The following is a 128763-nucleotide window of genomic DNA, read 5'->3' on the forward strand; positions in this document are numbered from 1 at the left end:
ATTGCTTCTTGTTCTACCCTCAGGTTAAACAGATTTACAATAAATACAGTATATAACTTTTGTAGTGGTAAATTCATTGGATGATAACCTCTTCTATAAAACAGATTTAATGAGCACCTATATTTTTATCAAATTTTTTACCAAAATTTTGGTATTAGAGTGCTTTCTAGCTTTATATATATCTTCCACATACTAACCAGGGGTGAAATCCAGCAGGTCCTGACAAGTTCTGGACAACCGGTAGAATTTTGAGCAGTTTGGAGAACTGGCAAATACCACCTCTGGCTGACCCCAGTGTGGGGTGGGAATGGAGATTTTGCAGTATCCTTCCCCCAGGAGTGGGCAGGGAGTGGGGATTTTGCAGTATCCTTCCCCTGGAGTGTGATGGGAATTGAGATTTTGCAGTATCCTTCCCCTGCCACGCCCACCAAGCCATGCCCTCCAAGCCACACCATGCCCACCAAACCACGCCCACAGAACCGGTAGTAAAAAAAATTGGATTTCACCACTGATACTAACTTTATATGCTCCCCACATCAATTAACGCCCTTACCCCTTATTTTAGATTCTTGTTTTCTATCTATAAGTTTAGTTTTTAAATTAATATATCATTTACAGGAAGTCCTTGTTTAGTGACCTCAATTGGGACTGGCAACTCGGTTGTTAAATGAAGCAGTCGCTAAGTAAAAACTGTGACTTTGCTTACAATACTACTTCAGCTCTCGTTTGCTTTACATATATGCAGAGACTGGAAATGTGAAGATTGGGTTGCAAAGTTAGTTTTTCATCACCATCCTAACTATGAATGGTCTCTGAGCGAGGCAGTCACTAAATAAGGAGTACTTGTATAGTGTTTAAACTTCCATAATTTTTTCAGAGTTTTATTTCTACTCTTTTATATCCTTTATGTTTTTCTAATGACTGTACCCCACCTTCCTTATTCTGTGTGCATATGACCATAATAAAGACTTAATGCAATTTGTAGTAAGTACGGTAAATATTTTGAGATTAGGATGCATCCAGATACCCAAAGGCAAGTATCCTTAATTTATCAATATCTCAATGGGAATATTGTGGTCAAAAGATTTTTCTGCAAATAAATAAGATGTCAGAGACCGAAATGCAGTGTATCACTTTCCCAATATATTTTTTTAAAAATAAAGTTAAACAAATGGAGCCTGGGGGTATTTGTGGGTAAATAGCTTGTCCATGTTTGAAAGAGAGTGATTTCCCCTACAGCACAACTTCCAGGCAATTAAGATTCGTGCAACATTGCTTGCATTAATAAATCCAAAAGGATTCAAACAGATGGTTCATTTCAGTGGCACTCCACCCCCCAAGAAAGGAATTGTGGGCATGTGTGCTTTTCTCTTGCAGAACTGGCTCTTAACAAGCATAATGAAGATTTAAAGAAGAGCAGAAGAAAGAAACTTAACCACACACCAATCACTTTGTTAGCATCAGTTAACTTCTCTCCTCCTCTCTCCCTCCTTCCCTCTTTTCTGTATGCCTGCTTCCGTCCAGATGGAGGCTGGCTCTTGGGTGGACAGACCAACGACGTCACGGAAAAGCCCTGTCTCTGATCAGATGGGCTTAATATAAACCAGGTTTGTTGAGAAAGAATTAAGGGAGGCAGTCCTTGAACAGATGAAGGATTTTCTGTGGGAGATTTGCTGGTGTTTCATACTTTGAGAACTAAGGGACTCTGATCAAGATCATCGCCTGGCTGCAAACCAACCAACCATCCAGCAAGGTAGTGTTTCTTTACCAAGAACAAATTAATAAACCTTCTTTTAAGCACCAAAGCCGACTTGTATATAGAGAGCAAAAAGGGAAAAAAAAGAGTTATTTGAAATAGATAAAGTTGCATCAGAACTAGCTTGTATTTCTTCACTGAACTCAGATTATTAACTGTCCAGTTGGTTGCACACAGTGAGAAAAAGACTAGCTATAGAAAAGAATTTGATTCTGTCTGTTTCTAAGAAGTGATGTTTTTGACTAGAATGAGCGAGAAGTGTATTCAATATGCAGGAGTTTGATATTATTCTTGCTTGAGAAAGTTCCTGTGAGCAGAACAGAAAATGGATAGCTTCGTTTTGCATGTGTTTTTCTGTATGGCATTCCTTTACATCCCTGGGCATCTCAAGTTTGGGGCTTTTGCAGGGAGTTGCAAATGATAGAGAAGCGTTTGCATCTTAAATGTCAGGTAGAACATCATTTGCTGCTTTTGCTTGCATGCCTTAGCTTCCAAAGCGGTGGGATTCCCGTTCATGGGACTGAATGATGGACCAAGTGCTCACTTTGAAAGAGAGTCATTCTGTAAATGCTGCTCTTAGGTTCACTTTGGAAAAGGACCATTAGCCTTCTTTTCTATTCTGCCTGTTAGCTTCTAAAGGCATTGTTTCAGCTGAGAAAGAACCAAGAACCAAGCTTTAGCCTGAATAAGCCAAATGTCTAAATAGCTGTCATGACCAGAGCTGGTGAGCATCAAGACAACTTTCCTAAAAATGGTAGCTGCAAATGTTTCTGGCTCTCAAGAATTGCCTCGCAGCATTGTTTCTTACCAGTGCTGAACAATCCATCCTGCAAAGTTATAAACTATCCGTAGGCAAGGGAGGATAGTCCTGGCTTACTGCTCTTGAGATGAATTACAGCCTTTTACAGTAGAAGGGAATTCTTACACCACAGACATAGCATGGGCACACTTTTGAACTATTTCCTCCTCCACATTGCAAGATTTGTGTTGTTAACTGATCCTTCAAGGGCAAAAGGAAGGAACTTGGGTATGCTTTTACTGTTTCTTAAAGACTGTTAGATGTTTGCCATCCCTTCTTTCTTCTGTAGCCCCTGGTGGCCCACTTGTGGCTGCAGGGCTGCTTTTCAGGAGTACAGAGAGTGGAAACGAAGCAGGATTGTCAAAGGTGACCTTCTTGGCCTCTTCCTCCAGGATGAGTGGATTTTTATTGTGCTCTTCTATGCAATAAAAACCATGTTCCTTGGTTGCTTTGGATGGCTTTTTTAGATGGCACCGTACTGCCACTTGGTTTGCACTCTTATTGAGAGCAACAGCCATCCACAGATCACATGATCAGGTGGAGGAAACAAATCAGGTTTTGAATTCAAGTTTGAGGTATTTTTATTGGTGAGCAGTTGTTACAATTCCCAACTGCCTCTTAAGGAGGAATTTCCACTGCTATGAGCATCTTTCTCCTATTTTAGCTCTTTGAAGCTACATTCAGGCAGGGAATGGGACAACTCACTGCAGCCTACTCACCACAGCCAACTCACCACGGGACAACTCGCTGCAGGACAATTCAACAGTTCAATTTAATTGGAATCCTTTGGCATCCTTTCTTTAATGATTCTATTCCACTATTTCTTCAATATTAGCGTAACTCTTATCCTGTGGTGAGTTAGCCATGGTAAGTTGTGCCACAGCGAGTTGGCCATTGCAATTTGGCTGCGGCAAGTTGGCCATGGCAAGTTGTTGTAGACCCTTCAGGCATGCTAACCACGGGTTTCACTTGTGGGCTTTCCCCTTGTCAGACAGACAATGTATGCAATCTACTGGTACTTGTGGTGCTCACCATTTCACCATTGCTGTTTTCTAGTCTTGAAGGGAAAGAGCCATGACCCTGAACAACGTCACCATGCGTCGCAACAGTGCCAGTAGTTGTGGTGCCTTGCAGCCTCAGCAACAACGTTGGAGTGTTCCACCAGATGGGAAGCATCTGGTAGTGCAGAAAGAGACCCAAGAGGCAAACCATCAGAAAAGGTACACGCTCAACAATGAAGAATATTGCCGCAAAAGCTGGTCATCGGGGTCCTCTGATTCTGTCATCTCCACCGAGTCAGGAAACATCTGCTACCGAGTAGTTCTCATAGGGGAACAAGGAGTTGGCAAAACTACCATTGCGAGTGTCTTTGCAGGTGTGCATGACAGCCTGGACAGCGATTGTGAACTTCTGGGAGGTAGGTGTTTTTGTTCCTTGCGCCCCCCCTAGATTTAGTTAAAACTTTTTGGGTGAGAGGCCTTTGGGAACAAGCAAAAATAAAACACATAAATTCAGAGTGCCTGATCTTGAAGTCGTAATGCTGTGGCCTCCAAAGTGATTTCAGAATGTGGTTTTCTATTAAGGAAGATGGCAGAGTCAGCTGGGGGTTGGAAGGAGCTATTTTGAGTTTGCCGTGGAATGCCAACTTCATTTAATTTTGCTTTCCTTATTTTAATGAATACACAAACTGAGCTCTCATCCTAATGTAGTATGCCTTTAAAAAAAATTAGTTGAATAATGTATATATTTGTAAGTGCAATGTACAAAAATGCACGACATAAGGAAAACTTGTTTGTAGAAACTGTATACATTAGATCACAGGGTGAGCAAAAGATCCAGGCTTTAAGAAATGTACCCCCAATAAATCCCAATGTTAGCACAAACTTTAAAAGAAAATTCTCAAGCTCAACAAACCAAATTGGACAAATGTGCAAATCTGAGAAAAGCTGAACTTGAAGTGTGATAAATGAGAAACAAAGAGAAATAAAAACTGTTGGGTTTTTTCGGATAAATCCACTAAAATGCTTATGTTTCAGTTTTGGGTACATAATCTTCCATTAAGATCACGGGCTCTAAGGGTGATGATTATAAAAGCTGCTGATACTTGCTATAAAGGAGTTAGTGCTTCTGGACAATTTTCATAAACATTCAACATGTGCAGAATTCCAGCTACTTCATCATATTTTCAATTCAAGCAAGACACATCATTAATGAGTTTTCAAAGGGTACACATGATAGAAAAAGGTGATATGCAAATTAGAATAATGGTATAGAAGCAGTTGATAGGTTTAAGAAATATATTCATATGGGAAAAGTAAGATTTCTATACATTATTATTAATCTCATTTGGAATAAAGAAATGAGATCAGCTCAGAAAACAAACTTGGTGTTAAAATATTTTTTAAATATTTCTATTAAGCGAACTGTCCCAATATTTAGACAAGATATTAGAAACAAGCAAAATTAGAGTTTATGTTAAAAAAAGCATTGCAAGCATTGAATTCAGAGATGAATTCTGAAATTGCATTTGAATGTATCTGGGACAGAGGTGGGTTTCAGCAGGTTCTCATCAGTTCTGGAGAACCGGTGGCAGAAATTTTGAGTTCGGAGAACAGGTAGTAAAAATTCTGACTGGCCCCGCCCCCATCTATTCTCTGCCTCCCAAGTCCCAGCTGATCAGGAGGAAATGGGGATTTTGCAGTAACCTTCCCCTGGAGTGGGGTGGGAATGGAGATTTTACAGTATCCTTCCCCTGCCATGCCCACCAAGCCACGCCCACCAAGCCACACCCACAGAACCGGTAGTAAAAAGTTTTGAAACTCACCACTGATCTGGGACTATGCCACAATCAACCTCAATGGGCATATTTCTGAATAGACATGTGAAGGAATGCACTATTGTAGTATAACTTTATATATGTCTAGCTAGAAATGTCCTTCAAAGTCAAATGTAATAAACAGAGAATTGTAAGGTGGGAACAATGGAAATGAGAACACGCTGACTTAAATAATGTGTAAGACCCACTTTCAAACAGCCCTGCATTAGAGTATACTGTAAGATTTTAAAAAATAAATTAGGCTTGCTGAAGTTATTCACTCATTTCAGTTTTCCTTAACCTGCTGTCCTCCAGCTGTGTTGGACTACAACCCTAATAATCCTAATCAGCCATTCTTTGGTTGAGCACGATGAGTATTGTACTTCATCATTCCTGAAGGCACCAGGTTGGAGGAGGCTGTATTGATTTGCCTTTTGATTAAATAAAAGATAGCCCCAATTAATTGGTCTGCAGTTTGTAAAGCATCGTTCGATTATTTCAATAAGTCAATATTTATATTACATTTCCAATTCTCCTTTCATTAAAAAAAAGGATGTACAGCGTATCATACACTGTACATCCCTCTTCCAATAATTTACTTTTAAAATGGATTTGTTAAAAATATAATAGTTAAAGTCCTATCTTCTTTTTGTGATGGGTGGGCATTATTTTAAATTTTACAGATTGGCACTGAAGTAATAATAGCCTAAATAATTCAGTAGCATAAGCACTTTATTTATCCCATGAGTAACTTATATTGCAACTAATGGAACTACAGGTAGGGTATATATGATTAAAAAATAGCTCTTCAGAATCTGATTTAAAAATTGATTACACTTGGAGTTGGGAGGGAGAAATTCAAGAAGACAGAGAGGAAACCAAGATTTGGGGATCTTTTTTGCACCATCTTCACTGCAATATGGAACTGGAACCTTCTGAGCATTTGTTTTAGAACATATAGATGTTGGGATTCTGGGAATGGTAGTCCTAACACATCTGGAGGATTTTACAGTTTGGGGAAGTTGCTACAAAGTAGATCACAGCCAAATGCATGCAATCTTTTGCTCTATCAGGAATTTTAACTCCCTTGTAATTTCCTTTAAGAAGCATAAAAATATAATTAAAAATATAAAGAGAATTGCTAATTTGTTGGTACTCTATGTAGGAACAGCCAAACTTTTTCTTAAAAAAGCCACCCCCTTGAATCTATGTACTTTTGCTCCAGAATAAAGCTTGCAGCTGTAATGCCTGCTCACCCATAAATTGAGTGAAAACAAATATTTTCCATTACTAAGCCTAACTGGAGTCTCCAGGACTGCCTGCAGCTCCCACGGGGGTCAAAAGGTTATGTTTGCTTTATTATTTTTTTTCCTTTTGGATCTTCTTTCTACTCTACTTGTCCTACTTAGGAGAAAGAGAACTCCAGCAAAAAGTCAGTGCGGTCATTTTTCTTGTAGGCTTCGTCTTTTTTTTTTTCTACCATGGAAATTATACAATTCTGGAACTCATGGAAATGTTCAGATCTTTGCCAGAGTCAGATATAAGAATGTCAGATGTAACAATTTCCCCTCTCCCATCCCTAACATTTGTCTGGTGTGATGGTCTGGAGCAGAAAAACAGGCATGAAATACAGTCAAAATAGATTCAGCTGCCCTGTTGATAGATACAGCAGTGAATCTATATTTTCTGAGTTGGTATCTAGAGATGATTTATTTCAAATGCAACCCCCCAAAAATCCTGAGATAATTTTTCTCACTGTGAAAGAATCAATTGAAAATCATGCCTTACCTTGTATCAGACCTCAGTTAGTATGAAGTCCAAGCAGTGGTGGGTTTCAATTTTTTTTACTACCAGTTCTGTGGGTGTAGCTTGGTGGGCGTCACTTGGTGGGCGTGGCAGGGGAAGGATACTGTAAAATCTCCATTCCCTCCCCAATCCAGGAGAAGGTTACTGCAAAATCCCCATTTCCTCCCGATCAGCTGGGACTTGGGAGGCAGAGAATAAATGGGGGCGGGGCCAGTCAGAATTTTTACTATGGGTTCTCCAAACTACTCAAAATTTCTGCCACTGGTTCTCCAGAACTGATCAGAACCTGCTGAAACCCACCTCTTGAGTCCAAGATACAAAAAATTGACAGTCAGAGGCTTCCTCCAAATGTTTCTTTAATCATGGTTGGTTATTTTAATGGAATTGAAGAAAACATTATTGCATACTTGGTTGGGGGTTCTAGACACTGCATTTAATTTTAATTAAATGTGAATAATATGACATTTAAAGTTGATTTATTGTATCCCCATCTCCAGATACTTGTGTGTATCTCCTTGTTGGCTACTCAAGTGTTAAGCATCGCTCCCAATGCAGAAAAAGTGTTTTATTCTTGATTTGTTACGCAGAGCACATTTTGTTGGTTAAAATGGAGAGATGCAATTGATGAAGAGTTTTGTTAAACTTAAAAATTTACCTAATTATTCCCACCTGAAGTAGTTTAATATTGTTTCTTCTTTTTTGGTATGCATCCACAATCAACAGTGTATGGATGATTTATTTAATTTGTGCCAAAGAGGGAATCTTTACCTTTCTAAACTTTACTTTGCCTAACATTAAACTCTTAGTTATCTAGTGACCACGAAAACTAAAAGAATGTCACATATTTTTTGTGCTCTCCATTCTAGAAGACACCTACGAAAGAACTTTGCAGGTGGATGGCGAAAGTGCAAACATAATGCTTTTGGACGTCTGGGAAAACAAGGTAGTGTGCAAAAATCATTTTGTGAGGCAAAAGTATTTATTGCCGCATGTTCATGTCTATAGTCTCATTCTTTAATTTTGCCGAGTGAAATACATACCGTGTTTCCCCGAAAATAAGACCCTGTCTTATATTTTTTTGAACCCAAAATAAGCGCTTGGCCTTATTTTCGGGGAGGTCTTATTATTTTGGGGCGTGTGGAGGAAGATGGGGCTCCTCTTGCCATCTTACCTGATTTCCAGCTCTGCGTTTAAATATTTTTGGGAAGGGCTTATTTTCGGGGGAAGGCTTATTTTAGCACATGCTCTCAAAAGCCCGATTGGGCTTATTATCAGGGGATGTCTTATTTTTTGGGAAACAGGGTAGTTACATAAATACATTCTTTTTTTTTAAAAAAAGTCCCCAAATTGGGCAGTAAGCAGAGTTAGCTTCAGGGATCCTCTGTGTGGCCACCAGTTACTTCTTGAATGAATTTTTTACTTTGTGCGCAGGGAGAGACTGCATTAAAGAATTAAATACACAGCTTTTAGATTGGATACTCTGTATATGTGTGTGTGTGTTGGCCAAAAGCCTGAAAGTACTTATTTTGTTGTTCCTGAAGGTTGTGATGGCACAAAGTGACCAGTTAAGAACTTTGCGACCAGTTTTAAATAACCAGCTCTCAGTTCTAACTAAGGTCAGGCTGCTATTTTTTCCACACAGAACTAGGGCTATGGATTTTCTTCCAGTTTGGAAATGGCTAGTCCCTTCCCTGCTTTCCAGCAGACTATAAACAAGTTTTTAATTTACTTTTAAGTACTACTGTTTGATATTTGATGTATTGGGATGTATGTGTGGGTGGGTGTATATCAGTGGTGGGTTTCAAATTTTTTTACTACCAGTGGGTGTGGCTTGGTGGGAGTGACATGGTGGGCGTGGCAGGGGAAGGATACTGTAAAATCTCCATTCCTACCCCACTCCAGGGGGAAGGATATTGCAAAATCTCCATTCCCATCCCACTCTGGGGTCAGCCAGAGATGGCATTTGCCGGTTCTCTGAACTACTCAAAATTTCCGCTGCTAGTTCTCCAAATGGCTTAAAATTTCCGCTACCAGTTCTCCAGAACCTGTCAGGACCTGCTGGATTTCACCCCTGGTCTAGAACCATTGCTTAAGCTAAATATCATGTTGCTTTCTTTGATTCCAGTAATGGGTTTGCTTACAATGTATCTTAGCTGAGTGTCAAAGCCACAACCTGTTAGTTAGTCTATATAGGAGACGTTTGAGGTCAGAGGCCTTTCTAGCTCTTAATTGCAGGTGTTAAATAAATGTTACATCTAGTGGACAAGACACAACTAATAATTCTGGCTAAAGTTAAAGCTTATAAACTGTATTTATTACTAAGCTAATAAATCACCATGACCATAGCTATGTGGGAGGTATGCCATAGCTATGAATAAGAGCCAGGCAAATTTCCACTCATTCTATACTTCTTCTGGGACTCTTTGGCCAGCCTGAACCCTAAGGTTTCCTGGTGGCTTCCTATTCACTACACTTATCACTTCCTTAGACTCTGCATTGGGAAAATAGTCAATATCTGCAGTGGTATGTTTTGTAATTCTTTAAATTACTACCCCATTCATGTTGGAAAGCAAGGAGTGACATTGGTAGGACCATATGTCTAACAGTTTTTCTGAACTGGTCTTGGCTAGTTGCATTCTAAGGACTCCATTTAATTGGGCTATGGGTTGCAATTTAAGTCCCTATAAACAAATACTTGATTGACTTGAATTAAGATCTGGGCATATTTATTAAGGTAGAATCAAGGTCCTTTCTTTCACAGTCCATTCCCACACGCTAAACAGTGTATCAGAATTCTGCTCAAGGAATGGAAAGTGATATGGTATGAACTGTAAAGAGAAAGAGATTCCTTTCTAAATGAGTGGAATTCCATCCATAAGCAGAACATTTTCAGAGGTTTATAAGGATGATTTGATTATGAGGGCAAGGAAGGACATTTACACCACCTATTATACATATCTATACCTGTATCCAATTAACTGATTGTTTTGTAGACATGCATTGCTAGAACAACAAGGAATATTGCTAGTGAACACACAGAAATACTTTGGGAATCATGTCAGCAATTTTAGTAATAGGTGAGTCTCCCACAGTAGCCATTTTGTGTGTATGCCCATCAGATGCTTTCAAAATTCTAACCGTAAGATAGAACCCCAGTTACCACTGAGGTATTGAATGCATTTTACCTGTCTGAATTTGGTGAAAAAGAGATTTTGCAAATCAAAAGCAAAATTGTATATGCAAGGGATCTTGCAATACAATGCTTGTTCACAAATATGGACAATGCATTTAAAATAACGAAAGCTTTATGATTATAGTAACCAGCAATATTTAGTTTTTCTCCTGTAGCTGATGGGCTTCCAGGTGTGAAGCCTAAACTTCTGACTCTAGATCTCTTTTTATTTGAGTAGAATGAAAATGGATGGCTCCAAGATCAGTGCATGAAAGTTGGAGATGCATATGTGATTGTCTATTCCATCACGGACCGGGCAAGCTTTGAAAGAGCATCTGAGCTAAGGATTCGGCTCCGCAGGGCACGGCCGATGGAAGACCTTCCTATTATTTTAGTGGGCAACAAAAGCGACCTAGTAAGGCGCCGTGAAGTTTCTGTTTCAGGTAAGGATGTTTCTCTTCAAATATTTTTGTTTCAACTCTTTAGATGCTGTAATTGTAGACCTGTCTCCATTATGACTTGTTTGCATAATAATGATGAGTAGGGATGGTAGAAGTGCTTTGAATTCCAAAAGAGAATTCATTGACAGTACACGTAGTCCTCGACTTGCAACAGTTTGTTTAGTGACCATTTGAAGTTACAACGGCACTGAAAAAGTAACTTATGACTGATTTTCACACTTATGACTATTGCAGCATCTGCATGGTCACGGGATCAAAATTCAGATACTTGGCAACTGGTTCCTATTTATAGCCCAGGCTCGTGAGCATCTTTTTCAACCTTCTGACAAGCAAAGTCAATGTTTACTACTGGGTTACTAGCTTAACAACTGCAGTGATTCACTTAGCAACTGTGGTAAGCAAGATCATAAAATGGGGCAAAACTCACTTAACAACTGTCTCAGCAACAGAAATTTTGGGCTTAATTGTGGTCGCAGTGTTGGGATTCCAAATTTTTTTACTACCGGTTTTGTGGGCATGGTTTGGTGGGCGTGTCGTGTCTTGGTGGGCATGGCATGGCTTGGTGGGTGTGGCAGGGGAAGGTTACTGAAAAATCTCCATTTCTTCTCAATCAGCTGTGACTTGGAGGCAGAGAATAGATAGGGGCGGGCCAGTCAGAGATAGTATTTAACGGTTCTCCGAACTACTCAAAATTTCTACTACTGGTTCTCCAGAACTGGTCAGAACCTGCTGAATACCACCTCATGTTGTAAGTCAAGGACTACCTGTAGTGAAATGGCACTACTGAAAGAAACTTCCTTCAGGGAGACATTTTATCTTTTAAGTCAGTGTTTTGCTTTCTAGGGGATTCTGGGAATTGAAGTCCACATATCTTAAACATTTCTAAGTTTGAAGAACGCTGCTTTCTAGTAATATTTTGTCTTCAAATATTTTCCAGAGGGCCGAGCCTGTGCTGTAGTGTTTGATTGTAAGTTCATTGAGACCTCAGCAGCTGTACAGCATAATGTCAGGGAGCTGTTTGAAGGCATCGTCCGTCAAGTTCGTCTGAGAAGGGACAGCAGAGAAAAGAACGAGAAGAGGCTGGCATATCAAAAGAGAAAAGAGACCATCCCTAAGAAGGCGAGGAGATTCTGGGGGAAGATTGTAGCCCGAAAAAACAAGAATATGGCTTTCAAACTGAAGTCCAAATCTTGCCATGATCTCTCTGTCCTTTAGGAACTTGGGGAGACATCCAGACTTTTATCTATCACAAATATGCCACATAATCTCCCGGACTGAGAAAAATCAATCTATATTAGATTGGTCAACACAGCTGATCTGGAATCACAATTGTGATTACTGTGATGGTGCATGCCTGCAATACAGTAAGCATGGCCTCATGCATGGAAGAAGGAATGTCATCTATATGTTTGGTTTATATGAGCGTACTGGATTGGGTACAGCATTTTTTATGCTCTCTGAAAGAACATTCCAAACAATATAGTGAGATGAGCCTGAAAAAACACAACCTGTTTCCTATGGAAAGGGGAACTCCTATAGTTGCCTTCTTCCTAACCAACCAGTTGCTTTTCTTAAGTGTGCACTGCTAAGTCTTATTCTTACAATATCATCTGTTGCAGTGGTTAGATAGATATCAGCAGCATCAGCAGATAATCAGATGCTCAGATCACTAGAAATGCTAAAGCCAGCCACCCATTGATGGTTATTGTCATGAAGTCAACACTGTCCCGATTCTAAATCCATTCACTTTTTGCCCTACTGGCCCTATGTCCATTTATATTCTGGCCATCTTCCTAATTGCATGTTGCTTTACAGCCTGAGATTCTAAAATATAAAGTAGGCATTGCAGCAGATCTGATATCGAATTCAATTCTTTCTGGCTTTTGTATTATTCCACCTCCTTGCCTCCTCACTGCCAACTGAAACCATCAAAGCATGGCTACCTCTGAAATAAAAGCACATTCATTGCAAACCAGCAATTGCTACGGCATAGCACCATTCAATTAATGGGGACCTTGTCCACTGAAGAGGCAGGGAGAAAATACCTTAAGTGGTATGCACACATGTGCCTTTGAGTCAGCATTGACTCCTGGGGACTGTCAGAAAAAGTCCCTGCATTTTTCTTGGCAGGATTTTGGAAGTGGTATGCCATTGCCTCCTTCCAAGGGCTGAGAGAGAGTCATTGGCCAAGATCACCCAGCTGGCTATGTGCCTAAGGCGGGACAAGAATTCACAGATTCTCAATTTCTAGCTGGTGCCTTAATCACTACACCAAACTGGCACTCCTTAATATGGTAGGGTTAATTATCAAGAGATGCTTATGTTGTTGTGATCCAATATGGAGAATTAGTCTGAATACCGATAATAAAGAATGTTGGGAATTTTAATTGCATAGTTATAGAATAAATATTTTCTTATTTCTCTCTAGAGCCATTCAGAATTCCTAAAAACAGCATGTTAAAGCCAGACACACTCAGGAAAGGAGAGGACATTAGCTCACTCATGAAGGGGAATTCCTGTCTGAATTCAGTTCAGTTTTTGCTGTAAATTACTGCAAATCAACTTTTGCTTGTATCACCCTACAGCAATGTTATGGTAGGAATGGTAGATCCTGAGAATGAAACTCAAGGGTGAGATGTAAATTTTTGAGAAGGTGGATTGCTTTTTAGTAAAAACCAAAAAGACAGTTTGTGCTCAAAACAACTGTTTATGACATTACTTTTATATTTATTATCGTTCAATTATTAATTGTATTTTCAATAGGTGAGCTCGAAGAAAGGAGAGATAGAAGGACTGTGGAAAATGTAGTATTGAAATATATTTATTAAATGATTTCTTTAGAAAATGTTGGTTTTTGTTACTGTTTTCTATTATCTTTTGGATTAAGCAACATTTATTTACATACCTTAAAAATCAATAAAATATTCCATTGCTTTTGAAATGAAATCTCAAATGTTCCTTCTTTAACGGTGTGATGAAAGTTTACTTCACACAGGAAAATATCTGTTTTTTTACTTTTATGTAATACAATATCAACATACACATCTACCAAAGGTAGCTTGTATATTCACTAGTTCTTAAAGATGGTCAGTGCACTTAACCCTTCATATTTGTAATTTGTTTCTTAAATTGTGAACTCTCAGTTCACAATTTATAAGTTAAATAAATAAATTTAAACAAAAGTTTTCAGTCATTAAAAGCAAGTAACGGGAGCTCGAAGGCCAGATCCTGAAGATGAAACTCAAATACTTTGGCCATGTAATGAGAAGGAAGGAGTCACTGGAGAAGAACCTAATGCTGGGAACAATTGAGGGCAAAAGAAAAGGGGGACGGCAGAGAACGAAGTGGCTGGATGGAGTCACTGAAGCAGTAGGCATGAACTTAAATGGACTCCAAAGGATGGTAGAGGACAGGAAGGCCTGGAGGAATGTTGTCCATGGGGTTGCGATGGGTCGGACATGACTTCGCAACTAATAACAATGGGAGCTCATCCTGTTGAGTCTGTTGACTTTCCAGCTGACAAGCATAACATACTGTGCTCATTTTATGCGGTGAGTTATTTAATTATCACATTTACATCTGTTATCTACTATGACTGCCTCTTCCCTATTACATCTACTCAGCCCACAAGAACAGGAAGGCAGGATATGTTGCAGGTCCCATCTATTAGGGATGTACATCTGCTGGGACCATAAAAAGGACCTTCTCGGTGATGCCCCTTCTCTATGGAACATCATTTCTGTGGTATAATTGGCTCCCAGCTTGTTGCTTTTCTGAAAGACTGAAGATATGGTTGTGTAGGTGGGTCTGGGGACCACGAATAGAGATGGAGCTGATCAAGATGTTGATTTGATAATGATATTGTTGCCATTGGGTGGATTGGGGTGGGGTTTCATCAGTTTTTATGTTGCTGGGTTTTTAATATTGTAAATTGTCTGGAGTCACTGTTGTGTGAGTTGGGCAGCCATATAAATTTAATAAATAAACATACTTATTATTAAATATAATTTAGCAATAAATAAAAATAAAGTATATTATTAACATTAATTCAATATTAGGAAGAAAACTCAATCTCTTCTCTCAGCTTCCTAAAAATTCCTAGCTTGAATTCATCTCTTAGACAGAAAATCAGAAAACATGGATTTGGATAAACACATTCACTTGCCATTTTTTCCTCACCAGCTTCAGGCTGTAGATCAGATAACCTGATGATCTTTTCACCTCTCCTTGATAGAGAAGATCAGCTACAGATGAAAGCATTTGCCATTAGGAGGGAAGCTATCCTTTTGCTCTTCTGGCTCTACATATCTGCATTTAGACCAACAGATTTACTATCTAAATGCAGGAACTAAAAACTTTCCAAGGCAGCATGAGCTCATTGAGCCTTAGTCTGTTGGCCTTTGTCTTGTAGAATAAGTGAAATATAAACAAATAGCAAACAGAATAACAGAGTTGGAAGGGATCTTGAAGGTCTTCTAATTCAACCCCCTGCTCAGAAAGAAAACTCTGTACCATTTCAGACAAATGGTTGTCCAGTCTCTTCTTAAAAATCTCCAGTGTTGGAGCACCCACAACTCCTGGAGGCAAGTCGTTCCACTGATTAATTGTTCTCATTGTCAAAATTAATTAACAAAATTAAATTTTGTAAAAAAGAGCAAAAATGATGATTTTACTGAAAAGTCCAAACCAAAATGAGAATGGTTGGCTGAAAAAGTTATGTGTAAAGTGTAAATATGCAGCTAGATAAGATGATTCATACCGTTTCAATTAATTAGGGTTGGATGCAATATGGATTTGGATTGTAATTAACAGGAAATTACCAAATAAAAATGCTTCTTTTGTTTGCTTTCTTTCTCTAGTATTTACTTTAGTAAGGGTTGATTGTTGACTTGCCCTGGAATATTAAAACACATACCATTTGGCATCCTAAAAGTAATGGGAAACTGTATTTTAATATCGGTATAATATATACCTCATTCTATTTAACATCTTTTCCACTTAGAAAGGCTTTCAGATGAAAATCAAATATCATGCTATGCATAAATAGCTTGAAGGCTATTTTTTCCTTTCAAAGAAGCTATTTCGAAATGAAGAGATTATGAAGAAAAGATGGGAGGTATAGTAATTGGGACATAATATCTCCAACCCTACCAAACAAACTGGACTTCACAACACCCATTTATGTTATATTTTTGAGCTGGAGAGATTGCCATCACAAGCAGTTATTAAGAACTCTAATTTGAATAATCTCAAGAATTATCTTCAAGAAGACAATTCCCTTTTCCAGAGTATTCTAAATTCCCTAAAAAAATTTTTTGGGGTATGTCAACCATCTGACAGTGATTTCAATATCTGGAGAGCCTGTTTCTGGTGGTATACTTCTATTGAAATAAGCCACATTAGAAAATAGGCCATTATTTTTCAAATATAATGGAGTTAGGACACCTGAACAGCCATAATGTTGAACAAATCTACCATAAGAAGTGTGAGGTGGTGCTATATGTACATGTATCTAATCACATATTAGATTGAGAAGTAATATGACTTGGTTGTTTTAATGTTATTTATTTTTACCTTTGGATATATAAACCACAATTTATGATTTAGCAGCCTTATCCATGAGTTAGATTGCTGTGGTTTATTTTTACAGACAAGCAAAATATGAGCCAAATTACTGGGAAGCTTATCAACTCAAGGTATTTTCTCAAGGTGGGTAATTAGAAATGACCAACTGAACTTGGAAGGCCTGACCTGACCATGTCTTTCAAGTGATTCTTCAGAATCTGAGTCATGGTTATGGTCTGAGTTACGATGACTTTTGTCCTGGATCTGGCTAGGAATGATGACTTGTTCAAAGGTATCATCCTGTGGGTGGGTGTGGTTCTAATCTAGAGTGTGTGACACAACAGTTCACTCTGAAACAATTCCTCTTGAAGTGCATGTTTGTGAGTTATGACAAAGATTATAGTATGTACAGAGATTAATATGGCAGCACAGCAGTGTTTCCCTAGAAATCTGTACATAGTAAAATACTAAAGATAAGAATTTTGGAGGCTCCAAAGGATGATGCTGGTTTGGGAAAAGTTCCTTTAAAACAATATTTTTCAACCTCAACAACTTTAAGCTGTAGGACTTCAATGCCCAGAATTCCACACCCAGCCACGTGTGGAGGTGAAGTCCAAATGTTAAAAGTGCAGAAGTTGAGAAATACTGCCTTAAAGACAGATTTTCATTTTCCTTGCCTAACCTCAGCTATATCAAACAATAGCTTCTATTTATTATAATTACAGATAGTCCTCAATTTATACCATGCAATATATCTGCAATACTGTTACATACCTTAAAACAGATGCACAAGAAACTCAAATCCACGATGAAAAGCCAGTTTGCTCTAGCTGTTAAGGCACAAGGTTAGAAACCAGGAGACTGTGAGTTCTAGTCCCACCTTAGCCATGAAAGCCAGCTGGGGGGCTTTGGCTCAGTCACTCTCTCTCAGTCCATAGATCACAGAATTACAGAATAACAGAGTTGGAAGGAACCTTGGTGGTCAATCCCTGCTCAAAACAGGAAACCCTATACCATTTCAGAAAAATGATTGTCCAGTCTCTTCTTAAAAACCTCCAGTGATGGGGCATTCACAATTTCTGGAGGGAAGCCATTCCACTGATTAATTGTTCTCACTGTCAGGAAATTTCTCTTTAGTCCTAGGTTGGTTCTCTCCTTGATTAGTTTCCATCCATTGTTTCTTGTCTTGCTTTCTGGTGCTTTGGAAAATAAGCTGACCCCCCTCTTCTTTGCGGCAACCCGTCAAATACTGGAACACTTCTGTTAGATGTCTATTAGTGATCCATCATAACCTCCTAATATCCAACATTTATTTAGAAGTTCATGATTGGAAAAAGTTGGCCAACATTGTGGTAAGGTAAAGGTAAAGGTTCCCCTTGCACATATGTGCTAGTCGTTCCCGGCTCTAGGGGGCGGCAGTGCTCATCTCCGTTTCAAAGCCGAAGAGCCAGCGCTGTCCGAAGATGTCTTCGTGGTCATGTGGCCGGCGTGACTAAACACCAAAGGCGCATGGAATGCTGTTACCTTCCCACCAAAGGTGGTCCCTATTTTTCTACTTGCATTTTTTACGTGCTTTCGAACTGCTAAGTTGGCAGAAGCTGGGACAAGTTACAGGAGCTCACCCCGTTACGCGGCACTAGGGATTCGAACCGCTGAACTGCTGACCTTTTGATTGACAAGCTCAGTGTCTTAGCCACTGAGCCACCACGTCCCTGATAACATTGTGGTAGGTTGACATTAAGAGACTGTGTGTTCCCCAGAAATATAAGACCAAGAATGGGCTGGCTCAATTCCTTAACCCATCAGTGTCCCATCTGAGATTTTTCACATTAAAAACTCTTTTTAAAACATTTTCTATGCCAAATCTCCACAATATCTCTAGCAGAATTTCTCTACTATAGGGATATTTTTTCTCGTAGCAAACAAGGAAGACCTCCAAAGGACCTGCAGATACTGTGATTTGCCAGTTATTGCTGAACTATGGTTCCCAGAGCTCAAGCTTAGCGTGGACCGTGGTAAGGAATGCCAGGAGGTGCATACAGCAATATTTTGTGTGCTGAAGGGCGATGCATTTCAATATGATTCTGTTCTGAGTAACAGCACTGCCAACTGTTTGTGGAACACACTGCCTTGGAAGATGGTGGACCTTTCTTTGTTGGATATTTCTGAGTAGAAGAAAGTAAGAAAGGTAGCTGTATGGCTACCTATTACTGTTGCCCTCATAGTGAACAGCGAATAGCACTAGATGATGTCTGAGGGACCCTCCAGGTGTATGGTTCTATAAACCACCATACATTTTCAATAGTTGCTTCTTAACAAACTCACCATACTGAAAAGTTTTTCTCCTGCAGGATCCAATCTCGGTCAGTCACTGGGACCAGAGGTTTAGCCTTCCGAGCTTTCGGACTCATGCTGGAGCCCATCCTCAAGACTGGATCCTGCAACATTATCTTGGGACAAGTATATTTGCCTTCATTCGTGAGATTTCCTCCTTCCCAATATGTCTCAAGGATTCATTTTTATCCTACTTACAGAATGTCCTTGTAAAACATATCTATAGCTGAGTTTATATAGTTTGGTGTATATGAAGTATTTACAAGTCCACAGAGATGCATTCCATTACATTCCAAAATACCACATTTCTAGCAACTTTCTGAAGTTTCTTGCAGAGGCTGCTTCCCATGACCTCCTATTGGATTATTTTGACTGGAGAGGCCAGGAGTTGAACTTGGCACTTTCCACACAAAGATGATTTCTCTCACCAAGAAATCCTGTCATTTCAGGTTGGGCATTTTACCCCCAAACAGTATGTTGCAAGCCATTTTTGACTTAGTATAAACCGAAAGAAAGCTCCTGAGGTTTTTCTATAGAGGTCCTTCACGATGGTTTAGGTCTCCTGCTTGATCAGGGGGTTGGACTAGAAGACCTCCAAGGTCCCTTCTAACTCTGTTATTCTATCAGCAGGAGGTCCTTCTGGTCTGTATGTTTGTGTATATACAAGAGGTGTAAGAAAAGTTAGATGTTTTCTTGATGGCCTGGACTTAGTGGGGAACAGAAAAGTGTAGAGAAACAAGGTAGATTCAGGCTTATCTCTAAGTCATCGGAACTGGCTGGCAATGGTTTCTGGAGTTCAGAAATAGAAGACTTTCTCTTTCTCAGTTCACCCTCGTCTCATGCTTAGAGTGCACTTTTCTTCTATGCTGACTGTTAGGTTGCCTTGAGTGAGCCTACCAGTTTGGTCTACAGCCCTTGAATTTGTTGCAGGCTATGGGGTTGTCTGTTTTGCAGAAGGCAGAGCCAAAGTTAGTTTTCTTTAGCATGGAAGACGGCTGGGTGATTTTGGATCAACTGCTCTCTCTCTCATCCCGATGCATCACACAGGGTTGTGCTGTGGGGAAAACAGGAGGAGGGCAACACCACCATAAGTTGTGCAAAAATAAAGGCAGGTTATAAATCTAGTAAATAAACAAAGGATAGCTTTTGTTTTCAGCCTTGCAATGGATATAGTAAAAGTATAATCAGTAAAATGTTTGCTTTTTGGTTGAATGTTGGTGATTGGAATCCCAGCAAAATTTCATATACTTTTTTTTACATCTCTCTATCATCATCACGTGCAGTTCTTTTTCCAGTTATCTGAGATGTGAAACAAGAGTTTCATCCTAAGTACTCAGATACATCAAACTACCCTGTAGAAATGACAATATGAAAGAACACAGAGTTGTTCTGGTGACCAAACCAGATTGGATCTTACAACAAAAGAACACAGGCTGTGGTTTCTAGGGCCATGATGGTGAACCTATGGCACACACGCCCAAGGTGGCATGCAGGAGCCATCTTTCTGGGCATGTGAGCTGTCGCCCAACTCACCTGCAGCTGCACATTCGCGCATGTCCCAGATGGTGTTCAGGCCTCCGGTGCACATGCATGCAATTCAGGGGAGCCAGCTGGTCTTTGGAGCTCTCCTGCACATGCATGCACATTTGCGCATGCGTGCAAGAGTACTTGTGTGCAGCGCATGCATGTGTAGATGGCATATGCGTGCATGCGTTGGGAATGCAAAAACCACATGCGTGCGCAGATGGTGCAATTGCGCACACAGTGCACGGGGAGGAGCAGATAGCACACGCACATGCAAAGCACGTGCAGCACGTACCTGTTCAGCACTCGGTGAGTAAAAGTTTTGCCATCCCTGTTCTAGGACATCTGTGCCACAAGGGTAGTACTGAAGTTCCTAAGGTTTTTTTCCTTCTATATTTCCCTTCCTAATGGAAGGGAAATATAGAAGAAAACATAGATGGAAAGAGGATGGGGAGGTGTTGAGGAAATGTTTTGCAATTGCTTTTCTGGAAAAAAAGAGAGGAGTAGCCTAAACAGTAAGTGTGGATATGCCCACAGCCTTCCATTCAGTTTTTTAATGGAAATTGGAAGCAGCCAGAAGGACAGGATGTCATTTCATGTAGGGTATGAACCAAGGGTGAAATGCTCCTGGTTTGGACCGGATCGGTCAATCTGGTAGCGATGGCGGTGGGCAGTTCGGAGAACCAGTAGCAAAAATCCCTGCCCCCCTGCCCATGCCCCCCCCAATCACTCGGTTGCCTGCATGCCGCTTCTTTTAAAAAATGCTTTTAAAAGGTAAAAAAAGGCTCTGACAATCTCAGCTGAGCTGCACGATCGTCAGAGCCTTTTTTTTTTACTTTTAAAAGCATTTTTTTTACAACCTAAAAAAAATGCTTATAAAAGTAAAAAAAAAAGATTGCGGGCCACAGCTGATCACCTCCCGTGCGCTGTTCTACTTACCCCATGCCTCCTTTTGGCATGCACTGCGCCTGCGTGCACACCTCACATTTGGTGTGTGGTGCGCACTGCGCCTGCGTGTGCACCTGTGGTGAAATCCAATTTTTTTTACTATCGGTTCTATGGGCGTGGCTTGGTGGGCATGGCAGGGAAAGGATATTGCAAAATCTCCATTCTCACCCCACTCTGGGGCCAGCCAGAGGTGGTATTTGCCAGTTCTCTGAACTACTCAAACTTTCCGCTACCAGTTCTCTGAACTGCTCAAAATTTCCGCTACTGGCTCTCCAGAACCTGTCAGAACCTGCTGGATTTCACCCCTGGCGCACACACTGTGTATGCACAGCCAGTGAACTGGTAGTAAACTGGTTCAGATTTCACCACTGGTACGAACTGGGAGGTCTTGAAGTTGGTTGACCCAAATATTCTTTTCCAAGTTTGACGCAGAATCAGCTATTGAGCGATGGACTGCAGAGGCCTGTTTGCCTCCACTATACTCTGCTTGTATATTTTCAAATGAAACAGATTTTATAAGGCATCATAAATCTTTTGAAGTCTCTTTCATCCAAGAAATTTAAATCTACCAGCTCTGCTCCTTAATCCTCTCCCTGCTTAGAGAAGAGGGGACTGAGCCCATAACACCATAAATTCTGTTTTCTTTCATACGTACAATCTTTATTTCATAAATATCTGATCATTGGAATAGTCTCCTATTAAGAAATTAAGACTGAATTTTTCAAAAATTAAAATGGTGACTACTTATTTATGGAAGAGTGGTTACACTATTTTAAAGGAATAAATAAGAGATACTCCCTTCCTCAGTTGCATCATATTTTACAAAAAATACAAATAAAACTTGGGACCGTTATATATATAAGATACATATAAGGTAGAAAAGCAGTTAGCTTGGAGTTGTCCACTGATATGTTGCCCACAAGTATGGGCTAAGTATGATATGAAGAAGCCAACTTGGACACAGAATCAAGGAACCTTGTTTATTTCTATACAGAAGCATAAGAGGATGGGCACACCAGAAATCAGGCACATTTTTAATACAATTTAATATGGGAAACAAAAGTAAGAGAATTGATAATTGGTCACAAAATGTTAATGATAGACAAACATGCACACAAAGCAAGGCCATCTCCTAATACCCCATTATTTATTTAATCCTATTTCATTATCATAAAAATTGACTATCTTGGGGTGTGTTTTTTACTATGCTAAAAATGAGCTTTATTTACCTCTGTGCCCTTGACCGAACCCCTCTGACCATTGCTTAATCTAATTATGATACCTGCCTTGAATCCAGTAATGCATTTGTTTGCAAAGTGTCTTAGCTGAGTGTTAAAACCACAACCTACTAGCTAGGCTACATGGGAGACATTTGTGACCAGCCTATACTGTAGAGTGTTTGTGGTAGACCCCTCTAGCTATTGCTTACAGGTGTTAAACAAATACCAATAGCACTTAGACTTATATACCGCTTTACAGTGCTTTACAGCCCTCTCTAAGCAGTTTACAGAGTCAGCATATTGCCCCCAACAGTTTGGCTCCTCATTTTACTCACTTTGGAAGGATGGAAGGCTGAGTCAACCTTGATCCTGGGGAGATTTGAACTGCCAAACTACAGCCAGCAGTCAGCAGAAGTAGCCTCCAGTATTGCACTCTAACCACTCTAACCACTGCACCACCACAGCTCATGGCTAGATGTTATTTCTAGAAGACTAAGACGCAACTAATAAGTGTGGCTAAAACTAATTCATAGCTTGCAAAAGCTTCTAATTATTTTTTTAACAAGCTAACAAAAACTAGGCAAATTTCCACTCATCCTACAGATAGATATAAAAGGAGAAAAGACCACTGATATTCCAGAGAAATGGAGAAATGAGCAACTTTAACAGAGCAAACAGAGATCAACTCAGGCAAGGAAAAAAAAACAAGAAGAAAGTTAATGGATAGCGGAGGAAACATAAGCATGAGAAAAGTTGTATATGGAAAAACTGACTCAACCATTAAACATCTTACCACTCAGTGGGTTTTATCACTCACACTCAAAAATGTCACTGAGAGAGAAAGATATGTTTTTGTTGTTGCAAATTTTCTTTCACTTAGAGCTATAAAAATGCTTGATTTGGATTATTTTGTAAGTTTTATTTCCTGATATCCATGGTCTCCTTCATATTTGCCTTTTGATTTATTTTGCTATACTCTGGAGTTGCTTTTTATTATGGAACATTACCTCTATCAACTAAATAATCTTTCAGAAAGTGAATTTTCTTCAGAAGGTTGTTACTTAGAGTAGGCTATATTCCCTGTCAAAATTGTTTGCATTGCATGGCTTAGTGGGCATGGCTTGGTGGGTGTGGCAGGGGAAGGATACTGTAAAATCTCCATTCCCACCCCACTCCAGAGAAAGGTTACTGCAAAATCCCCATTTCCCCCCAATCAGCTGGGATTTGGGAGGCAGAGAATAGATGGGGGTGGGGCCAGTCAGAATTTTTACTACCGGTTCTCCAGAACTGGTCAGAACCTGCTGAAACCCACCTCTGATTCCTTCATCATGTTCAGTTTCACCTAATTAATTTCTAAAATATAATGAATATGGGCACTCAGATTAGACCTCTTGGATTTTGAAGCCCAATGTGTCCTGAGTTGATGAGCAAGAGATTGGGGGGGAATCCCAATAATTCTCCTACTTGAGCTTAGTTTCAGGGATCCATCTTTAGCTATTGTGATCTGTGCTCTCTTAGAAGAAATAGCCAAAAATAGCTAGGATCACACAGCGTATATAGAATAACCATTGTTGTAGTGTTTTTTCCCTCTCCAAAATCAAAATTAGAAGCCTATGTATATCTTTTCCCTGGTTTGTTTGTTTGTTTGTTTATTTAATTAATTGTTTGTCAACAAGTACAAGGAAACAAGTATAGGCATAGACATGGACACATGAAAAAAATGGCACAAATAAATGGATATAAATAGGCAAAACATAGCCATAAACACATAGAATGATTACATATAAATGGGGACAGTAGGTCAGGGATGGTAGGCACGCTGGTGCACTTATGCACACCCCCTTAGGGACCTCTTAAGAAAAGTGTAAGGTCCACGGTAGACAGTTTAAGGTAAAAGGTATGGGGGTTAGAGAAAGTAACAACAGGATCAGGTAGAGTGTTCCAGACTTTTACTACTCTATTGCTGAAGTCATATTTTCTGCAATAAAGATTAGAGCAAGTTACATTTAGTTTGTATTTATTGGTTCTTCCATAATGTTATGTGGGAAGAACTTAATGAAATTAAGCAGGCTATTCTACTGCCATCTTTTTAAACTTTAAATACAATCATATTTTTATCTAAAAACAATGCACAAAGTATTAGAATAGAATAGAATAGAATAGAATAGAATAGAATAGAATAGAATAGAATAGAATAGAATAGAATAGAATAGAATAGAATTATTGGACATAAGTGTGATTGGACACACAAGGAATTTGTCTTCGGTACATAAGCTCTCAGTGTACATAAAAGATAAATCATGATCATAGTCATCATGAATCATAAGATACAACACTTAGTGATAGTCATAGGATACTAAATAAGCAATCAACATAAATCATACTAGGAACTAATAAACAATATAAATCGTAAAGATACAAGCAACAAAGTTATAGTCATAAGTAGAACAGGAAATAGGTAATAGGAAGGATGAGAAGAATAATAGTAATACAGACTTAGTAAACAGTTTGTGTAGTGGCAATTAGTTGTTTAGCAGAGTGATGGAATGGGGGAAAAACTGTCCTAGTGTCTAGTTGTTCTAACCCTAACCCTAACCCTAACCCTAACCCTAACCCTAACCCTAACCCTAACCCTAACCCTAACCCTAACCCTATAGCATCGGTTTGAGGGTAGAAGTTGAAACAAGGATGTGAGGGGTCTCTAGATATTTTCACAGCTTTTTGACTCGTGCAGTATACAGGTCTTCAATGGAAGGCAGGTTGGTAGCAACTGTTTTTTTCTGCAATTCTAATTATCAGTTGAAGTCTGTGTCTGTCTTGTTTGGTTGCAGAGCCAAACCAGGCAGTTATAGAGGTGTCTATGAATGTTGAACTGAAGTCTACAAAGAGGACCTTTGCATAGGTCTTTGGAGATTCATGATGTTGTAGGATGTAGTCCAAACAGCAAGAAAAAAAATCATTGTCCCTGTATTTACTTTTTTTTTTTTGCCAGAACTAGAGTTTGGCTCTAAGGAGAAAATTTTTACAAGACTATTCAGTAATGAACAGGAAGGTGTAAAATAACTTGGACTTGTAAAGTTAGTTTTAATTAGAGGAACAGGAAAATGCAGTGTGGCAATATTGCAGCAAATAATTGGTTTTTTTAATCACTTCCATCAGGGTGAAATAAAATGAGCCATATTTGAAAGGAATAATTCTGATTTAAATTGTTAAATTCTTTGCTGAGCAATAACTGCCTGTGAACCCTTTGACTTTATTAAAGACTGCTGTTCAGGAGAAAGGACTTCTGAATAATCTTCTTTTAAAATTTCATCTTGCATTTCAATGTATCCAATACTTTATGTAGCAGGAAAGAAACCGACTCTCTTCGTAATGCTTTTCGGTCTACTTGCTGATTGCTATCCTGGGAATAGGAATATACCCTATTTCTAATCATTCACCCAGGCAATTTTCAGGCTATTTGCCAAGTTTGGAAAAGGATTACTCATTTCCAGAAGTTTTGAGTTTCATTCATTTCTGACATTTGTCACACAATGTTGAAGGATATTGTAACAAACAATTGTTTGCAGTTTTGCATTTCTAATGTTATGAACTGTCTTTTGATAGCCCTTATGTGTTGAGGTTTAAGTGAGGGACATATTTATCTGATGATGTGCCATCGATAGACACATAGACAAACCAGGCATACTAAGCATAAGAGACAATAAAAAAGCCAAAAAGGGAACAAAAAACCACAGAATACTCCCCACCAGCAATCAGCACCCAGATCAGACCAGTTCTCTCCGACCATCAGCTGGACCCCCCGCCCGCCCCTGCGCTATACCTACCTATATTTGTTTGTTTTTAGCCCAGCTGATAGACACGGCAGAGCGGATTGCCACGCCTCAGCTGTTCAGAAATGCAATGTGCAAAGCGTGTGCATGAAGCGAACCGGTTATTACACCGGTTGAAACCCACCACTGACCCAGATGAGCATAGATTAATTCCACGATTAACATCAGACCAACAATCAAGAGCCTGTAGTACAGTGGTACAGTGAACTAAAGCACTGTTATTAACATCTGCTGCTTGCAATTACTGCAAGTTCAAATCTCACCAGGCTCAAGGTTGACTCAGCCTTCCATCCTTTCAAAGGTAGGTGAAATGAGGACCCAGATTGTGGGGGCAATAAGCTGACTTTGTATAAATATACAAAAGTACGAAGGCTATTGCTTAACGCATTGTAAGCGCCCTGAGTCTCCGGAGAAGGGCGGCATATAAATTAAAGCAAAAAAAAAAAGAAGTAAACAAGGAACTGCCAAACAAGCTAACAGTAAACAGCCCAACCAAACACCGTCTAAGACCACCCTCACCAACACTGACAGGGCAAGTCACTAAAACCGTGATGGTGAACCTATAGCACATGTGCCACAGGTGGTATGCGGAGCCATATCTGTGGGCACATGAACATTGCCGTAGCTCAGTTCTAGCAAGCATATGCGCACCAGCCAACTGATTTTCGGGTCTTCCAGGCACACTGGAAGTCAGGAAATGGGCCGTTTCCAATCTCTGGAGGGCCTCCAGGGGCGTGGGGAAGGTCTTTTTCACCCTCCCCAGACTCCAAGAAAGTCTCTGGAGCCTGGGGAGGGTGAAAAACGGGCCTTCTGGGAGTTGCAAAACAGGCCATTTCCGGCCTCTGGAGGACCTCCGGGAGGGTGAGGAAGGCCGTTTTCGCCCTCCCCAGGCTCCAAAAAAAACTCTGGAGCCTGGGGAGGGTGAAAAACAGGCCTACCAGTCCCACTGGTAACCTTTTTGCTGTCGCGTACCAAAAGTGGGGGGAGCACGGGGGGTCATGCGTGCATGCGTGGGGAGCAGGAAGGCATTGAATTATGGGTGTGGGCATGCGGATGCGCGACCACCCAGCACTCCCCCCGCTTTTGGCACACAATGGCAAAAAGGTTAGCCATCACTGCACTAGAACATAAACTGAGAGCAAACTCCTTACTAGCACTAATGAAGTTACCTAATTTGGTTAATGAAATTTGCTAGAAAACAAGAAAACTCAAAGAACACCCAGGACCCCTCACATATTTATTTTACAAACAGTGCCCTTGGATTTAAAGAACTATTCTCCAGGTATTGCCTTATAGTCAAATATATCAGGAGTATGGCTTAAATTAACCGAGGTCATTATTATGTTAATTATGTTACTTAACAAATCTATTAAAATAATACCTTCTGAAACTTGTTTGTTGACAATGTGTATAATTTAATTTTTTTTTTTTTAAAAAAAGAAGGAAAATATCATAAGTGTGCATGGTGGGACACATGGAAAATGTACTTAGCTTTTTCATATTTTATTGCTATGGTTGCTGTTGTAAACCACACCCTGATGTTAAAGATCAGGGGTTGTCATTGCAGAAAGTTAATGTTTGATTAAACATAAAAATATCCAGTTTGTCTGAGAAACTACCAGGATAATTGAGAGGTGAAGTCAAGCAGGTGTTATTTTAAAACAATTTGAAATTTTTATACCCCAGGTAAGACATAATCTTTTTACCAACTTTCATAGATTTTACATAGTACCTGATACCGGTTTGATTGTTCTGTCAGCCTGACATGTAAATTATGCCACTTCTCCAGTGTATATTGTTGTCAAGTGCATTTTGCTAGGTATTTGTTTTACTTTTGATTGACTTAGCTGAGATCATGTTCCTTTTTAATGTATGAGTTAAATTTCATATTGCTACTAGTAGGACAGTGGTAGGTTGATTGGAAAACTTGACAATAAATGAAGATCAGTATAAAGCATAAAGGTGGGGTGGATTGAATGTAAGTACCTTCTCTCTCCCATGTTGGAAAGGCAGTTTCATAAAATTAACAGTGAGCAGCTATAGTGGCACTTGTGATAACGCCATTATACGGTATGCGGTAGTTCCCGCCCTTTCCACCATTTTGGATTACTTTGCCTTTTCCAGAAATATTTCTCTGTTTCTGCTCCCTCTCCTTTCTTATTTTTTTTTCTTATTTGTCTCAAACAGAATCATCCCTTACCTTCCATTAGATTTTGTATCCATGTTATATCTTTAGAGGAAGGACAAACTATTGTTTGGGTCCAAAATTCTCTTTGAGTCTCTTGAACAAGAAGAATTCTCAGGTATACGACACTTTCTTCGTCACACAAACGGAAACTTTGGGTCTAACCAGGTTGTTTGCTCAGGGTTGTGTAAAGCAAAAGGGTTTCCTTTTCTCTTTTAGTAATAACCTTATGGTATTTTCAAATGTCTTCTCAATTCCTTTTTGTTGTCTGTGTTTATTTCAAAATAAAAATCCCATGCTGAAAAGCAAAACAAATCAAAAGAGAGACAAATTCCTGTAAAGGTTTCCTGCCTAGCAAAGAAACCAGGGTGGTACAATTGAAAGCAGAAGTGAATAAAATACTTGCTGGAATCAGATTTTAACACAGTTTTGAATCGTTGCTCAGAAATTTGTTTCAACTATTAACAGGAATCTAAAGGGGAAGCCTCATCAAGATGTTTAAGCCAAATGGACTTAATTTACTGTGTCTCCTTAGTCTTCATCAGGTAAGTGGCAAAAAGCTTTCATTTCCCTTTAATAGACCTGATTCTGTATGTACTGGAAAACAGTTGTTTTATATCGGCAATTATTGAGACAGGGAAAATAGTACATTGCTTGCTTTTAAAAAGAATGTTCATAATTTGATTATGGCAGACAAATTATTCAGTTTCCCCCAATCGCAACTGGTGATACTGTCTCTTGTTGACCTTACCAATCTGTGGAAATCTCTTATAATTTTTTGGTTTTATTTGTGTGGGTATATTAATTGCAATTTTGTTTCTGTTTTTTTGATCCATGTACAGTAGCTCAGAACTCTATCTCTTGTTAGGATTTACCATACATTCTCTAATGTGTAAAATTCTATTTCCCTTGTTATAGTGTATAAATAGCAGCATATACAAGTTGAATAATGGCAATAACTTAAAAGGCATATTAAATTTCAAACATTCTGCATTCAAATTTTGAATGTTGTTTTCATTTACTTCCAATTTTCATTTATTGTGTGTGGGTTTCAGTTTTCTTAAAACAGGTGGGAGATAGATGTGTTTAGACCAAGGGTCTCCAATTGTGGCAACTTTAAGCCTAGCGGACTTCAACTCCCAGAATTCCCCAGCCAACAAAGCAGACTGAAATCTTGGGAGTTGAAGTCTGCCAGGCTTAAAGTTGCCATGGTTGGAAACCCCTGATTTAGACTGTGTCTAAATTGCAGGTACCACTTATGGCTTTGGAAGCATTACCTATGTTTGTCCCTTTTTAATGGAATCCAACTTTTTATCTGAAGGGCTGCCCAGTTCATGTCTGCTTTTAAAATAAAGAACCACAAAAAAGGAGAGCAGAAGATATATCATTGACCTTCAAAAACTGGAAAGCAGGCAGGGCAAACAGAGGTCAACTGCTCACAGACTGTCCATTATGCTGAGAGGCATGACACATTTGTACTTAAATTATATTAATTTAAAATGTATATCTTTTTAGAAGTTGGGAACATTCCAAGACAACCATCCCAAGTGGCTCCTACTAATCAGAGTAATTAAGCCACTCTAATGAATGGGCAACTGGGTTGGGGATGATAGTTTGCTACTTTGGAATGTATCACTTAACAGATCTTGTGAATCTTAGGAATACAAATAAGAATCCCCAAACTTTTGGGGATGGATGAGTAACCTTGGAGGACAGGGAACATATTATGGGGACTTTTGCAAAATGGTTGTCATGGAATAGATTTGGAAGGTGGAGTCAATGAAAAATTCCTTTTATTAGAAGACAACTGGTGGGGATAGTTCTCACCATCAACTTGAATATTTCCTTTTTTTTCCTGGAGAAGTAGTAACTGAGACAAATCATTGGACTCTACTCCCCCCCAATTTAAATTTTCTAAAAAAAATCTATGGAGTTCATGTGGGGCCCAGATACAGTATTGGAAATAAAAATCATCCTATGGCCTATCATTTTGCTTTTTGACTATGCCAATTTCTAATGAAAAGTCAAAGAACTGGATTTTGTTTTAAGTCTGGTGAGACAGGGAGTTTGGTATGCACGCTAGGAGTCTCTATTGTCACACTGATAGACATCGGATCAGGTTAAACACCCATTTAATTTCTTTTGAAATGTTTGTATCTGTAACGGCACCTGTATGCTTGTAGTGTCATCCAGCAAGTCCAGCAGGAGAGGCATGTTGTGGGTCCTGTCAGCCAGGGGGTTTTGTCAGATGGGAGGAAAGACTTTTCTGCTGTGGCTGCCACCCTGTGGAACATCAATATCATGAGGCTGGCCTGGCCCCCGACCCTATTTTGGCCTTTGGAAAGGCTCTTAAAACATGTTCTCTCAACTAGCTTGGAAACTCAATCTAGAGTGAAGTGTATTAGAGGGCCATATAATAATTAATTCGATGCACTCTTTTGTATGTTTTTCTTGTCATTTTTTTGTTTTTGTTTTGTTTTTTAATATTTAAATTAGTGGTTTTTGCTTTTAAAGTACTTTGATGGGTTTACTATATATGCCATCAGAATCACTATGTGAGATGGGCAGCTCTATAAATATGATAGATTAAACGAACAAACAAATCAAGTTCTCTCTTAGGAATAGGAAATTAGAGGAAACATTTAGGTTCCATTTATTCTGTTAGTTTTAGTAGCAGTCATCAGGGACAGAAGCCTGACATGTTTAACTTCTTGAAGATTTAGTGATTTTTGCAATAGGTCAAGCTTTCAGAATGCCTGGGTAAAGCACAGAGAGTTAAATTGGACAGGTTAGCCTGTCTAAGAAAGCAGGATGAGTTCTGTTTCTTCTCTACTTGGTAGGAGTCCTGATTCTTATTTCTGAGACTCCCAGCCCTTTGAAAGTAACAAAATGCTCTGCCCCCAAAGTTACTTAGGTATCATTGTGTACATGTTACTATGGTTGAAATTTGAAGGAAGCCAAAATAGTATTTTCTGCATGTCAAGTGGAAAATATCAGGAACAGATTTGAAGATTCTCAATGTTTGCAGATATATATATGTAAACAATTAGAGAAAGAGAAGGAATGGTTGCAAGAACAGAAAATAATAGAGGTATACTGTTGACATAAATTAGCTTCAATTTTTTTCCCCGCTTATCATCTCATTCTTCTTAAGAATAAATGGGTTACTATTTGTTAAACCTCTCTGGGTTTTGCATAACATTGTTGACCCCAAAACAGAATAGCATGAGAGACATGTATACCGTACTATCAAAAAAAGGCTTGTGTTTTCTGTTTCCACAGAAATCTATTATAACTGCAAGAAGGATGGGTAGTATATACTATGCTTTGAGTGGGGGTTCCACATAAACCAATGGTATTGCTTAAAGCATCTATATATATATATATCAATCAAATCAATTTTGTGGTAAGCAAGTGCAAAATGCAGGTATAAGAAGCAGTAAGCCAAAGAAGTTAGGAACAAAACATAAAAAGGGAAACAAAGTTAAATCTAACATATCTTATCAACACCATTCAGTATACTTCTATATTGTACATTTCCATCTTTGCAAATAATTTTTGTTTCCATACATCTGTACATTTCCATACATTTCTTCATACATTGCCCTAAACCCCCAAAAGAAAGAGGTGAGATATTTATAGAACAAAAGGTGTATAATTCTATAATACCATGAATTAATGAGGATAAAATCATATAATAAATATATGTAGGAATAGCAAACTCCATCCATTCCCTGCTTTTTGGTCTTCTCCTTCTACTTGGATCAATTTATTAAAGCTTACTGTTCCTTCCCCCCATTTCAACATATGTTTTTTATAATAGTGACTCTTTTGAATTCAATCTATATTCATTCAGTACCCATCCTATCTCTTCTTGTTTCACCATATCCATCTTTTAGGAGGTTGGTATGGCAAGAGAAATTTATTTCAGGCATTGTCTTTTTCTCAATAAATAAATATGAACTCCCTAATTTGCACACAGCAGGACAACTTCAGCCTACAGAATTAAAAAAAAAACCTGGAGCCTTGATTCAGAAGGCAAAAAGCTCTAATAATAGAAAGTTGAATCTAGAAAAGTAAACATTTTTTGCCTTTAACCTTTTGGAAGATCATAGCAAGTTCTCAAAGAGCCCTAAGGTTTTGTGGCATACAATTTAAAAACCCTGACAAAAGCATAGTCAACCTGTCCCCCCCCACCCGATGATAAAGATTATGCACAGATTATTCCTGTATTTTATAGATGAAGATTACTTTCAATTTTGTAATACTGAGCTTTTGCCTTGGACACATGATATTAATGTCTGTGTCATGATGGCTAATTTCACTCTAACATCAGATACTAGATAGGAATTGGTGTTATAGTTCAAGTACTTTGAATCAAAAGTGCGACAGATGTTCAAACCCTTCTTTGCAGAGCTCTTGTGCAGCGAGTTTTCAATAAATTGAACACAGGAAGAAACCAGAAGGAACAACCTTTTATTATTCCTATGTTACATTATGATTCATATTTTATAGCTCACATAAAACTATTCTAACAGACTAGGAAGGGTCAACACGATATATAATTTAATCTTTGATCTTCGCAATACGTTGAAGACTTTGATCTTTCTAAATGAATTATATGTCGCCATAAAGTACAACAAAGGGTTTTTTTTCTTCCTGCAGTACAGCTTTCAGCTACTCATTTCTTGTGTGTAAACTGGGTAAAAATGAAACTACTTTAAGAATTCTGGATTTCAGCTCCTTTTTTTCACTTTTTCCTTGTGCCTGGAGATTTCTTGGAGCCTTGATTAGAAAATTCCAGATTTTTTTCATCCCTCTTGGATTGGTTAGCAAAAAGAAAATACCACCATTTTATCATTTTTCCTATTAGGGCTAGAAGAGGAAAGTGCCAGAGCACTTTTGAATTCCACATGGTTAAAAGAAACACTGTTTATCAGATAACATTTTTTTAATGTTAGTTTTTACCTTTCCACTGATCAACTTGTAATAAACAAACATACAAACAAAGTAAGTAAGTACATAAGTAAGGCTGGGGGGAGGCAATGACCACTGACCAGACAGGAAACAGGGAGAAAACAGAACTGCTTCATTCATTTTTTGCATCTGTCTTTACATAAAAAGAAAAAAAAACAGTCCAACCTATCAAATAAAATACTGTAAAATGCAGATTAGGAATGCAAGTCAAAATAAGCAAGAAAATAGTAAGAGAACCCTATTCAATCTAGAGTTCAAATCACCAAGACCAGATGGATTATATCCCAAGGTTCTTAAGAAACTGGCAGTCATGATCTCAGAACCACTGAACCATATCTTGGGGATCCTGGAACACTGGGAACTACCAGATGACCGGAAAAGGGCTACTGAGGTTTCCATCTTAAAAAAAAAAAAGGGGTGGGGAAATGGATCCAGGAAACTACAGGCCTATCAGAATGACATCAATACCTGGAAGATTCTGAAAAAGATAATCAAGCAACAAATTTGCGAACACCTAGAGGCAAACAAAGTCATAACCAGAAATCAACATGGGGTTATCAAAAACAGCTCATGCTAGAAAAATCTTATTGCATTCTTTTGACTATATGGCAAAATTAGTGGATTAGTGAAATGCTGTGGATATTTATTTATTTATTTATTTATTTATTTATTTATTTATTTATTTATTTATTAGATTTCTATACCGCCCTACTCCCGAAGGACTCAGGGCGGTGCACAGCCAAACAATAAAAACAACATACAATACAAAATTTAAAAAAATAGAATAAAATCAAATTAAATAATTTTGGCCCCGACAAATTTAAAACCCCAAACTTTTAAAACCAATTTAAAATTGAATATATAAATACTAAAAGATATTTAAAATTTTAAAAATCTTTTATAAAAGAGGGGGAAAATTAGGCCAGGCCGGCCTGGTGAAATAGTAAGGTCTTTAAGGCGCGGCGGAAGGTGCGCAGATCCGGGATCCTCCGTATCTCTGGGGGGAGCTCGTTCCAGATAGTAGGTATATAATTTACTTGGACTTTATCAAGGCATTTGATAAAGTAGACTACAACCTACTACTTGATAAGATAAAAATGGGGGTTATACAGAATCACCATTGGATGGATTTCTAGCTGGCTGACCAACCAAACTCAACATGTAGCTCTTAATGGAACTGCATCTATATGGAGGGAAATAGGAAGTGGGGTAACCCAAGGCTCTGTCTGAGTTGAGATCCTTTCTTCATGGAATCAAGCAATAGCTTGCTTCCAAAGCAGAATTAGAGAATCATTTCAAGGTACACTGAAATGTAACTGAAAATTGAAAACGTGGGGAATTGGAGTGTATAAGTAAAGGAGATGTCAGCTCTTTGAGGTAATCTAGATAGAAAACTAAAACCAAGAATACAAGAACTTCAATTCTGAGATGCTTTCTGTATCCTATTCCTCTTTTGGACTCAGACTTTATTTATTTATTTATTTATTTATTTATTTATTTATTTATTTATTTATTTATTTATTTATTTATTTCTCAAACATGTATAAGATAACAGATATAAGTATAAATATGATTATGAATACAGGAAATGGATACGAATAAATGGGGACAGAAGATGAGAAATATGTTTTTCTTTTCGTTAGATTCAGAGGAATGGAATGCTTTAAAACTGGTTATGAAAGGGAAGAAAAAAATGCAGACCATTGTCTCATTTCTTCCATACTAATAGACGTCCAGTAGGTGTTTAACACTTTCAGAGTCTACAATGTGGAAGCTTTCTGAATCATGGAATCACAGAAAATATAGATTGGCAGGACATTGGGGCCATTGAGTTTAACTGCAAGCTCTGTACAGGAATTCACTAAACCAGCGGGCCCCAACCCCTGGAATTGCTACCAGTCAGAAACTGGGCCATACAAGCAGCAGGCGAATGCCAATAGTTCCTTTTGCACATGCGCAGGATTAGGTTGCATATGGGAAACCATCTCCTCCCCTTCTGCCCCACCACACACCACTGCCACTGTTGGTCTGCGGAGCCAGAAGGATTGGAGGCCACTGCACTAAACCAAACCATAAGAGGCTGTCCACCTCCACTTGAAAAAGTCTATAGACAGACATTCCACTACTATTCTTGTCAGGCTCTCCCATTGCTCACAGCTCTTAACCAAGACATTCCTCCTAAGTGTTAGTCTGAATCTCCTGAATTTCAACCGTTTGGTCTTTGTCCTACTGTCGGTTTTAATAGAGAAGATGCCTCTCCCCTCTTGCGTGGGACAACATTGTAGATATTGGTAGTTATAATCTCATATCCGGATCCTTTAATCATTTATCATCCAGATAGCAGAAATCTTGTTCCAGCATTTCCAATGCCCCTTTCTAGGTGTGGTTCTCAGAATGGTATGCAATATAGTACTCCCTGTTCAAAGGGCAACTTTTTCTCATGTCTTCCACACTAGAGAAAAAAACTCTAGAAGAAGAAAGAAATGTATTGACAAAAGGTGCCATAATAAAGAGGGAAGTATTGTTTACATTAGTACAGCTAATGACTAAAGACATTAGTACAGCTAAAGTCTGTCTTAGTCATGGACTGGGGACAAATTGAAGGTGATGTCATGGGAGCAAAAGGGGAAAAAAAGATGTTGGCAGGACATGTCTGTGCTATAGGTAGGTTTAAGTAAGAAGAATCTCTAAATTATGGAATTTTAATCAGATTCAAACCCAGAATACTATATGGGAATAAAAACTGTGGATCAAGATTATGTACATATACAGTATATTTATAGGACTTATATGGCCACTAATCTCATACAATGACACTGGATGACAATGAGGGTGCTTACAGCAAGGTGGTAGAGGGTTTGGTGAACTGATGTAATAAAGATATCATTGTCGATTTCAGAAAAGGCCTGTGTATAATATATACCGCTGTGTATAAATGATTCACCTGTGGAGGTAGTTAGCAACATCAAATTTCTGGGTGTGCAGCTAATGAGTAGGCTGGCTTGGTCGCTCAACAGCGAGACATTGATGAAGCGGGCAGAGCAGTGCCTGCATTTTCTGTGTCGCATGAGAAAAGTACATCTTCCTCCCTCTGTCCTTACCACTTTCTATAGAGGGACGATCGAGAGCATCCTTTCATATTGCATTACTGCCTGGTTTGGAAACATTACTGCTTTGGACAGGAAGGCAGTGCAGAAAGTGGTGAGGATGGCAGAAAAGTTTATTGGTAGTTCACTTCCTTCTATCTAGTACATAGCATATAAGCGATGCTTGAGCAAGGTCCGGGGGATTGTCTGGGACGCTACTCATCCTCTTCATGACCTGTTTTCCTTGTTACCTTCTGGGAGGAGGTTTTGTGGTATCCAAAGCAGAACATCCAGATTCAGCCATAGTTTTGTTCCATACAGTATCAACCTTGTGAACTCTCAAGCTTCCTGTTTCCACTACATATTCAAGATGGACAGTGATTAATATTTATATGTTAGAGTATAGGTATATACAGTGGTGGGATTTAAATAATTTAAAAACTGGTTCTCTGGCTGGGTAGGTGTAGAAAAGGTGCAAAAAAGGGCTGAAAAGGGGCCCGGAAATGGTCCGAAAATGACCAAAAAATGAGCGGGGGCGGGGCCAGCCAGGGATGGAATTGGCCAGTTCACTGAACTGGGCAGAATTTTGACAACCGGTTTGCCTGAACCGATCCAAACCGGCTGAATCCACCTGTTTATATACATATGTATGTATATAGCATATCTATATGTGTGTTATGTATGTGTACACTTTTGAGAGCAGGCAACAGATTTTCATTTTTAATGTATGCCAGAGTGTCCATAGAAAAAAATGACAATAAAGATTACTTATCTAGGTGGTTTAAGGAATGCGGTGGCTCAGTGGCTAAGACACTGAGCTTGTCGATCGAAAGGTTGGCATGTAACGGGGCGAGCTCCCATTACTTGTCCCAGCTTCTGCCAACCTAGCAGTTTGAAAGAATGTAAAAAATGCAAGTAGAAAAATAGGGACCACCTTTGGTGGGAAGGTAACAGTGTTTCGTGCGCCTTTGGCATTTAGTTATGCCGGCTACATGACCACGGAGACGTCTTTGGACAGCACTGGCTCTTCGGCTTTGAAACAGAGAGGAGCACCGCCCCCTAGAGTCGGAAACGACTAGCACAAGTGCAAGGGGAATCCATATAACATAATTAAAACATACCAACATCTTCACTGTTCAACTGACCTGTCCCAACCCAAGGCTAGAGGAAAGAGCTAAGTCTTCATAGTTGTCTGTGGGTAACAGGGTAGGAATCTTCTGATCTTTAGTGGGAGGCTGTTCCAAAGGTCTGGCTCTGAGAAGACATGCCTCCAAGATCCCATCAAAACACAATAGGGAGGCGATCTGGGGAGTATGTACCCTATCTACCCTAGTTAGAAGAGCAGAGGCCTTCAGGAAGAGGCAATCCTGCAGGTAACCTGGCCCTTTCCCATGTAGCGCTTTAGAGTGATAACCAGCACATTGAATTATACCTGGAAAGCAGACACACATATATACACACACACTGATTTAGGCCTAAAGAAACCCCCTTATTCAACCCTCAATAATTTAAATACAGATGATCTATTTGCAGATAATGTACTCAAACATTATGAAACTATATTTTTGCAATTTCACTATTAATGCTTCAAAGTTAAAACCAAACTTACGTTTTGAATTTGGTTTTACCTCCTCAACTTTAGGAATTTGACTGAAAATATTTGAGACTTTCTTGATTATTTTGATTTTTAGAAACTTCTGCCAGGATTCATTGTGTTCAGTATAAATGTAAAACGCTAAACACTTTTGTCTGTTATCTAATAAATATTTTGGAAAGAAAATTTATTCCCCATTCTTAAGAATGTACTGCTATTCCCTCTATTATACTTTCAAAGAATGAACCTGCTTTGGCAACTACATCATACCTCCTTGTAATCAATTAATATGGAAAATATGAGTAAACTCTGTCATTTCTTGTCCTTGCAGGTTGCTTACCTTCTTGTAGATAACCTTCAATCAGCTGGACCTTTGGGGAACAAAGTTTTTTATCTTGAAGAGGGTAAAATGGGACCACAGTATTTGTACAGGGTAATGTCCACTGACTCTTCTCTTTCTTTGGAACAAATCTGAAAAATGACTGAAGGTGTATGAAGAGGAAATAAATGATGCTGCCCTTTTAAAACAGAATGAGGAGAACAAAAAGAAAGAAAGAAAGAAAGAAAAGGGGGGGGATTTGATTTACATAAGAAAAAATGGAATTCTGAGTTTCTTCTTTTTCTTCATACCAGTTTACATTTCAACCCCCTACCTCCAGTGTGAGGCTGACCGGTGAAACAGATTCCCTCATAGAAGTCACACCAAAAGATGGAGTCCTGATTGTCAAGGGGCCTCTAGACTGGGAATACAAAACACAATATAGATTACAGGTAAACCAAAAATGATGTTAAGTGTTCTGTTATTTTTCCCCAAAGGGTTGAGTGAAGGCTTCTAAGATGAAAACAATAATAATTAAAAACAAAACAAAACTGGTAAGTTTCTTTTAGTCCAATGTTTATGTTTCTATGGAAGAATGGATGGATTGATCATTTATTCTAGGTTTAATCTGGTATTCTAGGTTTAATCTGGTAATACAGGACATGATGAACATTAAAGTATTGAATTTTTTAAAAATAGTAAGAACTGAAAAATATAGCATAATATGCTGCAATTGGAAAGAGAAATACAATTAAAATTAAAGTTGCTATTCATGTATATGAATACATTTTAACATCTCAGAACCTAAATTTATCAAAGATCATAAACCATATAAAAATGCAAAGTAATACTACCCCTTTTAGAACCATTGCGTTCGTAGTAGGAGTGGGTATTAGTATAGGAAACTGACAATTTTAAAATCTTTTTTGGGCTTTCAGGCAGAGCATATAACAACGAAATAGTAATTATATTGTAAAAGATAAGTTGCAAACTATGGTCATCCTTGGGGTATTTTGAGGGTTTGGGGTACACTCCCCCCCAATAAAATAGGTATGTTCAGTGCTATTATTGCTACCTCTACTGGAAGTTTTTAAGAAGACGTTGAATAACCATTTGTCTGAAGTGGTGTAGGGTTTCCTGCCTAAGCAGGGAGTTGGACTAGGTCCCTTCCAACTCTGTTATTCTATTCTATTCTTATTCTATTACAGTGGATTAATCATGGGGCCAGACTGGTACTCGGTCCAAATCCATTCCTCTTCTTTTCCTCTTCTCATTTGTACAGGGAATGTAAGCTTGGCTTAACTAGTATACCAGTGTTTTCCTAGGTCAAAAAACTGCAATGTTGAACTGAAATGTAGGCATATTGTGCATTTTCAATGGGCTGGGAGTGGGAAGAGGATGATGATGTTATCTGTTGTACTCAGGAAGCAAGGAGTGGCTTGTATTGGTGATGGACCACATGTCATTGTTTTAACCATTCAGTCATATGTGACTCTTGATAACTTTATAGGCAAGTGCTCTCCATGCTACCCTGTCAAGTACAGCTTCTTTCAGTTGTTGAATGTTCATCTTTGTATCAGTTTTGATGTTATCAAGACAGCATGTTCTTTGCTTGCCCCTTCTTCTTGTTCCATTAACCATTCCTAGCATCATTGACTTCTCCCTCTGTAATGAATTTGCATGCATGACATGGCCAAAATAAACCAGATATAGTCAATATCTCTGATGGGCCAAATAAAAAGTAAGGATTTGACCCAAGTAAATGGTAATTCAGGTACCCAACTGTGGATAAGAGTGTAGGTTAAAGCAACATAGCTTAGTATTATGGGGACATGCAAAGTAGCTTAAATCTAACCTTAGTTTGTTAAGCAGGAATACTAGGTTTGGCCAGCACGAACAAAGAGTCAGAGTTCAATTCTTTCTGAGTCACACTTTTATTCAGATCTGGAAAAAGGAGGGTCCTTCTATAAAACTGGAAAAACCCCAAACGATTTATTCAGCATGCCTTTATACTTTAGTTGATTAAACAAGAAGGAAATACAGTTGTTTGACAAAAGTAAATAAAAAGCAGAAGTAGCTACAATGTCATTGTTCACCAAGTACATTTAGAAAGAAACATACTTTATTTAGTAACCTATTGCACCGTATCTGTGGTTTCCTGTCATACCTTCCCTGGGCTATGGACAGTACATGTTATTACAACTCCTTTATTTTCTTTAATTCAACCATTTCAATGCTTAATCGTCTTAATCCTGATCAACACGCTTTCAGAACAGTGATACAGTATCATGATCTATTATGTTGTTTTGATTTGGTTTCTTTCCTGTTATTCTCCAGTTTTCATCCAAAAAATAAAATCCATTATTACATTTTCAACTTAATGTACAGGCATTTTATAAAAATGTTGTGTGAAAACTTTAGCAATAATTTCCTTGAGGTTATTTCTTATGTACATTTTCCTGTCACAAAGAATCTTTCACAAATCAATGTTCTGGTTTGTACTGATTTTATTCCAAAACTCCCATGAACCTATATATTTATTCTGTTTCTATCTATGTAGAAGCAGAGCCTGTGTTTTGAAGGATCATTCACATCCACTCTTTCATAAATACTGTATATACCAGATGATTTACTACATCTATAACCATGACTAGCTAATTATTCCCCATATTGGCTATGGAATTCTGGGAATTGCAGTCCCAGAATTAAAATCTCCAAGGCTGAGGAACAATAATGTGAGCAGCAGCATCGTCACATTATCTGCAACACACAATTCTGTTGTAGTTTATAGCTAACTAACTCAGTAGTGTTCATTCTGGCCTTGTGAGATTCATTAGACTTCAGCTTCCATCATTTTGAGCCGTACTGGTTGGGAATGATGGGAATTGTTGGCTGACACTTCATGAAGGCATGCGGCTGGGAAAGCCGGCAGGCCAATTCAAAAAGGAAGGAGACAATGTATTGTGTTATGGAAAATGCTTTGTTTTAATACTATTTTTCTCCACCTCTCTCCCAATTTAGGTGGAAGGTCTAGATCAAAATAGCAAAAGGGTGCAAGGCCCTTATTCTATCATCATAAATGTTGTGGATATCAATGACAATGCACCCCAATTCAATAAATCACGCTACTTTGGCAAAGTTAGACAACACTCCAGAGCAGGTATTTGTTTCCATATTTATTTTGACTTATGTTTGAGCTTCCCATAAATTTTAAATATTAAACATGAAACTGAATATAATATAAAAAGCTACTTTCCCTCTGTCTATGGAGATTCTCAGTCATCCAGGTCATGGTTGTCCCAAAGGTGCTTTTTCAAGAGGCAACTGGACTTTCTAGTTTTTTCTTTTTCTTCGAAGACGCTTTGCTTCTCATCCAAGAAGCTTCTTCAGCTTTGACTGGAATGGTCCATTCCCCACCATCCAGTCAGAGCTGAAGAAGCTTCTTGGATGCAAAGTGAAATGTCTTCGAAGAAAAAGAAAAAACCAGAAAGTCCAGTTGCCTCTTGAAAAAGCACCTTTGGGACTCCTTTCCCTCTGTTGTATTTCCAAGCAATCATGGAAGACTATGACAAACAGGCTAAGTTCCTGAAAAACCTACAGAGCTATTTTTGAAGAAGCTAGCCCTTTCGATGATCCAAATTTAATATGCATCCTGGATGCTTCTTTATTGGGCACACCTTTAAAGACAAAGCACCATGTAAAATTAAATGCCATGTTTTTCTCCTAAATTTATGTAACTATTTCAGGGATCCAGGTGAAACCCCAAATATACCTTTGCAACTTTGACTGAAGAGCAGAGTATAGTACTATTCCAATTTCCTCCCAAGTAGACTTAATTCAATCTATCCTAAATTACTTGTCTTCATATCCACTTTGGGGTTTCTTGAAATATTAAGCTGAGGAACCAGATGGGAAAAATGGCTAAAAGATGTAACAGTTGACATGTGAAGGATATTTATTATTATTTATTTATTAGTTTGATTTATATGCCGCCCTTCTCCGGAGACTCAGGGCGGCTTACAATGCTTTTAAGCAATAACCTTCATACTTTTGTATATACCTGCTTAGTAGGGCTTTTCGGCCCCCCTAAGCGGTGTTCTATTTTATACAAAGTCAGCTTATTGCCCCCACAAACCGGGTCCTCATTTTATCTACCTCGGAAGGATGGAAGGCTGAGTCAACCTTGAGCCTGGTGAGAATTGAACTCGCAGTAATTGCAGGCAGCTGGCAGCTAAATACTACTTTAACAGTAGTTTAGTCCACTGCACCACCAGGCTTCTTATATAAAATATAAAATAAGAGGGCCAGTGAAAAGTTATTAAAAGAAAGGAATGTTCCCAGGGTCTTACAAATCAAAACCATGTGAAAAAGATAATCCCCCCTCCCTTTAAAATTAGCTAAACTTGCTAATCCTGACCTGGATGGATTTTCTTGATGTTTCTAACCAAAAAAATTATGCTTAGGATAGATTGGCATTTATGTTAAAACTCAGTGATTCTCCTTTAGTGCAGAGTGAGACTTTCCTTTTCCAAATTGTGTTTCTTTTCTTTTTTTAAAAAAATCCACCATACAGGAAAGCCTTTCATGTATGTTACTGCTTTTGACCGCGATGATCCCAGCACCTTACATTCAAACCTCAGCTATAGTATCCTTCATCAGTTTCCCAGCACTGATGAGATGTATTTTCAGATTGACAATGTTACAGGAGCAATTTCTACAACTGAAACTGGTAGGTAACTTTTCTTATAGTGATACTACGAATGTATAATGAAATACGGCATTCATTTATACAAAATATGAGAGGTCATGAAAAGATATTAATATAATATAAAATATAAATGTATTAGAAATATATACATACTTGAATAATATTTGCATTAGATAAATAATATAGAATTGTTACTGTGTATTATAATGGTATACATTATGTTTTTTTCTTTATCTGATTTCTTGCACCTTTTCATTAGAGTGCTTTTTGTCTATTGTTTTCTTTGACACTGTTACCTTTGTGTTTTGCTTTTTTCTCTTTTTTGTTATTAATTAAAAATCAATAAAATATAAGATGAAAATAATTAAGTCTTGTACAGTTTAACCTAGACTTCATTGGTAACATATGGCCATGTCAAAGTCAATAGTCTTTCACATTTCTAAATCTAATTTTCTCACATTTGGGAAACATGCCATTTCCAAATAGACTTCAAATCCCCAAGTAAACTCTTAGTCAAACCAATCCTAGAAGATTTAAATCCCCCCCAATGTAGAATGGAGTCCCAATGTTTTACTAGCTACATAGGGTTTGGTGTAAAAATGTGAAAGATACATAAAAGAAACCATTACATAACAATTGAGTGAGTCCAGAAATATTTCACGAGAAGAGTCCTTCACTCCTCTGCTCACAACAGAATACCTTATGCCACCAGACTTGAAATTTTGGTCTTAGACAATTTAAACTATGCCACCTTTGGTCTGACCTAAACGTAGTACACAAAATTATCTGCTACAATGTCTTACCTGTCAATGACTTTTCCAGCTTCAACCGCAACAATACATGAGCACACAATAGATACAAACTTGAGGTAAACTGCTCCAAACTTGATTGCAAAAAATATGACTCCAGCAACAGAATGGTCAATGCCTGGAATGCACTACCTGACTCTGTAGTTTCTTCTCCAAGCCCCCAAAACTTTAACTTTAGACTGTCTACTGTTGACCTCAACCCATTCCTAAGAGGTCTGTAAGGGGCATGCATAAGTGCACCAACATGCCTACCATCCCTGTCCTACTGTCCCCATGTATTCGTATTCTTATCCTGTATTCGTAATCATGTTTATATTTATATTTGTTAGCTTATGTGTTTGACAAATAATAAATAATAAAAAAATAATAACATCTGGCTCCAGTACTTTGCTGGGCAAATGTGATGTAACTTCTGAGAAAATGATGACTGGCAACCCTGGAAACTTAGCAAAAGCACCAATATTCTCACAAATGCAAAATATTTATGCAAACTGAAGAGAAACCAACGTTTCTCCCACAAAAGATCCATTCCCCAAAAGCCTCCACAGTCATACATCATCAAAATCCGCAGATAAATGAAGCAGAAATAGATTCCTGTGCTGTTATATGTTAAAATGTCTTCTGTAGCTACTTGGTATTTGGGATCCTCGATAGACTTTGGCAGAAGAGATGAAAAGAAAGAAAACTAGGAATTGACTAATCACCTGTAAAACTGACTTTCACATATCTATGTTTGGAAACCAGGGTTACAGCAGAACCTGCCATTATTCAGAAACATAAATATTATGGTAACAATCAAGCTTTATGAGAAAATAAGTGATGGGGTTATTGCTAAAGAAAGGGAGTTGTAATTGTTTCAGAATGTAGGAGAAAGAATGAGTGCATATTTTCAAGTTTTATTCTCTGTAACATTATTAGGAACAAAAAACTTGGACCCAACAATACAGAATGATTTTGTCCTTGCGGTGACAGCAAAAGATATGGCAGGACAGTCCATAAATTGTTTTGCTACTGATACTGATGTGTCGATCACTGTTTTGGAAAACGTTTGGAAATCTCCTCCAGAAGTATTGCTCATGGAGAACTCTACAAAGCCACACCCCATGAACATCACTCATGTAAGCTCCTAAAATTATCAGGCAACTCACCATCAATTATTAAAGACACAGTCTTTGACTTCCACCATGTATGCTGCAACTGGGCCATTCAGCAAATTCACTTCTCAATAGCAGCCAATTGAGCAATGCCACTGTAACATGAAAATATGATCTTGGATAATTAGAATGATTACTGTGAGAAAAAATATAGAGAGAAAGAATGGAATTGTTACATGATTGTAACAATTTTATATTGCCATCTAATTTAATTGGCATGAGATTCCCTAGAGGCGGTGGTGGGTTGCCCCCGGTTTGGACCGGTTCTCAAGAACCGGTAGTAAAGGTAAGTAGAATCTACCCCTGCCTAGAGGGAAAAGAAGTTCTTCCTTATGTTTCACAACATGGGCAGTTGTCATAATAAGCTTGGATAGTTTTGATAAAGAGGATAGAAATATCGTTAGAGATAAATCTGATAATGTCATATATAATGGAAACATGTTGATATCACACAGGGGTGGGTTCTACTTACCTGTACTACCAGTTCGCAACGGGATCTCATGCACGTGCTCGCTTCGTTCGTACATGCGCCTTGCTTCTGCGCATGTGCAGATCATTGATGATGACATCCCGGGCGGTGAGCAGGGCCTCCCGCCGGTTTTACTACCGGTTCTTGTGAACCGGTCTGAACCGGGGGCAACCCACCACTGATATCACATTGATATCATGTTGAGTGATATGTTGATTGTTCGATGCCCAGAGCATTTGACTGGCTACTGTGACTAGTAGAAAAAGGAATACTGAAAGGTAATCTTTGACCTAAATATTATCTCCAGATAATAGAAATCTTTATTTGAATCTCTAGAACCTAAAAAGCAAAAGTGTCAGTCCACTGGAAAAGAATATCAACAAATTCATATCTGGTTATATCTCTACTATTTCAAAATGATCATTTTCTTTGAGTTGAGCTCCAACCAGGTGAATTCATGGATGCACAAATATAGTTTTAGCACCAAAATAGAAGCAGTTTCCAATTTTTAACTTTGAGACTATTGTATTTTCTGCTGTTCTTCCATCCAAGTAATAGCCAGTGCTTATTCTACATAGGCCTTTGCCATGATTATCTTGTAAGCACTTGAGCAATAATCTCATTAGACTCATTGTCGGGTGCAAGAAATCAGGCGCCAGGATAGAATTCAAAAGCATTAAGAGTCAATGGACTTCAAGGGTCTGGACCTAGGTCTTTTACTGAGGCATAGTGACTCCAAACTGATGACACATTTGACCCCGCCTTCGGACTCAACCTGGTCCTCTCTTATACCCATCCAGAATATCAACATGCACAAAACTTCGATTTTCCCAGAACTCTTCAATAGGCAAGAAGTTACAAAAAGCAACAGAGGAGGATAATGCAAGAGAGCAAAAAATGTAGGCCAAATACAAGGTTGTCAATATACTATTCGAGATTCCTTCCAAACTTTTTGAACATTTTATAGATCTGTCGTTTCTTTCTCAAATAACTGATTGGTAGTCTTCTGTTAATGATGGCAATTGGGATTGGAATTATTATTAATTAAATTTATTTGCCACCCATCTCATTTTGAAGCAATTCTGGGCAGTTTACGCTATAAAGGAACTGGCATTGCTAACTAGCATGTTGGAAAGCACTATGGCACATGACTGCACTGCTTAGCAATGGTAATTCTGGCAGTCCCAGTTGCATTAAAGAGAGAGAGAAAATATTTTTTAAACCATCTATCAGGTCAACATTTTTCATTTCTATACTTGCTGTTTACTTTTACACTGTAATATTAGGTACAATGGAATGATTCACATGCAACGTATCAAATTCAACCCATAGAAAAGTATCCTATTGAACTCCCATTTACAGTTGATCAGAATGGAACAGTTTATGTAACTAAACCACTAGACAGAGAAGAGAAAGACTACGTAAGTACATGAAAGTGGATAGCAGGTATGCTTTAAAATATGGGGAAAGCTAAACTACAGTGCCTTTCAGGTGGTTATCTACTTGCATTTCATTATCAGCATTGCATTCTATGTTAGTTTTTTAAATTAATTATTGTTTACTCAGCTTATTAGATATCAATATTTTCAAATAAATTATGCTACTCTTGAATGGGTTTGATATTTATTAGTTTGGTTTATTAGTTCAATTTATTTATTAGTTCGATTTATATGCCGCCCTTCTCCGGAGACTCAGGGTGGCTTACAATGCATTAAGCAATACCCTTCATACTTTTGTATATACCTGCTTAGTACAGCTTTTTGGGGCCCCCTAAGCGGTGTTCTATTTTATACAAAATCAGTTTATTGCCCCCACAAACCGGGTCCTCATTTTACCTACCTCGAAAGGATGGAAGGCTGAGTCAACCTTGAGCCTGGTGAGAATTGAACTTGCAGTAATTGCAGGCAGCTGGCAGCTAAGTCTACTTTAACAGCAGTTTAGTCTGCTGCGCCACCAAGGCTCTTGAAGCCTTTGCTCCATATGAGATGGAGCAAAACTCTGACAATGTAGTTTGTACTACATTAGTAATTCCTTAAACCCGTGTTAATTATTCCTGCAGTTTTTAATTCTATAATTTTAATTATATATCCTATTTCAGTATTCATTCAGTATCTTTGCAAATGATGAGGAGGGAGACAGTCTGGCTGAACCAGTCACTGTTTCAGTCCGGGTTGTAGACATCAATGACAACCCACCTGTGTGTGACGAAGTTCTGACTAAATTTGAAGTTCAAGAAAATGAGAAAGTGGGTAAGAAATATTGCATTTCATGTGCTGCATGGGCAAAAAGAATTTAACGCAAAGCTTCTTTGGAAGTTAAATGAGTATAAAATTTAATATCACCATATCAGTTCTTATGAGTTTGAATAGCATAAGACCGTGATGACGAACCTATGGCTCGCGTGCCACAGGTGGCACATGGAGCCATATCTGTGGGCACGTGAGCGTTGCCCTAGCACAGCTCCAGTGCACATGCGTGCACCGGCCAGCTGATTTTTGGGCCTTCTGGGCCCACCAGAAGTCAGGAAATGGGCTGTTTCCGGTCTCCGTAGGGCCTCCGGGGGGGGGTGGGGGAGGCTGTTTTCACCCTCCCCAGGCTCCAAGAAAGCCTCTGGAGCCTGGGGAGGGTGAAAAATGGGCCTACCGGGCCTACTGTGCCATTGCGTGCCAAAAGCGGGGGTTGCACGGGGAGGGGGGTTGCGTGTGCATGCGCGGCAGGTGGGGCGCATTGAATTATGAGTGTGGGCACACGTGCACGTGACTCCTCTGCGCTCCCCCTGCTTTTGGCACGCGACTGCAAAAAGGTTAGCCATCACTGGCATAAGAAGTTCTAATAGAAGGGTTCCAGACATTTCACTACCCAACTAGGTAACATCATCAACACTCGCACATCTGAAAATACATACATGGTTAGAGAAAATGATAAAGCAACACATAGACTTAAAACCAGAAATATTTTTGTTAGGTATATTTCCAAAAAATTATAATAAAGGGGTTACATAATTAATAATACATGTGCTGACAGCAGCGAGAATTGTATTTGCACAATATTGGAAAAATGAGGATACACCTACAGATGAAAGTATAATTAGAAAAATATTAGACTGTGCAGAGATGGACAGACTGACATTAATAATAAAAGATAAGGAAGAAACAGAATATCTTTTAACATGGGATTTGTTTTATCAATGGTTAGATAAAAGAGATAGAAATTAGAGGATGAAAGATTACTGATATGTATAAGTAAATGATGCAAGAATTTCATTAGATATAAGTAAACATCAGTATTATTATTACGGTTGTTATTGTTATTATCATTATTACTACCAGTATTACCATTAACACTTTGTATAAGCAAATTGATCCAGACAATACATTGTTTATTAAACACTTATGTATTTTAAAGAAAACAATGTATAAATAATAATAATAAAAAACCCACTCACACATCTGAAAGCAAATAGCTCAGAGAGCACCAAAAATTCTACAGCATGAACTACTTATGCAGAGGTGCTAAATATACAATTTAGGAGTTGTTGAGAATAAAATCGACACACTTCAAATGAGACTGCGCCTAGTCTCATCCTACCAGAGAATTAATTAGTGCTTGGTTCCCATGCTCAGGACCTAGATGGCTTCTCTTATCCCCCAGGAGTTACCTTGACCATACTAAAGAACCAGTCCTATCCAAATAGATCAGGTATGAAAGAAGATGGTCAGATCCTTGGGTCTGTAGTACTGAGAAGAACAGCTATTTAGAAGTTTTAGTCTTTCCAAAATTGCATGTCTGCATCATGTATGGATGTCATGTCTTAATGGGATTGGCTAATTTATGGCTTAGTCCCTTGAGAACAACCAGTTAATATAAGTAATCATATATCATAGCATGATATATGAAATGTGCTCTTTTAGTTTATTCATCAAAGTGTGATCAAGTAAGTACTAAGTTCTCTGATTTGATAAGATGAGTATGAGTTGAGGTCATGTATTAACATTGGGTAAATGCATATTTTGTGCTTGGCCCACTGCCTACGTAGGTCATTCATCAGTTCCTCAATAAAGAAATGAGGTGACCACCTCCTCTCCTACCCTCTCCTCTTGAGAAATTGTAAATGTATCCTGAACCTACATCTTCCAGATCTGCTTCAAAACTACTGTTTTCTAACCTCACCCATTTTTATATCTTCCAGAATGGATGGTTTCCTGTTCTTTATTCCTTTCTAATAACAAGTTCAATTTTCTGCAATGCTTTGCATACCCTCCTTCCAGTAGCTGGCTACTGGGCTGCTGCATTTTCTGCTAGTTGACAGTTACTATATTTTTTAAAAAATCTTGAAATTGATCCAACAATAGGCCATTAAATTGATGAGCAAATGTCAATCCTAAACACTCATGCTCCATTCAACACACCTCCCAGCTGGCACCCTTTTCATTAATATTAATATTAGCAATATTAATAATTATGCATATAGATTGATCCTAAAGCATTTTGCTACTGTATGGAAAGGTCCTTTATACATGCAATCCCCTCACTGCAAAGATGAAGTTTGGGGAAAAAAAGTTATTTTGCTTATCACTAATCGTTTTTTTTGGCCACTCTGGATTCCACTGAAAAACATTAGCTGCCTTTTGTTCGGTTTTAAGGAGATCATGTTCCACACAAATAGCTCTATCATGAATTTGTGAGTAAGTATATATAGAAATCTTGTTAGTTCCCTTGCCCAATCCCAAAAGTTACATTTGTCTTTGTATAAGTAATTTATTTTATTTTCTACTATGCTTGTTTGCTATTGGTCTAACTACAATTTTCTCTGCGACCAACAGGGAATTTAATAGGAATTGTCCTTGCCTCAGACAATGATGAGAAGGGGTCGCTTAATTCTCGCCTGAAGTTCAGTCTTTTGGATCAGAACCCCAAAATTCCACAAGACAATCTCTTCCGTATAGAATTGGGAACTGGGTCAGTCCACTTATTCAAATCGGAATTAAACAGACAAGTGGCCAAAACTTACTATTTGGAGGTGAATGTGACAGATTCAGGTCAGTGCATTACACATTACGTGTATTCCCCAAATATTCTGTTAAAGCCACATGGATCACAAGATAGGGGTCGTTGAGGCCGCATCAGAGTTATGTTTGACCTTGGGGGGTCAGACTTGGCGTGGCCAGGGTGGGTGTGGTCACCTCAATGTCATTTGTGTCGGGGGTGCCTGTGGAGGCCGGAATGCTCTGCCAGAGAAAATGGGCTCCTGAGCTCCATTTTTGGCTGTGACAGCCTCCTGCAACCCTCTGCCAGTGAAAACGGAGCTCGGGAGGACCCGTGCACGGCCTTCCCGAGCTCCGTTTTCGCTGGCAGAGGCACCATGGGCTAGTCCTTCACTGTTTCCAGGGTGGCACCGTGGCCCAGATTTAAGTACCCCATGGGCCAGATCCGGCCCCTGGGCCTTGAGTTTGACACCCCTGGTCTACACTCTCTCATCTATATTTCTTTCATTTCTTCCATCCATCCCTTTTCAGTCCTTTTCTCAATTTCTCCTTTCATCAAGAGCCACACATGTAAAAGCAAAATTACAAATCTTTCATGTGCTCCTTTTAAAAAGAAAGTGTCCGTAAGTTATGGTCGAAAAGGGCAATATGCTATCTACATGGTACTGCGACTGAAGCTCTACCTGCAACTCCACACTCCTGAGCTCCTTCTTATAGACTTGAAATACCTTTTGACCATGCTAATGAATTTCATGGCAAGATTGCTGAAAATTGGTATCACCGTTTCCTTCTGTGTTGGAGTGGGAGACATGAATATTCAGACATAAGCTCTAAAATAAAGGAATAACATTAAAATCCTTTATTCCCCTTGAACTAGTGGGAGTAGTACTAGTACAGTTAGCCCTTGATTTATGATCAGTTGCTTAGTGACTGTCCAAATTGCAATGAAAGCCAAACCTAAATGACCTGGATTCAAAGTTCTGATGGCTGCCCCTCCCTCCCCCCATGGCCACATAATCACATTTTGGGTTCTCAGCCACCAGCAGGGTCTTGCATCCCCATGATGGCAAGTTTTGGGGTTTTTTTTTGGCAAAAACCAACTATTGCTTCTGATTTTTTGGCAAAAAAAGAAAAAAGAGCCCATTGTGGAGGAATGGATTTGCTTAACAATCACAGCATTCATTTTATGACCACCACAAAAAAGCCATAAAATTGTGTTGGTCACGTTATGACCTGCTTAATGACTGGCACGATGTATGACTAAATTCCAGGCTCAGTATTGGCTGTAAATTGAGGACTGCCTATATTCTTATTTGTTAGACATATTTTTTGTTTTTCCTACAAGAAGTCAAGGCAATGCACATTATCACTTGCTTCTCAGATTCCTCACATCCATCCCATAATGGCAACTTTTGGTAGAGTGGGCTAAGAGGAAGTGACTGGTCCAAAATTCATTCTTGAGCTTTCAGAGCTGGGGTGAATTTGAGCCTGACTCCCTCTGATTCTATACCTATGAAGGGCTATTAATTGCTGTGAGATGTTTTAGTTATATTTGATGTGTCTAAAAGGTTTGAGAATCTGTTCTGTGCAAATCAGCTTACATTTGATTTCATTATATCCTTTTCCTTGTAGTTTTCTCAACTATATGTAAAGTGCAAATTCAAGTCATTGACATCAATGATAAGATCCCAATATTTGAAAAATCAGATGTGAGTATCTTGTTAACTAGTTTTGCCTTCACAAGACGTTGGAAAAATGGCAAACTTTTGGTTTGACAGTATCCTCTTCCGAGATATTTGCTTGGCATGTACATGTTGTTGTTGCATATCTGTGGCTAGTTAGGTAAGTCTTTCCCAAGTCAATTCCCATCCGATATTTTAGGACTACAATTCCCAGAACATCCAGCAACAGACATGTTGAATGGGAATTTTAAAAGTTGTAATTCTTAACGTTTCTGGAGGAAATCAGATTGCAAAAGTCTGCACTGGAGCTCAGAAGAAACTCAAAGAAAAAATGTTGTTGATTTTTTTTTAATAAAACGGCTCCACACAGTTACTTTGCCCTATTCTCATCTCAGACTGGTAGGATTAACACTGCCTAAATTGAAGTACATTCTTACTACATGAGTCCTGAAAAGATCCATACTATGCTGCTGCTGTCCATACAGCTTTAATATACATGCCACTTAAAGGCTATGATTGGTAGATGAAATTGCATCACCATCTAGCATGTGAAAATTCTCCTCCAACTGGCACACACAATGTTCTGATTACTGCATGCACTCATCTTTTTTCTTTCCTGTCGGTTAACTTTTTATTTTTAAAAATATCTTTATAACAGGGGTTCCCAACCTCTGATCCGCTCACCAGTAACTTGTCTGAGGCTCGATCTGGGCCGTGCAAGTGGTGGGTAAGTGTGCAAAACTCCATTTGCACAAGTGGAGGGCATGCACAAAAATCCCTCCCATCCCCATCACCACTGCTGCCATTGGTCCATATAGCTTGAAAGTTTGGGGACCTCTGCCTTATAACTATCATTTGATTGATTCAGCATTCAACCTATAGATCTGTAGGTGGCAGCAAAGAGTTATTTATGCTTCTTGGCTGCCAACTGGTGATTGGTTGGATTTGTGCAGCCCAGATATGATTGTGCAAAACTGTTGGTGAACAGCTGAAGTTTGGAAAGAGGCTTTGCTGTGGATGTCAGTGTGAGAATTGTGATAATGTGAGGAAAAGGAGGAGCCAATTAGATAGGAAAGGGAATTTTCCACCACATTACAAAGAAAAAGAGGTAGTCCTTTTATTATGCTTTCAATTCAGGGGTGGGGTTCAACCGATTTAACAACTGGTTCGGTCAATGTGCACTTCGTGCGCTTCGTGCACGCACACACCCTTTGTGCACGCGCCTAATGCACTTGCGTGCAGCGTTCAAAATACAGCAATTTGAAGCTCAGCTGCTTACCTTCTAAGGCAGCCCCGGTAAGTAGAACAGCGGAGGCATATAAATCAGTTGAGCCAGAAAGAAGGAAATATAGGATTGGATAGGGTGGAAGTGGGTGGGAGGGGCCAGCTGATCGTCAGAACTACCGGTTCGCCCAAACCGGTCCGAACCAGATGAATCCCACCTCTGTTTCAATTACCTTTGTTAGGTTGGAGAAAGATAGTCTATCATAAGGCTTTGCACAATTAAAAAAAAAAATAAGGATAGTTGTAGGAGCCACAAATCCAGTCTCCCTAGCATCTAAATGAGAACCATAGAAGAGATCCTGAACCCTGAGATTACATGGAAGAGGTTCCCCCAGCACGTTTGCTGAATCAACTGGAGCCAAACAGTAAACTCTAACCCAAAGTCACTTAAGTCTTCTTCTCCGTGTGTCATGAGTTTTCCTGATGGAAGAACTTGAGCATGAATAAGAGGGAAAACACCATTTTCAGGACGGAGAACTTTAAAAAGTCAGACTGAGGAGATGTCCTCTAAAAATGATTAGTGGAGCATCCTCACACCAGGGCAATGAGGCTGTCTGGAGATGGTCTTAGAATATTGTGCAACAGCAAATTATGATTTCAAGTTATTACATCATGAAGCTCTCTTCAAAATAGCCAGTTCTTTTTAGAAATGTTATTTCTACTTTTCTGTTCTATTGTTTTATATTTATTGTGTTTTTCTTTTCATTCTAGTATGGCACTGTGATTGTTGCAGAAGATAAGAAAAAAGGATCTCTTATATTTGAAATACAAGCCACCGATGCTGATGAACCACACACTGGAAGTTCCCAGATTATTTACACCATCACAAAGGGTGACCCAAATAATAGTTTTACAATACTGACTGATCCAAATACAAATATAGGAGCTATTATAATTAACAAGGTGAATGAATGCCATTTCATTTATTGTTATATTAAATAGTTTTAATTAAAATTTCCTCAAGGCAAAGCAGTTGAATGACTAAGAACAATGCTACATTAATTAGCGAATAGCAATAGGATTTCTGTATGATGCCTACAAATTTAAGAAAATTGGAGAAAAATGTCTTTATATGGTTGCAGTTTTGCAAGAGATTAAAATTTTATGAGATTCTATTTTCCTTTGAGATCTTGTGAGTTTTAAGGCCAAAATACTAAATGACATAATGAATGGTTTCATACTTACCAAACCTGAAGTTGCAGATTTTTGGACAATAGTTAAAAACAATAGACTTAGAAGTCTACCCAATAAATCAGTTTCTTCTTCCTATTTCCTCCAACTATTTTTTTTTAATTTTTTTTTTAAATTTGATTTATATGCCGCCCTTCTCCGGAGACTCAGGGAGGCTTACAATGCGTTAAGCAATAGCCTTCATACTTTTGTATATTTATACAAAGTCAGCTTATTGCCCCCACAAACTGGATCCTCAATTTACCTACCTTAGAAAGGATGGAAGGCTGAGTCAACCTTGAGCCTGGCAGGATTTGATCTTACTTTAATTGCAGACAGCTGGTCTTAAATTACAGAGCTCTGTCTGTTGAGCTATCCAGGCGCCTTTTGAAGGCAGTCATGTGATAAACACACATATCTTTACTTATGGTAAAGATAAAACACAGCCATATTATCTTATTGTCTTTGAATACTGAGAAAACATAGAGATGCCACATGCTCCCTTGAGGAGACTAAAGAGAAAACTCAAAAACTCAGTCAATCAAAGCTTCATCCCCTAGATAGTACAGACCTGAGAAAATGCCTCTTGTACACCTCAATATCAGGCACTTCCCACAAGTAGGCAGATAGCCAAAAAACTGACAAATCTAATCCTAGGTTGCAGAAAATGTAATTAGTCTTTCTAAAAACTGGGCCTCTCTTCTGGCAATGCCTATCAAACAGAGAATGGTTGCCAGTAAAAACAAGGTAAAGGTAAAGGTTCCCTTCACCAGTGGTGGGTTCCTCCTGGTTCGGCCCGGTTCCGCCGAGCTGGTAGTGATGACGATATGGCGTCACCGAACTGGTTCTGCCCCCCTGCCCCCTGCTCCCCCCACCCCCCTGACCCCCCATGTTATTCTTACTTTTTATTTGGCCCCATCCCCAATCTATTGCTGCCTCCTGAGTTCCAGCTGATCGGCTAGAAGGAAAAAAACTATTTAAACTCTTGCTGTGGGGCTTCAAAGGGCCACCCTACAGCTGATCAGTGGTAAAAGGCAGTTTAGTAGTAGACCGATGCCTGCAAAAACAAATGAGTAGACCAGTGCCTCCAAAAACAAATGAGTAAACCGGTACAGCTCTGCAAACAGTTAAAAGCCTGGTAGACCAGTACCTCTGCTAAATCCTAAAGAATTGTCACATGACCATCAAGCCATGCCCACAAAATAAGCCACACCCACAGAACCAGTAGTAAAATATTTTAGAACCCACCCTGCCCCTCGCACATATGTGCTAGTCGTTCCCGACTCTACAGGGCAGTGCTCATCTCCGTTTCTAAGCCGAAGAGCCAGCGCTGTCCGAAGACATCTCCGTGGTCATGTGGCCAGCATGACTAAATGCCAAAGGCACACAGAATGCTGTTACCTTCCCACCAAAGGTGGTCCCTATTTTTCTACTTGCATTTTTTAACGTGCTTTTGAACTGCTAGGTTGGCAGAAGCTGGGACAAGTAACAGGAGCTCACCCCATTACAGGGCACAAGGGATTCGAACCGCTGAACTGCCGACCTTTCGATCGACAAGCTCAGCATCTTAGCCATTGAGCCACCGCGTCCCTAGCGAAAACAAACAAGCAAACAAATAAATACATGTTTGGCACTTTAGCATTTTGACCTTAAAACTGTTTGAGATGCGTTTGATCTGCTTTGTTCTAAATAAGCAATGATCATTCAGGGTATCTGAATTGTGAAGTTTCATTTGCTGCTGTCAGGAAAGCTCTCCATGGTTTACCAAAGAGGGAAAACCCTTTGTTTAGCTTACCCTCAGATTAGGCCACGTGAACTAGTGGGGGGGTCTAGTTCAGGGTCTACTTTGGGTCTACTTTGAGGTGGCCTGGCTGCAGATGATGGAAAGTTGTAGTGTCCTAGAATCAGTGGTGGGATTCAGACAGTTCGGGAGAACCGGTTGTTAACTTTCTGAGCAGTTTGGCAAACTGATTGTTGGAAGAAATCATTAGGGCAGAGAACCGGTTGTTAAATTACTTTTTTATTTTTTATTTATTTTCAATTTATATACCGCCCTTCTCCCTGAGGACTCAGGGCGGTGCACAGCCAGAATTAAAAACATGAAATACAAATATTAAAAACAATTAAAATCTATATAAATTTGGCCCAAAATTTAAAAAACCACAAACCAATTAAACATTTAAAAATTTAAAAAATTTCTTCCTAAGCCAGCCTGGCTTGCTAGAAAAAGTGGGTTTTAAGGGCACGGCAGAAGGCACTGAGGTCTTGGATTCTCCTTATCTCTGGGGGGAGCTGATTCCAGAGGGTAGGTGCCCCCACAGAGAAGGCTCTCCCCCTGGGGGTCACCAGCCTACATTGTTTGGCTGATGGCACCCTGAGGAGGCCCTCTCTGTGGGAGCGCACGGGTCGGTAGCAGCAGGCGGTCTCGAAGATAGCTAGGCCCTATGCCATGGAGCGCTTTAAAGGTGATAACCAACACCTTGAAGTGCACCCGGAAGACCACCGGGAGCCAGTGCAGCTCGCGCCGGAGCGGTGTTACATGGGAGCGCCATGCTGCTCCCATCACTACCCGCGCTGCTGCGTTCTGGACCAGCTGGAGCCTCTGGGTGCCCCTCAAGGGGAGCCCCATGTAGAGAGCATTGCAGTAGTTAAGGCGAGAGGTGACGAGGGCGTGAGTGACTGTGCACAGGGAATCCCGATCAAGAAAGGGCCGCAACTGGCGAATCAGGCGGACCTGACAAAAGGTCCCCCTGGTTACAGCCATCAGATGTTCCTCCAAGGACAGCTGCATATCCAGGAGGACTCTCAGATTGCGAGCCCTTTCTGTGGGGGCCAAGGACTCGCCCCCAATAGTCAGTGATGGAGTCAACTGACTATATCGGGATGCCGGGAGCCACAGCCACTCAGTCTTGGAAGGGTTGAGCTTGAGCCTGTTCCTCCCCATCCAGATCCGCACAGCCTCCAGGCACTGAGACATCACTTCAAGGGCATCGTTGGGGTGGCCTGGGGTGGAGATGTACAGCTGGGTGTCCTCAGCGTACTGATGGTATCTCACCCCGAAGCCACGGATGATCTCGCCCAGCGGCTTCACATAAATGCGTACTTGAATCCCACCACTGCCTAGAATCCTTCCTGGAGGATAGAAAGTTGGGGAACTCTGCTATAAATATATTTTGAGAAGATAATGTTTTCTTCTGATGTAAATTCCTGGTGGGTTTTTAATCCCTGTTTTAATTTCTCCTTTGCTTTTGTAGGCTCTTGATTTTGAAACAAATTCAGTGTATAACCTTACAATCAATGCTACTAATCCTGAACCTCTCGTGACTGGAATAAAGTATAATTCAAATTCATCTACTTTCTTACGGGTCCATGTTGCTAATGTGGACGAACCACCAGTTTTCCTCCATCCCAACTACATAGTTATGCTAGATGAAAATGTGACCATTGGTACCAATGTGACAACCGTAAAAGCTTTTGATCCAGAAGGATACCCAATAAGGTAAAGGCAAAAATCTATTTTTTTGGGGGGGGGAAATTAGAGTTGTAGTAATTGCATTGCTGAATCCAATCCAGAAGATTCTCCTGTTTTCTTGCCTTGAAAGAACCTCCTAAAATGTCATATTGTATTTTCATAGCCTGTTTAACTTGACTGCATGCATTTTTTGGATGAGCATAAAATATTGTATCACCAAAACATGATACAAGGTTGGGCTTGTAATCTAGGACATTTATCCAGAAAAACACCACTGAAGATTAAAAAGAGCCAAATTTAGCATGTGCAAAAGTAACCCCTGTATCAGTGGTGAAATCCAAATTTTTATACTACTGGTTCTGTGGGCGTGGCTTGGTGGGCGTGGTATGGATTGGTGGATGTGGCAGGGGAAGGATACTAAAAAATCTCCATTCCCACTCCACTCCAGGGGAAGGATACTGCAAAGTCCCCATTCCCTCCCCACTCCTGGGGGAAGGATATTGCAAAATCTCCATTCCCACCCTGCTCTAAGGCCAGCCAGGGGTGGTATTTGCCAGTTCTCCGAACTGCTCAAAATTTCCTCTACCGGTTCTCCAGAACCTGTCAGAACCTGCTGAATTTCACCCCTGCCCTGTATTACTTAAATATATTATAAAGATGTCAATTTCAGTAGGTAGAAAGGGTGTAATCCAGATTAGAGACCCACCATAGGGCTACATGTATAAACATGTAGGCATATATGAATCCAGAGGACATACACTTTTTTTTTTAAATTTGATTTATATGCTGCCCTTCTCCAGAGACTCAGGGCGGTTTACAATGCGCTAAGCAATAGCCTTCATTCTTTTGTATATTTATACAAAGTCAGCTTATTGCCCACACAACTGGGTCCTCAATTTACCTACCTTAGAAAGGATGGAAGGCTGAGTCAACCTTGAGCCTTGGCGAGATTCGAACCTGCAGTAATTGCAGGCAGCTGTTCTTAATAACAGGGTGCTTTAGACCACTGTACTACCAAGGCTCAAGGCTCTTTTTCATACTTATGGCTTGATTTTTGAGTGATGGGACAGAAAAATAAGTGGCTTTATATTTAATTCAGCAGTATAATATATACAAATCTAGTTCAAAAACCCTATAACTATATTAATTAAATATACTTCATATAATTAAATGCCATGTTAGATCTCTAACATGGCATTTAAAAATGTATTATGTTTGAATGAACTCTGAATAGGGTTGCACCCAAGGTTTTGGGGGTGACTTTTCCCCTGATACTTCATGCTGAATTTCCCTGGAATAGTAGAATAATTTTTCTAACACTTGTTAATTTCCTGTTGAAAACTATTGTCTACTGAAGCTTCTCTTTGCAACGAAGAATTGATGTGACTTTGAGGAGAATGTTAACATCTACTCAGTGTTATCAAAAACAGTCAAGATCATAGACACATTCCTGCAGTGTCTCTTGGTGCAGGAGTCAACAATTGCACAGTTGTTTTTCAGTACCCCCCTCTTCTATCCTGTTTCCATCAAAAACTTGTAACAAAAGGTGGGAAATGGATTCTCTGTGATAAGAAAGTTGAACAAATGGATCCAAGCATGTTGCTTGATTGAGAGACAGTTTGGTATGCAATAGTGATCACAGTTATGAATAAAGCACCAGGCTAGAAACTCGGAGACCATGAATTCTAGTCCCACTTTAGGCACAAAGCCAACTGGATAACTTTGGTCAATCACTCTCTCTTAGCCTTAGGAAGCGGGCAATGGCAACCACCTCTGGAATCATGCCAAGAAAACTGTAGGAATTTGTCTAGGCAGTTGTCAGGATCAGGGCCGGATTTAGATGAAAAGAGGCCCTAGGCTATTCCACTTATGAGGCCCTTTCACCTATAGTGAAAGTGTAATTTTAATTTTGCTAACAATTTGAATGTAGGCCCCTCTTGATCTTGAGGCCCTAGGCTGAAGCCTAGTTAGCCTATAGGAAAATCCGGCCCTGGTCAGGATTCAATATTGAGTTGAAGACTAAAAAAGGGAAGGGAGGGGAGGGGAGGAGAGGAGAGGAGAGGAGAGGAGAGGGAAGGAGGGGAGGGGAGGGGAGGGGAGGGAGAGGAGAGGAGAGGAGAGGAGAGGGAAGGAGGGGAAAGGAAACGAGAGGAGAGGAGAGGAGAGGAGAGGAGAGGGAAGGAGGGGAAAGGAAAGGAAAGGAGAGGAGAGGAGAGGAGAGGAGAGGAGAGGAGGCAATAAGAGAGGAGAGGAAAGGAGAGGGAAGGAGGGGAAAGGAAAGGAAAGGAGAGGAGAGGAAAGGCGAGGAGGCAATAAGAGAGGAGAGGAGAGGAGAGGAGAGGAGAGGAGAGGAGAGGAAAGGAAAGGAAAGGAAAGGAAAGAAGGAGAGGAGGCAATAAGAGAGGAGAGGAGAGGAGAGGAGAGGAGAGGAGAGGAGAGGAGAGGAGAGAGCTTAAATAGATAAACCATTTGCCAGATAAAAATGGCTCATCTGTTCTTATGGGCAATGAACAGGGCTAGGTTTCTAAAAGCGATGGAAAGAAAATGCACATATTGATGCATGCTACTGTTGAAAACAATGCTTGTTGGCTAAGTTTGTTTCTTATGTCTTACTTTCCTGGTTGCAAGGTACTTGCTGAAGAAAAATAACAGGAATTGGCTGAAGATTGATCCTGTCAATGGACATATATATACAGCTGCCCCACTGGATCGTGAACTTAACCACACCTACATAGTAGAAATTGTTGCAACTGAACAAAGTAAGAAAGCAAAACTTTATCCTCCAAGGATACCTTGGCTGTTTGAAAGGGCCTTGGACAAAGTGCCTCCTAACAGGTTCTACATTTGACTTTCTCCATATATAGTGACAGTGGCTGGGAGTAGCAAGCTATTTAAAATTATCTATGTTCATATCAATGTTACAGTATGTATTTTAGGATTACATATATATTTAACATGGCAGCTTGCACTGCCTGGAAAGTCAGTCCACAGCAGATGTGCGCGCTACTAGGAGTCTTTACCAGGGCATTGGGATGTCTTTGATGCCAAGAGATGAAGGTGGTAGCACCAATCTTGGTCTTGTCTCGATAGGTATTTTAGCAACTTATAAACTTGAAATGGGGTAACTCACAGCTTTAATAAGACAAGTTGGCAGTAATGGGGTTGTAGATAAAACCAGATCTCCTCTTCTCCATTATGAACTAGAAATTGGTTATTCATTATTTCCAGTGTCAGAATGATAGAGAGAAGTGTTTTTCTGTAAAGATCATAGCAACTACTGTACCTTCAGCCTACAAAACAATTTCTAAATTTTGAAATCTGCCCCTTAGCTCTGTTCTTTTTTTGTAATGTCTACAAGCATTACCAACCAGCTATACATTTCTCAAAACAAGTTTTAAAATATCCACTTGCTCTATTGAAATGTACAGGAAGACCATCTAAAAGCAGTGTTGTACATCTGATACTGCATCTCACAGATGTCAATGATAATCCTCCGCATTTAGTAAACGAGACTGTGTTCTTGTGCCACCCACTTCAAAGAGACAAGAGTGCAAAATTTGAAATTGCTGATCGAGATTCAGAAACTCCAAAATTCACATATTCCCTCGTTGGTGGAGTGTATGAGGACAACTGGATCATTTCTAAAGTGGATGGTAAGTATGTTTGTGATTATGGCGTGCATGAGCATACCTGTGTGCCTGCTGTTCCTTCTTATTATCCCCATTTATCTGTACTTACTTCCTAGCTTATGTTTATGTTTATACCTATACCTATGTTGTAATGTTTGACAAACAAACAAATAACACTAATAGCACCTAGACTTATATACTGCTTCACAGTCCTTTACAACCCTTTCTAGGGGATTTACAGAGTCAGCATATTGCTCCCAACAATCTGGGTCCTCGTTTTACCGACCTCGAAAGGATGGAAGGCTGAGTCAATCTTGAGCCGGTGAGAATGAAACCCCTGGCAGTCAGCAGAATTAACCTGCAATACTGCATTTTAACCACTGTGCCACCACGGCCCTTTTAAGCTGGAGACAATCTTCATTTAGAATTTCTTATCTCCTTTGTCTTAGGATACATTTGAATTACTTTTTACTTTCTTCTGTTGAACAAACACATTTATTTCTTATGGTTATTAGATATGTGAGTGCATCTCTTACTGTTTTAGGATAGTCCTCTTAAGGAATCAGGTTAAGAATTTGTGCTTTGTATCTGAAAACTGAGATTACTGCTAAAGCCAAAAAATCTTTTCCCCACTTAAATTGGGCCCATTTCTGATAAGATCTGAGCTGCCCATGGTGACTACCTACCCTGTTTTCCCCAAAATAAGACATCCCCTGATAATAAATTTTATTTTGGATTTATATACTGCCCTTCTCCCGAAGGACTCAGGGCAATGAACAGCCAAAGATAAAACACATACAATATAAAATTTAAAAAACAATTTAAAACATATTAAACAAATTTGGCCCATACTAATTTTAAAACCCCTTTTTAAAAAGCAAATTAAAATTGAACAGTTAAAAAAGAGTTAGGCCAGCCCAGCTTGTTAAAATAAAAAAGTTTTGAGGGCACGGCGGAAAGTGCGTAAATCCGGGATCCTCCGTATCTCCAGGGGGAGCTCGTTTCAAAGGGCAGGTGCCCTCACAGAGAAGGCTCTCCCCCTGGGAGCCGCCAGTCGACACTGTTTGACCGACGGCACCCTGAGGAGCCCCTCTCTGTGGGAGCGTACTGGCCGGTGAGAGGCTACCAGTGGCAGAACTTCTGGGCTTATTATCACATAATAATTGGGCTTATTATCACATGGCAATAAACCCAAGCACTTTTTTTATTTTTTTATTTTTTATTTTTTTATTTGATTTATATGCCGCCCTTCTCCGGAGACTCAGGGCGGCTTACAATGCGTTAAGCAATAGCCTTCATTCTTTTGTATATTTTATACAAAGTCAGCTTATTGCCCCCACAAACTGGGTCCTCATTTCACCTACCACTTATTTCAGGGTTCAAAAAAAAATATAAGACAGGGTCTTATTTTGGGGAAAACAGGGTACTTCTGTTATACAGGTAGTCCTACACTTACAACAGTTCATTTAGTGACTATTCAACCTTACAACATCAACCGTTGCAGCTTCCCCATGTTCATGTGATCAAAATTTGGATACTTGGCAACTGGCATGTATTTATGATGGTTGCAGTATCCTGGGATGATGTGATTCCCTTTTGTGACCTTCTGACAAGCAAAGTCAATGGGGAAGCCAGCAGTAATTCACTTAACTAATGTGGCAAGAAAGGTTGTAAATTGAGGCAAAACTCAACTGTCTCACTTAGCAACAGAAATTTTTGGACTTAGTTGTGGTGGTAAGTCAAGGACTACCTCCATCCAGGTTTAATTATTGCTACTGACTCTGCTTGGGGCTACCTTTGAAGAGCCTTCAGATACTCTAGTTGTGGCAAAGTGCATCTACATGAATGATAGTGGTTGTTCATCGGCATAACGATGTTGCACAGTTCTTCAGAGGCTGCATTGGTTAAGTCTTGTGTTGAGGCACAATTCAAGCTACTGCTGATAACATTTTAAACCTTAGAGAATAACTCAGAAATCACATCCTTCCATGCCAGGGATGGTGAACCTGTGACACCGTGCCAAAGATGACATGCCAGGACATTTTGGGTGACATTCCAGTGTTCACCAATACCCGACAACTCTTCTCAAAAGCACAACCCATTTGCATATGATTTTCAAGGCCTCAGGGGCCACACCAGTAGTGGGTTTCAAATCCTGGCGCTATCAGTCTGCTATTGGGAGTACACGGGCATGCGTACTTGCTTTGCGAGCGTGTGACTCTTCTGTGCATGCACAGAGTATTTTTGATGACATCTGAGCGGGTGGGCAGAACCTCCTGCCACCGCAGCTACCAGTTGGCCCAAACCGGGGCGAACCGGTAGCAACATACCACTGGGTCACACAAACATGGGGCGTCCTTTCACGTGGTCCCCAGAACCTCCAAGTATTGTGAAAAAATTGGGCATGCTTTTGCATAGTTTTTGGAGGCTGCATAGGCCACAGAACAGAATTGTCCATTGTATCTTAAGGAACTAGGGCCTTGGGACATCTGGAGCAGCCTTGAGTAGGGGCCTGTCAACAGAAAAAAGACTACCACATTAAGGTTAGTGGCACATGGCAAACCCTGAGGAGCACTGGGTTGCAAGGCAATTGTGCCATTCCTCAAGGCTTGCGTGCTTGGGGAACGATGTGAGGTAGTCTTTTTGAGTGGCAGCAGTGGGGCTAGGACTGAAGTAGTTCTACTTCAAGCCTGACCTCAGTGCTGCTATCGAGTGCTGCTATTTAGGGTAGTCTAGATGGGGGTTGGGCAAGATAGATAGTTAAATTCTGTTTTGTTTGGTGTGACATGCTAGCAGGGATTAGTTAGACATTCAGGAGTTCTTGAAGTTGCAAGGTCGGGCCATGTAACACCATTGCTCTGTGAGCTGCACTGGCTGCTGATTTGCTTCCACATGCAGTTCAAGGTGTCGGTAATCACCTTTAAAGTCCTTCATGTCATAGGTCCAGGCTATTGGTGGGATTGTCTGATCCCACTGTGATTGGCCCAACCCACTCATCCCGGCAGAGGAGGCATGTTGTGGGTCCCATCAGCCAGAATATTCCGGTGGGCGCGGTCCAGGAGGAAAACCTTTTCTGCCATTGCTCCTGCCCCCTGGAATGAAGTCGGCTTCAACTCTCTTGACCTTCCACAAGAGCCTAAAGACCTGGCCCTGCAGCTGGCTTGGGGCTCCAGCGTCTTCGCAATGACAGACTAACAACAGATGCCACCTTCCCCCCTGCTCATCCTATTCACACCTTCTCACTCCCTCTCCATGTTTTTTATTATTTAGTTCCTATTGTGCATAAATTTTATAAAATTTTATCTTTTTAATATTCCAAACTGCCCCAAGTCACACCCCGATGGGTGACAAACAAACAAACAAACAAATAAAGATAAATGATAGATATAGATAGATAGATGATAGATAGATAGATAGATAGATAGATAGATAGATAGATAGATAGGTGAGATAGATAGATAGATAGATAGATAGATAGATAGATAGATAGATAGATAGATAGATAGATGATAGAAGATAGACAGACAGACAGATAGATAGAGATAGATAGAGATAGAGAGATAGATATAGAGAGATAGATAGAGCTAGAGCTAGAGATAGATAGATAGATGATAAATAGGTGATATAGATAGATAGATAGATAGATAGATAGATAGATAGATAGATAGGTGATATAGATAGATAGGTGATATAGATAGATAGATAGATAGATAGATAGATAGATAGATAGATAGATGATAGAAGATAGATAGACAGACAGATAGATAGAGATAGATAGAGATAGAGAGATAGATATAGAGAGATAGATAGAGCTAGAGCTAGAGATAGATAGATAGATGATAAATAGGTGATATAGATAGATAGATAGATGATAGACAGATAGATAGATAGAGATAAATAGATAGAGATAGAGAGATAGAGATAGAGAGATAGATATAGAGAGATAGAGAGAGAGAGAGAGAGAGAGAGAGATAAAGATAGATAGATGGATAGAGATAGAGATAGAGAGATAGAGAGATAGAGATACTGTAGATAGAGATAGATAGAAATATATATATATATATATATATATATATATATATATATATATATATATATATATATATATATATATATATATATGTTTTCTCAGGTTTTCGCGGGTGTTTGTATGTAGGTCTTTGGTTATTCGGGTCTTCTCCCACATAAAATTGGAAGTGTCTTGGCGACGTTTCGACGAAGTCTCATTCGTCATCTTCAGGCTGGTGTTCTCGGCTTCGTGCTTCCAGGAGCAATGTGAGATCGCAGCTGTCTCTTCCTTTTAACTGCTAGTGGGGGTGTGAGTTGATTGGGTGGGAACTTGGCTGTGCTCTGATTGGATGGGGGGTTGGTTGTGCTCTGATTGGCTGGGGGTGTGTTCTGTTTGGGTGGGGGCTTGGTTGTGCTCAGCTTAGTCTGAGTTGCAGGGGGATTTGAGCTGGTGAGCTGCGTTGTTGTTGTTTGGCTTCGTGTTTGTGGCCGTGCGAGCTCTTCATGGTGGGTGTTAGTCTGCTTCATGTATGGATTGGAGGGGTTTAAAGTGGCTAATGATGCAGCTGCGGTCTGGCTTCTGGTCCTTGGTCGTGGCTCATTATCAGTGTGGGTTTGAGTCTGCTTTCTGCGTGGATGTGTGGTGGTGACATCCTGTGTAGCTCTCGTGAGTGTGGGTCTGGTGTCATTCGTCGTGTAGGGACTCGTTTGTCAATAAGGGCGGGTTTCCAAATGGCTGGTAGGCGGGAGGTATCGTCTCGTTTGTTCATGCTGTGTGGGCGTTTTTCTATCTCGATGGCTTCTCTAATTATTCTGTTGTTAAAGTGTTCAGTTTTGGCGATAGTTCTGGTCTTTTTAAAGTCAATATCATGTCCTGTGGCTTTAAGGTGTTGGACCTTAAGGTGGGAGAAGACCCGAATAACCAAAGACCTACATATATATATATATATATATATATATATATATATATATATATAGAGAGAGAGAGAGAGAGAGAGAGAGAGAGAGAGAGAGAGAGAGAGAGAGATGAGAGATGAGAGATTTTTTACTTGCCCTGCCTGTTTCCTAAGATTTGACAGATACTCTCATCTCTTGTCTCAACCTGGCAGATGCATATTTAATTGAGACAAGAGAAAAGACAAGTTCTTTTCATTGGCTGCTATTAAACTCTGGAACTACCTTTGGAAGCCTGGTTAACATTCTCTCTATTGGTACTGCATCTACTGGTTACAGCCTTTGAGTGTTTTTTGGGGAAGGTATTCTCTCCATAGGCAACATCAGTGTTAGAAGTTACTACGTCCTGCTTCCAGTAGTTTGATAACATTTATTAAATATTATTAAATATTTTGTCATTGTTTTTGTAAATGTTTTGATATTGTATTTCTTTTTCTATCTTTTCTCTTCAACGCTTAACATTTGTACTAAATTTAAATGTTGTAAACTTACGTGGGTGAAAAATATGCATTGGAAGATTAACAGACTTCCAATAGGCTACCAATCTTTATATATAAAAATTAAATAACTAAATGAATGCTGAATTCAGCCATGTTGTAATCAGTGAGCAAGTGAAGATTTGATATTTGTTTGGATGTGGTTAGAAAGTGAAGGTCTTTTAATGCAGTGTTTCTCAACCTTGGAAGCTTGAAGATGGGTGGACTTCAACTCCCAGAATCCTGGGGGATTCTGGGAGTTGAAGTCCACCCATCTTCAAGCTACCAAGGTTGAGAAACACTGTTTTAATGCTTTAATTATTTAAATTAAATTATTTAACTTTTGTTAAGTATTATGATCATTTTAATAATCACAATATCATCATCCTATTTGTTTCGCCAGACAATCATGCTTCCATTACCCCAAAGAACTTGGAACTTGAAGAAAAGGTCTATGATTTGCCACTGAAAATTAGTGACAATGGAAGGCCACCAATGGAAGCTGTTGTCAATCTGGAAGGTATACAGCGAAAATGTCACTTATTGTGTTTTCAAAATTGTATTTTTATTATGGCACATGCTAGAGTTCATCTTGCATAATGGATGTATGTTTTTATTATAGTGAACGTGTGCAGGTGTGTCAATGACAGGTGCTTTATGGAAATCAACAATCCAAATCCATTTCCAACAGTAGGAGCAACAATTGGCATACTGGTTGGTGTTCTGCTAGTTATTGGTAAGTGTGTGTTTTAAATACATAATACAGAATAAGAGAGTTGGAAGGGACCTTGGAGGTCTTCTAGTCCAACTCCATGCCCATGCAGGAAACCCTATATCCGTGGTGGCGAACCTATGGCATGCGTGCCACAGGTGGCACATGGAGCCATATCTGTGGGCATGCGAGCGTTGCCCTAGCTTAGCTCCAGTGCACATGTGCACTCTGGCCACCTGATTTTCGGGCCTTCCAGGCCCACCGGAAGTCGGGAAACGGGCTGTTTCTGACCTCTGAAAGGCCTTTGGGGGGGTGAAGAAGGCCATTTTTGCCCCCCATGCTACAGAAAAGACTCTGGAGCCTGGGAGGGCAAAAAACAGACCTACCTGGCCCACCGTGCCATCGCGGTGTGGGAGTGTGGGGAGGTCGCACATGGGGGGCAGGGCATATTGAATTATAGGTGTGGGCACGTGTGTGTGTGACCCCCCCGCACTCCCGCCACTTTTGGCACACAACAGCAAAAAAGTTAGCATTCACTACCCTATATTATTAATTGATATACCTATCAAGAATTGAGTTAATGTCCATGGGGTTTGTACAGAATAGAATAAAATAGAATAACAACTTCTGGAGGCAAGTTGCTCCACTGATTAATTGTTCTAACCATTAGGAAATTTCTCCTTAGTTCTAGGTTGCTTCTTTCCTTGATTAGTTTCCACCCATTGCTTCTTGTCCTGCCCTCAGGTGCTTTGGAGAATAGCTTGACTCCCTCTTCTTTGTGGCAGCCCTGAGATATTGGAACACTGCTATCATGTCACCTCTTTTCATCAAACTAGACATACATCACATATCCAATTACAGCAACCATTCTTTATATGTTTTAATCATATGGTTGTTAGTAGGTCTGATTACTGGAAGCTACACTAGAGCTTCCACCCATTGTTTTATTTCATGGAATAGCAATGATAATTGCTGGAGGAATAAGAAAGCAATAACTGGCAAAGTGGCAAAAACTGATATGGAATTCTTGGTGCTCTCTGAGCTTGGTTGTTTGCTAGCAGATGTTTCATTACTCATAAACACGGATGATGTTACCTAGTTCAGAGGTGGGCAACTATGGCCCTTTTATGACTTGTGGACTTCAATTCCCAGAATTCCTGAGCTAACATGGCTGGCTCAGGAATTCTGGGAGTTGAAATCCACAAGTCCTAAAGTCCTAAAAGGGCCATAGTTGCCCACCCCTGACCTAGTTAGTAGTGAAACATCTGCAAACAAACAACCAGACCAGTGGTGGGATTCACTTGCCTTTCCTACCAGTTCGCAAATGTGAATGTGCAAGCAAAGGTGTTCGCACATTATGTCCGGGCAGGTGGGCAGAGCCTCCCACAGTCGCTGCTACCTGTTCTCCCGATCTGGCTGAATCCCATCACTGAACCAGACTCAGAGAGCACAAGAACTCCACTTTTTCATATATATATACAGGTAGTCCTTAACGTAGGACCACAATTGAGCCCAAAATTTATGTTGTTAAGTGAAACATTAGCTAAGTGAATTTTCCCCCATTTTATGACCTTTTTTGCCTCAGTTCTTAACTGAAGTTGATAAAATATTATTGAAAAATACTATTGATAAAATAGTAACCCGGTTGTTAAGTGAATCTGGCTTCTCCATTGCCTTTGCTTGTCAGAAAGTCGCAAGAGGGGATTACATGTTCCTGGGACACAGCAACGAACGAATAAATTTGAACAAGTTGCCAAGCATCTGAATTTTGATCACATGATCATCAAGATAACTGTGAAAAACTGTCATACATCACTTTTTTCAGTGATGTTGTAACTTTGAACGGTCACTAAATGAACTCTTGTAAGTTGAGGACTACCTGTATTCTTTTCTAGTAGAAAAACTGATATTACTGCAATACAACGCTTGCAAAAGAGTACAGCATTTTGTGGACAACATATAAACCAGGGGTGAAATGCTCCTGGCTCGGACTGGATCGCCCGACCGGTAGCGATGGTGGTTGGTGGTTCAGAGAACCGGTAGCAAAAATCCCTGTGACCCCTCCCCCCATGCCCAGCTGAGCCGTGCGATCATCAGAGGCTGGTTTTTTTTACTTTTAAAAGCATTTTTGCCACAACCTCTTTGGCCAAAGAGGTTGTAGGGGAAAAAATTGCCTTTAAAAGCCTCTGGCGATCCTAGTTGAGTTGCCTGATCGTCAGAGGCTTCTAAAAGTATTTTTTTCTGCAACCTCTTAAAGTTGTAGAAAAAATGCTTTTAAAAGTAAAAAAAAAAAAAAGTTGGCCACATAACCCCTCCGCCAAGCCACGCCCACAGAACCGGTAATAACAAATTTTAGATTTCACCCCTGATATAAACTCTAGTTAGGTGATAAGAAGAGATTGGACAGCCATTTGTCCAGAATAAGGATTAGATTATAAAACCTCCAGTCTTTCCAACTCTGTTATTCTGTATTCTAACATGTTGCTTATATCTAGTAGATGTCTAAATGTAGAGTCATCTTGACTCTATTAATTTATTCTCCAAGTGCCAACTTTCTACAGTTGGATAATAGTTATTGGGTTTAGCTTGAAGAAGACAGTTTGATAATACTAGAATACACTGTACTGCATCCCTTTCCTGGAGATGAAATGAGGAGTCTTGAGGAATTTGAAAACACTTAAAGGAGCCAGGATGACTGATAGCACTATTAAAGAATTTGCCCTTTCAATATATAAATAAAAAATAATAATATTTAGACTATAGATTTGTTTTTATAAAGATAGAACTTGTGAAAATAGATTGAGTTAGCCAAGATCTGGATTTTTGGAGGAAAAATATTTATAATTCAGGAATTACATAAAACAGGCTGAGTTTAATATTTGCCTGAGTGGTAGATCCAGTCCCCAGTTCCATGTTTGAAATCAAGAGCGACCATAGACTCATTTTATTGTATTTTTTGGCCAGGAACTCTTGAAACCACCAAGAGTTACAAGAAGTAAGGAAAAGCAAAGTGTTCCAGATTTTAAGCTTGAAGGCCTGAGACCCCAACCTTGAAAGCACTTCATTGGAAAAAGGAACATATTCTTTTCAATTCCTTTCAGTCTGGTTTTGTCTTATCTGCATAGAAACTCAGAACAGGAAGCTGCGGGCAGCTTAGTTAGGTCAGAACAAGATTTGCACACTTGACAAGGAAGGCTGAAAGCAGACCCTGAAGATAAACCATAGCTAGATGCAGAGGATATGGTTAGAACAGTACCTAGAAGCTTGTTACATCTTGTGTTGCAAGATGCAACAAGCAAGCAGGGGTCTATATGGCAAGCAGGGGTCTATATGGCAAGCAGGGGTCTATATGGCAAGCAGGGGTCTATATGGCAAGCAGGGGTCTATATGGCAAGCAGGGGTCTAAATGGCATAGGTCGGGGTCTGCAACCTTAAACATTCAAAGAACCATTTGGACCTGTTTCCCACAGAAAAGAAAACACCGGGAGCCACAAAACCCTTCCCGTGTCTGACTATTTCTTGAGTGGCCACAAAACTAGCATATGTAGTTGAATTAAATGTTCTGTTTTCTTCTGAAACTTTTCTTTTCTTGGATTTATCCATGGTTGGCCCAGGGGTGAAATGCTCCCGGCTCAGGCGAGTAGGTAGCGATGACGGCCGGTGGTTCGGAGAACCAGTAGCAATGGCAACCCGAGGCTCCGCACACCCGCCCAGTCGTCATTACTTCCTGCTTTTACTTCCAGAGAACAGGTAGTAAAAAAATGCTTAAAAAGTTAAAAAAAAAGTTCCGACGATCAGCTGAGCGACGCGTGATCGTAGGAACTTTTTTTTTTTTTTTACTTTTTAAGCATTTTTTTCTTCCGGAGAAACAAAGCACTTAGCTGCTCCCCCTTTTCTCTCACCCTGAGCTTTCTGCTGTGGATTTTCATGCCTTGCTTCACATGCCTGGGATTGTCGCCCTCATCTTCTTCTTCCTCCTCCTCTCCAAGTGGAAAAATACCAGGAGCGCAAAAAGAAGCGCTTGCTTGCTCCTGCCGTTTTTCCATTTGTAAGGAAGCTTTCGTGAAGGCAAGTCTGGCTTCCTGCTCTGCTCACTAAAAACCTTACCAGTACTGCTGTGCACACAGAGTGTGTGTGTGTGTGTGTCTTTTTGCTCCTGGTCTTTCGCAGCAGCCTGTGCCTGCTGTCCCATCCCCAGCCGGCTGAACCAGAGTTGGCGAATTCACCCCTTCAATCCACCCCCACCTTCATTCCTCTTTTCTTTGGAGGCCAACCTGAAGGAGCCTCAATCATTCAAAAGGTCTTTTAAAGCCTCTCTCTCTCTCTCTCCCTCCCTCCCTCTCTCTCTCTCTCTCTCTCTCTCTCTCTCTCTCTCTGTGTGTGTGTGTGTGTGTGTGTTGCACTGAATGTCAATGTGGAGGCAGGGAGGGGGAGGCAAATGACCCCTCCAATCTAACCCTGCCTTCATCCAAAGGTCTTTTAAAGCCTCTGTGTGTGTGTGTGTGTGTGTGTGTGTGTGTGTGTGTGTGTTTGCTTCTGGTCTTTGCAGCAGCCCATGGCCGACATCCACACACACACACAAGCCACGCGCACAGCGGTACTGGTGAGATTTTTAGCACAGGAAGCCAGACTTGCTTCACAAGGTACGAAAGCTTCCTTACAAATGGAAAAACGGCAGGAGCAAGCAAGCGCTTCTTTTTGCGCTCCTGGCACTTTTCCACTTGGAGAGGAGGAGGAAGAAGAAGATGAGGGTGACAATCCCGAGCGTGTGAAGCAAGGCGTGAAAATCCGCAACAAGAAGCTCAGGGTGAGTGAAAAGGGGGAGCAGCCGAGCAATTTGTTTCTCTCTTCCCCCCCCCATCATCTCCCAGACTGGGTAGCCGAGGTAGAAAGGCTTGCAATCTTTGGGGCTAGGAGGCATTGGATCTGGCTTGGCGAGGGGGGTCAGGCTGGTCAGGTGCTGATCATCGGAAACTTTTTTTTTATTTTTAAAGCATTTTTTACTAAAAATGCTTTAAAAAGTAAAAAAAAAATGGCCACGCCCCCCAGTCACATGACCACCACCAGGCCCCCCCAAGCCACGCCCACAGAAGCGGTGGCAAAAAAGATTAGATTTCACCCCTGGGTTGGCCTACCAGGGGTTGAAAAGCTCAATAAATTGTGTGCCGGAGAGTGTCACACATTGACGGCTGTGACGCATATTTTGAGTGGCAGGGAGCCGCAGCAGAGGGGTGAAAGAGCCCCACACGGCTCCAGAGCCGCAGGTTGCTGACCCCTGGTATAGGTCATGCTATGAATACCTGAACAGCACAATGTCCACATGTACTTACCATGATGAACAACATCACTTACACACATACTGTATTGATAAGAAATCTGTAACCAACCATTTTATTTCTGTTTCGAATTTCCTATACCCTGAGGTATAAAAATAAAATGCCAGTCCTCCTCAGTGCTCCCCCCAGCTCTTTGCTAACAGAGAGACCCTTATTTTTGATCAGAAATAAAGAGATATATTTCCATTTTCCTCAACCCTGTGTTATTGAATGGCGCTGGGTAAATGAACCACAGTTTGGCTCTTGGCCAACAAGCTGACTGCATCAAGAAATGCAGATAAAATAACTGCAGTTCCAGAACACAAGCCTAGTATTGTTGACCTGGGCCCTGATGACACAGTATATGTGCAGATGGCTCCTGTTGCCTCAGGTACTTGCTGAGTCAGGGATTCAGAGCAATGGTGGGTTGCTCCCGGTTCAGTCTGGTTCTATAGAACCAACAGTAAAACCAGCGGGAGGCTCCGCCCACCCGCCCCAACATCATCATGGGTAATCTGTGCATGCGCAGAAGCTTCCGCGCGCGTGCTCACATTGCGAACTGATAGTAAAGGTAAGTAGAACCCACCCCTGATTCAGAGTCATGGGAGGTCACCAGGAAAAGCACCCAAGATCCCAAGTCATCCGAGAACATGCAATGTCTTCAGGGAAATACTCAAAAGAACATCTTTAGCTATTTCTGGCAATTTCTATTTCCTATCTTATCTATGGTGCACCAGCCGCTCTGGGTAAATCTGGCACAACACTATAGTACATCTGTCGTGGTGGATGTTTGCATGACATTGTCCTTTAGTCATTATCATCAGGTCTGCGTAAGATCTGGACTCCTGGGCGGAGTTTGGCAATAACTTTTCTAGATAATTATTAGGGTAGACTGCCATTCATGGGAGTACTACCTGCCTTGGTAGTACAGTGGTCTAAATCACCCTGTTATTAAGAACAGCTGCCTGCAATTACTGCAGGTTTGAATCTCGCCAAGGCTCAAGGTTGACTCAGCCTTCCATCCTTTCTAAGGTAGGTAAATTGAGGACCCAGTTTGTGGGGGCAATAAGCTGACTTTGTATAAAAATATACAAAAGAATGAAGGCTATTGCTTAACGCATTGTAAGCTGTCCTGAGTCTCCGGAGGAGGGCGGCATATAAATCAAATTTAAAAAAAAAAACGATTGCACTGATGAAATGATACTATTAATTTGGACCTCCAAAATGGCCTTCACACTTGTGTTGGTTGTAGAAAAATAAAAGACAGATGCTGATTTTCATGGAAGGATTATTGCTCAGTTGTAGAACACAATTGTTTTTGTATGAGGACAGTTTTAGGCCAGCAGGCCCTTGCAACGTTGGTGAAGAAGATGTTATGGTTTAGTTTTCTTACTGATCAGGTTTGACTCTGCTTAGCTTTCCAAGTTTGACTGTTATCTAAATGTTGCCTCCTAACTAGGTTCATGTTTAAATTAAGAACAATAAAATAAAATTACCTAGTTGTAATTAATTTTCTAATAACAGAGAAACACACCACTATATTTGGAACCATTAAACTGATCATTGAGAGTTGACTTCATATGTTTTCGAAAATAACCATATAAAAGGTTCTGAACTTAGTCTGGAAAGTACCATGTACTTAGGCAACATATGAACCCATTCAAACCCTGGTTTAAGACCAAATTATAGTACATTTAATATATGATTCTTAGGATACAACACTCATTGATATCATTTTAGATTAATCCCAAGTGATTGTTAATAAGATTGCATTGTTATGAATTGGAATGAAATACTCTGGTGATCAGAGTCAATATTGCTCTGCAAAGCAGCTCTACTTCACACGTCTACTTTTTATATTTTTATTTTGTTCTTTTTTCGTAGGTCTATATGTGCATTACTGTTCTAGCCAGGATTTTTCCTACGTAAATCAAGATGTTTGTATAGCCATAGTTAAGTGACATCCCAAACCACTATTTTCTAGGCTTTATCAGACATTTAAGCAGCATTATGCTGTCTGTTGCAGGACTTAAGGGAGACTAAGATAGATCTATTTCGGCCTTATAAGGCCTCATCAGTTAGCCACACCCTCATTTTATGACTCCTCCCTGTAACAGTCAAATATTTATTTTGTTCTTTTTTCGTAGGTCTATATGTGCATTACTGTTCTAGTCAGGGTTTTTCTTACGTAAATCAAGATGTTTGTATAGCCATAGTTTCTATATTTTGTTTCAATAACATTCATTTTTACAGTAATGTATGTATCCCAATTCTTTTGAAAATGCTTTATATGTTGAACACATCTCTTAAAAGCTTATCTTATAGAGTAACCCATTTCTTGTAGCTACAGTTGTATGTGGGAAGTATACACATCCCTCCCTTAAGGATTTCACCTGTGTAAGAACAATAATTAGTAAGCAGAAGTAATAACCCATACTTCTTCAGTAGAAAAGCGAAGCAAGATTTCTTCCCTTAACCCTTTGTTAGCCTTCCCAGGTGGAAATTCTACAGGTGGAAATTACTGTAAGCAAATATGAATGTTACCATTATTAATATTATTGAAAATATAGTTTAAAGAATTAAATGTTCATGTTATTTACGTAAGTACAGTACTATCAATGAAACAATCACAAACTGAGAGGTTTTTTGAAGTGGGAAGCAAAATATTAATTGTTATTGGAAATGCATTGTGGTAATAAAATTATTTTATTTTCTGAAAAAAAAAGATTGCATTGTTATGAGAAATTGGAGGAAGAGAAAGGAAGAAGACTAGACAGAAAAAACTCAAGAAAGAGAAGGCAGGTCTATGGGCAGCTTATCTCATAAATGGAAACTCAACTCAGGTTACAAGAAATTTGGGAAGAAATGCTCTGAATCATTCACAGACTCTGTCTTAATGAACCAGGAGTGAGAAACTCCTCCTACCATTTCCAAGATTTTGTATTTATTCCCTGACTAGTATTAAAGGTACCTTCCTGAAATCTGTGTAGTTCTGACAATTGTTAAGGCTATTTTGGGACACACTTAATGGAAAATAAGCTCTATGGAACACAAGATTTTAATTAAGCACATACAGTATAGGCATTGTGGAAATACTATTTTGTTTGTGACATGGTTGCAAAATATGGTTTTGCGTAAAGCCTCTTAGATGTCTCAGGTGACAAGAACCATGATTCCCAGCCAGCACAGACCATAGACTGAATTAGCAGGGGAAGAGGCAGGATACATTCTAGAGGGTTCTAGTTTGAGAAAAACTGAGTTGAATAAAATTTACATTTGTTTTCCTGTTTGTTTGTTTGTTGTTTAGGTGTCATTCTGGGACTAGTGTTTTTACACATGGAGCGTAAAAAGAAGAATGAGCAAAACATTACCCCTGTTGCCATCAGGCCCTCTGAACTGAATGCTTTGACTTAAAGGATTAAATGAAAGTGGACATTCATGTTTTTCCTGTTGTCATTGTTGATTTCTCCTTTTTTTTAAAAAATGTTTTTATTAAAACAATTTACATAGGTAACAAGAAATACATTTAAAAAATACAGTGAAAAAATGTGCAAAAGGAAAAAAAATAGAAAAGAAGATAGAGAAAGAAAATAAAAGAACAGACATCACACACACACACACACACACACACACACACACACACAGAGAGAGAGAGAGAGAGAGAGAGAGAGAGAGAGAGAGAGAGAGAGAGAGAGAGAGAGAGAGATTGATTGTGTGGTCTCACCTCTGTTTTGTCTCCTATCACTGAATGTTAGAAATCTTTGCCACAAATAATGCATTTGTTATCTTTCTTTCCTCCTGTTTTTAAGCAGAGACTTTAACCCTAACCCTAACTTCCCAATCATTTGGAAGCTATGGAGTTCAAGTGAAATAGATGCCAGGGTGTAAAACTCATGAAACTTCTGAGACAAGCTACGGACAAGTTACTGAGCAGGATTGGGAGAGCAGCTTCTGCCTAGGACTAATACATGCTTGACGGGAGAGGTTTTCACTTCCAATGCAAAGTGAGAATTACTTAAAATCAATACGGTAGTTACACATCCTAGTCCTGATACTGCTATCCACCATAAATTAAATTAAATAACAGAAAAGCCTAGTCTTCTTCTTCTTGTGCCATATTATTTATTTATTTATTTATTTATTTATTTATTTATTTATTTATTTATTTATTTATTTATTTATTTATTTATTTATTTATTTATTTATTTAATTTGTATACCGCCCTTCTCCAACAGGACTCAGGGTGGTGAACAGCCATGGTAAAACATAACATATAAAATTTAAAAGCAATTTAAAAAAACATTAAATAATTTTGGCTATCCATTTAAAACAACCCGGATTAAAACCAATTACAAATTAAAACTGAAGGGATGGGATCAAGCCAGCCCGGCTAGGTGAAAAAGATGTGTTTTCAGGGCCCGACGAAAAGTCCGGAGGCCTGGTATCGTGCGTATCTCTGGGGGTAGGTCATTCCAGAGGGCAGGTGCTGCCACAGAGAAGGCTCTCCCCCTGGGGGTCACCAGCCGACATTGTGGAGTCCCTCTCTGTGGGAGCGTACTGGCCGGTGGGAGGCTATTGGTGGCAGAAGGCGGTCTCGTAAATACCCCGGCCCTAAGCCATGGAGCACTTTATATCCGTCATTGGACGTTGGCGATCATGTTGGCAATCCTATTTTTGTCAACAGCCGTATGAAAAAGTGCTGCTAAGTTTTGTCCAAACCAGTCCCTTAGGTTTTGAAGCCATGATGTTCTTCTTCTGCCTGGACCTCGTTTGCCTTCAATCTTTCCCTGGAGGATTAAGGAAGGATGCTGTATTTTTCTTGGTGTTACATCACATGTCCAAAATATTCTAACGTTCTCTTTTTAATGGCTTTGATTATTTCCCTTTGCTTTCCCTACAATCCAGTCCTGTTTAATTTGGTTAGTTTTATTGCTTGGAACAGATTTTTAGACATTATGACTAAAGCACGGGTGTTAAACTCTCTGTGTCATGTTGCCGTCATGTGATGTTTCGCGATGTTTTTTCCCTTCGCGGACCTGGGGTGGGCGTGACCTGTGCGTGATGCATCCAGCTCATGGTTTGACAGTTTGACACCTGTCACTAAAAGTAACAGTCTTTCGCTTTTCATTTTTTCCCCCTACAAGTAAGCCTTATTGAACACAGTGTGGCTTACTTCCAAATAAATATGCATAAATTGTATATAATTCCCAGTTTGGTGCCATATAAGGATATGCCGTCTCATCCTATTTAAAGATAAAAGTAGCCTACATCTACCGAAAAAGAAGTACAAGAAATTAAACAGAAATCTATAACGACATGCCACTGAAATTAGTCATTCTTCCTTAACCCCTTTAGTAACTGTTTAAAGATAAACTTCATTTTCCCTTGGTTCTGCTTGCTCTCTAGTGATGGCCTTATCAATTTTACACAAATTCAAATAAAGGGAATTAATAAGCCTATTTTGAAGTCTCGTAAGTTTATATTGCACTGAATCTTGGGATAACTGCAAGTGAAATTTCTTAGAACTGCATCATATTTTTCCTGATAATACGAACTGTTTCTGGACTGTTTCTGGGTACTTTAGCCTCTCACAACTGATAAGTAGAAGAGACTAGGACATAATTCTTCAGGTCTGCAGTTTAGAGGCTCTTATCCTTAATGGTTATTAACAGTGGTGGGTTCCTCCCGGTTCGGTCCGGTTCGACCGAGCCGGTAGCGGTGATGATATGACATCACCGAACCGATTCTCCCCCCCGCCCTCCCACCCCTCCACCCCCCACGTTATTCTTACCTTTTATTTGGTCCCACCCCCAATCTATTGCTGCCTCCTGAATCCCAGCTGATGACTAGAGGGAAAAAAACTGTTTAAACTCTTGCCGCGGGGCTTCAAAGGGCCGTCCTACAGCTGATCAGTGTTAAAAGCAAACAAATGAGTCGGGTCGTAAGTGCGAGGACTGGTCGTAAGTGCGAGGACCTTCCAGAAATGACTCTGACCAGCTAGCCACGCCCACCTAGTCACATGACCTCCAAGCCACACCCACAAAATAAGCCACGCCCACAAAACCAGTAGTAAAAAAATTTAGAACCCACCCCTGGTTATTAAGGAATATCAAAAGGACTATACAACCAATGAAGTAACTTCCTTTAAATGGCTATAAGAAAGGTGCTTAGATCAGTGGTGGGTTTCAAAAAATTTTACTACCAGTTCTGTGGGTGTGGCTTGGTGGGTGTGGCTTGGTGGGCATGGCAGGGAAGGATACTGTAAAATCTCCATTCCCTCCCCACTCCAGGAGAAAGTTACTGCAAAATCCCCATTTCCTCCCGATCAGTTGGGACTCAGGAAGCAGAGAATAGATGGGGGTGGGGCCAGTCAGAGTGGTATTTACTGGTTCTCCAAAGTACTCAAAAATTCCAGTACTGGTTCTTCAGAACTGGTCAGAACCTGCTGAAACCCACCTCTGTCCAAATATTTTCCATCTTCTCTCTTTCTTTCTTTCTTTCTTCTCATTGTTCTCATTTGTCTTTGAGGCCAGATCTAGAAAGTATTAGAAAGTACTCCTGTAAAGTATGTAACTATCCCAGAATATGTCAGGAAAAACTCCCATGAAAACTGCTACATGTATACTTTTCTGAGATCATATGAATGTTATCAGTGATGGCAGTATATATTTTTCAGGTCAATTGGTTTCACATTGAGTAAAAACATAGACAAAAAAGATGATAACTCACACTAGGGTTGCCTCCCACAGATAAATAGTAAAAAAATAATAATTCAGATTCAGATTTGCAATGCTTTTCTGAGGATTATCAAGTCTTTCTATGCTAGGTTACTTTAAAGGTCTTTCGTCAACAAGCTACATATGTAGAACATATCTACCATGGAATAATGGAATCTGAAAATCATTGACATAGCATGGCTAATAACCTTTTAAAGAAAGGAGTAATGTAAGAACAACTGCCTTAATATAGGATGGCAGACTTAATTTCCTATGAGATCTACTTTTATTCTTTTTTTAAAAAAAACTTTAGCTATTTTCTAAGTTTAGCTTAACTGCAGATTTTCTGCCAAGGACAATATTATAGCCTAACCAACCTGCTGATGGAATCATTGGGGAATGTGTTCCATGACTCTCTTTCTTAGACAGCTTTGCCTTTGAGTTTCTTTTATTAGGCACAAAGGCAACAGAGAAAGATTGAACCAGTCCCAATGTAATTTGGATCATTCCTCGGCAAACTTTAAATATTAACTCTAGAATTCATGGTATGCCTGATTAAGTGTAATTAAGTAGTGTTTATTGTAAAGCCCAATAAATACAGACCACATTTGAACTCTGAAGAAAGCTATCTAGCAAGTGTGTCAAACTCAATTTCATTGAGGGTCGCATTAGAGTTGTGCTTGACCTCGGAGGGGTGGCCAGCATGACCAGCTCGATGTCACTTGTCGTGGCCAAGTGCTAAGGTAGGACTTCCTTCAGATCCTCCCTCACTCTCATTATAATCTCCTTCCTTCCTTCCTTCCTTCCTTCCTTCCTTCCTTCCTTCCTTCCTTCCTTCCTTCCTTCCTTCCTTTTCTTCTTTTTCCTTCCCTCTTCATTCTCCTTTCTTCTTCCTTCCCCTTTTTCCTTATTTTTCCTTCTTTGCTCTCTTCCCCTCTTTTCTTTTTTGTCTTTCCTCTTTCCCTTTTTCCTTTCCTGTCCCTTCTTGCATGCTCAAATGCAAAAATGGAAACATTTCTCATTCTGAGCTCCATTTTTGCTGGCAGAAGCACCGTGGGCCATTCCTTTGCTGTTTTCAGGGTGCCTTCACAGGCCAGATCTGGCCCGCGAGCCTTGTGTTTGACACCCCTGCTATATACTGTGTTTCCCCGAAAATAAGACCCTGTCTTATATATTTTTGAACCCTGAAATAAGGGCTTGGCCTTATTGCCATGCGCTCAAATGCCCAATTGTCAGGCTTATTATCAGGGGATGACTTATTTTGGGGGAAACAGGGTAGCTATGGCTAAAAGAGAAAGGATTGTATTTGGGTTAGTAAACAACAGTACACATCTGTGCTTTTAATAGAACGTTAATCATAAAACGTGGCCTATTAATAACCATGGTGGTGGGACAAGAGTGCAATGTATTTCTCTGCATCAAAAAACTTTAGTTCTCTAATCGGGCTACAGAAAAGGTGTACAATCAATGGGGCTACAACAGTATCAGTTTGATCCAGATTTTGCACTCCCCAGAGCCTCCCAATTTTCATAGCTATATTTGGCAGCAGTATTTTTTTTTCTCTAAATGTTGGTGCACGCACATGGGCATGTGCGCACCCACAAAGCCTAAAATAGTTGTGTTACGTTTTTGATAGGCTTATTGTACCTATTTTCAGAGTATGGAACAATTAGACTACAACATCCTCAGGCGACTCCAATTGTTAAATAAAAGTTTCGATATATAATTTAAGATTTCTCTTGTTAAGTTCTTAAATCATGCCATTAATTTTCAGAGAGCCCAATAAAATGACTAGGGTTTTTTTCTTATTCTGAATCTTTCTGACAGACAATGCCTACCATTTGTTGTATAACTTTGTTTTTCCCACAGTTGTTATCAACTCACTTCAAAAACCATGCATTCCATGGTTTTTGAGAAATGCCAGAAAAGGCTTATATAAATATTATGAAAGAATTCTAATAGTCAAAGGAAGAAGCAACAGAATACGAGAGATGTGAAACAAACATTTTTCAGGGAAAGGGAGAGGGAAAATTAAATGACAATACTGCACAGAAGATTTTTGAGGCTTACTTTGAAAGCTATAAAATAGAGGCAACAATAAGATACAGAAGGATCTTGACAGACTTGAACATTGGGCGCTATCTAACAAAATGAAATTCAATGGTAAAAAAAGCAAGGTTCTACATTTAGGCAAGAAAAACAAAATGCATGGGTATAGTATATATGGTACCTTGCTCAATAGTAGTAACTGTGAGAGGGATCTTGGAGTCCTAGTGGACAACCATTTAAATATGAGCCAGCAGTGTGCAGTAGCTGCCAAAAAAAGCCAACACAGTTCTAGGCTGTATAAACAGAGGGATAGAATCAAGATCACGTGAAGTGTTAATACCACTTTATAATGCCTTGGTAAGGCCACACTTGGAATACTGCATTCAGTTTTGGTCGCCACTATGTAAAAAAGATGTGGAGACTCTACAAAGGGTGCAGAGAAGAGCAACAAAGATGATTAGGGAACTGGAGGCTAAAACATATAAAGAACGGTTGCAGGAACTGGGTATGTCTAGTTTAATGAAAAGAAGAACTAGGGAAGACATGATAGCAGTGTTCCAATATCTCAGGGGTTGCCACAAAGAAGAGGGCATCAAGCTATTCTCCAAAGCACCTGAGGGTAGGAAAAGAAGTAATGGGTAGAAACTAATTAAGGAGAGAAGCAACTTAGAACTAAGGAGAAATTTCCTGACAGTTAGAACAATTAATCAGTGGAACAGCTTGCCTCCAGAAGTTGTGAATGCATCAACACTGGAAATTTTTAAGAAGATGTTGGATAACCATTTGTCTGAAGTGGTGTAGGGTTTCCTGCCTAAGCAGGGGGTTGGACTAGAAGACCTCCAAGGTCCCTTCCAACTCTGCTATTCTATTCTATTCTATTCTATTCTATTCTATTCTATTCTATTCTATTCTATTCTATTCTATTCTATTCTATTCTATTCTGTGTATATGTACTTGGGAATAAGGCTTGTGTTAAACAGGAATAGATATGCCTAGAACATCAATATAAGAAACAGAAAAATACATTTGCTGTCAAATTATTACTACTAATTTAAATGAAGTTTATTCCTGAGTAGATTTAGGATAATAGCTTGAAACCACAAAATTTATTCCAAGATAAGCTTTGTGCATTTATACCATATAAGTTAACAGAATCTTAGAATCATAGGATTAGAAGGTCCATTCCCTATGCTGGCTGGGGAAGTATGGGAGTTGAAGTCTACACATCACAAACTCAACAAGTTGAGAAACAGTGATCTAATCCAATTCTTGCCCCAGCTAGAAATTCTCATACTGTTCTCCACAAAGAACTGTTTATCTTTGCTTGAAAACTTCCAGAGCCAGAGTACTCACAACTGCAGGAGAGAGGTTATTTCATTGTTTAATAGTTCTCATGGTCAGAAAATTCCTCCTGATATTGGCATTAAGGAGAATAAATCCTCAGATGGATGTACTTTTATGGCTGCCAAAAGTTATGAATGCAAGCTTTGAAGGTCACCCATTATCCATCAACTACACTAAGTGCAGCATTTGGCTGACCTTGATGGATTGAAAATCTCCAACCTAAAAGAGCTTAGTTGTTCAAGTGATGTCAAAGCAAGGTATTTATGTGGACTCCTCTTTGCAACTGATAAAGTGAATGGACCCAACTAATTTGGAAAGCCAATTTGTTAATTGTGATAGTTTACTATACAAATTACTTATCTTGGTAGTTCTTGATGCAAGAACTTCAGTTTGCCTCCAGACTTAGCCAAATGTAAATAAGTTATATTTAAACCAATGGTTTTAACTAACTTATTTTAATGATTGCAATGTGTTTATTATTATAAGTATTGAAGAGCCTGATAGTACAGTGGACTAAAGCACTGTTATTAACATCTGCTGCTTGCAATTACTGCAAATTCAAATCTCACCAGGCTCAAGGTTGACTCAGCCTTCCATCCTTTCAAAGATAGGTAAAATGAGGACCCAGATTGTGGGGGCAATAAGCTGACTTTGTATAAATATACAAAAGTATGAAGGCTATTGCTTAACGCATTGTAAGCCGCCCTGAGTCTCCGGAGAAGGGCGGCCTATAAATTAAAGCAAAAAAAAAAAAGTATTATTAATTCTCCATTCAGCTCAGTCCTAATATCTACTTGTCATTTTTGAGGCCACTTGTGGCCCGTTCTACAATAAGATGTTTGTTTGGAATTAGCAAACCAAGTTAATTTTTGTACTTTGTAAACCATAGTTTACAAAGTTTATTAGCATGCTATGTGAACTCAGGCAGTAGTAGTTTCTTTAATAAATTGTACTGCTTAATTTGAAGATGTTGGTTTCACCCTGTTGTGTAAAGAAGATGACTTTCCTTATGAATCTTCAGTTCCTAAGAAGAAATGATGTCATGAAGCTTCTCCAAGTCATGTTTTTAAATGTTTCAATCCAGATATATTCTGATACTAATGCTATCCTTGCCCTTGTGGTTCAGGGTGGCATAAAAACTACATGAAACCTTTGTCATAATGCTTTCTGGTTGACATTGAGTAAGTAACAACTGAATGATAGTCTGCTGATGATCTACCAGTGTGTTTAATATTCTTCATTATGGTAAGACACTAAGCACAAAATAAACTGGTAATTGTGCATAATCTTGAGGGGGGAGGCATAAAGGGCAAATAAATACTATTGTAAGCCCATCTCTTCCATCATCGCACTCATGATAAGAAGGATTACTTAGTTTATATTTCCAGCTCTGTTTCTAAAGATGAAGTTTGGATAATGTTGAACTCCAAAGGAAACAGGGCTTCGTGGCTTTTTAAAATCTCCTCAAATGTAAATACTTATGCTTAGAAATGGGCCCTTTTAAAACAAACTGTCAAACTGTAACAACAGCTATAGAAAAGTTAGCCATGACAAACATTGCAGTCATCAATGTTTTGTGGAAGGGAATGACAAATACAGTACTGTACTTACGGTTGAAGAGAAGGCACAAAAATAACACTGTCCTCCTTTAGCGCTCAAATATCAAGCAAGAACTCATCTGTCCCAGGCAATTAATCTACAGGTTGAGACTTGTATATAAATATATAATGTGGCTTGTTCAATTTGGGTTTAGGTCGAATAAATTCAGCCATCATGATTTGTAAATTATAGTTTATGGTTCAGTGTGATTTGTGAATCCAGCTTTATGACTCAACCAGCAAACCAGATGAAGGAAATCATATGACTCAACCAGCAAACCAGATGAAGGAAATCATTTGATAAGTAGGTACCATTGGCGTGTGAAGAAGCAAAATAACATCAGATTAAACATCATTATGGAACCCTATAATCCCGATATTGGATTGGCTTCAATTCTGCTGGTCTTCTATAAAGCATTGAAGACCTGGATGTGCTCCAGGGCATAGAGTGGGTAGCAAGATGTTTGAAGGTCCATTAGTGTTATTATCCTGTCAAGTGTTTATTGCATTTGTTCATTGTAACCATCATACATTTTTATGCTTTGTTGATATTGTCCTTATATTGTTTAATGTGTTGTTAGCCAGCCAGAATTGTATCTGAGAGATGGGTGGCCATATAAATCGATTTAATACACAAATAACAAATAACAAAGCCATTGACCAATATTACTTTTGCAGTCACTCATAATTTAATGTGTTTTCTTTTATTGCTGTTATTTATTATGTTGTCTTATTGTGAAGCTGTACTGCTGTTGCAATCTGTTGGTTGCTGTGAAACCTGGATCCAAAAGCAGAACCCCCATGCTAAATAAACGAAATATTTGCTTGGTTAAGACAATCTCCAATGCATCCTGGAGCTCAGAGGTTGTTGGATTACCCCTTCCATATTGGAGTAAGACCAACATCAAAGAGAAATTTTAACATTGCCTTTCCAATCCACTTCTCTGCTAAAGACATGGCCATTACATTATTTATTTATTTATTTATTTATTTATTTATTTATTTATTTATTTATTTATTTATTTATTTATTTATTTTTTGGGCTTGTATGCCACCCTCTCTCCAAAGGACTCAGGGTGGCTCACCACAATAAATACAAAATTCAATTATACAATATAACAAATATAAGAACCCGTTAAAATCACATTTAAAACCCCTTCAGTCCAATCCGGCCAGGCCAAATAACCATGTTTTAAGATCACGGCGGAAGGAGCGAAGGTCAGGAGCCACCCGGAGCTCCAGGAGGAGCTGATTCCACAGAGCAGCCGCGCCCACAGAGAAGGCCCGCTCCACGGGAGTCACTAGTCGACACTCTCTGGACCCCAAGGAGGCCCTCCCTGTGAGAACGCACCGGGTGATGGGGAGCTGTCGCTGGCCGCAGATGGTCTGCCAGGTATTCTGGGCCTACGCCATGTAGGGCTTTATAGGTAATTACCTATATTGAGATTGGTATAACGTTATGCAAAATTCAGGAAACATAACTAAAGCAAGTTCACACCAATATAGTTCACTTTCTCTCTCTACAGTTTTTTATACATGTAAGTCATTCTTAATTACTCCCTGGTAGACACTTCTCAGATATGACAGACATGACAGTGAAATTAAATCTTAGGCTATTTTTTTATGTGCATTGCACATAAAATCCCCCTGTCATGGCCATCAATTTTTGTGGACACCCCTAGCATGTCTTCGTATATTGCCATTCTCTCTTTTTCAGGATGTAGCCAACCTGTGCTTTCTTGGTCTTCCTCTTCCTAGTGATCTATTTACACTTCCTTCCAATATTTGTTTCATAATTTGATCTTCATTCATTTTCTCCATAGGACTACATTACTTTTTGGAGTGGTCACTGCCCTGTGACCAACATGCATCTTTCATTAACATCTGGAAGAGAGGCTGCTTTAGATCAACTAGTTCTTCCTATTTACTCCTACAAGCTATGAGTTAACAAACTTCCAACTCTAATCCCAGTTAAATGTAATTATTTCCCTTTTTTGACATAGGGTGATCCAGTGCTTACTATACACTTAATCCCCATTAATACCTAACTTTCCTTTGTTGATACCTAAGTTGAGCAATTTGAGGGTGGAGGGAGAAAGATAGGTTGCAGGGCTAGAAAACCTGCCCAATGAAAGCAACCCCTTTATGAGATGTGTTCTGAAACACTTGCCTGCCAATTGGGCTCACCAGGCTGTCATATCCTTCTGATGCTATGAGTATATTCAAGGGCAATCTCTTAATAAATCTTTTTCAAGATTTATTACTGTCCTGGCATCTGCCTTAGTGTTCTTGTTCTTTCATATCCATCCTGCAAACTCTAAATTAAGTGTTGACGCACAGATTAAAGACAATAGTCAATCACTTTAGTATTCCGTTCACACTCATTCCTGATCATCCCTCTTCTTCCTTTACCATATCCATTTCTTATGTACTGCATTTCCGTTGCACAGGGGTGGGTTCTAAATTTTTTTACTACTGGTTCTGAGGGCGTGGCTTATTTTGTGGGTGTGGCTTGATAGTCATGTGACAATTATTTAGGATTTAGCAGAGGTACTGGTCTACCAGGCTTTTAACTGCTTGCAGAGCTGTACTCATTTGTTTTTGGAGGCACTGGTCTACCCATTTATTTTTGGAGGCCCTGGTCTACCCATTTATTTTTGCAGGCACTGATCTACTCATGTATTTTTGCAGGCACTGGTCTGGCTTGATAGTCATGTGACAATTATTTAGGATTTAGCAGAGGTACTGGTCTACCAGGCTTTTAACTGCTTGCAGAGCTGTACTCATTTGTTTTTGGAGGCACTGGTCTACCCATTTATTTTTGGAGGCCCTGGTCTACCCATTTATTTTTGCAGGCACTGATCTACTCATGTATTTTTGCAGGCACTGGTCTACCCATTTATTTTTGCAGGCATCGGTCTACTCATTTGTTTTCTTTTAACACTGATCAGCTGTAGGGCGGCCCTTTGAAACCCCGCAGCAAGAGTTTAAACAGTTTTTTTCCCTCTAGCCATCAGCTGGGACTCAGGAGGCAGCAATAGATTGGGGGTGGGGCCAAATAAAAGGTAAGAATAATGCGGGGGTGGGGGGGGTAGGGGGGGGCAGAACTGGTTCGGTGATGTCATATCGTCACTGCTACTGGCTCAATGGAACTGGGCTGAACCAGGAGGAACCCATCACTGCTGTTGCAGCTTCACATGGGTGAAAAGTGTCCTTTTATACTTTTATAAATAATCCAAGATAACAAACATGCCCAATGTTCCTACTATTTTCCCTGTAACAACAACATTGTGAGGTGGGTTGGGTTGAAAGAGAATGACTGGCCCAAAGTCATCCAGCTGGCTTCCGCCATATGCCTTCCCAGGCACACTTCACAAATAAATCCCTCTGCAGGTTTTTGCATTGACTCCTGCCACTCTCCCTTTGCAGAAGGAACCAGTAATGGCATTCTTCCAATTGTCAGTCTTCACAAACATTTAAATGGACAGTACAGCCATTCCATAATCAAGTCACATCCATATTTTAATATTTTCCCAGCATGCAGCTACACTGTTTTTCTCATTCCATTTAGGATTAATTTTCTTGGCCACTAACATTTATAGAACTTGTGTCAATTCCATCCGTGGTTCTTTCACAAATTTATAAAATTCTTCCAGCATTCTAGAACAGAACAGAACAGAACAGAACAGAACAGAACAGAACAGAACAGAACAGAACAGAACAGAATAGAATACTTTATTGGCCAAGTATGATTGGACACACAAAGAATTTGTTTTGGTGCATACGCTCTTGGTGTACATAAAAGAAAAGACATTTGTCAAGAATCATAAGGTACAACACTTAATGATAGTCATGGGGAAACAGTCAATATAAATCTTAAGGATACCAGCAACAAGGTTACAGTGATACAGTCATAAATGGGAGGAGATGGGTGAAAGGAACAATGAGAAGATTAATAGTAATGCAGACTTAGTAACTAGTTTGACAGTGTTGAGGGAATTATTTGTTTAGCAGAGTCATGGCGTTTGGGCATTCTCTTAGTTTAGTTTCATCCATATCATTTATTCAGTTTAATTTTTAATTTTATTCACCGCACTGGAAGCTCCTTGTTTAGCCTTGTTTATTCGTTTTCAAAACAAATTTCTGTATTCTAAAAAAATATTTCCTTATTGTATTATACATTTTCTTTGCCTTTTTAAACTTAACTTTACCCTTTTTTTAACCTTAAATTTACCCTAATTTTAACCTTAAATTTACTCTCTCTGGCTACATAATCTTTGTAACATTTTCTTTCTATATACTTTATACAATATCTTCTACCCCCATTTTTAACAACAATGTTTCTCTTTAATAGCTATAAAAATGTTCTGGGTCTATTCAGAACTGCTTATTATCTTTCTAACTTTTCTTTTCTTTCATTATTCTTGCATAATAAATAATCAAACGAACCCTGCTTTTAGATTTTATGTTAATCCCTTTTCATATGTATACATTAGCAGACTTATGCTTAACCCACATGTTGCAAACAATAGATCTCTTCCTAAAGAGATGATCACAAAACAATAATCTGGGAGTCTGATTGGTTGAATCAATTAATTATCTCCATATGATTAAACCACATTCATTTGGATCTCTTACATCAATCTTTTCTCTTAGTTTCGTCAACAAATCCCTCCCTCCCTCCCTCTCTCCCTCCTCCATGGCCATCCTCAGATGAATCTACAAATATCGGTCTCTACTGCCCATCATGGCTTTGGTTAATCTGGAATTCTGGATTCTGGAAATTCTGGAAATTTTAAAAATGGAGCATGATGGGAGTTTTGCAAGGCTTTTCTAGATCTGGTCCAGTTGAAGCTGCTTCATTCATAGAAGCATTTCAAATGATGCCCCTTTTAGGTGATATCATGGGAAAACAATTATAATACTCTTTAAAGGCTCTGCCAATGAAAGGCAGTACATGCTGATAATTTGGAGGTATCAAAATAGAGTTTGAGCTATTTCACATTTCTGTTTTACATCTGTTTTTATATGCTTATGGATGCCACTGTTAGAACTTCAAAGGAACTTAACCAGAGGCAATTACAAGTGATTTGCATGCCAATTTAGAATATTCTGTTTGTAGTGGTTAGATTAATTTAAGGAAATGAGCACAGAAGCTGCCTAATAGAAATTTTGGACTGGGAGATGCAAGTAGTGACTCATCTTCTCTGCCCACTAAATAAAAAAAAAGAAAACTTCTGGACTTCATGCTCATTTCTGATGAATATCAATGCTAAAGGACATTTTCACTGAATCCCAAGAAGAACGCTTTCTTGATTGAATAATGAAAGAAATTTGTGAGAAGCACAAAAAGGAGCCTGAGTAGCGTAGGAGGCTAATGCCTCCTAAGGCAGCATTTAACATCCAGCTGCCTGCAATTACTGCGAGTTCAATTCTCACCAGGCTCAAAGTCGACTCAGCCTTCCATCCTTTCTAAGGTAGGTAAATTGAGGACCCAGTTTGTGGGGGCAATAAATATAAATATACAAAAATATGAAGGCTATTGCTTAACGCATTGTAAGCCGCCCTGAGTCTCCGGAGAAGGGCGGCATATAAATCATTTTTTTTTTTAAAAAAAGGCAAGGTTTCTTTTCTCTTGAAAACAAAAAAACACAATGTCCTGGAAAGCGGCTGTGATTATAGAATAGAATATGCATTGCCCAGTCAGTCAATGGAATACAAAATGCAACAGTAATGTGTGACTGGCTAAAATGGTCCAAGTACACATTTTGTTATTTATGCTGAGATGTTTGAGTATGGAGAACCAGTTTGGTGTAGTAGTTAAGGAATTATGTTATGAACTGGAAGCCTGTAAGTTTGAGGACCTGTCTTAGGGACAAGGCTGGGTAACTTGGACTAGCCATTTTTTCTCAACTTTAGGAAGGAGGCAGTCCAGGGATGAAATCTACTTGCAAGGATCTTGGTGGCGCAGCAGACTAAAGCACTGTTAAGTAACACCAGCTGCCTGCAATGACTGCAAGTTCAAATCTCACCAGACTCAAGGCTGACTCAGCCTTCCATCCTTTCAAGGTAGGTAAAATGAGGACCTGGAATAAATAAATAAATGAATACTTACCTTCCTCACCAGTTTGGAAGCGCACATGCCGCACGCAGACCTTCTGCGCATGTGCAAAACCTTCTGTGCATACGCAGAAGGTAAAACCAGGAAGTAATGACACCTGGGTGGGTGGGCGGACCTTCACTCCGCCATCGCTATTGGATTGCCGAACCACCAGCCAAGATCACTACCGTATCGGGTGATCTGGTCCGATCTGGGAGCATTTCACCCCTGAGGCAGTCTTCAAGACTTGGACACAATTGAATAAAAGAAAGAAAAAGAGAGGGGGAGAGAGGGAAAAGAAAGAAAGAAAGAAAGAAAGAAAGAAAGAAAGAAAGAAAGAAAGAAAGAAAGAGGGAGAGAGGGAGGGAGGGAGGGAAGGAAAAGAAAGCAAGGAAGGAAGGAAGGAAGGAAGGAAGGAAGGAAGGAAGGATGTTGCATTAGTTTAAATTTGTATGCAAATTAAGTTTCACAATCTTTTGGTACAAGCATCTGGCTGTAATTTTTCTGACCTACAGGCATTATTCTGAAATTTTACTGGCACAATATTTTACCCCCTTGTCCCCAACAATGAAAGAAACGCCTCCTTGATAAAGAAATATTATTGAATTATTCTATATAACTAAGTAGAATCTGGTAATTCATAAACCAAGGGTGGGTTTATGACAACCCTTTAGCTCATTAGCTGTAGGCAGCTTCCCATGCTTGTGGATGCTTGGCTATGATGGAAGTTACTACTTTAAAAAATGGAAAACTCTGAGGGCCTTTTCCTGCATATTGATTAACTATTTGTTTACTTTGATGGGAGCTACCTATATCTTTCTAAGGGCAGAACTGGTGAAGACTTAAATTATGTGAATAATTTATTGACAGCGTATTCATCTCTCCCATTTTATTAATTCCTTTTGATTTATCATAATGCTGACAAAAAATGAAACATCGGATAATAACAAAATAGAAAACAGAACTAATTACATAAGAGAAAAGAAGAAGACAACCCTACATGGAATGTTTTTCTTCCCAAATTATAGCAAACATTCGGTTTGATATCAATCACAGTGGGAGAGCATAATCCAGAATATGTTTATATTCTTTGGCATAATAAACACTTTCAACTGCAGCTGAAGAGGTCACTGAGTTTAGAACTGTTGCTCATATTTCACAGAAAGATGCTCGATTTTATCCATTACATAATCTTTGGAATGCTTGAAAACATATTAAAGTTATGCTGTCGCCTGCTTTTGTGCACCACAGGAACAAATAAGCCTGGAATTTGTATAGACCTTTTGAGGTTATTTGATGGAAGGGAAAAAACAGTTCGTCCTAAGGATGGTTAGATCCTCTAGACTTGACAAATGGAGCTTTCTAAAAGAATGCAGTTAACACTCCAAACTTTGTTTCTGCTCTGTAAGTTATAAGTAGAAAACTTGATCTATGCATCTGGAGTTTTAACATTTGTATTTTGAGGATGTGCATCATTTTTGGTCTTTTCCTTCTCCTGAGTTAGCGCTTATTCACTCATCGTTGAGTCAGCAGAAAATTATACCAGTGTGATATTTGCTGTCCTTATTATTGATTCCACTCCTATGCCTGCTGCAGTGTTTTTCAAGCTTTAAGATGTGTGGACTTCAACTCCCAGAATTCCCCAACCTGTATGGCTGGCTGGGGAATTCTGGGAGTTGAAGTCCGCACATCTTAAAGTTGCCAGGGTTAAGGCTGGAAACTGTAGACCTTTTGCTGAAAATGGATAAAAATGATGGTTTCTGAATTTGCTGATTGAAAAGGGTTGAACATGAGAAGAAGTGAAGTATGTAATGTAATCTAGGTGGGAAGGAGTCACAATACTATAAATATATTTGAAACTGCTTTAAGGAAAATGGGTTGTTGCTTCTTTAAATAGCTCGTTTCTTTTTCTGTTCTTAAGTGTTGCACTTTTCTTTTCCTCTCTTTTCCTTACCACTCGTCTCCTTTCCTTTATTTTTTTTTCTTTATTCAATTTGCTATAAATTGGGGCATAAAAGAGGATTCCAGTGTGAGTAAAAACACAAAGAAGCTGAACCTCAAGCCCCACATCTATTTGGACACCCAGATTCCTCTGTGTTCTCTTTGAAAGAGAGCAGGGATGTCAAACTTGATTTCATTGAGGGCCACATCAGAGTTGTGTTTGACTTCGGGGCGCTGGAGTCGGCGTGGCCAGGGTGGGCGTGGCCACCTCAATGTCACTCGTGTCGGGGGCGCCAATGGAGACCGAAGTGCTCTGCCAGAGAAAATGGGCTCCTGAGCTATGTTTTTGGCTGCGACAGCTTCCTGCAATCCTCTGCCAGTGAAAACGGAGCTCAGGAGGACCCATGCGGCCCTCCCAGACTCCGTTTTCGCTGGCAGAGGCACCGTGGGCCAGTACTTCGCTGTTTCCAGGATGGCTCCCCAGGCCAGATCTAAGTACCTCATGAGCTGGATCTAGCCCCTGGGCCTTGACACCCCTGAGATAGAGCAATGGAAACACTGGTCTTGTCATCCCGCTGTTAATCTATTTCAATTTTATGCTAAACTGTTAGGGGTCATAATCTTAATATACTTGTAGTACCATAATATTACTAGTGAAGTGGTCTTCCACTGTTGCACACTTCTGATAGAGTGGTGTTTAAATATAATGCAACATCCAATTCTTTACGACCACAACAAATGTATTTGGATGAGGCTAACCAGTAGCCAAAGGGAAGATAGCATGATTATATCAGCATGAAATAGCCAATTGGCGCTTTTGTCATCCTCCTATTGGTCACCTCACCTTGCCCCCAACATTGTTTTTCTTCCTAGTTTTTCCTGTAAATGCAAGGTCCATTTCTTTCTGGATCAGCTGAATGTTGATCAATGGTTGTGTCAGGAATTGACTGACTGGCTTGTCACCTGAGCCTGAGTTCATGGGCTGAGAGACAGTGACTCAAAGTTACCTAGTAGGCTTTAATGCCTAAGGTGGGACTAGAACTCAGGCACCTGGTTTATAGCCTGGTGCCTTAACCACTAAACCAGGGGTGTCAAACTTGTGGCGTCACATTGTTATCACATGATGTATCACAACTTTTTCCTCCTTTATTAAAATTGGGGTGGGCGTGTCCAGCATGTGACGCATCTGGCCCACTGGCTGCGAGTTTGGCATTCCTGAACTAGACCAAACTGACTCTCTATCTTGGTTCCAACATAATGGATGGCAAAGCTTAACAGATCCCAGGTGTTTGAAAGGTTCACAGGCTAGAGAAAGGAGAAAGGCCATAGCTCAGCCATAGAATACACAGGTTGACTAGATAAAGAGTCTTCCTGAGTCGCCAGTTTCTCTGAGTAAGGATGAAAAAAAAGGTTTGAATCCAAAAGCATGAAAACATACTACTTTATGGCTTTATTGGCCAGGGAGAAGAACAAAGTGGTGAATATATGCATTACTGAGATCTCAACCTACTCTTATGCTGACAGCAGAATTCATTGACAAGCAAACAGAGGAAAAATATAGGACAAATTAGCAAGGAAAGGACTGCTCTTTAGTTGTCAGATACTGCTATGACCTTCTCACCGAGAGAGCCGTGTCTTACTTCTGATCCCAGGCAGGATGAATATTTTTAAATCAGATGACCTCATACTTTACATTTCATTTAAAAGATAAGTTTATTTAGCAGGTGAGTTTATTAATATTTTTGTTCCTCTAGGGCAGGGGTGTCAAACTCAAGGCCTGGGAGCTGGATCTGGCCTGCAGGGTGCTTGGATCTGGCCCGCGGTGCTGCCCTGGAAATAGTGAAGGACTGGCTCGCGGTGCTTCTGACAATGAAAACAGAGCTCAGAAGGGCTGCATGCGGCCCTGCCGAGCTCCGTTTTCGCTGGCAGAGGGTTGCAGGAGGCCGTTGCAGCCAAAAACTGAGCTCGGGAGCCCATTATCTCTGGCAGAGCTCTTGGGCCACCTCAGGCGCCCCCAAAGACAAGTGACATTGAGCTGGCCACACCCACCTGGCCATGCCCACCCTGGTCTTCCAAGGTCAAACACAACCCTGATGTGGCCCTCAATGAAATCGAGTTTGACACCCCTGCTCTAGGGCATGCAAGACAATTCCCGTTAGCATTGTTCCAGACTTGGATAATTCTGGGAATGAACCCAAGTCTGAATGAGCTCTCTGATATTATTGGCTGCGTTGTATATGCTAGACTGAAGTGCTTCTGCAAAGCATGGGCTATGCTTGCCCGAGAGTCACATATTTTGAAAAGGGAAACGTGTTACTAGACATACACCCTTTGAAATAGATTTCTGAATAATATAGGGATCGGCTCTGCAAAAGAAAACAGAAAGACTCTCCCCTTTCTTGTACCTCACACTTATGATCATTGTAAGCATTACCTACAGTCACATGATCAAAATTTGGGTGCTTGGCAACTGGCATGTATTTATGAGAGTGGCAGCACTCTGAGATCATGTGATCACCAATTTTGACCTGGCCAGCCAGCTTCTGACAAGCAGAGTCAACAAGGGAAGCTGGATTTGCTTAATGACCACCTGATTCACTTAATGACTGCAATTATTTGCATAACTATGGCATAAAGGTCGTAAAATTGAGCACAACTCACTTATTTTGCTTAACAGAAGAAATTCTGGCTTCAGTTTTGGTCATAAATCAAGGGCTGTATATATATATTGTTCCAGAACATAGATCTAGAGCAGGGGTCTCCAACCATGGTCTATCTATGTTCTGTGGTCCATGGTCTGTGGCATGCCAGCAACCAGGGTGCCCAAACAAGCAAAGCCCCATCTGTGGGATGCAGGCAGCATACAAAATCATGCCCCCTCTGGTTCGCGGATAAACCTCTCTCCATGGAACTGCTCCCTGATGCCCAAAAGGTTGAGGGTTGCTGATCTGATTCTAAGATCTACAGCAGGGGTGTCAAACTCAAGGCCCGGGGGCCAGATCTGGCCCACGGGGTGCTTAGATCTGGCCCACGGGCCTGCCCTGGAAGCAGCAAAGAACTGGCCCATGGTGCTGGTTCCAGCGAAAAGGGAGCTCTCTCCCAAGCGGCCCTCCCGAGCTCTGTTTTCATTGGCAGAGGGCTGCAGGAGGCAGTCGCGGCCCAAAACGGAGCCTTGATGAGTGACATCGAGATGACCATGCCCCCCTGTCCCCCCGAGGTCAAACACAACCCTGATGTGACCCTCAATGAAATTTAGTTTGACACCCCTGATCTACAGTCAAAAATGTGCAGTACTAGGGCAAAATAATAATAATAATAATAATAATAATAATAATAATAATAATAATAATAATAATAATAATAATAATAATAACTGGAGTAAAACAATATGTGATCTACTTTTATTAATTTATTTATGAGCTGTGGTAGGAGCAGTAGTTAGAATGCAGTACTTCAGGCTACTTCTGCTGACTGCTGGCTGACTGCAATTTGGCAGTTCAAATCTCACCAGGCTCAGGGCTGACTCAGCCTTCCATCCTTCCGAGGTTGGTAAAATGAGGACCCAGATTATTGGGGACAATAGACTGACTCTGTAAACCACTTAGAAAGGATTGTAAAGCACTGTGAAGTAGTATAAGTGCTAAGTGCTATTGCTATTTATTTATTTGTATCTCACCGTTATTATTTTTTTTTTATAAAGTGGTGAACATATCCAACCCACTTTCCTCCTCCTATTTTCCCCAGAACAACAACTCTGTGAAGTGAGTAGGGCTGAGAGGGCATGAAGTCACCAAGCTGACATTCATGATTAAGGTGGGACTTTGACTCATGGTTTCCAGTTTTCTAGCCTGGTGCCTTAACCACTTGATCATACTGGCTCTTTATATCAAACGCATTTAGAATTAAATGTAATAAATTAATTACAGCTACTATTATTATTTTCCATGTGCCACATATTGTTTTTTCTTTTTGCTCCTCTAAAAATTATAGTTCAGTTGTAGAGGTTCTTGGATGCACACAACGTTGTGGTACGATAACAAATAAGAAACTATAATCAAAGGAACGGACATACACCAGGATGCCACTATTTCTACAAAATATTCCTATCCTGTTTCTTATTGGTTTAAAATCATCTGTGATCAAAAGAGTCGGATCAATTATTAGGTGACAAAACTCCAGAATGCATATCTACAATCTTTTTTGTTGAAGATAAAAATTGGCCAGTGGAAGAAATGGGTGGAACTGCACAAAAGAAGGAACCAAGTGACTCTTGACAGCCTAGCCCTATAAAAGGGAATTTAGGAGCATGATTGAAACTGGAAAGGAAAGAGGAATGCTGGATTTAAAGCATTTGGCACTTTCAGAGAGGCCCACTGAACTCAACTTCAATGGTTTTCGGAGTCCTCTGGCCAACTGAAAAGAAGAAAAGCATGTTCAACAGCAACATTCAAATATAAAAACAGGCCTGATCTTACAACATTTGGAATTCATTCTCTATTACCCTAATAAATACCTAGTCTCCATAACAAGCTTTTCATTCTGTCTTCTTTTAATAAATCAGGGAAGCAGGAGTTTCCTCTTCTCTAGGAAAAAGATTTCCAACTTGTTTAGCTACATATTGAACATTGCAACAGCAAGAAAAATTGTTTGTTATCTGCTGTGGGTTGCACTCCCATCTCTCTTGCACTTTATTATTACCCAGTGCTAGTGGGGGAGCCTTATTTTTGTCTTTACATTTTAATAAGAGCTAGGGAGATCTGCTTTGTTGAATCACGGAGTGCTGAAGATAATGAGAGGGTTTCAGGATCCAAGTTGGCAACAAGGGCAAACTTCAAGTATAGAGACAAATGATGAAGGAATCAGGAGGACATAATGAACTGAGTTTAAGACGTAATCAGAATGACTAGTGTAGAGCTACCCCTGAAAGGGCAGCTGGAGTTCGGGTTCTCCTGGCCTTTTTTGGTCCCTCACTCAGGCACCTCTACTGGCATGGGTCATGTCGGGTCATGGTGGTCAGTCTTCTCTCAGAAGGCAAGTCACATGGTGGGGTGATGGTCAGTCTTTTCCCAGTCGACGGGTCATGTGATGGGATGGTATTCATGTGGTTGGTCAGCCCTTCTTCCTTCTCTCTCCCTCTCTTGAATTGCCTGCTGAGCTCTCCTTCCACCACCTCTGCTTCTTCGTGGATTCCTCTGCTTGCTCCACAAAAAACTTTCCTATCCTATCCCTCCTTTCTCTCTCAGCCTTGCCCCACAGAAGCCTCCCCTATCCTATCCCCTCCTCTCCCTCAGCCTTGCCCCACAGAAACCTCTCCTATCCTCTCTCCCTCAGGCTTGCCCCACAGAAGTCTCCCCTATCCTATCCCCTTCTCTCCCTCAGACTTGCCCCACAGAAACCTCCCCTATCCTATCCCCTTCTCTCTCTCAGCCTTGCCCCACAGAAGCCTTTCCTATCCTCTCTCCTTCTCTCCCTCAGCCTTACCCCACAGAAGCCTCCCCTATCCTATCCCCTTCTTTCCCTCAGGCTTGCCCCACAGAAGCCTCTCCTCTCCTATCCCCTTATCTCTCTCAGTCTTGCCCCACAGAAACCTCTCCTATCCTATCCCCTTCTCTCTCTCAGCCTTGCCCCACAGAAGCTCCCCTATCCTATCCCCTTCTCTCTCTCAGCCTTGTCCCACAGAAACCTCTCCTATCCTCTCTCCTTCTCTCTCCCTCAGGCTTGTCCCACAGAAGCCTCCCCTATCCTATCCCCTTCTCTCTCTCAGCCTTGCCCCACAGAAGCTCCCCTATCCTATCCCCTTCTCTCCCTCAGGCTTGCCCCACAGAAGCCTCCCCTATCCTATCCCCTTCTCTCTCTCAGCCTTGCCCCACAGAAGCTCCCCTATCCTATCCCCTTCTCTCCCTCAGGCTTGCCCCACAGAAGCCTCTCCTCTCCTATCCCCTTCTCTCCCTCAGCCTTGCCCAAGAAACCTCTCCTATCCTCTCTCCTTCTCTCCCTCAGGCTTGCCCCAGAGAAGCCTCTCCTCTCCTCTCCCCTTCTCTCTCTCAGCCTTGCCCCACAGAAAACCTCTCCTATCCTATCCCCTTTTTTCCCTCAACCTTGCCTCACAGAAGCCTCTCCTATCCTCCCTATTGCCTTCACTCCCTCTCTCTTTCCCCAGGCCTTAAGCTTCTTTTCCACCTTAAGCTTCTTTTCCTATCCTCTCAGGCTTCCTTTTTCCCCAGCCTAGGAAGGATAGGATCATCCCTATCCTTACCTTCTGGCCTTTCTCCTGCCCTACCCCCCAAAAAACCCTCCTTCCTCCTCTCACACGCCCTCTGTCTCCTCCTCTTCCCGCCAAAACCTCCTCCTCCTATTCCCTTCTCCCCACACACGTTACATTAGCAAACTGAACTGATCATGGTGTGTTCATTGTTCCCTTCCCATGAGCCAATAACCTGCTTCTTTATTAGATCAGGCTGCAATGAAAAGTGAAGCAGGGTCCAGCAGTGAGACCAGATCTATCAGACTTCTCCCTCCTTCAGATTACAGAAGAGCAAGTGATTGGAAATAGGATTTATGAGGTTTCTGCTGAAATGCATGAATCTTTGGCTCTCATTTCCTTGAAATTGTTGCTACTTTGGTTACTTCAGCAAAAAAAACCTGATAACCTGATAACCTAGAGCCCAATTTGGCTTTTTTTTTTTTTGTTCTCTAATTTCCTTTTTATATCATGCAGTATTTTTGATACTGAAGAGCCCAGGGACAAGAGTTATGTTATTAGTTATCTTTGTATGACTTCATGGAAACCTTTTATTTTAAACCAGAAGAATTATCATGATCATCATCATGCTATTTCCCCAGCTGAGGGAATCCTCTAAATAGTAGTGTGATGCTGGAGTAGGAACTTACCTGTCTGCTATTCTTTATTTAGACACTATTTAGTTATGGTAAAAGTGATCAGTGTGCATGATCTAAAAAGACATTGGGTAAATTCGTGGAGGAGTAGATTGTCAGTTGCTATTAGACATAATTGCTGTTTGTTTCTTCTTTGATTATAGGGCTCATACCTAAATACCACTTAACTTGTTCTGCTATTAAGCTTCCTAAATGTTTATGGTTGACCAAATATTGGCTTGATCCAGCAGAATACTTCTTACGTTCTTTTGAATTTCATGCAATTCTTAGATTTAATCCTGGTATCTTTATTTAAAAGAATTGTAGCATTTGACTGAAGAAAAAAGAAACTTGTGAGCCTGCTGCAAGTCAAAGTTGGGATAATTGTACTGCACATATGAGAAAAACTTGATTTTTGATAAGTTCAAATTTATTATTTCTTGTAACATTCTCCTTGCTATTTATTTTATTTATTTTTATTCTGTCTTTATTCTTTTTATAAGTAATTCAAGGTGGCGAACATACCTAATACTCTCAAAGGTGCTTTTTCAAGAGGCAACTGGACTTTCTGGTTGTTCTTTGAAGACATTTTGCTTCTCATCCAGGAAGCTTCTTCAGCTCTGAGAGCTGAGAAGTGAAACATCTTCAAAGAAAAACCAGAAAGTTCAGTTGCCTCTTGAAAAAGCACCTTTGGGACAACCATGACCTGGATGACCAAGAATCTCCATAGATACCTAATACTCTTTCCTCCTCCTATTTTCCCTACAAAATCAACCTTGTGAGTGGATTGGGCTGAGTGACAGTGACTCATCCAAATTAACACAACCAACTTTCATGCCCAAAGTAGGATTAGAACAGTCTCCTGGTTTGCAACCTGGTGTCTTAATTACTACACACCACTTATAATTGATGCCTATGCAGGACATCAAGAACACTTTCGTCATCTTCAAAAATTGCCCCCCCCCTTTTTTTTTAATCAGGGGAAGACCATGAGCTTCTGTCTACTTTTCTTTCATGCATTGTCATTGACACTGAAATAGGCTGCTATTTTGGATGGATATACTAGACCCTGTGGAAACATGGATGGATCCAAGTAAACAGAGATGATATTCAACAGGTTCTGACCAGTTCTGGAGAACCGGTAGCAGAAATTTTGAGTAATTCGGAGAACTGGTAAATACCACCTCTGACTGGCCCCACCCCCATCTATTCTCTGCCTCCCAAGGCCCAGCTGATCGGGAGGAACTGGGGTTTTGCAGTTTCCCCTAGAGTGGGGTGGGAATGGAGATTTTACCTTTCCCTGCCATGCCCACCAAGCCATGCCCACAGAACAGGTAGTAAAAAATTTTGAATCCTACCACTGCAAGTAAAAGAAAGGCAGATCAACCTCTGCAGGATATGTCTTAAAGCTGATCCTAGTTTGGTACAGTTGAAAGCCAGTCTTGTAAAGCACATTTTGTCATTCATAAAGCATGAGACAGAAATCACATTGCGGTACATTGTATTGCAGTTCAGAAGAGAAGTAGGAAAGTTCGCTCAAGGTGCACAAAAACTTATAACTTTGTTCAGAGAGGACTAAGAAGACAAATATGTTATGTAGGCCATCTTTTCTTTCTGCTGCATACAGTTTCACACATTGAAATCTCTTGTTAACCATTGTTTTGGAACTGTTGCCTGGATACTGCAAGGTCTGGTTTCAGTTGGGCCAGTTAATTTGACATTAAACTTTAAAAATACCAGATGCACGGCAGTGTTGAGACAGCTTGCTAGATGAAAAACATCTAGCAAGCTAGCAATTGGTAGACAGTGGCATTAAATTGAGACTAAAGGCACAAACACTTTGGCATGCAGTGCACCCTATCCAATTTTTATTGCACACTGGCTAAACCCCAAACTTCATTAAAAAGTAACTACCGATTTTTTTAATATGTACAAATAGGACTTACATTTTCTATGACCAGCCAAACTGAACTTTTTTTCTGAAGACCTGAAGGGATCTGGATGCACAACAAACAGAATGCTTAATATACTGGCAAAATAATCTGCCAATTCTTATCAGGTATAATTGCACTTAGAAATTGTGCAAGAAGATTTTTTAAATACATTATTCAGAAAACTGCTGGTTGAGTTATAGAACTATGGTTTGTTTTATATTATTTATTGAATGCACCACATTAAGCCTGGATCCATGCAACATGATAAGCCGTGTTCTCCTACCGGTATTTATAACTAAGCCAAGCCCCCCTCAAGTCAAAGTTTGTGGACATGTCCTTAAACCTTTATGGACACGACACATCCATGCAGTTTTCTTGGAAAACAATCTGGAAGTGTTATCTTCCAGGGTTTTTGTTTTGTTTTAATTTCTAATACCCTGTAATTCACTGGTTGTCTGCCATCCAAGCACTAATGAGAAACAAACTCATTTAGTTTTCAAATCCAGATAATCCTAGCCATTTACTGACAATGCTGTGACCATACTCTCATGAGAACTCAACATTCTCTATATTCTAAAGCAAAGGTTTTCCAACCTTCTAGAAGTTTTGAGATTGCAACATTTAGGATTGACCCAGCAGGGCCAAAGAAATTCTAGGAATAGTAGGCCCAACCTTTTAAAAAAGTTGCTCTAGATCATTGTTTTCAAACTTGGCAACTTTAAGATGTGTGGATTTCAGCTCCCATATTTCCCCAACTAGCACTTTGATCACAAAATGCTCAATTTTTTCTTGTCTACATTTTATCAATTTAAGAACACATCTCACCCTTTGAGATAGTTATTCCTCATTCATCTGAACTATATAATGATAATATATTGTATAGTAATATAATACATATAATAAGCAGACTATGACTGGCAAAGTTTTTAAAAGAACGAGATTACCTAGGAGTTATAAAAAGGTTTAAAGAGTGAAACAGCAAATATTCTATGCTTTTAAAATTATAGGAAGTAAACGGGATTGTAATTATATGTGGAAATGACTCTGGGAGACAGGAGGAAGAGCTGCAAGTTAGGCAATTGTCTAATGAATTAAACTTGAATCCAAAGAAGAAAAGTGGTGAAAGGATTCCTGATGGGACCTCCCTAGTTTTCAGAAAAGTAAAAATTCCTAACAGTTTTGCTCTCTTTGTCCAAGTTTCTCAAGGGAAACTGGGAGTCATATTCAAGCAGTATTTACAGGAATCCAAACTGCAAGAATAGTACAATCTATTCTCCAAAGCACCTGAAGGCAGAACAAGAAACAATGGATGGAAACTAATCAAGGAGAGAAGCAACCTAGATCTAAGGAGAATATATGGGTTTCCATGGAAGGCTTTCAGGCTGATCGCCTCTAAATCTAAGTCTAAATCTGATTTCAGGCTGCCTGAGACCACACAGAAGAAAGGAAGCAAGACTCATAGTTAGTGACACAGGCTGTTTCTGGGTTGGCATCCAAGGCAGGAATTGCTCATCCTTGCTCTGTTTCCTTCTGCATCATGCCACTTCGGTAAGTGAGATTTTTTTAAAAGCAGTCTGACTGCTAATGAAAACAACATAAAGGCTAAGAAAGAAAACCTTGGATATACTTTTGAAAATAACTTTGATGCAACTAAAACAACTGTTTGGAACTGGTTTATGTATGCATAGATATGTCCAATTTGTCACCCTCAAAAGCTTAAATGTTCCTGTGAAAGAAGACAACTAGCTTAAATAAGGGGATGTAATTTCAGTAATCTTCACAACTGCAACTGCCTGTGGTTCTGCCTCAAAAGGCAGTAATTTACTAGGGAAAATCCAGCACATTAGAATCACCACTGTAATTCAGAGAAACATACTTCAGATAACAATATAACACAGAGACAATTTCTGTGTTTCCTCTGAAATGTTTAGAAAGCTAAAACTGAGTAGTTAGTTGAACTGCAATGATTATAGTAGTTATATTACACACACACACACACACACACACACACACAGAGAGAGAGAGAGAGAGAGAAAGAGAGAGAGAGAGAGAGAGAGAGAGAGAGAGAGAGAGAGAGAGAGAGAGAGAGAGCGCTCTGATATCTTCCCATAAAATTTATTTTCAATTCCAGTCAGGAGAAGAATGAAGTAATATAATTAATTTGATCTAGTGGTTAAAGTACCAGGCTAGAAACTTGGACTGTGAGTTCAAATCCTGCCTCAGCCATGAAAGTCAGTTGGGTGACTTTGGGCCAATAAAGGTGGGATATAAACAAATAAACTCTTCTTTCATTTCCTTGTTGACTCTTATTTAACACCAAGATAGTACCAACCATTAGTTGGGTAGATTCTTGTGCATAGTTATAATTAATAATAAATCAATTTAATTGGAACTTCACTTGTGGTCCTGGTCTTTAGTGCCTGTCAAAAGTGAAGAGATGAGAATGGCAAAAGACTTTATCAATTATTTTGCAGTATTCCTAACAAATCTATTTTGATTCATTTTTGGTGATTGTTATTAAATAATTTAGGTACTAAAGTTACGTTCTATTGCAGGGCTGCCAAACTTGAGGTCTGCGGGCTTGATGCGTCATATGCTGGCCACACCCACACCATTACATAGTTACTGTATATCCAGATATCTGTCACAAATATGTAATGGTGTCATTTGGATGGTGATTTCATAGATGATGTCACATATGTTTATTCATCACCGTTTCTACTGCTTCTACTGCTATAGATGTACACAATCCTCACATCTTGGACATAAACTGTTTCAACTCCTACCCTCAAAATGACGCTATAGAGCACTGCACACCAGAACAACTAGACACAAGAACAGTTTTTTTCCCGAATGCCATCACTCTACTAAACAAATAATTCCCTCAACACTGTCAAACTATTTACTAAGTCTGCAGTACTATTAATCTTCTCATCGTTCCCACCACCCATCTCCTTCCACTTATGACTGTATGACTGTAACTTTGTTTCTTGTATCCTTACGATTTATGTTGATATTGTTCCTGATTGCTTATTTGTACCCTATGGCTATCATTAAGTGTTGTACCTTATGATTCTTTTTTTTTATAATCAAACAAATAACATTTTCACTTGTATATTTAAACATTTATAAACCCACCCTTCCACCCCCCCTTCCCACCCCCCTCCCCCGACTTCCCAGAAGAAAAACAGGGTATAAGTTTTATCAAACATACGCTAAAATATGCTAAGTTAATGCAAGACTATAACTCCCTAGACCCCTTAACTCCCCTTCTACAAATTATTCATCAACCTCCCTTTAAACTCAAAATAACATATAATCCTTTAGGCCTAAGAGTTTTAAAAACATTAACAAACACTAATAGATCATTCAGAACCTAGAGTTCTCATAATACATCTGTAAGAAATTCTTAGTTCATTTTCTTAATCATTTTACTCTCCCTTCTACATTTATTCTCAAATATTTTTCTTAATTCAAATATTTTTTCTTAAACCTTAATTAATCATTGATTGAATTCTTAATTCATTTACTTAATCATTGTAATTAGTCATTAATACATCAATTATTAAACCAAAGAAAATTAATCTTCCCTTCTTCCTTTCTTTCTATATTTTTTCCAATCTTTCTTCCTCCCTCTTACTTTTATTTTAAGGAGGTTTTGATTTTCAACTGGGGGTTGATGTGTCTTTGAAACTTGCCCCTTTTTTGAAATAATTTCCTCTGATTTGGAGCCCCCATATCGACTCTTCTTGCTTATATAATCAGTCAGTTCATAGAACGAAGAGTTAACTCGAAGAGTTTGCAAAAAAAAGTCCAGTTGTTGCATTTCAATTAATTGTGTGAAAGCCTCTGCCAAATCTTCCAAAACCTCGTAGGGCTGATCAGTTTCTTCTTCTTTCTGTTCCAAATTATATTTTTGAAAAGTTCTGTCAGTTAATTCCACAAGGGCAGGAAGAAAGTTTGAAGATTCTTGAGCATCAGCCAAATCCAGCTTCTCTGTTTTAATCAAAATGTCTCCTTCATTGTCATTGTGCTTTCCTTCAAAAACATCCTCATTTACTTTTATATCCTCCACCAGCTCTATAAATTTTCGTTCCATGATTGCTGTAAAATTATTAATAATTGCCATTTGGTTATTCATGGCTTCCTTTATAAATTCTGTAAGGTCTCTGAAAAAATCCTCTTGGCTCTGTGAGTCAGTTCTCTGTGTCATTTCTGACGCCATTAAAGAGCTTCCACCACTTTCAGAAACTCCTTGCTTAGAAGCCATATTATTTTAAGAACATTTTTCTTTTCAAAGCCAAAACATCTCTTAAACAACTTTCTCAAATTTTTTTTGTAGTTTATCAAGCAAGATAGTCTTTTCTACACCCAGGTCTCAAATCCCAGCAGCTTAAGTCCAGTCTCTAGGCACAAATCTGTTAACAAGCACTTAACTTTCACTTTCACTCCAGCCATAATGAAGACACTTCCTCCTTCAGCTCAGCAAAATCAAGTAGAAATAATGTATCCCAGGAGTTAAGCAACATACTTAACTGCTTCCGTTCTGCCTGCTTTTGGAATCAATTAGTCCTTGTTGACAGCAGAGTTGGTCGCCGGCGTCTAGCTCCGTTTAAAATGGAGTCGCCACGGATCCAGAGCTTCAGTGGGCTAAACGGGGAGCTCTCACCCTCCAAGCCCCTGGAATTGCTCCAGGGGCTCCCGGGGAGCTCTACCCTCGCCCACCGGCTCTCCTCTCCTTCTTCTCCCGAAGGAGAGGTTTTCAAGTCGTCTGACAGCTGATTAGCGCTGTCAGAACGGCTCCAACGGAATTGCGGGGCTGGCGGTCTGAAAAGACCATCCGCGACACCGGCGGTGCCAACGGAAGTCTCATACCTTATGATTCTTGATGAACGTATCTTTTCTTTTATATGCACTGAGAGCGTATGCACCAAGACAAATTCCTTGTGTGTCCAATTACACTTGGCCAATAAAAAATTCTATTCTATTCTATTCTATTCTATTCTATTCTATTCTATTCTATTCTATTCTATTCTATTCTATTCTATTCTATTCTATTCTATTCTATTCTATTCTATTCTATTCTATTCTATTGTGGGAACTCATTCGTCTCCTTGCTTTAACACAAGAAAATGTAATATTAATAAGCACAAAAACTCTCACAGTCTTCTTGATTTATTCACAAAAAATAAAATGTAATTCTTTGGTGGTCTGAGAACATATTTTCAGCTTGGTAAGAAGTGACATCGGGAAGGAGAGCAGTGGAAAGCAGAAAGAAAAATTAGGTTTTGTGGTTGCTAGAAAACAAAAACAGAAGCCATTTTCTTAAAAAAGCTATTTGTTCTGAAATTATAAATTGCTATTTAGTAGTTGGCAATCTTAAGAATACAAATGGTAGTTTAAAAAGTAATATAATAAAATAGTTGGGAAAGTTCATCTATCTTGGCATGTTTTCACCTTAGACCTCTCTTGAGTGTTCAGATGAATATGTAGAATCTTCCAACTGGATAAAAAAATACTGTAGGACACTGCACCTAGCACCCCTTCTTATTTAACTAAACCTTTATTCTGTCAGTTGGTGTGAAGAGGAATTGTATTTGTATTTGCTTGAATTGGAGTGGAATGATATGCACAAGTCGGGTTGCTAAAAAAGGGTCACAGAAAAAGTGGTAAATACACAAACAGTTGTTTTTAGACTTCCAACTAAACACAAGAACATTGGAGGTTCGAGCAGTATGTTTGTCAGGTTCAAGCTCTTGTGCTTTCAGAACAAAATCTATTCGCAGTTTCAAGTGTTAGTATTAATTATATAATACAGTAGGGATTAAAGGTGAAGTATTTGAATAATCCTCACCCTAAATTGGATGTTTTTCTCTGCATGGACTTCAGTTCCCAGGAATTTTGTTGTTGTTGTTAGTTGCAAAGTCATGTCTGACCCATCGCAACCCCATGGACAACATTCCTCCAGGCTTTTCTGTCCTCTATCATCCTCTGGAGTCCATTTAAGCTCATGCCGACTGCTTCAGTGATTCCATCCAGCCACCTCATTCTCTGTCGTCCCCTTCTTCTTTTGCCCTCAATCATTCCCAGCATTAGGCTCTTCTCCAGCAAGTCTTTCCTTCTCATAACATGGCCAAAGTATTTTGAGTTTCATCTTCAGGATCTGGCCTTCTAAAGAGCAGTCAGGGTTGATTTCCTGTAGGACTTTCCTCTAGAATTTCCTCTAGGTTGGATCACCTTGCAGTCCAAGGGACTCGCAGGAATCGTTTCCAGCACCATAGTTCAAAAGCCTCAATTCTTTGGCACTCAGCCTTTCTTAGGGTCCAACTTAGCCACTTTAGTCATGGCTGAGAATTCTGGGAGTTGATGTGCACACATCTGGATGATGACTGATCTGAAAAGGGCTTCAGCTTTGACTGAAAGATCAATGGTTATTAGCAGTGATGGGATTCAGCTGGTTCGGGATGGTTTGGCCAAACCAGTTGTTAAATTGGTGGCTGGCACCACCTCTCCCCTCCCCTCCCCTCCCCACCCCACTCTGCCCCTTCCAGGAGTCCCCATGCGCCCCATTTTGGCTCCCTGGTAAGTACAGCCTACTAGTCCAAAATGAGGTACGGGGCCCCCCAGCACAGTCCATTTTTGCTCCCAGGAGGCTGCAGGGAGGCCTACTAGGCCCAAAATGGGGCACAGGAGTGTGTGATGCCCCCCCTGCATCCCATTTTTGCTCCCAGGGGGGTGCAGGAGGCCGAGTGCTGCCTGTCACACCCCTTGGCAACACCCACCATGGCAACGCCACCTAACCGGTCATTAGGGCAGAGAACCGGTTGTTAAATTATTTGAATCCCACCACTGGTTATTAGTCTTGCATTAAGAAGGTCTTTTAAGATGAAGGTGGCTGTTACTATAATAGCCACAAGAGAAGCTGAATCAGGCAAATGGGGAGACAGCATACAGATAGTGAAGAACGATAGTGTCAGTAGAAAAGTTTATGGTTGTAAGATTATTGAAAGTAGACTGGCAACAATAGAAACAGCACAGAAGAAGCAGGAATAGGGAGTTTTGGGTGCCTGTGGTGGGCCGCACTGAAGGGCTTTTTAGCGTCCTCATGGCTCCTGTGCTGCAAATTGCCCAGATGTGAAGTTGTTTTGAATGTTGTTAAGAGGAACACATAGGTTTAGGACTAGAAGGATTGGAGTATCTAGGTTTCCTACTCTAGATCAAAGAATCACATAATCCTGTTGTGAAGTATCTTTCATAACATCCAATGTCAACAGGGCTAATATCATGCAACCAGCCTGCTGCTCTTACTTTAAAAGGCATTGTCAAGTTAGAAGAATAATTTGATTTAGTGACAGAGCCATTTTGTTTTGAGTTAGTTAAGAACATTTGCTCCTTTCATATATAGGCACTTTTACTTCCTTAAATTGTTTTATGATTAGGAGAATTAGCCCTGATTAAAATGAAAAATTCATTTGGGATTTGTGTATTTCCCCCCCTCCCCTTCGGCTTTTAGGTGGAGTTTGGGGAGCCTGCCACTCTATAACCCTTGAGGTCTGCATTGTAAGGCTTTGTATCCCTAATTTGCTTTTGCTCACAGCTGAATGAAATTTTGGAGACTTCAAGCATGAGTCATAGCTGGCGCCCAGTTTCTCCAGTGATGAAGCAAAGCAGAGGAGAAATATGCCTGCACTAGAAAGTGTGGAGGCATTAGCAGGATAAAGAAGTTAGTTTCTGGCTACTACAGAATAGTCATATTTTTTGTTTGCTTCCATCATCTTACTACCATGGAGTTTCCTCTATATGTTTTTTCTCATAAAGTAGACTTCTATGTTCAATCTGTTCTCACTGCAGTTATGATGTGTTTCCTACTTTAAACTAACGAGAAATGGTGCCATCAACTTTCATTCATCGTAGTCATAAAATGGTCTAGAACTTTGGGCCAAAGTTGATCTCAACATGTCCCATATACTACCCTGTTTCCCTGAAAATAAGACCCAACCGGAAAATAAGCCCTAGCATGATTTTTCAGGATGCTGGTAATATAAACCCTACCCCCCAAAATAAGCCCCAGTTAAGATCATCAGCCAGATGGACACAATTAGTACTGTATTTCCCCCAAAATAAGACCTAACCAGAAAATAAGCCCTAATGCAACTTTTGGAGAAAAAAATAATATAAGACCCGGTCTTATTTTCAGGGAAACATGGTACATGAGGATTAGTTTGGTAGCTTGGACATACAAAATGTCAAGTATTTCAAAAATGATGAAAATGAATAACATAATATGCTATTAATTTTATTTAACAGTAATAATAACAGACTTTACTACCAAATAGCCACTTGTGAAAGAGAACCACTTCACTTTGGATACTTACCTTACATAGTTTTTCATTAGCCAAGAGAACATTGGTACTTGGTTTTATTACTGGGATGTTATGCAATATTTGTTCAAGATCCTATCTTAATCGTATTATCCTAATATAATTTAGGACACCCATCCTAGAACTTCCTACCCTGGTTTATTTTTCTTCTCTATCCTTGGTGAGCAGATAGATCTTACTATCCTTTGGTCCTTTCTCCTTCCTTCCTTCCTTCCTTCCTTCCTTCCTTCCTTCCTTCCTTCCTTCCTTCCTTCCTTCCTTCCTTCCTTCCTTCCTTCCTCAGAAAGACTTACTTATCTGATGACCCAAAAGCACTTTTTCCAAAAGCCAACTGGACTTGGTTTTATTCGTTGAAAATATTTTGCTTCTCATTCAAAAAGCTTCTTCAGCTCTAAGAAGTTGAGTTCTTACAACTGAAGAAGTTTCTTAGGTGAGAAGTGAAATATTTTCAAAGAAAAAAACCCTAAATTACCTTTTGGAAAAAGAACCCTTGGGACAACCATGACCTGGATGACTGAGAATCTCCAGAGACATTTGCTTATCTGATGGCTTCTTGCTTCTTGACTGATAGAGAGATCCTCACAATTGGGTAGCATGACCCAATCCCCTCCTCAGTTATCTCCTCCTTCCTTCCTCTCTGGAAGGTCCAGCCTCCTTTCCCATTTTCTTTGCCTAAGCCTCCACTGCCCGTGCCTGGAGAGTCCGGTGCCATCTCAAAAGCAACTGGAACCAGAGAGTGAAAGAGCAGGCAAGAGTTCCCAAGGCTGGTGCTGTTTGGTGCGAGAAGTCCTGGGGCATTGACTACATAGCTTGGTTAATGAGGCCTGACAATTGCAAGAAGACCTGCTGGTTAGGCTAAGGCAGATTGCTATACCACTCTTCTTTTTGGAGATCTGATGGTGTTGTCAGTCCCCAAACAGCACTATAACAGTTTGCAGAAAATGACCTGGAGGGCAGCATATGGATCATAAGTCTGAGTCTTCGTCTAATTCCATTATCTTGAATCCTGACAGAAGAAACCTTCCTTAACAAAAATTTACCACAAATTGAAGCTTCACCTTCTCCTAAACTAAGCTATGGCCCTGATCAGATCAGATCTGCTGGAAATAAATCTAATAAATTGATCTAATAAATTTCAACATTAAGATTTAAAGGCTTTGATCTATTTTATATGAGGCACAACTTTCTCCGTGTGATGAATCCCAGATGGATTGGATTTCAGTTCTGCAATTCCTAGTTATTGCAGTTTAATCCACAACATCTACAATCTGTGGAGAGTGTTTTCTTTCTGGATGAAAACATTTGCCTTACAAGTCATGCTTTAGTGTGTTTCTCCAGTACCACAAACCTAGCCATTATCTTTCTGAAGTTTATAATTGTTTTTATACTATAACTATAGAGTTATAATTGTTTTTATAACTAAAGATTGTTTTCAATATTTTCAAACTTTGGGAACTTTCACAGCTATAAACACAGAGTGTTCCGGAATCAAAATCATACTGTAGGAGGATAAGCAGCAGAAACCATTTCTAATGCTGTTTGACAGATCTTTGCAAACACTCTTTAAGCAACATGGAACAAAGAAAACTCTTGGATAATTTGTACAAAAACCTCTTTCCTTGATGTTCAGCCTGATTCTTACCACTATTCAAACAAGTGTGTATGTGCATTTTTTATCACAATACTACCACAAATGTCTTCAACATGGGTTAGTCAACAACTTGCAAAATCCCAGTTTGTGCTCATATTTAGGTGCCATATCATATTCTTAATCCTGTAAACTCTAGAACCAATAGGCAAGAGGATTATGAGAGCTGGCTGTTCTAAAAACAAATTCAGCCCTCTGTATCTGTCTTGGTTGAGAGACTGAATGCAGTGAAAACTGCCCTGCAGTTTCTCAACAGTTTGCTCTCTCTGTGAAAGGGACTTGTTTTTTTTTAACTTATTCCCAGGGCGCTTGAAAATTCCTGTTGAATTTGTCTTGTCATGGGTGGTGTTTTTGAACATTATTTATTGTTGGAGGTGGTGGATGGTATGATTATCAGTATCACTGTTTTCTGTTACAAAGGTTTCCATCACTCAGAGGCCTGTCGAGTTGCTGATATTTTCCAATATGGAAAAAAAATGCAGTAAAAAGCATTCTGTAATGAAAACATGCCTGTAGATTCATCCAAATGTGAGAAATCGGAGGGACTGGCTACAGATTGCTGGAGACAGAAATGCAGAGTCACAAACTGCACACCATCCGCACAGCCCAATCGGCAGCCTTTAAATAGAAGTAGTGCAAAAACATTTGTTTCCATCTATGAGCATTTCACGGAAATTCTCTTCTCCTTAGAAACAATTTCAAAAGCAAATTCTCTTTCATCTAATGCCATGATGGCAAACCTATGGAATGCGTGCCAGAAGTGCCATGCAGCGCCCACTCTGTGGGCACATGAACCGTTGCCACAGTTTAGCTCCGCTGCGCATGTGTGCGCAGCTTCCCCCAACCAGCTGGTCTTCAGGTCTCTGCTGCACATGTGGGGGGGCAAGTGCGGGGGGTGCATGTGCATGCATGGGGGGCATGCATGCATGTGGGGGCCCATGCACGCATGCAGGGGGCAGCGTGCACATATGTGAGGGTGGGGTGGTGCACATGCATGGGGCCTGTACATGCATTGCGGTTTGGGCACTCGGTCTGGAAAAAGTTAGCCATTACTGAACTAATGGATCAGATTCGACAGAGATTTGACAGATTTTTAAATTAATTTTATGCTAGTTTACAGAAAGCATGTGAAAGAGGCAGGAAGTCTTGCAAACTACTGTTGCCACCAATGTCCGTATATGTCCCAACAGCTTGTTAAGTCTCCAGTTTCCTTGTATTGCACAAAAGATGTGCCAAAGATTTCCATATATATATATATATATATATATATATATATATATATATATATATATATATATATATTACATAAGCAAGTAGAAAAGTCTTTGAGCAACCAGGAAAGCAGTTGCCAATCATGTGAAGGTTCGTTTAATTTCTGATAATCACGATAGAAACCATCTTCATGTTACTTTCCATGCAGTATGGAGAGATCAGAGACATCAAGGGTCTGGCCTGCATGCCTCATTTTTCTAAAAATCTCCTAACTTTTCAATCTTAAAGCAGTTGGCGATGCTAGTGGGAAATGTTGAGAGTTGGTCTCAAATGTGTCTGGAAAGTTTCAAGTTGCAGAAAGTTGACACAAGTCATGCAAACATAATACAGTGCAGAAGAACCCCCAACCTCCCTTATTCTATCCATATTATTTTCCAGTTTGAGAAAATTCAAGAATGTTTTGCAAATACAACTAGATTAACTTCTTCAGGCAGGTGGCAGGCTAGGATAACATGGAATAAGCACAGGTCTAACTAACATAGAATAGAGAAGAACAATCTTGACACTGTATTTTTATTGATGCATCCTAGGATTGCATTTGCTTTCCTTGAACCCATAATTGCACTCTTCGTTCATATTCACCAAACTGTCATAATTCTCCTCTCATGTACTTATGCCCAGTATTGTTTCCCTTTCATTCTGGGTATCACAGTTTAAGAAGGACCATGACAAACTGGAGAATCTGCAAAGGAGAATAACCAATATAATTATTAGAACAGAGCATTTCAGAGAATGTTTGTACTTAAACAGAGACTGAATAGTCATCTTTTGGTGATATTGGTTTCACATAATGGGCAAGATGTAGGAATAGACACTTCCAAGATCCTTTCAATCTCTACATTCAATGATTCTATGAATCAAGGATTACATCAAAAATATCCTGGCTAGTCAGAGACTGTAACATTTAGTTGACAATGGAAGTCTGAAACAAGAAGGTAACTTTTGCCAACAATGAATGTCATTGTAGTTCAACGTGGAAGAGAAGAACATCGCCTGGTAATGCAGAGATGATTTTACTTTTTCTTTATTTGGATTAAGAGTAGCAAAAGTTCTTTGTTCACCCTTAAAGACCATCATGAAACCAAAATATAATAGAATATAATCACACATTATAGCCTTCAACATGAGGCCCATGGAGCTTGTTGCTCACAAATACCTTCCTGGCTCCTTCCACACACTCTCATTCACCTGTTTACAATTTAAAATGATAATTTTAAAAGGTGCAAGCTGGATCATTGCAAATCAGATATCATTTTTGTTTTCAAGTACTGTATGCTTTCGGCTTTGATATTAATCTTTCTTGGAAAATAAAGTTGAACATGGACTGATTGGGCTCCTGATTTTCTTAATTAGCCTGTAGATGGCTTTATGGTTTTCTAATAATTTTAGGAAATTATTGTTAGGAAACATATATCATATAAATTATTAGGAAAACAAAAACTTATATGTTGACTATAATCTGTTGTCTGGACCAGGTTACTGAATCCTCAATGCTGCCGAAAAGGTCCTTCACTTTTGAAAAGATGCTTTCTGTGCTAGGATATGTTAATTTTGTTCTGCTATGAGACAAAATTAATTGCTAAAACTAATGTCATTTGGTGGCTGACTCAACAATAGCTGGTGACTCCTTAGGGTATATTTAATAGCTAGAAATGACAAGACAAGCAAGGTTCAGTTTGACATTGTCACAGGCAGGAAGCTAGCAATGAGTAAGGCTCATCCTTTATCCCCATTGTCTAATTGCTCTTATATGCAGAAATCCAAATAGGATCTGCTACTCAGAATATGAGCAAGTGTCTCTTGAAATTAAATCTTAATTATGTTTTGTGATTGTCTCTCTTATTTCTAGCAATGCATGTAATACAGTGGTGCAATCCAATTTTTTTTCCTACCGGTTCTGTGGGCGTGGCTTCGTCGGCGTGGCTTGGCTTGGTGGGCAAGGCTTGGTGGGTGTGGCAGGGGAAGGATACTGCAAAATCCCCATTCCCTCCCTACTCCTGGGGGAAAGATATTGCAAAATCTCCATTCCCACCCCACTCTGGGGCCAGCCAGAGGTGGTATTTGCCAGTTCTCTGAACCACTCAAATTTCTGCTACAGGTTCTCCAGAACCTGTCAGAACCTGCTGGATTTCACCCCTGATGTAATGGCCATTTTGAATGGTTTTGTATTCTATAACTGTTCAAATGGCCATTACACACATTCCTATGTACTGTAACTATTTTACTAGTGGGCCTTTTAATCAAATCAACTCCTTCACTTTATAAAAAGTTTAGGATAGTAATTGCAGAATAGCAGTGGATAGCAGAAAAAGAATGAAAGTGTAGACTCAAACCATATCCTAACATGGCACATTAGCAATGATGTTGGCCCTTGAGAACAAAGGGGCATATTTTTCATCCACATAATTCTGATTCCTAGGAGACCTTACAAGCAATGATGCCTGCTTAATGTCTATAGCAACTTTCACTCTTATAACAAAATTAATTACAGTGGCAGAGCCAAGGCTCCAGCGAACAAGTCATACTGTTTTTCAAGTTGATTTGCCAAGCAACTTGTATGTTTTTAACTTTTTGCAACCTGACAACTCATTTATTTTATTTTATTTTCCTTAAGACTGCTCTATAACACAAGTGACTCACTAAGATAATGGAGCTCAGCAGCAGGGGATCATGGCCTGTCAGATGCCTGGTACATCTTCTTTGAAGAGAATATATGTAGCTCACGGTTGAACTATGGAGTCCTTGGTGCTCTCTGAGCTTGGTTGTTTGCTTGCAGATGAAAATGGAGTTTGCTCCCTATTTACATATAGTAGCTTGACTTGTCAGTTTTGGTGGGAATATGTTTTTTTCCCTTTGTAGTTCCTTGATTAGGGTTTTGTTTTGTTTTTTTTGCTTGAGTGTTTGGCTACTGTTAATCCCTGCTTATCTAGATGTTGACTGCTGGAGTGGATGTGTTTTGGCCTTTTTGCTTCCTTCTTAAATTTGTTATTGCTTCTTTTGAATCTAGTATATGTCAATGTGTCTACAATGGTTGATTTGTCAGAATGCAAGGTTTTTGGATTTAGTTTGGTCTAGGATGTTATTGTTTCCCAGTTGGAACTATGGATAAGTCTGTTCGTGTGTTACCAAATAAATGACTTTTCATTGTATTTTCTGACTACTAGTTGGTGTTCATGGATATACTGTACTAGTCTTGTGTTTGTCGCACATAGTAGCTGTTACACTACTAGAAATACAGTAAAGCACAGTCACCTGGACATCACATTTTCTTTGGTTTGCTGAACCAATCAACAAACAAGAAGTTTCTTCATTTGTCTGTGTAGACCCACATACACAATTGGTGGACTGCATTCATCTTCATAGGTGGTTAGATTTTGAGCTGAAAGCAACCAAACAGAATATATTTGAGCCTCCCATCTCTATTGCAGAGGATTCAAACACAAATTCATAGCCAATTACTGAGCACACCACACAAAATCAGTCATTGGTACCTTGTGTTTTGTTTAGTAACCTCAGTAATAAATCAGCTATTTTTTGGTTTCTTGAATCACATGCTGTCTGATATTGTATGTGTTCCTTTCCATTGGATTATGGTCAATGAGGAGGAGGAGATGCGTTGCATTTATGTCTTGTCTTTTCTCTGAGAGCTGTGTGAGTGCAGACTCCAACTGCAGGTTTCAGCAAAAATTATATAACTGTATTGTTGATCTTTAAAAGTTAGAGTACTTGAAAAATAACAGAACACCTATAATCATTTGTTACATGCACAGAATGCACAGAATCTCACAAAAACATGCAAGATTTTGGATGAGATTTTAGCAATTTGGAGGGAGGTTTGAACCTTACTTTATGTATTCATTGACACTCATGCCATATTACAAGATTGATGTCTAATTCCTGAGGAAATTATAAATAAGGAAGGCAGTTTTTTTTTAGTTCACCTGAACTTGAACTCTTCAAGTACATTTTAAAAATATTTTGAACAATTCTGGAGAACTCAAAAGCTTATTTAATGCTTTGCGGTACAGTTAGTTCTAATAATATATTATTCCAGTTTATATCTAGCTTATATAAGGAACAATAGTCTCAATAGATTGCAGCATCAAGACAAAATTGGATGGGCTGGGACCCTAAATTAGGTTGGTCCTGGATGAGACATTGTCAGAGAATCTCAGAAGGCAGCAGCAGCAGCAAACCAGTATTTCTGCTTGGAAAACCAAATGGCTGCATCTACGTGGTCACCTTACCCATCTTTTATGGCACAGGAATTGAATAGTCCATTCTCTAATACCTATATCATATATAATATACCATATCATCATCTGCAAAGACTGCATGTAATTAATTAAATACAAACATTTCAACGTAATAAAATTAGAATAGAGAAGTCAACCTAAGTGCAATTATCTAATATAACTATAGTATTTAACCAATAGCAGAGAATCATGGTTACTGATTAGAAGACAGGTTAGAAGGCAGCTACTGGTTAATAGAGCAGTATCATGGTTAGAAGGGGAAATACTAGATTTGCCTACCAGGCCATTCTCCTTCTAATATAATATTATTTCCCTGTCAAATAAAAAAGCAGGATAAGAGCATGTGCAAATTTTCTTCCACAAAATCTTCCTTTGAGTAAATGAAGAGCATTGAGTCTAGGAATTATGAAAACTCTTTTAGAAAATGGATATAAAATGTTGTTAAAACAATTAGCAAAGCATAACAATCTTCCCATCAACTATTCCATACAAGGAAGAATGGCCTTTCAGGTCTCTCTGTACATAACAATATCTAAATAACACTATTTCACAGTAATATATTTGATGTCTCTGATAGATAAACAAAGCCATAATAAACCACTAAAAATGCTGTTTTGTTCTACAGTTATGTTGTTTAACTTTGTCATACAGTATCCGGACATAATTTTCACTGTTCTGTAGCTTGTGTTTTTTAAATCTATGCATGAGCTCATAGCAAAGTAATTGGTGCCTTGGCTGACTGAGTGTGTTTATCTGACAGGATAGTGCCATCAGCTGGCCAATTCAATTATGGTGGATTTCACTGAGAAATTCAGAGAAGTGCACATTATCAAATATAAACTGAATTATATATGAGTGTTTGGGGTCAAAAATGTGGAACTGAACAACTAAATACAATTCTCTGTCCTGTTGGGTAAAGTTAATCTGGACTTTTGATCTCAATCACTAGTTACTATGTTCAGAACTGCTAGTTCGTGGTTCATTCTTACATGTAGCATCATGTACTGTGTGGAATCAAACTAAGCTAATCTCTACCTGTTGCATAATTTATTTGGGAGCTAAGGGGGAAACCTTTCAAACTTCTTTTTAAAACGCAAGGGAAATTGGGAAGCCCAGGGTAAGAAAAATAATAATAAAAACTAAAATGTTTTTGCTACATTTAGAACTAGTCTTCTTCTACTTGCTAGACAAGAAACATACACAGATTGAAGTACATACCTGAAAAAGTTAGAACTATAGGCAACCTAATATGGAAAAGTGCACTTTAGAAATGGAATAGGAAAAAACACCAACTCTAATATTGTTTCAATAGTGATTGGAGGATTAATAGTGGTGATGTCATCCATTTTTGTTGTCTAGAAACACTTGTCTGCTCATTCTTCTGATGGCCAAGTTAGCAGTTCAATGAAGTCCTCAGTCACAATGCTATTGGCATAGGCAATTCCATTTGTGTGAACCCATTCATGATCCTTTGTAAGACAGTTGATTAGTTGATTAGTGTTGTGTAAAATCAGTCTGTAATGGTGGCTTAAGTAAAAACAAATAAACAAAAACAAAGAAGAGAAAAACCATAGTTTAACTTGGTGCTTAAAACCGGTCTTTGTAGATCTGAGGAAAAGATGCTGAAAACTGAATTGGCTTCATTAGATTAAAAGGAAACAACTCTTTCATGAGGAAAGCTTATGATGTTTGTGGCTTTTTAGTGCAAAAAAAATATGAGTAAATGGGTACTGTTAGAGGTGTCTAATGCCATGCATGATAGAGAAAATTAATAGGGTGTTTTTTCCCCTCTCCTTCTTTTAAGATATTACAACAAAGAGTCATCGGATGAAATTAATTAATGGGCCATTTAGCTTCTCTTCTTGAAGCCAAGTGGATGTTATTACCTCATGCAATCAGATTGTGTCCAAAGACCTCTTCCTTAGAAAATTTTATGTGAACCATGTGGCTGTCTGGGAGGGAGGAGCTATACTCTATGGATTTCATTAATATTCAGATATATGTCACTATCATGTTGGTGGAATGATAGTTGGTTTTGATATGAAAACCAATGTGATGTAGTGGCAAGGATCAGGAATATAGAATAAGAGCAAGGGGACTCAGTTTTAGGTCCCACTGTAGCTAACGTACAGGAACTCTTGTCTCCCAGATTTTAATAAAATGAAAAGAACGTTTGGCAGAAAGGAAGACAGAAGTTGAACAAATACCGTATTTTTCGGAGTATAAGACACACCGGAGTATAAGACACACCTTAGCTTTTGGGGAGAAAAATAGGGGAAAAAAATTCTGCCTACCAGGTATTCATCTGGCTACCGTCCTTAGTTAGGTCAGCTTCAGCACATTAGTTTACTCGCTGGTTTTGAGGTTGAGGTTGGTTGGGTCTAAAAAACAGCTTCTAAAGCACAGATGATCGTCGGAGGAAGCAGCAATTAGAAAAGTAGGCAAAGCATGGAAAATCACTCACAGTTGGGGCTGAAAAACAGCTTCAAAAGCACAGCTGATCATCGGAGGGAGCTCCAGGGACTAAAGCAAGTGAAGCATGAAAGGGGTAAGAGAAGGCAGCAGCTGTTCTGGGTAGCCATTTTGGGCACCGCACATTGCGTTTTCAGCCTCCAAATGCATCGTGTCTTCGGGTGGCGATCGGCAGCGATGTGCTTTGGCGATCGCCACAGCCTTGAAGGGCTCTCAAACAGAGCGTTTGGAGGCTGAAAATGCAACCCGCGGAGCCCAAAAACATAAGAGGACACACGGAGGCCGAAGGGTGGGGGCCGGTGGGTGGGCGGGGTTACATTCAGAGTATAAGACACACCCAAATGTTCAGCCTCTTTTAGGAGGGAAAAAAGTGTGTCTTATACTCCAAAAAATACGGTATGTCAAATATGGCTCTGCTCCATATTCATATGTTGGGATAATCATTAAGGTAATATAAATACAATAAATCATCCATTCAACCAGCAAACCTGAATCCGTTTAGAGGCTCTTAAAGCTGTTGTCCTTTTCCAACAGAGACTATGCTTGGTAATAATTGTAGGATTCATCTCATACTGTCACTCTATTTGTAAGAGAGAAAAAGCTATTGCTATAACTGACAGTAGATGCCTGTCATGGTGATCAGTATTATTTCTCCTTCTTAGTGACCTTGAAGCACCTATGAACTACCATTCCCACAACTCTTATCCAGCACATGCACTTCAGATTGAGAAAGGATGGATTAGATACACTAACTTGGTCACATTTCCATGCCATAACCTGTGCTGTGGTATCTGGACAGTTGTTGCATGATAAGAAAGCCTTAAAGCTCTCCCAATGAGCAAACAACCAGTCTCCCAAACAAATACATAGATAGAGAATAGTACACTTTTCTATTGGAGTAGTATATGGTCCAGCCATATCACCATAGCAACAAGACACAGACCACTAATAACTCCATGCAAGATTTCCAGATCATTGTTCTCATTGCATCAGCAGTTCAAAGGCCCAGATGATTTAAGGGCCAAAAATAGTCACTCCAAATCAAGTTAGTCCATCTGGAATGTGACAGATTGCAGAAGCTGCCAATGATTGTTGATCAAAGGAAACTCCTCGTTTCTCTGCATGAGGGATTCGAACAACAGAGGAAAAGAGAGTGCTTTGTGGAACTGCAAAATTAAAAATGAAACAAAGAACCTAAAGGGAGTCCAGCTTTGATATTGATACCATGGATTTTAGAATTTATTTACTCTTATTTCTTTTAACCCTTAGAGAGTTTCTCAAAGCTGCTCTTAGAAGCACACAGGAACACTGAATTAAATAAACAGGAGAGAAAATAAGATCCAGACACTGACTTATCAACTTTCTTGTAAAATGTGATCCTGCGCTGGCCAAGCTATTGAGGAGGAAGGTTGGAACAATAAAATACTGGAGTAGAGAATACGCTGATTAGCTTTTCCATACTTGGGGGGGAAAAGCACTTTGAAAAAAGGGAACTCAAACTTGTCTTCAAAGGTTCAGGTCAAAAAAACATGCAAGGTATCTACAGGAAATATTTTTCCTGTATTTTTCCTATATTTTTGTATCATTTTATTTTATTTTATTTTTTTGCAAATGCAAAAAAAAAGTGATTGTACTTTTTTGGGGATATAGGAAGAATCTGAGAGTGGTTGATTAAGGGAAGAACCAGCAAAAGAAGTTAGCTTATTTATTTATTTATTTATTTATTTATTTATTTATTTATTTATTTATTTATTCGATTTATATGTCGCCCTTCTCTGGAGACACAGGGCGGCTTACAATGCATTAAGCAATAGCCTTCATACTTTTGTATATACCTGCTTAGTAGGGCTTTTTGGGCCCCCCTAAGTGGTGTTCTATTTTATACAAAGTCAGCTTATTGCCCCCGCAAACCGGGTCCTCATTTTACCTACCTCGGAAGGATGGAAGGCTGAGTCAACCTTGAGCCTGGTGAGAATTGAACTCACAGTAATTGCAGGCAGCTGGCAGCTAAGTGCTACTTTAACAGCAGTTTAGTCTGCTGCGCCACCAAGGCTTGACCAACATGATTACATATTACTACACCAAGGGTCAGCAGCTTGAATGGACTCAGTTGTGAGTTGCAGAAACTGTGAGTTTGCTAAAGCAACACAAGGTGGATATTGGGTGCATACAAGAGATGTGTTGGAAAGGCCCAAAGTCCCATGATGTCAATGAAGGATACAAATTAATCTACCATAGTGTGTCCAGTAACCATACCTTAGTTACGGGACACACTATGGTAGATTAATTTGTATAATTTACTACCATAGTAAATACTAACATGTGCAGCCATGTTGCTGAGATCCATCAGATAACAGATTAACAGAGTTGGAAGGGACCTTATAGATCATCTAGTCCAACCCCCTGCTCAAGCAGGAGACCCTATACCATTTCTGACAAATCAATACTCCAATCACCTTATCTCATCTGTCATCAACACTGCTGCCCATCAATTACACATTTTCTTGGTCTATGCTCACAGACTAGGTGTGATAAGAAAAGAAAGAACAGTTTTGGATGAAACTATAAAATTGTATATCTGCCTTCCTAGAATTACACTTGTTGCTTCTCTGCAGTGACCTAAACGAAAGTGTCAGGACATGGCATGGATATGTAAATCACCTAGCTGAACCTGGTTGCTGTATCTGATCATACGAAATGATCCAAGAAGCAGATCTTACATCTTACAGGAAAAGAAGGAAGAGGAGAAGAATTTGCATGATGTCACTGGAAAGGCCAAGGCAGAAATTTGGAGCCTTTTCTACTTATCTACATAGCTACATCTCTATATATCTATCAAGATTACTGGTAGAAGCCAAATACAAATGCTATTGCATTTGTTTTAAATGAAATGCAGTAAAGACAAATGTTGGCAGTATGATTTGGAAACCAACAAAATCACAAAAGGGTTACATGCCAAAATTGACCATCAGTTTGCCATTTTCTGGGCTATGGAATGTTCTTTTGGAGAGGAAAATGGAAAACTAGACTGAAGAAGATTAGAGATGCCTGGAATAAGGAATCAACAGCTGGTTGGCTTCCCAAGCAGATGGACTTCACCCTGAATCATTCGTTATTTTGTACGTGAGCAGATTGCAGCTTAGGTGAGTGAGAAACTGCACTATCTCTCTCTACCAGATGCCCTGCCAAAGACATTTTATTTTCACAGAAAGGATTTTTTATGGCATTATCTCTATTTTCTGATAAGATATAGAGCAGATGTTATATGAGATGAACTAAACACAAAGGAAAGCAAGAGATCAAAAGCAAATAACTTTAATAAAAACCCATAAAATGAAATGAAGACAGCAGCAAATTAAACAATGCAGTCATTATATTATTGTCTGACTGGCCTTCCTCTTAGACTCTAGACACCTTGCCAAGCTTTTCTGCAGACGCTGCCCAGAAATCAAGATGAAATTAGCTGTGCTTGGCTGCTGTTGTTGCTGCAATATTCGTATAAATTTGGAAGACTAAGCTTTCTCCCTCTCTCTGTTCCCAACCCTGTGCTATTGAAATGCATTGAATCGGGGTGAAATGCTCCCGGTTTGGACCGGATCACCTGATCCGGTAGCGATGGCGGCGGGGGGTTCGGAGAACTGGTAGCAAAAATCCCTGCGCCCCCCCTCCCATGCCCAGCTGAGCCGCACGATCATCAGAGGCTTTTTTTAAAAAAAACTTTTAAAAGCATTTTTTCTACAACCTCTTCCGACGAAAAAATGCTTTTAAAAGTAAAAAAAAAAAAAAAAAGCCTCTGATGATCGTGCGGCTCAGCTGGGATCATCAGAGGCTTTTCAAAGCATTTTTTTCTGCAACCTCTTGGCCGAAGAGGTGGTAAAAAAAATGCTTTGAAAAGTCTCTGACAATCCCAGCTGAGTTGCCTGATCGTCAGAGAGGCTTTTCAAAGCATTAGAAAAAATGCTTTGAAAAGTTAAAAAAAAAAAAAGTTGGCCACACCCACCCAGTCACATTCCCCCCACCACCAAGCCACGCCCACAGAACCGGTAGTAACAAATTTTACATTTCACCCCTGCATTGAATGTATAAGAGCACTTCTCCCTCTAATATCCGAATTAAGGTTAGAGCTGAAATCCTATAACCAACATCTATCTAAGTATTGTACATTTAGGACTGTATGTAGTAAGTGCGGCTTACTATGGTATGAAGCCACTCTGCTGTTTTGTGAGGACATGTCCTCCAAACATAGTCTACATTTTAAGGCCAGCCCATCCTAATGCAGGCTGAACCTCGGCTAAGATGTTTCAGCATGAAAGTTGTGTTTTCCATCTTATGCCAGAAGACAGGGCAGGTACCTATTGTAGGTGCATGGAAAAGGAATCTTCAGAGGTGTACAGCCCATCAGATAGACCAGACCAAAAACTCAGCTCCATAGGAAGGCTAGTGAAAGTGGTTATAATACAGGAAGAGAATCCTGCAAGTCTGATTATGCTGTATCTTCTCTTCCTTTCTATAGTTCAATGAATTAGGGAGGCACCTGCCTGATCCACTTCCAACTGTTAGCTTGTTGTCCTGAACTTGAAAAGTATCTCAGCCCTCTTTTGCCTAGGTAACATTTCCTGCATTTCTCCAAAAGAGTCATTTTCTTTACTTACTACTATACTAAGTCAGCGATCTGTTGTACACCATTGGTCTGCTACAGAACAGCCCACTGGGCTCTGCACTTCCATGGGATTTTTGCTGCTAAAGGGACTTTCATGGATTTTTGTAGAGATATGATGCATAGGAATCGAGGTTGATACCAGGGGTGAAATCCAGCAGGTTCTGACAGATTCTGGAGAACCAGTAGCAGATTCTGGAGATCGGTAGTGGAAATTTTGAGTAGTTCAGAGAACCGGCAAATACCACCTCTGGCTGGCCCCAGAGTGGGGTGGAAATGGAGATTTTGCAATATCCTTTCCCCCAGGAGTGGGGAGAGAATGGAGATTTTGCAGTATCCTTCCCCTGGAGTGGGTGGGATTGGAGATTTTGCAGTATCCTTCCCCTGCCACACCCACCAAGCCATGCCACCAAACACACCATGCCCACCAAGCCACACCCACAGAACCGGTAGTAAAAAATTTGGAATTCACCATTGGTTGATACTATGACTATAACTTTAAAAAAATCATGATAAGATTTCAACTCCTGGTTCAGGATTAAAGGACTTCTAGAGAATTATAAAATCATAATTTTGTTCCAACAAGCCGGGCTGGCCTAATACGAATTTTATAATGGGTGTATATTAGTTTTTTAATTTTGTGGGCCAAATTTTCATATATTCGGTTTTAAATTGTTTTTAAATTTTGTAAATCTATATGTGTTTTAATATGGCTGTACACCGCCCTGAGTCCTTCGGGAGAAGGGCGGTATAGAAGTCCAATAAATCTAATCTAATCTAAAATAGACTTAGAAGGCACCGAAGAGATCAAATCCAAACTCCTGCACACTGCAGAATTCACTAGGTAGGCTAAAGTAGGTTGAATAGTTATCTACTAGGGATGGCCCTGGTAGATAACTATTCAGCCTACTTTGAAAATCTCCAGTGAAGGGGAAGAAGTCACTCCATGAGGTAACCAAGAAGCTTAAAGCTCCCTCAGTAAAGCCCCAGGGCAGGGCACAGCAGAATTTGGGGGGTAGATGACTGCGAGCTTTAAGCATTATTCCAATCAGAAGTGGCAGCCAGAGGATACAAGAGTGCCAGATAGATTAATATCAGTTTACAAATGGGAAGCTGGTAAAAAGCCAACAAACAGGTATAGATGGAATTGTCTGGAGAGATTTGCAATTATTTTTTATTTTTTAAATTATTTTTCACCTCAAACTATTCTGTTCCTATGTGTGTATATTCTATCTTTTAATTCTATAAGTAATTCTTTTCATTAAATCTTTATTTTGGAACCTGGTCTGAAAATCCCACTGACATCTATAAATGCACTGACATTTATAGATGATTAATCTATAAATTAATCTCCAATTTCTAATTTTTAATCCCCAAGGAAAATCTAATATCCAGATTGTTGCCCAATGCATTTCTCTGGCCCAAAAGTTGATTCTTAAAGAGGTTTTTTTTTTGGGGGGGGGGGAAATATTGGAAAACTGGTGGACATATTGGAAATGTAGGATGGTAATAGATAAATAAATAGATAAATAAATAAATAAATAAATAAATAAATAAATAAATAAATAAATAATTTTATTTCTATACCGCCCTTCTCCCGAAGGACTCAGGGTGGTGTACAGCCTATTAAAAGCAGACATCAATTAAAAATAATTAAAATTATTAAATAATTTCGGCTCAGATTTAAAACCCCCAAAATTTAAAACACCCAATTTAAAATCATTACATTGATAGCCCGGCCTGGCAGAACAGCAGGGTCTTGAGGGCACAGTGAAATACACGGAAGTCGGAGATCTTACGCATTTCCGGGGCCAGTTCATTCCATAGATAAGATTTGCTTGCCTTCATGTACATCTCTGGGAATAAGTATTTTTGAGGATTTGGGACCCAAAACAGAATTTCTTGCTTCCCCATCTTTTTTGTTTTGATTATTGTAGTTTTATCACCTTGACAGGTCAAATTTGTTCCACTCCAAGTCACAAAACAGGTTTGATTTCATCTCAAAGATTTGTTTTCTCTCACAGAGCGAGCTGTCCTCTTGGTATATACTTTTGTTTTCTCTGGGGAATGCTTGGTTATTATTTCTTGAGCTACAGCAGGAAAATCTTCTTCCATATTTTGCTGTTTCCAAAAGGTTCGAAGTTTCCTAAAGTATATGTCTTAAAATTACACCTGCTGGCTTAAATGAAATAAAAATAGATGTTTACATAATATCAATTCTATTATCTTTTCATTTATTTAGTTCTGATAAAAAATCTAGAAAGTTACTACATATGGAAAACTATGATTATGTGACAAAATTAGAATAGCAAAAGAATCTCTGTTAAGTCTTGATAGAATACATCAGATAAATACTTACACATTCTGGAATTTGGGAATGTCTTGGGAATGTTGTGTCTTAGGATGCACTACTTTCTCTGTTATTCATATTTCTTTGAACCTCATTGCTTTAAGAAGCTAATGATCACAACGGATGAAATGATAATGATAAAAAACTTGTTGACACATATAAGGATGGCTGATTCTTGTGTTTCATGGGGATGGTGCTGGCTTTTCTTTGCATTATTCCTATTTACTTTTACTTACTAATTTAGTACTTATATCATTTCTACTTACTCTTTTCATTTTTCTCACCACAAAAGTGCAGGAAATATTTTCCTATTTTTCAGGAGTTCTGTTAATAGAATCCAAAGCAGTGGTGAAATGTAAAAGTTGTTACTACCAGTTCTGTGGGCGTGGCTTGGTGTGGGGGGTTGTTAATATGACTGAGTGGGCGTGGCCAACTTTTCTTTTTTTACTTTTAAAAGCATTTTTTCTACAACCTCTTCGAAGAGGTTGTAGAAAAAATGCTTTTAAAAGCCTCTGATGATCCCAGCTGAGCCGTGAGATCTTCAGAGGCTTTTAAAAAAAAAACTTTTAAAAGCATTTTTTCGGCCAAAGAGATTGTAGAAAAAATGCTTTTAAATTTTTTTTAAAAAAAGCCTCTGATGATTGCGCAGCTCAGCTGGGCAATCGGGGGAGGGGCAGGGATTTTTGCTACCGGTTCTCCAAACCACCCACCTCCATCGCTACCGGATCGGGTGATCCAGTCCGAACTGGGAGCATTTCACCCCTGATCCAAAGCAGAGTCAGGGGAAGCTCTAAAAAGCTACTAAAGTGGAGATTTTAGCTACATGTAGTTCTGGGGCCATAAATTAGCAGATTATATTGTCAAATATATTTCTTGAGACTAATTAAATAATTATGAATCATACTAATGTTAGACAGAAAAGATCCACTTTTGGCAACATAAAATCTATCCTTTGTCTCAGCAGGTAGCAACAGCTGCCCAGTCTTGACAAGGTTTGTAAATTAAGCAGAACTGGGTCTGGTTAGTTTGTGATGGGAAACTAAATCAAAAACATATCCTGAAAGAAGATAACAACAGATGACTTCAATATTGCTGCCAAGCATACAGTGTGGCACAACCATGAAATCATAAGGAATCAAACTTGGTTTGGAGAATTGATTTTAAACCCCTCCTTTACCTTGACTTTGTTATTTGCTTACAGCTTCTGCTTATACTTTGGCTAACTCTTTGTAATAACTATAGGGAATATTGGCTACATTATTAACAGCAAGGGTTTGTATACAAGCTACAGTTGCATATGACCCAGGGCAATGTCACCCAGATTTAGCTCAGGGCTTAAATGAAATATCATTTTTCAGCTTGACTGTTCCGTGTCAATCAGTTGCCCATTCGTATCTAAATGCAGAGGAAAGGGATGCTGAACAAGTCAGTGGAGGAGAACTTTTAAGCAACTATCAACCATCTGTTTGTATCAACGCAGGAATTATTGGAAAGACAAGGATACACAGATAAAAGCAGGACCATCTGTCAGCTGCCAAGAAGTGTCCAATACAGGCAAAGAGTAGAAAGAATTGAGGCCAAAAGCCTGCTTCATTCTTAAGACCTCAATAACTGCGTTCTGCAAATGTTTCTGCCAAAAGCCTGCCAATCATCTCAGAGGAAAGAGCCTTATTATTTTTCCCTCCCAGGATTTCATATTGCCAAGTTGTCTTTCTACCACGTCGGTTTTTCTGTAGCTTAATGTTCTTTATTGTACATTTCCCGATCACTTTTTTATTAATCAAAACAAGAGTTTTCTGTCTCAACCATAGGAATCTTATCTTCTTAAAGGATTGCCGATCTGTTTTGCCATGTCAGGCACGTACCTCATCATTTAGCTAAGGTTATTTTGTGCATTCTGTGGTGTATGGTGGTGGGTTTCTGATGGGTGTGTGATAGGGAGTCTGAG

General features: G+C 39.6%; 2 protein-coding genes across 2 annotated transcripts; both read left to right on the plus strand.

Moving 5' to 3' along the window:
* Positions 1 to 3623: 3623 nt before the first annotated feature.
* On the plus strand, positions 3624 to 12060 carry GEM (GTP binding protein overexpressed in skeletal muscle). Its single transcript, XM_070942124.1, has 4 exons — positions 3624 to 3972; positions 8043 to 8119; positions 10587 to 10791; positions 11747 to 12060. The coding sequence occupies exons 1-4, from the start codon at positions 3630 to 3632 to the stop codon at positions 12022 to 12024; spliced, it is 903 nt and encodes a 300-aa protein (XP_070798225.1). The 5' UTR covers positions 3624 to 3629; the 3' UTR covers positions 12025 to 12060.
* Positions 12061 to 28912: 16852 nt separating this feature from the next.
* Positions 28913 to 76635, plus strand: CDH17 (cadherin 17). The gene is made up of 17 exons (XM_070942125.1): positions 28913 to 28963; positions 38407 to 38508; positions 38709 to 38846; positions 41416 to 41554; positions 42968 to 43123; positions 44830 to 45029; positions 46821 to 46955; positions 47633 to 47783; positions 50358 to 50573; positions 52152 to 52228; positions 54197 to 54388; positions 57910 to 58154; positions 60756 to 60886; positions 61556 to 61780; positions 67598 to 67714; positions 67817 to 67930; positions 76529 to 76635. The coding sequence occupies exons 1-17, from the start codon at positions 28913 to 28915 to the stop codon at positions 76633 to 76635; spliced, it is 2496 nt and encodes an 831-aa protein (XP_070798226.1).
* Positions 76636 to 128763: the final 52128 nt, after the last annotated feature.

The sequence above is a fragment of the Pituophis catenifer genome, unplaced genomic scaffold (assembly GCF_029215685.1).
Source record: "Pituophis catenifer annectens isolate HBS135680 unplaced genomic scaffold, rPitCat1.0.hap2 SCAF_3, whole genome shotgun sequence".
NCBI lineage: Eukaryota > Metazoa > Chordata > Lepidosauria > Squamata > Colubridae > Pituophis > Pituophis catenifer.

Excerpts from the sequence above, each read along its gene's own strand:
- GEM (XM_070942124.1), top strand. The coding sequence starts at position 3,630 with ATGACCCTGAACAACGTCACCATGCGTCGCAACAGTGCCAGTAGTTGT. Across the intron at positions 3,973-8,042 it reads CGATTGTGAACTTCTGGGAG|AAGACACCTACGAAAGAACT; the intron begins GTAGGTGTTTTT and ends TCTCCATTCTAG. Across the intron at positions 8,120-10,586 it reads TGGACGTCTGGGAAAACAAG|AATGAAAATGGATGGCTCCA; the intron begins GTAGTGTGCAAA and ends TTATTTGAGTAG.
- CDH17 (XM_070942125.1), top strand. The coding sequence starts at position 28,913 with ATGTTTAAGCCAAATGGACTTAATTTACTGTGTCTCCTTAGTCTTCAT. Across the intron at positions 50,574-52,151 it reads GGTGAATGTGACAGATTCAG|TTTTCTCAACTATATGTAAA; the intron begins GTCAGTGCATTA and ends TTTTCCTTGTAG. Across the intron at positions 67,931-76,528 it reads TGGTGTTCTGCTAGTTATTG|GTGTCATTCTGGGACTAGTG; the intron begins GTAAGTGTGTGT and ends TTTGTTGTTTAG.